Source organism: Anabrus simplex, chromosome 11 (assembly GCF_040414725.1).
Source record: "Anabrus simplex isolate iqAnaSimp1 chromosome 11, ASM4041472v1, whole genome shotgun sequence".
NCBI classification, from domain to species: domain Eukaryota; kingdom Metazoa; phylum Arthropoda; class Insecta; order Orthoptera; family Tettigoniidae; genus Anabrus; species Anabrus simplex.
The window spans coordinates 61,902,586-62,046,764 of NC_090275.1; the positions used below are offsets into that span (position 1 = coordinate 61,902,586).

The 144,179-nt window shown below is 41.5% G+C and overlaps 1 protein-coding gene across 1 annotated transcript in view; it reads left to right on the forward strand.

Moving 5' to 3' along the window:
• Positions 1-8,120, forward strand: part of LOC136883353 (cuticle protein 16.5) — a 21,000-nt gene extending 12,880 nt beyond the window's left edge. Inside the window, exon 3 of the mRNA XM_067155605.2 lies at positions 7,986-8,120. The gene's annotated coding sequence lies outside the window, so the exon portion shown is untranslated. The remainder of the gene's footprint in view (positions 1-7,985) is intronic.
• The last annotated feature ends 136,059 nt before the right edge of the window (positions 8,121-144,179 follow it).

Below are 144,179 nucleotides of genomic sequence, written 5' to 3' on the forward strand. Positions count from 1 at the left end.
ACTTGAATTTGTGATTAGTATAAAAACCTTCCAGCCTTAATAGTAGTTAGCGATGTCCCATACTTTTTCGTATATGTAGATACGAGTAGAATTATGAACCCAGCCAAACTTACTCGACTGCTACTGTAAGGCCCGGTTGTATAAAACTTTTGATCTGAGTTTAAAGAGGAAAAATGGCTGCCAGTCAAGTTGAACTTCGATTTTCCGTTGTATAAACGCTAACCTAAGATCATCTCGTCTTGATCTAAGTTCAGATTTGACTGCCGAATATTCGTCGGTTAATCTCCTTGAACTTAGATCATTATCATTCATATTAAACATTGAACTAGACCTGAAGACTTGAGAAGTGTTTCCTTGTATCGTATATGCGTAAGAATACCGTACCTTAAAAATATCGAGGTGCGTTATAAATATATTGAATGCTAGTAGTTAAATAATATTGCTAAAGATCGCTCGATTTTTTCAGAAGTGAGGTTATGTGAATATCATATAAACAATAGCCTACTGCTATACCAACATGTTGTTACTTAAGTTTCTATTATGTTTCCAGTTTACAAAACAAAGCATATATATATTTTCTTTAGCAGAGATGTCAGATTATTCCGATTTTCGTCTGATGAAGAAGAGTTGATTTTACAACGAGCTCCTCGCGTCTTTCGGCACAGACGGAATCCGATTATTGAATTGTGTGAAATGTTCAAAATAAGATTTCGTTTATCGAAAGATGTTGTGGAACGACTGGAACTAAAGTTAAGGGACACACTACAAAAACCTAGTCAAATAAATTATCCCCTGTCACCCATGTGTATGTTCCTAACAACTCTTAGGTTTTATGCTACAGTAAGTTTTCAAATGGTTGTTGGAGAGCTCTTTAACATTGACAAGTCAACGGCTTTCTCTTTCAACTTTGATGTCACCATATAGGTTCTTTTATTTTCTATTATATGTTTGTACCTTGATAGTACAATATCCACCAGATCGCCCTTTTCTTTCTGTGTGAAGTTCCTTCCATGTTTACTTCGCGAGATTACAATATTATCTTCTTCTCCTTCTTCGACAGTCCTTAGCCTACAAGGAATACAAAGCCTGCTCATTCGCAGTGCTCTCTTCAGAAACAGTGTCCGCCTGGCAGTGCGCGCCTTGACCACTGCAGCGCTAGTATAGGCTCCGTGCGCTGCTGGGAAAAATGCACCGCTGCGCTGCGAGTGGCGAACATTGTAAGTTAATGCGATCACCGCGCACATATCTCTGTCGTTTCACAGCGTGTTGCTATGGCCGACTAAATAATAACAGTGGGATTTCAGAGTGTTTTATGCAACAACAATCGGCCAAATTATTCCAAACTTCAAGAAAGTGGTCATGTATTCAATTTACAAGAAAAAACTGTTCGCAGGAAATAGCAACAGAGAGAATAACTGCAAATATAATAAGAGAAAAACGTTGGTTCACTAGAGAGACTACCATTTCACGATAGAGTCAACATAGTAATTTATGTATTATTTGTGGTGATAACGAGATTGATTTTCATGTACACATTAAAGAATGCTGTCTTCAGAAAAATATATTTGGTCTATCTCTAATACGATATCATGTTAGCGTAGGTTAATGTTGCGAGTGAGGCCTTGGTAAAATAATAAAAATATATGCATGAAATGTAAGCATATTTCTGCTGTTATTTATACAGTTTACTCAGAATATGTCACCTCGTGTACCGATCAACCCTGTGAATTGTCTGGGCCTCGTATCTAAAAAGCGCGGAAAGAGAAATACAACAAGGAGAAGAGCTTATAGAGGAACTTTTTCCGATAAAAAGGCACAGGTTTGATGTTGGACCAGTTGAAAATATCAGAATATCTTAACGTTGCCAATAAATTGTTGTGTCTGTATTTACAATACGATCGCGACCACCTCTGTAATATAATGGTTAGCACTGCTAGTTTCCTTCGTCGGGGGCCCCGGCTTGATTCCCGATACAGACAGAAATTTAAGATTGACATGAGGGTACATGCAGCTCATGTTCATTAGGGGTTGCTTCAAAAGAGTTGCACCACCTCGGGGCGAGAACAGAACTTTACGTATGTAAAATGCGGTATTTCTGTGAGCTATTGATATTGTGTGATGGAGGTCAATTTCTATAATTACAGTATATTTGCCCACTGCCATTTTAAATCCATTTGGTGAGGTTGTGACAAAATACTCTAAAATTTCACATTGTGGACTGTAGCACGGTATGTTATTATTATTATTATTATTATTATTATTTATTTATTTATTTATTTATTTATTTATTTATTTATTTTGCACACTTTCGTGATAATAATATTCAAGCAATTGTACAGATTTTAGGAAATCAGAGCAGAATAAACCTTAATGTAAACCACAGTTTTACGTAGAATTTGAACCCATAAATTTCCGTACAATTCCAGTCGTGGCAATGACCATCGTCTTCTGCATGGTCTTGTAGATGTTGGTGTTGACATCCAACTTCTTCAATAATTTGTTTGTAATTGTTAACCTTTGCATTATGTTAAGAGTAACTGTGTATTAAATACTGTAAATGTAAATCACTTCCTGCGATTTACTGCTTTTCAAATTCATTTCGTGAGGTCGTGAATGAAAGCTCTGTATTACTGCATCTATTAATGCAGCCAGGAACAAGCACATCATTCTGTCGGAACGTTGTGACATTAAAAAATTATCATCTGAAGACAGCACTGTAAAATAATTGAATAAATGCATGTAAACGTCACACACATTCCAGCTTCATATGGCGAGCTGTTAATGAAGACGACTCTAAGTAGTTCTCGTAGTATCCACCCGCAGCAGCACAGTGCTGTACGCACGGAGCCTATACCACCTCACATCAGCACTCACTAGCATTGCTAACGGCAGTTAAAACCAGCACAAACTTATCTCTACACTATACTTCCTGTGTATTATATACATTACTTAGCAGAAAATAATAAATGTTCACCTTTTACCCCTAGGAGTTCAATTCAGCTGTGTATTTTCATTTCAGATGGCACACATAACTGTCGAAATTTATGTCTAGCATTTAAAAGGATATAAGGTCTGCACTAGATATTTTTACTACCGCACCGTAGATTTTCAGTGAAAAGGAACGACTTTAACTATTTTCCTTGATATTTTCTTCTCATAAATTGTTTTTCTTCTCGAGAAGTATTCTCGGCGATACTCATCTACCATGCCATTCGCGTAGTTAGTGACAGAGGGATGCAGAAACTTCTGCAGTATTATTCTGCTTTGTTCCTCAGGATGATCACTTATCCCACACTGTAGAATAGGACTTTTAGCAACACGTGGCAACAGTATTTCGGTTAATGTTTGTGCTATTTTTGGACTGCCAAGCGTTACCGATAACATTTCGTCCCTTACTTGCCCTAGTTTCATCAGCAGTGAAACAAAACTTGGCTCTGGATAGCTGAGACGTGAGACCACCTCTGTCTTTGATTTTTATTAATGACGTTAGTGGAGATGGACTCTGGATACTACTAATTTTTTCAACACAATCTTCACATGGCATTTGGTCTTTGACAACTCTTACAAAATACCCTCCAATATATGCCATTGCAGCACTCGACGGAACGGTCACTAGGGTTCCATAACTTATCCTTGGTACCACTTACACAACAGAATAAGGAAATTATTATCATCAGAACAGGAGCAATAATAATAAGTAACTTAATTTTTGCCGTCACATGGTCTGTGTATTTACTGTACCATACCTTGTCTGCTTAGGCCTATTGCTTTAATCCATAATTCCCTAGTTGGCTCTTAGCAAGGGAATTCATGGAAACTAGTTCCAAGAACTTTATTTCTAGAGCCTTGTTCACAAAACGGAACGCAGCAGTACACCAGTGTAATATGATTGACGTATTTTAACAATACCTTGATTCCCATTTGGTTAGTGTGTGAATTAAGCCGAAAGTGTCAGGTTCCAATTCATCCTCAATTTACAAGAGTTTACCCATTTCACATCGGATGGTAAAATTATATTCTGTGACGTTTGCAGCAAGTGGTGAGTGAAACTTGTTTTATATTTCCCCATAACGAATTATTATCAATTTAGCAAAATCAACACGGTGTTTTAAATAATGCATATTAAGATACGTAAAACTGCAGCTGTCTAAAAATACTGTAGAGCCTATTTGAGAGTCTGTTTTAGGCAGCTAAAATAACATTTTAGTACCTAAAAATCCGGGATCTAGTAATCACTATATCAAGAAACACAAACACCAGTCCCCGAGCCAGAAGAATTAATTAGACGTGATTATAATCACCCATCCGGCCGGCAATCGAATCCGGGACCTTCTGAACCGAAGGCCTCAACGCTGACCATTCAGCCAAGGATTGGGACAAAACAAAATCATTATTGAGTTTCATTATTTCTATCAGTATTAACATTCAACTTTCGTAGTAAACGTCACCAGTAAGCATACAACGTGTAGAAATACCGCCAACCGAGGTGTTCATGTGAGGTTGAATTGCAGCGCCTCTAGCGGCAAATATAGCATCCACAGGGCGGACAGCTATGAGTGGCTATTGGGCAGGCTTTGTATTCCTTGTAGGCTAAGGACAGTCACGGCAATTTCGTATTTCATTTGTTGACAGTCACGGCCAGGTCAATCCCACTATTTAAGTATTATCCAATGGGCCGAGCTATTTCGTATTTCATTTGTGTTGCGGTGTTGCCACGTCCAATTTTTTGAACTCCGGTTACATTTGAACTACACATGTGTAAACCGAGTTCAGTTTTATACAACGCGACGATGTCGTAATCTCAGTTCATTTTCAGAACTAAGTTCTTAATTGATCTCCAGTCAGATGTCTTTATACAACCGGGCCTAAGTGTTCATATCGATTTGTGTTGAGTTGGTTCACTTACGTGTCAGACATTGAGTGATGATATCATTCCTAGACAGGTTTGATTGAAACTAAATCCATGGCTTCTCTTATGTCAACTATGACATAATAATACAGCGGTGTAGTTGTTACGAGGTGTTTGGCTCCTTATCTTGTAAGCCGAGCCACCCTCTGTGGGTGGATAAAGTAGAGCTGTTCGGTAGGTAGGATGCATGTGTGGTCTGAAACAAGTTCAACTGGTTGTGTGACACTCATACTGTAACAAAGGGATTAAGAATGTCCCACATGAAGTGTAGACCTGTTCGTTAGGTTACGAAATACTACAAAAAAGAACATTGTAGACTCAACACGAGAGTGAAACAGCTGAGCAAATCGAATCAGCTGACTTGAGAGTTATTGTTTTCATGTGATGGTGTAAAAATCGAGCATTGTTCTTTCAGTTCTCTTCTTGTTCATGTCGACTGGACCAATCTATTCGAGATTCTGAAGGTGATCGGGATCATATACCGCCGAGAACGAAAAATTATCTACAATTTGTATAAAAATCAGTCTGCAGTCATCAGAATCGAGGGCTTTGAAAACGAAGCAGCAATCCAGAAAGGAGTGAGGCAAGGTTGCAGTTTGTCCCCCCTCTTTTCCAACGTTTATATAGAACAGACAGTAAAGGCAATCAAAAATGAATTGGGGAAAGGAATCAAAATCCAATGAGTTGAAATCCAAACTCTGAGATTTGCTGATGATATTGTTATTTTATCTGAGATTGCAGAAGATCTGGAGAAACTGATGAATGGTATGGGCAGAGTCTTGGGGAAAGAGTACAAGATGAAGATAAATAAGTTAAAAACAGAAGTAGTGGAGTGCAGTCGAACGAAGTCAGGTGAAGCAGGAAATATTATATTAAGAAATGACGTCTTAAAAGAAGTAGATGAATAATGTTACTTGGGTAGTAAAATAACTTACGATGGCAGAAGTCAGGAGGACATAAAATGTTGACTAGCACAAGTAAAGAAGGCCCTTCTTAAGAAAAGAAATTTGTTCACCTCGAACATTGATATTAGAATTGGATATTGGAATTAGAAAGACGTCTGGAGCCTGTCATTTATAGAAGTGAAACATAGACGATAACGAGCTCAAAAACGGAAGAGAATATAATATTTTGTAACGTGATGTTACAGAAGAATGCTGAAGGTGAGATAGATAGATCGAATCACGAATGAAGAGATACAGAATCAAATTGGTGAGAGGAGATCGATTTGGCTAAATTTGACGAGACTAAGGAATAGAATGATAGGGCACATCTTAAGACACCCAGGACTTGTTCAGTTGTTTTTTGAAGTAAGTGCAGGCGGTAAGGACGGTAGGGGTAGTCCAAGGTATGAATATGACAAGCAGATTAGAGCAGATGTAGGATGCAGCAGATACGTAGAAATGAAAAGGTTAGCACATGCTAGGGAGACATGGCGAGCTGCATCAAACCAGTCTGTGGACTGATGACTTAAACACTTATTAACCGAAGACACCACAAGGCTAAGCAGGCAATCGCTGGCCGCGCTACTGCATGAAACGCGTGTTTGGAATTTACCGCCGCTTTTCAAGTACTGTACATCTCCCTATGGATGTGGGTGGTAGAAAACATCCACGACATCCCCTGCTTGCGTAAGAGGCGACTAAAAGGTGCCCCAGAGGGACTCTTACCTTGGGAGCGTGGTTCAGCTTCACGGTTCCCCTTAGCTGAGTCCTGGCATTAGTCCCTCTTACTTGTGTACGCCCTTCGTGGCCCTTGTCTTTCTGTGCCCGATCCTTTCATTTTTAAAAGTGTCGGATCCCTTCCATATTTTCCCTCTGATTAATGTTAACAGAGGATGGTTACCTAGTTGTACCTCCTCTTAAAACAGTAATCACCACCACCATTTACCAAGTACACATTGTTGGAACTGCCTTAATATAATTTTACTGTTGTGTTATGAAGTCAAGACTTGTCAGTGTTGCCTTATCAGATGATGTTCTTATTTATCAACACTTTAAACAATCTACCCTTTAAAACGAAATGTGTCATGTATTATAAATCAGTGTAAGCCAAATATCACTCATCCTACCTTAAGGTAACTAATCTTTCTTCTAGTGATATTGCCTTCCTCACATATATATCTTGATAGGTAGGTAATATACGGTTATACTATGTGTAACATTTCGTTACATTAATTCTCGCTCATTCTAAAAAAAAAAAAAAAAAAAAAAAAAAAAAAAAAAAGAAACAATTTAAGACATGAACCAAATCTTCGTATAGTTTATGAAACTGTCCTCTTAACAACTGTGTACAGTATGTTTCTGATTATTAATTATGAATTAACCATTTTTGTACGTTTCTGATTATTAATTATGAATCGATATTGATGAATTGAACTTATTCATTTAAGACGAACACAAACACCCAGCCCCCGAGCCGGAGAAATTACCTAGACCGATTTAAAATCCCGACCCGGCCGGGAATCGGCCCCGCGACCCCAGTGGCCAAAGGCCAACACGCTAACCAATTAGCCATGGAGCCGGACTTCTTGAATGTTTTCGGTAGACTGTGAAAATATGTAGCGACTTCCTTTCTGCTCCTGCGAACACTCAAATTCCAAGAGCTGTAAACTGGCCGGTGCGTTTAAATGCCCACGCTGATGGAAACAGTCCATGCGTGTTGGCCTTATTCTGCCACTCGTCTGCTAGAGAATCGTTAAAAAAAATGAAACGATCATAAATATGTGTCTTCCGGTCAGGGCCATCCACCAACGGCTGCTCAATTCTGATGACCACCTGACCACCAGTTATAAGACATAGCCTGCACGGTTGCTAGGTAACATTGTCTGGCCTTCCATGCATACCTTACATCACAGCCTGCACGGTTGTTAGCGTTACACTTCTGTCACACATTTTGTGACGCTAACTTTCGTAATATAAATTTTCAGATTACTTCCAGGTATGACATACTTATGTAAACAAAAAAAGAAAAAACAATGCAATTTTGTTTGAAAATGTGTTGTTATAAAATATTGTTATCGAAATGAAAACGTTTTGGATCATATTTCCTCAATATATCTATTTGTCTTTTACAGGTTCCTTTCCGTATGGTCGTGAAGACTGTGCTGGATCACAGAAATGAAGAGTTACACCGGCTATATTTTCAAGTTCTAACTTAATATTTAATTTAGCTAAAACTCTACTCTACTTCTTATATCCTTCGTTTGCGCATTTTCCTCCTCTTGAAAGGAAATAAACCTATTTTCTTCAAAAATATGTGTGTATACTTTGTAATAAACTGCATTTCTGCTCCTTGGAACTTCCTGTTGTTCCTTCTGCTGTTAATTTCAGGGAGTCATGCATGGGAAAGAACATGCCAAAGCCAGAGTTATATTCAACAACCTCGGACAAAATAAAATAGCAAAAAAAACGCGAGGAAAATCAAACATATTTTACAGATCAAAAACAATAGGGAAACGTAATGTAATGATAGGAACTTCAAAAATTGGTCTAGTGAAGATATTTCGTTATCTTGAAAATGTAATCACGGAAGATAACGGAAGTCAGGTGAAGTCACGAAAAGGAAGACACTTGCAAATGTTATTTTATTTTTCTTATAATTGTTAGATTCTAAGGTCTGTCGAAACTAATTTATGAATAAATTTAGAACTGCGTATCTGAAAAGGAAACAACTAAACTAAAAATAGAATGATATGTTTCGTTCTGGAAAGAACATCATCAGCTCCTATCAAACGACACTCAAAAGTACTTAGGAATATGAAGAAAAGTGAGGAGTTCATTAAGATAAGTTCCAAATTTCAAGTATTTAAGGATTTAAACAGAATTTAAATATAAACTAGAGAACTCGCGCTTCTGTGATGTTCAAATGCGCATGGGGCGCGTTAGGCTGGGAGGAAGATGACTGTTAGTACATGAGGTTGTGATGGTGGTGATTATTGTTTTAAGAGGAAGCACAGCTAGGCAACCATCCTCTATTAACGCTAAAGGGAGGGAAAATGGAAGTGGTCCGACAATTCGAAGAATTAATTTACCGGTAAAATAAAGACAAGGACCATGAATGGCGTAAAAATGAAGGAATCCCTAAGCCTCAAAGCCTAATAGCGTCGAGGTTGGAAAAGAACAATAATTGATCACGTGAGGTCGAATAGGACAGATGAAAGTGTGGGGTCTGGGACAAATAAGTGGAAGCAATGCAAGCCTCAGCTATGGGAACCGTGGTCTCCAACCCAGACTCCAAAGTTGAGAGCCCCTGGGCCCTCTTTTAGTCGCCTTTTACGACAAACTGGGGATATCGAGGATGTTATTCTACTGCCCGAGGGTGGGGAACATCAAAATGCTGAAGAGAAGATGAGAGAGAGCAAACTCGGTCTTGAACCCCTGTTTCGCAAACATAGAGCTACAGTGCAACCTCGATATCTCGAATCACGTCGGGAGCTAAATTTTATTTCGAGCTATCGAAATTTCGAGATATAGGGGAATACCATTTTTGAGCATGTATAGCACATAATTGAATCATATGTATTTACGGGCTTATACTGAACACATTATTTTAACAGTATTTAAAAATATGCGAACAAACTCTATTTTACGGCATCACTTTTAATTATAAGCTTTATTATAGTAACTGTTTAGAAGACAGAATACAGTACATACAGTACCTAGTGAAACATGAAACATACCTCGGTTAACACCTTTGGAAAAAATCCGTTAGTCTCTTATGTTTGTTATTGTTAACCTTTCCTCCCTTCACGTTGGAACTTCTCGTCAATACCACGCAGCCGAGATTCGTAAACGGAACTTGTCATCCGCGCCTTCGGGGGTTGCTAAATTAATTCATACCCGAAAAACAGCGAGGCTTCGCCGATTTTCCAATCATGAGAAGTTTTAGGTTTTCGCTTCCCGTCATATTAGCTCCCAACATCACTGTAACCCTTTCTTTACATGTTAACTGTTCCTCACAAACTACAAATGCCGTATTGCACAGTTAATTTTGAAAAAAAAAAAAAATCGAGTTACGGAGTATTTTTTGCTTCAAGGAAGGAAATATTTGCTTCGAGAAATCAAGAAATTCGTGTAACCGAATTTCGAGTAATAGAGAAATAAATACACGTGAAGAATAGGACACACGGCCGGGAAATTTAACTTACTTCAAGATACTGAAAATTTGAGTAATGGTTACAATATAGGAAAAATATGAGAGCCAGAGAAACTTGTTTGTTGATAATTAGACCGAGCTCGATAGCTGCAGTCACTTAAGTGCGGCCAGTATCTAGTATTCGGGAGATAGTGGGTTCGAACCCCACTGTCGGCAGCCCTGAAGATGGTTTTCCGTGGTTTCCCATTTTCACACCAGGCAAATGTTGGGGCTGTACCTAAACTAAGGCCATGGACGCTTCCTTCATATTCCTAGGCCTTTCCAGTCCCATCGTCGGCATAGGACATATATGTGTCGGTGCGACGTAAAACAAATAGCAAAAAAAAAAAAAAAAAGGTTAATAATTAGGAAGGCATAACAATACACAAGACAAGACGAAAGAAACTTCATGTACAGATACAGTATAGACACACGGGAACCGAAGCTACCGGCTCGACAGCTTGTTACGGACTGAACCAACACCCCTCTAGGAGCTATGATGGACGAATCCATTCTGTAGATCCAAAACTACTATAAGTCCGTGCACAAGTGCCACGACTTCCAGACTTTATTTGGGTGCAGTGTGTGTGAACCATTTCACTAGAGTTAGCGCAAAAGTGGCTTTTGTCCGTTTACCATTCCTATATCAGTATTTCCTTTCCCTCTCCACTCCCCTTTCATGCTAAGGGTAGAAGTTTGTCCAGTTCGAGGCAGTGGAACTCAGACTACGTAGTGTGCTGTGTGTATGTGCGTGCAATTCGTCGCGAAGAGTAACTTGTTATCGATTGTGTTGTGTTGTGATTTCTGTACTCCAGTTTTGATCAAGTCATCAGATTCACTTTGGTGAGTACTTTGCACATAAAATTACTCTTTATTTCTTTTTTCTTGTCACTTAAACTTGTTACAACCAAAGCTGGGGTATGGAGATTCCTTTTACCCCATTTTTCGCTCGCCTCTGTTTAAGATTTTGTAAGACAATCTAGTCTAGACTGGCGAACAGAAATGTTCGACTGGTAACGAATGCAGCATAGATACAGTTATACATCATTGCAGATTGCGAATTGAAAGAACTAGAAGTTACTTAGTCTGTGATCATCATCTTAGGCATTTATTCGCTGGCGAGTCTAACGAATGTTGCCGATTATGGGAATCTGGAATGCAACTTGCAACTATACCACAATAGAGCTACTGTTGGGATTTGTAACGGTGACATGTAAATTGGGAATAGTTTTGGACTGGTGAAGATGCCAATCAAACTGTGAACCACATCGTTACAGAGTGCTTCTGTACGAGACTAGGAAGAAATATTGTAGCCTGTATCAGCCATCGGCAACTAAGTGTTTGAATCATCTGAATAATTCTCTATTGTTGAGTATCCACAAACATTGGCCCTGTAAAGAACCCTGCAGAATCCTTACGGGAAATGCTTCCAGCCAAAATTCTATTAGCTTTGGTAAATAATTTTCCTTAGCGGCAGCGCGTCGGTCTCTCACCGCTGGATTCCATGGTTCAAATTCAGGTCACTCCATGTGAGATTTGTCCTGGATAAAGCGGAGAAGGGACCTGTCATCTTTCATTCTAGTAACATTCTCCAATATCATTTCATCTGCCAGTCATACATAAATAACTGTCCCGGTGGAGTGCGGCAGGCTTCAGCATCCGGCACAATTCCTATCCTTGCCGCTAGATGGGGGCTTCATTCATTCCATTCCTGACCCGGTCAAATGACTGGACACAGGCTGTAGGTTTTCGTTTTCATTTCAAATGATGTCCCTTAATGTGCGTAGATCAAAATGTCAATTGGTACAAAGTCCAAACAGCTATAGTTTTCGAATTAAAGCCTTTTGAATTTGACAGTTTTTACAGCAAAATGGCTCTCGGACAAAATACCCCCCTTTTTTCTTTAATTAACGTCACATTGACACATCGACGGTTTTCGGCGATGCAAGGAAGGGGAAGGGCTAGCTAGGATTGGGAAGGCAGCGGCCCTGGTCTTAGTTAAGGTACAATCCCAGCATTTGACTGGTGTGAAACGTGGAAACCATGAAAAACCATTTCAGGGCTGCCGACGGTGGGATCCGAACCCACCATTTCCTGAATGCAAGGTCACAGCTATGACTAACCGGTGGCGTTCGGTGAAATCATCATGGATTCATTTTGATGGCTCGGGGGCTGGGTTTGTGTGCCGTCTTCAGCAGTAGAATTCATGATAGATAGCGTTCCATCGTCGCGGACGCGCAGGTCACCTATAACGCGTCATCTCGAAAGACCTGCACAAGGCCCCTCCGGAGGCCACATGTTATTATTATTATTATTATTATTATTATTATTATTATTATTATTATTATTATTATTATTATTATTATTATACATCTTCATTATAGACTGTTATGCCTTTTCAGCGTTCAGTCTGCAAGCCTCTGTATCTTCGCTTAGTTCTATACCTCGTGTCTTTAAATCATTAGAAACAGAGTCTAAACATCGTCGTCTTGGTCATCCTCTACTTCTCTTACCCTCCATAGCCGAGTCCATTATTTTCCTAGGTAACCTATCCTCCTCCATTCGCCTCACATGACTCCACCACCGAAGCCGGTTCATGCATACAGCCTCATCAATCGAGTTGTCCGGCTCCATGGCTAAATGGTTAGCGCGCTGGCCTTTGACCACAGGGGTCGCGGGTTCGATTCCCGACAGGGTCGTGAATTTTAACCATCATTGGTTAATTTTTCTGGCACGGGGCTGGGTGTATGTGTCGTCTTCATCATCATTTCATCCTCATCATGACGCGCAGGTCGCCTAAGGGTGTCAAATCCAAAGACCTGCACCTGGCGAGCTGAACATGTCCTTGGACACTCCCGACACTAAAAGCCATACACCATTTCATTTCATCAGTCGAGTTCATTTTCAAACTAGCCATTATCTCCTCATTCCGAGTACCCTCATTCATTGTTCCCTCCTGGTTGTACACGCATGCACAGAAATGGTGTTCCGATGTAAACAAAGCATGGCATCTTCCCGCTTCCTCTTTTAACGCATTGCTGCAGGGGAACAGCCGGCTACAAGTCTGCTGTGATTGAAATGGGCACAGTGGTGGATATATACTGTGCTTTCAGCACTACTCCTTCACTCCCTTCCCCTCTTTTTCGGTACTGAGTGGCTTTTAACACTACCCCTTCACTCCCTCTCATTCTTTTCAGCTCTGGAGTGGGGCGGATTCATTTTTTTATGTCGGGACAACATTTCTGTGCATGCGTGTACCAGCGATCAATTTCTCAATGTTCATGTCTGTTACTTCTAACTTATGAATAAGATATCCCGAGTCCACTCAGCTTTCAATCCCGTAAAGGAAAGTTGATCTGAAAACAGACGGATGTAAAGATAGTTTCGTTCGAGAGCTGACTTCTTTCTTACAGAATACTGTTGATCGCAACTGCGAGCTCACTGCATTAGCTTTACTGCACCTTGATTCAATCTGCGAGAATATACATCATATACATCCTAAATACTTGAACTGATCTACCTGTTCCAGCTTTGTATTCCAACCTGACATTCAATTAATTCTCTTAGGTTTCTTACCAACCGACATCACTTTAGGCTTACTCTTCTTTATTCAGAAATAATAATAATAAAACATTATTAACTGCCACCCCTGGAGGCCCGGGTTCGATTCTTGGCTCTGTCACGAAATTTGAAACGTTGTACGAGGGCTGAAATTGGGTTCACTCAGCCTCGGGAGGATAACTGGGTAGAGGGGGGTTCGATTCCCACCTCAGCCATCCTCGAAATATTTTTGCGTGGCTCCCACTTCTCCTCCAGGCAAATGCCGGGATGGTACCTAATTTAAGGACACGGCCACTTCCTTCCCTCTTCCCTGTCAACCTCTTCCAAACTCCCCCCCCCCCACAAGGCCCCTGTTCAGTATAGCAGGTGAAGCCACCTGGGCGAGGTACTGGTCCTCCTTCCCAGTTATATCCACCCGACCCAAAGTCTCACCGTCCAAAACACTGCCCTTGAAGCGGTAGAGGTGGGATCCTAAGCTAAGTCCGAGGGGAAAACCAACCCTGGACGGTGAATGGGTTAAGAAAGAAAGAGAAGCACTGACGATTCCAGGTTAAGTTTGAACTTGAAACTACAGTATTTGATTAAATTGTTCTCCTCCGACATTTGTATACCATCAGTCATTCAAATAAAACTGAACCTCTAAAAGGGAATATGCATTTCTACATCCTTATTTATTTATGAGCAAACCGTAGGAACTTCCGCCCAGGATATTGCTTTTTAACGTTCCGCCCGTGAGGTGAATAACTCCGCAATTAATTGTAAAATATTTCTAACATTCTAAAGGAAGAACAAGATAAGAATATAAATAAGAGTGAAATATCGATAAGAGGATTAGTGGAGAGGATGGAAGCGTGCTAGGAATATCAGCGATCCATTCTATACTTACCGTACTAGAACCATTCAAATTGTCACAAAATTAAGAGTTATTAGAGTATCTGGATAGTTATTAGGCCAAATTGTGTCTTAATATTCTTTATGCTCGACGATGCCGAAATGTAAATATTAAATGCCAGAAAACTGAATCTTAATGAGGCTCATTATAGTTCAAGTTTCATTATGATACACGTTCTCCACCAATCAGAGTTCAAGTTTCATTATGATACAACTGTTTGACCAATTAGATAAGGGTACATCGCACCTGCGCTCAACGCACTAGCTTCGCACTTGTTTCCAAAATCAAACATGTCGGACACAATGCACCTTCTACTTCCAATATTCCACAACCACACGGCACATTCCCGCAAATACACATTACGGACACTGCAATAAACAATTTGTATTTGAAATAAAGCTAGGTTATGATAACCTTCTATCAAAGCTTTGGAAACATATGACATTGTCAAGGTCTCTGATCCACTTACGGAAAATCAATAACCCAGCGCATGCGCTCTGTTCAGTAAACTCAACTGTCAAGCGACATCTCGACAGAAATTTATGCATAGTTAAAAAATAGAGTTGTAATTATCGTCGAGCATAAATAGTCGTATGCAACTCGCCTATAATGGTAATTAAGACACTCGTATGGAAATTATAAAATTCGCTTCGCTCCTATTATTCGTATTCTGAAGGTTTTCTTTCTTTCTTTCTTACTGAGTATTTCGTTTCTCGTAGTATGGGCAGCAGTGTGCGGTGACCCTCTAGTCTAGCGACTTCAAAATGCTTCATAGTGTGTAAATAACACAGGTGTACACATATGCTGACGCAGTGTGAAATAGGGTCGTGTCCCAAGGGAGGGTGAAGGAGAGTAGCGGGGGAGGAGTTAGTGTGAGCGAGACAGACTGTTTGGGCCTGTCCGCGCATTATTATGAAAATTTGAAGTGTTTATGCTTTATCTGTAGCACATTCATTTGTTCCTGATATTTAATACTGTTGTATTGTAGAAGTATAGACAGAAATATACGAATAGCCGTTATAGTTAGTCTGTTAGTCAATTTATTTTTTATGCTACGTTGAACATTGATAGATTTCTCCTCTTTTTACATAACATTAATCATGTTATTTTAAGCTCATTAAGTCTTTAGGCTTTCTCAATCGTGAAATTACCAGCGTTTCGCCCCAGTGTAGCAGTGGGCTCATCAGATGGAATGCTAGACCTTTCCAAGACGCTGGAGGTAGCGCGCCGTTGCGACGCCACTGCAAGCCTCCTATGTAGGACAATACAGTGACGGTGCACTAGGGGAAGCAGGTGCCTCCACTTATATAAATGCCTGCCTTTGGCCTATAAAAAAGGGTTCCTAGAAGGAAACCATAATTTAATATCATCGATTGCGTAATGTTAAAAACATTTTAGCTCGTTAAGTCTTTAGGCATTAGTTCCAGCGGCTTGGAAAGGTGTAGCATTCTAACTGATGAGCCCACTGCTACACTGGGGCGATACGCTTTAATTTCCCGATTGGAAAAGCCCAAAAACTTAATGAGCTTAAATGTTTTTAACATGAAGCAATTGATGAAATTAAATTATGGTTTCCATCTAGGAACTTTAAAAAAAACGTTATTTTAATTTACGCCCCACTAACCACGGTTTTCGGAGACACAAAGGTGCCGGAATTTTGTCCCGCAATAATTTTCTTCATTTTCTTCTACTACCGCCTTTTCCCCACATCTGTCAGGTAGCGGGTGCGAACTGAGTAGTACATGTGGACTTGGCCCGGATGCCCTTTCTGACGCCAACCCTATATGGAGGCATGTAATCACTATTGCGTGTTCTTGCGGTGATTGGTAGTGTAGTGTGTTGTTTGAATATGAAGAGGTGAGTGTTGGGACAAACACAAACACCCAGTCCCCAAGCCAGAAGGATTAATCAGAGGTGATTAAAATTCCCGACCCGAACAGGATTCGAACCCGCGACCCACTGAACGCTAACCATTCAACCAAGAAGTCGGACTTCCACAGGAATTCTTTTACGTGCCAGTAAATCTACAGACAAGAAGCTGACGTATTTGAGCACCTTCAAATACCACCGGACTGAGCCAGGATCGAACCTGCCAAGTTGGCCAGTGCCTCAATCAATTCAGCCATTCAACCCGGCCTTTCTGTACATAAAAGAAACTGTTACCAGTTTACTGTGTCGAACGGTTTAAAATTACAGCAAACATAATTTTGATGTTAGATTATTTGTTGTTGTTTCGTGGACCTTCCCTTCATGTGACACGCAATTTGATTGACAAACAATGAAATTTTGTATTGAAAAGGTGGATGTATTGCACTCTACTTTATTTTTTGTTAATCTCTATTCAATACGGACCAAAGATGAAGTTCTTAACATTAAACTATGAGTAAAGAAGTGGAATCAGAGATAAGGCTTTTTGCAGATGATGTTATTCTGTACAGAGCAATAAATAAGTTACAAGAGTGTGAGCAACTGCAAAATGACATCGATAATGTTGTGAGATGGACAGTAGGCAATTGTATGATGATGAACGGGGTTAAATTCAGGTTGTGAGTTTCACAAATAGGAAACGTTCTCTCCGTTTTAATTACTGCGTTGATGGGGTGAAAGTTACTTTTGGGGATCATTGTAAGTAATCATTGTAAGTACCTAGGTGTTAATATAAGGAAAGATCTCCATTGGGGTAATTACATAAATATGATTGTTAATAAAGGGCACAGATCTCTGCACATGGTTATGAGGGCATTTAGGGGTTGTAGTTAGGATGTAAAGGAGAGGGCACGTAAGTCTCTGGTGAGACCCCAACTAGAGTATGGTTCCGGTGTATGGGACCCTCACAAGGATTACTTGATTCAAGAACTGGAAAAGATCAAAAGAAAAGCAGCTCGATTTGTTCTGGGCGATTTCCGACAAAACAGGAGCGTTACAAAAATGTTGCAAAGTTTGGGCTGCGAAGACTTGGGAGAAAGGAGACGAGCTGTTCGACTAAGAGGTATGTTCCGAGCTGTCAGTGGAGAGATGGTGTGGAATGACTTCAGTAGACGAATAAGTTTGAGTGGTGTCTTTAAAAGTAGGAAAGATAAAGCTGGAATTTAAGAGGATAAATTTGGGCAGATATTCGTTTTTAGGAAGGGGTGTTAGGGATTGGAATAACTTATCAAGGGAGATGTTCAATAAATTTCCAATTTCTTCGCATTCATTTAAGAAAAGGGTAGGAAAACAATAGATAGGGAATCTGCCACCTGGGCGACTGCCTTAAATGCAGATCAGTAGTGACTGACTGAACGTAATATTTTGTGAAAAGTAATTTTGGTTTTCTACTGGAAACTATATTTAACATCTGTCCTCTAAAGCTGTGAAGTGAAAGGAGACATACTGAGCGGAATCTGGACGCCGCTGTTCAAGACACTGGATTCAAGTAACTCATCTATATAGTCTATATAAAATAAGAGTTTTGTCTGTACATTGCTCAGAATTTAAAAAGGACGGTATTTCTGTATCGGTCGTGTCCATAGTAGCAAGGAAATGCACTTATTAATTTTCCGTAATTTCTGTGTCTGTCTGTCTGTCTGTCTGTCTGTATGTATACGCATCACTAGAAAACGGCTGAAGAGAATTTAATGAAAATCGATATGTAAAGTCGGGAAACAAGTCGCTAAAATCTAGGCCATAAATAATCTTCTTCACGCTGAGAGAATGGTAGTTTAGGGGAAAGCCTAAAATTTAATTCTCAAATATTTATGATATTAGTGGTCCTATCTTAATGAAAATCGGTATGCAAAGTCAGGAAATAAGTCGCTACAATCTAGGTTGTAAATAATTTTATTCACGCTGAAAGAAATGATAGTTTAGGGAAAGGCCTAAATTTCAAGTTTAAAGTGTTTATGTTATTAGTGGTTCTATCTTAATGAAAATCGGTATGCGAAGCCGGGAAATAAGTCGCTACAATCTAGGCCATATATAATTTTATTCACGCTGAGTGGAATGGTAGTTTAGGGGAAGGCCTAAAATTTAATTCTCAAATATTTCTGTTATTAGTGGTCCTATCAACAAATACTACATTACTAAATTTATATAGCATTAAGTTTCCGATCATTTATGTCATGTACATTTTTACCGTACCGGCTATGATAACAGAGATATTCATGAATTTGGATTTTTGTGGCTAAGTCCATATCAGCGCCAAGTCACGAGAAAAATGGTAGACAGAATTGAATGAAAATCGTTATGTAAAGTCGGGGAATAAGGAACTACAGTCTACGCTATAAATAATTTCGTAAGACGCCCTAATATCACAGAGTCGAAATAAAACCAAATGTGAAGGCCTACAATACAGAAAGCTCGTAACATTGAACAACAATAACATTACATTGACCATTGTTTCTTGTGTCTTCTGTTGCCAATCATGTCCGATAGATGGGATTGCTGGTGTATACAGAGTATTTTTTTTAAAAAATTTGCTTTACGTCACACGACACAGATAGGTCTTATGGCGACGATGGGATAGGAAAGGGCTAGGAGTGGAAAGGAAGCGGCCCTGTCGTTAATTACGGTACAGCCTGGTGTGAAAATGGGAGACCACGGAAAACCATCTCAGGGCTGTCGACAGTGGTTTTCGAACCCACTACCTCCCGAATGCAAACTCACAGCTAACGTTTTTGTAATGGCCTAAGTTAACTAACTGTAGTTAGGAAAACCACAAAGACAGTCTTTCTTAGAATCCCGTAGCAAAACACGGGTACATCAGCTAGTTCTAAAATAAAATCCCTTTCTAAAATATACTTGACACAGTACAGGGTCTCTCTTATAAAGCCAGACCGAACGCACGGTGTTTGTAATCTGGGCTACGGCAGCCGCAGTACGGGAGGCGCGCATTGTTCTTGACCTTGTAAACACGAGTTCGACCTGGCAAGCATGAGTCGCCAGTCTGAATCTCAGCTGTTGAGACAGTTATCATTGCAACACCGTAAAAGTTCTGGTTTCATCTTAATGGCCGTATGAACAGTCGTAACTCTCGCTATTGGTGTGCAGAAAATCTTAATAATAATAATGTTATTTGTTTTACGTCCCACTAACTACTCTTTTACGGTTTTCGGAGACGCCGAGGTGCCGGAATTTAGTCCCGCAGGAGTTCTTTTACGTGCCAGTAAATCTACCGACACGAGGCTGACGTATTTGAGCACCTTCAAATACCACCGGACTGAGCCAGGATCGAACCTGCCAAGTTGGGGTCAGAAGGCCAGCGCCTTAACCGTCTGAGCCACTCAGCCCGGCGCAGAAAATCTTAATGGTGTTTATGAAGTCCCTCATTATGATAAGAAGATTGATGTTTGGTGTGCTGTTAGTGCAAGACGAATAAATGGCCTGATTTTTTTCGAGACAAGAGTAAATGCAGAGAGGTACTAAGATGACATTTTGACGCCTTTCTTCCGTCAGTTAACGGAAGAAGAAACATCGGAAGTGTTTGCAGATAGAGTGATCAGTGCTAGTCTATTTCCTCCTCGTTCTCCAGATGTAACAGTGTGTGATTTTTACTTGTGGAGTAAACTGAAAGAAAATGTGTATCGAACAAATCCTCACACCTTGGAGGAACTGAAAGAAAATGTTACGAATGAAATTAGAATATTAGAATATTAGAACTCACTCGTGTCAGCCAGAATGTGGTGATCAGATACAATGGCCGTATAACCCAGGGAGGAAGACACTTCCAGCATATTTTATATGGTAAGATTTCATATAAGATTGTATACATCGGGCGAGTTAGGTCCGACTCGCTGGCTGAATGGTCAGCGTACTGGCCTTCGGTTCAGAGGGTCCCTGGTTCCATTCCAGGCCGGGTCGGCGATTTTAATCGCTTCTGATTAATTCTTCTGGTTCGGGGACTGGGTGTATGTGTCCGTCCCAAAACTAGACAAACAGTGATCACCTTCGTAGACTTTTGAAAAGTATATGACCCCAGAGACCGAGAGACACTTTTTAAAGTGCTCGAAGAATTTAAAGGAGACAGAAAAACAAGAGAATTGATCAAACAAACATTAACTGACACTACTTCCAAAGTTAAATTCTTATGAGAAATATCTGAGTCTTTTGATGTCAACACAGGGGTTCGACAATGAGATGGACTGTCACCTCTCTTGTTCAATCTTATCTAGGAAAAGTGATCAGAACCTGGGGAAAAAGAAGTTAAAGGAATAACTCGTGGTAGGCAACTGAAAAACAGAATTCACGTGCGCTGTCTAGCTTTTGCAGACGACCTGGCAATTCTTTCTAATAATAGTCAAGAAGTAATACATTCCCTGGAAAACCTACATGAAATTGCAGCCAAAACAGGACTTCAAATATCATATGTAAAATACCCAGTACATGGAAGGAGCCTCTCGGTTTCTAGTTGCACAAGCTATGATGGACTAAATTTGGACACATTTCCTAAGTAAATAAATTCAAATACCTTGAAGAAATCATTCGACCTCCTGGATTAAATCATGAAGCAAATAAGGAGAGGATTAATAAATTACAGAAAGCATATCGAATCACTTGGAAAACATATAACAAAAATATCATTATCTCGGAAAACAAAACTAAGACATTATAATACAGTAATAAAACCTGAAGCATTGTACGTGTCGGAAATCTTAATAATTGGCGGTAGATCACTCACAAAAGATATAGAACAGTAAGAAAAAATTTACGGAAAATTTTCGGCCCAGTCTGCACAGAAGGAGTATGGGTGAAAAGGAAATGTCATGAAATTTATTGCCATAATGAAAAAATCTGACACTGTCAGGAAAAGGAGGTTGAAATTCTATGGTCACATTCTCAGAATGACCAATGATAGACTGACCAAAAGAATTCTAAATCTTGCCCTCACACCGAAAGTCAAGAACAACTGGCTAAATGAAATAGAATCAGATCTTCCAGAAATCAACATCAACCAGGAAACTGTGAAGAACTGATCTGTTTTCAGAACACTGATTAATAATCATTGTTTCGCGGAGCCAAAAGCTAGAACTAATAAAACCTGGACAGAAGAACGTAAGAAGAACTTCTGTGAAAGGATGAAGAGATTTTGGGAAGAGAAGAAAGCAAAATTATCAGCTAAATAAGTTCAAGTGTGCTCCTCAGTTGAGCATAATGATGTGTGAAAAAATCCCGAATTGCAAAATTAAGGCATTACGACACTGCAGTCAAGCCTGAAACACTATATGCGTCTAAAACACTGATCAATGAGGGCAGATCATTGGTTACAGATGTAGAAAAGGAAGAAAGAAAAATCTGAAGGAAACTTTTTGGACTAGTCTGTACAGGGGGAATCTGGATGATAGGGAAATACCCTGTACCAACACTCATGGCAAATCTCAGACACATTTAGGAAACTACGTTTGAAATTTTACGGAAATATTCTAAGAATGAGTAATCAGAGATTGACTGAAAGAATTCTGAACCTCCCCCTATCAATGAAAGTATAAAACAATTGGCTGCTCGAAGTTGGTAAAGATCTTCAGGAAATAGGCATCACAGATGACATTGCGTTAGACAGATCTAAGTTCGGAAAATTAGTCGACAATCACCGCTTTACACACCGTCCAAGCATTCTGATAAAAAGATTCCCCCCGCCCCCCCCAAAAAAAAAAATTCCACCGCAGCGAGAAGATGATGAGATTTTGGGAGAAGAAAAAGGCAACGACAACAGCTAAAATAAGTTCAATCACGCTCCTCAGTCGGGCATAACGAAGAAAATAATAATAATAATAATAATAATAATAATAATAATAATAATAATAATAATAATGGTCGTGACAACACTGTCTTAGAACAAAACTGAGTTTTTACCACTTTTAATTATGTAAGGAAACCATATTTTATAGGGCCTAGTTCACACTTTAAGGAAAATATAACAGAACATAATATACATTTAGCTGTATAATCGTCCTGTCTCACAACCCAATTTTGAAATGAGAACAAAATATATTTTCAGTTCTCTAGTGGGAATATATTTCACCTGGATCGTCCTCGCCTTCATCATTGCAGAAACTTGCTATGTTATTTTTTAAAAAAATACCTCGCATACACACACTAACGACGGTTCAGAAGGCAATCCTTTGTATTATTGGGCGTTCTGGTTCACACTCGTTTGACCAGACATTCTATTTTTTTTTTTTTTTTTTTTTACAATTTGTTTTACATTGCACCGGCACAGGTAGGTCTTAAGACGACGATGGGACAGGGAAATGGCTAGTAGTGGGAAGGAAGCGGCCGTGGCCTTAATTAAGCTACAGCCCCAGCATTTGCCTGGTTTAAAAATGGGAAACCACAGAAAACCATGTACAGGGCTGCCGACAGTGGAGTTCAAATCCACTATCTCCCGAATGAAAGCTTACAGCTGAGCTGCACTAACCGCTCGGCCAACTTGTTCGGTACAAAACCTTCTAAATTCAAGCTTACATACGCATTCACTCTTGACTCGGTGCACACAGAAAAGTATTTTCCTTGTTACAGCCTGTGTTGTAGTGATTTTATCTTTTGAATGAATTTCCTCTTTTATGTATTAAGGACAAGTGGAACCATTGACAGAAAATTCCGAGACCCAGATAATCCCGGTCAACCCTAATTTGTATAGTTCCCGCGCTCTGACCGAACCACAAACTCATAAACGGAGCTCTGATCCATCTTTTTTTTTTTTTTTTAAAGCAGTATCGGACCTCTTTCTTACAGAACGCGTAGGTAAGCAAGATGTATTTACTAGAAAATTATTTTTCCTTTCAAATTATCTACTGAAAATGAAAAGCTACAACTTGTTTTCCAGTCATTGACCGGGTCAGGGATGTAATGAATGAAACATATATAGGCTGTTAGTACGATGGGGTCGCCACTCCCAAAGTGATTTATTAGTGAGTGATAAATGCTATGAAATGAGAATGGAGAGTGTTGCTGGAATGAAAGATGACAGGGAAAACCGGAGTACCCGGAGAAAAAACCTGTCCCGCCTCCGCTTTGTCCAGCACAAATCTCACATGGAGTGACCGGGTCAAATTATCTTCTACCACTACAAAAAGGTTTTCATTCATAATTTATATAAATAAACTTCCTTTTGGAGTTTTCCGCGACTGGATATTGCTAGTGCACGTTTCATGAGGTTGGAACTATCCCAAAGCATAATTTTATGTGACTACTGAGAAAATTGTAAGCCCAAGGCGTATCTCAAGGCCTGTACTCGCCTGTTCAACCCCGTCCGAGGATTTACGGAGGGATCATCTCCCGTGGTAATAAAAACCCTCCTCTTGACGCCACCTGGTGTCAGATTAAAGAAATCTCTCAAGTGCTCCCTCTGACATTTAATAAATCAGACGAACTCGGGAGCGGCTAAAAGTAGAGACCAGCGATCTATGTTGCATCTTCTATTTCCTTCAGGAGTCTGGTATAGCAAAATCATATTAACCCTTTAATGACCAAGAAGAAATCGGAATTGAATCACTTAAAAGAAGACCACTTGTCAAAAATTCAATTTTTCAAGAGCAGCTTAAAACTGATTTTAAAGCATACAGTACTGTGTGTGTTAACTGCAAATGTTCTTACTGTAGAGCGGGTGACTGTGACTGACTGACTGACTGACTGACCAGGTAACTCGTAAAAGTAATGGTGAAATACGGTACCAAAATCATAATGTCATCAACAGATAATATAATGGGACATGTGGCCATTCTACAATGAAATGTTCATAAGTGGGTAAGTGGAAAGACATTTTGTACCAAAAAACAAAAAGATCCAATACACTTTACCAATTTAAACAAACTGCTATGGTAATACAATTCGCTAAGGATATTCGTTCAGTCTTCATCAGCACAAGAAATGCAAGAATTTCATTGCAAAGTTCTTCCAAATTATTCAGGAATGAATACTTCCAGACGCCTTTGGCCTTTTATTTTATTACAGTCTATAAGGATTTCGTTCATAATAATAATAATAATAATAATAATAATAATAATAATAATAATAATAATAATAATAATACAGGATCACTTGGAACAGGTATAATAAAAATCAATATCTCGGAATGCAAAACTTAGACACTATAATACAGTATAATACTATAATATATAATCAAATCATTGGTGGCGGATTTTTAACCAAAGACATCGAGAAACAAGAAAGGAACATTTTACGAAAATTTTTTGGCCCAGTTTGTATAGATGGAATATGGAGAAAAAATCATCCCAGGAGAGATATTGTCATTCTGAAAAAACATTCTCACACTTTTTGGAAAAGACGATTGAAATTTTATGGACATATTGTCCCCATATAGCCACCAAAATCTGGTGATGCCCCAACTAGCCAGCCACTCAGGCGTGTCCGGTCCTAACCCTCTATGAAAAATTCGAACTTACACCGCTATTTCAGATTTTGGGAACATATACTTCGATAAACAGACACTGTATAATGGGTGAAACTATCTACTGAATAATGGGCAACAGTTGATTTAAAACAGATCCTAATTTATTCAAAATAAACACATAAATAGCAAGGCAAATTAAACAAAACAAATTAAACATCCCTGGATTCAATAACTGTAAAATTCATTGCGTATATGAACGTCCAAAGTCCTATATCTAATGAACACGAATATACCATCTTACACTCGTGGATTTAATTCTTTAATGTTGACGCAAAACGGAAACTGTGCTTGTATTTTATTTCTCGCTGAATGGCGTGAGTAGCTAAATTTCATGCCCACAAACATTGTGGTGAAATCCTATCCGACCTCTACGTAAATATTTAAGGGATGACTAACACTAACTCTAAAACTTGGTAAAATGAATCGCAAGAATCAATTACTTATGCACAAACAGTATTATCAAATCACTTATATCATCCCTCACGTGGATTTCAATTTACCACGGACACACATTATTCACAACATAAATTAAACACATGACGCACTCACAACACCTGTAAACATAATGTCAGTCTCACATACAAACCAAAATACATAATAATAACATTCAGCCATGAACACTGTTCGCCTGTCATTCATACCAACGATGACTATCTCTGAAATGAACCTAGCATATGCCCTTCCCAGGTCACTTACCGAAAGCACTGTCTAACTCATTAAATAAAACTGTGGCTGATGAATGCGCATGGGCCTTCGTTTATGACAATCCCTGGGGTATTAACTATCCGCTTCGCCCGACCACACTAGCCCTGGCGGAATTTCTACACTCTGGGAGATCACCCACGCTCCCTAATCTCTATAACTTGAGGAATTAGACTTCTCAATCTCACTATTACCTTCCCAAGGCCTGTCTGTACACTATAATCAGATTCACATGACTATCGTGTCATTACGATGAAGACTCTATCCACGTTTAGTTAGACCATTTTATAATACGAATACCTGTAAATATGGACTCTTCCTACGACAACAGGAATTATTCCCTGAATTTACATCTTACTAGCTGGTTCATTCCTAGATGCTGGATTTTAACACACCTCAACACACATTTGACGGCCGAACATTTCACTAATTTAATTTAACACTTTGAATTCTCTCGATGATTCTCCTCTTAATTAGGATCGAAGAATTGACAACCTGCACGTAACGATCACATTCATTCTCTAGCATACGTAGAAAATCACACATATCCACGCATGTCCTCGTTCGTTTCAAAGCATGCATACTACTAGATTACACTAGACCTGACATTATATTTGAGGCTTGTCCGCGCGTTTATTAAGGAAGGAAAACTATCACTTAATGAAATGTAATTATCCACATTAATTTGACCCTTATTTACATTTTTATTTCCAAATGACATGCATCCTTACGTTAACTCCCACACAAAAACAAGATGAAATGAGATGAAATGGGTCAATTCATTTACCAATTCTCGCTTTTACTCTTACGTTACTGGCGATTGCCTCTTTGAAAATACAAAATTTTATAAATTAAAACTACTATTTACAAATCCCTGTAAATATCTACGTAAAGTGCTACATGATTAAAATGGTATGTTTTCTACTCAGCCTTCAGGTCACTCCTTGCTTCGGATCGGACGGCCCCATCCTATTTAGGCCATCATTGTAGTGGGCGTAGGATGTCCAGATCTCAGTTCCGTCTCCCCTGTGGTCCAGCTGTGGTTCTTCATTGTCGCGCCCTCGTCCTGGATAGGTCGCTCCTGAGGCTGCGTCTCCGAAGTATCTCGTACACTGCTGTCTTGTCGGTAGCCTAGTGACACCATAAAATTACGGTCACCTTATGAGCTATGTGTAACTGAGCTCCTGAGTTTGTGTGGCTACTATAGCATCCTAGAATTTGTAATGTTATTAAATTTAGGTGCTAACATTGCCTATTCTCTCCCTCTGCTCACAGTTCATGGGTCTCCCCTCTCGTTCGCGCCGCGGTCGCCCGACAGAACATTTCCCGCACTGCCAATTAACACTGTTCTGTATTTCCGGGACACGATTTGGACTTCGACGTCGGTCAAGCCCCGTTAGTCACTTTATGCGGTGAACAATAGCCTTCCACCGTCGCGCATGTTCCAATGGACTCGATTGTAAAATGGTAACACTGATTAAAAATAACTGTTTCTCTGGTTATTATTTTCTTATAAGTTCAGATAACTGCGTTCACGAACTTCGATTCAGAGTGTCTAGACAACTCTCTGACACGAGGTAAAGCGATATCTAAATATTAATACGATATGACAGTGTCTCAATGCGTCTGTCTGTAAATACGAACGTCACCAGTCAATAGGTAAAGTGTACCAGTGAGACGTTCCAAGTAACACGAACTCGCGTGCCGACTCACAAGTACAGGAGTCTGACAATCTATGAACGAGAAATAAACTGTTCGACGAATTATGCTAAGACCGTTATTACTAAGAATTCTGATGTCGATAAGACTACAACTGCGATTACGATACCACTAAGGATTAAAGAGTGCCTTTCCAGGTTCTGCGCGGCTAAATTTATCAACTCGGTTTTCTCCCTCCAGTGTATTCATCATTTTGGTTTCTCTTGCCTTTAACCAATCCCACAGGGATAATTTACATGACGCTTTTCCTCATTGGCTGGTTCGTTGTGATTCCTTGCACTGAATTCAATTCTTCCCCTGTTTGTGCGCGCTTGGGTTAAACTTTCTACTATTGTACGAGCTTGGTCATATTTTCTAGGCCTCCACTTTGTATTTTTGACGTTAGTTCAGATCTGTTGTGAATGTATCACTTGGTTCAATTGCGTTCCTTTTCAATTGTTTTTATGACACTTCCGTCACACTACTTTTTAACCGTGAAGCTGGATATCGAGTGTATTGTTTCCTCCTGGTCAATTGTCTGTCCTCGCTCCCAACCCCCTGTTGTTCTTCTCCGGTCAGTCCTCGAGAGAATTTATGGCAGGGTTGGCATTTTAACCTCTTGTCGAAAACACTTGCACGTCAACCCAGGGTTCTTTCTCTGTTCGCTGTATAAGATTTATTTCCTTGTCCATTCTTTAGAGAATAAATATACTTGATGCCAGGATACGCTTTCAATGAGCTCGTATTGAAAACGGGCGCATGTCCCGGGTAGTTCGATTTTAGAAAAATCATGAAATGCAATGAAGGATTTTTCTAAACTATTACACTCTCGTCATAACCGTTCCTTTCCCATGCCTCCTTCTGTTTCCTTCTAAATTCACTTGCTAGTAATAAGTCTTGTTTTTCTTGTTTCAGCCTGGCATTTTCCCTTCGTTGTAATTCCCCCAGTTGCTTTCGTACTGCCCATAATTTCTTCCTCTCTTCCGAGATATCCTGCACAAATGGTAGCTCTAACAGTTCCTCTGCTCCTTGACCTATGGGTCCTAGCTTCGATTCCCTTTCCTTGTGAATTTCCTTTCCTTCTCGGAATGCCGTTGCGATTCCTTCTCTTTCTTCCGCTGTCATTAGCTCGGTGTGCATCTCATTGTCTCCTCCGTCGTCTTCTCCATTCCCTTCGGATTCCGAGTTCTCTTCGATCACGTTGAGCTCGTCATCCACTCCATCTTCTTCTTCATCATCTGGTTCTTGAGCGATTACAGACTGCTCTGGATTTTCGTCTTGTTCCTCATCCTCTGGTGGATAGTACAACTTGAGATGAGCTGCATTATACACACTTTCCGTTGTTCCGTCCAGGCTTTGGACTCGGTAGGCGTTGTTTCCCAGGTTGTGAACTATCTTGTAGGGACCAATGTATAATCTACAGAATTTCGCGTAGATCTTGGCCGCTACGTCAGACACGGCCGGCCTTCTGATTAACACCAGTTCGCCTACTCGTAAGGGCCGATGGTATCTCTTCCCCCGGACACGTCGTAACCTTCTCTCTGCCTGCCTTTTCAGATATTCAGCTGTGTTTTGTATGCACAGCTCATGTGCTGGCCTCGGGTCGACTGGACATGGTATCCTATTTTGCCACGTACGTACCGGGTACCGATTAAAATGTACAATTGCCGGGACCATCCCTGTGGATTCGTGTACTGTGTTATTGATACATTCACTGATAATGGGAAGTACTTCAACCCATTTGGTGTGTTGGTCTGGACAATATATGCGACAGAATTTCGCTATTTCGGCCATAACGCGTTCACTAGGGTTTCCCTCCGGGTGCCTTATACTAGAGAGCGTATGTTTTATTCCCAGCTCCTCCATGGTCTTCCGAAACACAGCTGATGTAAACTGAGCTCCGTGGTCAGTCAGTAAATACTCGGGCTTCCCTAGTGTTGGAATCACGTGGTTTTTGATTCTGCTAATAACCTGTTTAGACGTGGCCTTCTGTATGGGACTCAGGACTATGAATTTTGAGAAGACGTCCACTGTTACCACGATGAAACGACATCTCCTACGACTCGGGACAGTGGGGCCGAATAAATCCATTGCGAAAAGTTCGCGAGGCTTAGAGGGTAACAATGGTTTCGGAGGTTGCTTTAAAAGAAAGGAATTTGGCTTTACCCGTTGACAAGTATCACATCTCTTAATGACATCTCTGATTGTGTCCCTGAGGTTGGACCATATGAATGTTTCTTTAATTACTGCCAGTGTTTTGTCAATTCCCGCGTGTCCCGTGATACGGTGAGCGTGCTTTACTAAATCTTTCTGATAAGATGTTGGCACGACAATACGGAGTTTTGTATGATCTGGATCGATAAATTTGTGCAGTATACCGTTAAAGTAATGGTAGTGCACTGATAATCTCCGGGCATTTAAGTGTTCTGGGTGTTCGGGTGCTAGTTCTCTCTTGAAGAATTTTATCATTATTCCTGTGAATGGGTCACGTTCCTGTCCTTCCCGGATGTGTTCTAACTTGGTGAGAATTCCCTCATCCTCCGTCGTCAACGTGATCTGGTAAATGCTCGTTTCTTCTGAATTGGGATTTCGACTTAAGGCATCGGCAAGTAGGTTTTCTTTGCCCGCACAATGCTCCCAGGTGATGTCGAATTGCTGTGCGAACAACCCCCACCTGCTTACTCTTTCATTCGCAATGTCCGTTGTCAGCATGAATGTTAGCGCCTTGTGATCCGTCCTAAGCACAATTGGAAACCCGTACACCGTCCTTTTCCAGTGTTGGAGAGCGGTAATGATGGCAAGCATTTCCAACTCCGTGGCCGTGTATTTCGCTTCATGGGTTCGTAATCTCCTACTCATGAAAGGCAGGTAAGTCTTCTTCCGCTCCGGGTTCGATTCTTCCTGATACAAAATCGCCCCTATACCCACGGCTGAAGCATCAGTCTGAATGATAAATGGCTTCTCATAATCCGGGTATCCTAACTTTATGCTTTCCAAGAGCATTTTCTTCGTTCTTTCGAACGCTACATCGTGCTCTACGCGCCATGCCCAACGATTGTTCTTCCGTAGTAATTCCTGTAGGGGTGCTACCGTCTCGGTGTAGTTAGGACAATGGCTGGAGAAAAACTGCGTTACCCCTAAGAATTGCCTCACATTCTTCACCCTCACAGGTTTAGGGAAATTCTGGATTGCTTCTATCTTCACCGGATTCGGTCGGACGCCTTCCCCGTCGATGACGTGTCCTAAAAACAGCACTTCCTTCTGGCAAAAATTTGATTTATTCAGGTTCACCTTGAAGTTAGCTTCCCTGAGGTTCCTTAGCAATGCACCCACATGTTCTAAGTGTTCTTCTAAGGTGTCAGATGCAACCAAAAGGTCATCTACATACCGCACGGTAAACTCCTTAACCTCGGGAGTAAGATTACTTTCTAGTGCTCGTATTAAAGCGGAACTTGCTGTCTTCAACCCGTACGGAAGACGTCGGAACGTATATGATTGTTGGTCGAATAAAAATCCCGTCAGAAGCCGTGATTTTTCTTCGAGTTCTATGTGGTGGAACGAGCTGGTCAAATCCATTACTGTGAAATACTTCTTTCCTCTGAACCTCATGAGTATTTCTCGGATAGGGGGTACCCTTTCGTACTCCGGCACCAGTCTTAAGTTAATCTCACGCGAATCCAAACATATGCGCACTGAACCGTCAGCTTTCTTTACTACTACCAATGGGCTGGCGAAAGGGCTCGGGCATTTCTGAATTATGCCGTCCTCTTCCATCTGTTGAATAGCTTTCTTTACCTCCGGGTAAAACTTCGCGGGTATCGGGTAAATCTTCTTTTTGAAAGGCTTCCAATCTATGCTCTGTAACGAGTACACGAAATTTTTAATACGGCCGGGTTTCGAATCGAATACCACACTATTATCATCCAAGATCTCTCGTAATTTCTCCTTTCCTTCCGGTGGGATTTTTGCCTCTTCTACCTTAGCTGTCACCGCTGAGATAACTGGGTCACGAGTCTCCTTCTGTAGGGTCGCAATAAAGCCTTCACTCTCACTGTCTTCAAGAATGTCTGCCCCCTTCCACGGCTGGCATGTCTGGCCCTCGTCTGCCATCCTAACCGGCTGTAAAATCATTATGTTCGTCTGGTCGCTTGTCCCGCCCCTCTGCTGCAAGGTCGCTCCTACAATAGAGCCCTCCTTGCGAAACCAGACTTGGTTCGACTGCATGTCAATAGTGGCCTCAAATATCCTCATGAAATCTGCCCCCAAGATAATGTCATAACTACATTTTGAGAGTACAATAAAGGTGTGTTCGAATACGTCTTTGCCAATTTTGACTTGTAAATAAGCTTGCTCTTTACAGACCATGGATTTATCTGGTAAGATACCCTTGAGTTTTAGGTTCGATGTTGGTAAGATAGGGACCCGAACTTCCTTCTTAAGTTGATTAAGTAACGTCTGCGTGACTATGCTCACTGACGCGCCTGTGTCAATCAGGCTCGGGACGACTGTCAGGTTAATTGTAACCGAGATGACGGGTAATGTGCGGCTGATGACCGGTCTTCCATTCACGCTTTCCTCTATTAAATCTTCTGGAGAAACCACCCATGAGTCAATTTGTGCGATGACCCAGCTGTCATCCCTTGGGTTCATAGGGTGTTCCCAGACTATCTCCTCATTTAAGCTGAGTAATTTTTTTTTTAGACGGCAGACCGTCGTAGCTGGTAGCGAGGGGATCTAGATTACTTGACCTGGCTCGCTGTCTTTCCCGCTGGCGTTCTAAGCTAGCGGCCCCTTCTTCCTGATCGCCATTTCGAGGCTCCAGTATTGCCTCTTTCCATTTATCGCTTTCCCTTTGAGCTTTCTCTAGCTCGTTCAAGTAGCGCTCTGATTCGCGGTGTCGCTCCTCTAGGTTACTTCTGAAGTCCTGTGGTTCGTGTCTCTCCCGCCTTCTATAGTTTGGTCGCTGGTTCTGGTAATACCTTCGTGACTGGTACGGGTATCCCTGAGCTCCTTGCCCCTTTCCTGGCCTCCATCTCTCTCTATCGTTTCCTCGTCTCGGGTTTCGGTCATTCCAGCGTCCATTCTCTGGTTCCCACGGGCTTCGTTCGTAATATCTGTTCCTGGCTCTTGGTCGCCACGTATTTTCTTCCCTCTCTCGAGTGTCAGTACCTTGATCTCTGGCTCCTGGGCGACTATCATTTCCCACAGCCTCAATTGTACTGACGAGGTGTTCAGGTTGCTTATTGCCTCGATGTGGAACGTGGTTTGTCGTTTGGTCGAGATGCCTTAGTGTGGCTTCGGCTTCGACTAGGGTTTTCACGTTCGCCGCGACCATAATTCGTTGCACCTCCACCGGTAATTGTTTTTCAATTGCGCTTATAAGCTCCTGCTCGGAAGGGGCATTGTCTAGTTCCCTTAGACGTTGAAGCTGAACCGTGAAGTAATCTGCATAACGTGTAGGCGAATTGGTCGAATATTTACGTGAGTAAAGCTCCAATCGTAATAGTTGCTGTGCCTCCACGTTCCAGTACTTGTTTAGAAACGCTGATTTAAACTCCTCATAGCTTCCGAACGAATATGAGAATGCTCTAAACCAATTTAAGGCCATTCCGTCCAGCGATTTCTCGACCGCTTTTAATTGTCTCTCCGGTGGGATTCGGTTCTCGCTTATGCAGTCTTGAAGTTCCCTAAGAAAAGCCTTTGGCGTGTAATTTGATTGACCCGTAAATTTCCTAGGCCTGTCATCACTGGTTCTAATAATGTTAATTATCGGAGTGGAGACTTGGGCATTTCGAGGCTGGTTTATACCCCCTCCATTACTGTGGATGCTACTTTGGTCTGGGATGGTTTCATCGGCCATGAGTCCTGTCTTTGTTGTGTCATTTCTCGGGTCTGGCGCTAAGAAATATGCGTGTTGACTCGCGTTCTTCTGGTATAGTAACGACCGATCCTCTCCTACTCTTAGCTGCGACGGTTCTCTCTGCAGATTCAAGATCATTCCCGCGTGAGTTCCAAAATCCCTTTTCATTTCCTGAACCTGATTATTAGTGGTTTCTACTCTCGTCTCCATCTTCTTATGGCGCTCTCCCCAATTCACAACTTCTTCCGCTAATTCAATTCCATTTTTGTGAATGACTTCCTGTCCAGACTCAATCCTTTCTATGATACTCTTTTGTATCGATTCTAGCTCACTCTGGATTTCTGCCTTTCCTATCTTCACTTCTTCCTCTATTTTCCGATGAATTTCATCACGTTCATTCTTTCTTTCTTCATCTCGTATCTGGAATTCTTCCCTCGTCTTTTTAGTGCTTTCGTCATTCATAATTTTTACAGCTTCGATCTCCTCCGATAATTCAGCCTTAAATGTACTGAAGCGTTCTCCTACATCTTCTGACATTTTTACGAGTGACTCCTGCACTTCTCTCCGAAGGTTATCTACCTCGTTTCGAGTTGAATTCATCTCTTCCCGTATCGTACTTAATTCCCTGCTTATTCGCTTTACCTCGGTCCGCGTCTCATTTCCTTCGCTTTTCATTTCGTTGCGCACTTGGTCTACCTGCTCTTTGACTTGCGCGATGTGTGTGCTAACAATCTGAGTTATTTGCTCGCTCGTGTCGTGACTATTTTGCGCGATTTGTTCGCTCGTGACTTTACTGTGCTGCGCGATCTGTTCGCTCACGTCCTTACTGTGCTGCGCGATCTGTTCACTCGTGATTTTACTGTTCTGCGCGATCTGTTCACTCGTGATTTTACTGTTCTGCGCGATCTGTTCACTCATGATTGTACTGCTCTGCGCGATCTGTTCACTCACGTCCTTCCTACTCTCACTACATTCTAATGTCACCTTCTCTAATTGAAGACGCATCTCTTCTCGAAACTGTCCCATCAGCTCGCGTATCTCCTCCACTGTTGCCATGTTCAACCAAATCTAATAATATTGGGATATGTCCGACCCTCAGCTCGGCGTAACCATTTATATTCGAGCGATAAAATACAAGACTTCCTTCCTTCCTTTAATTTGTTCTCCGATGTCCAGCTTATTTAAATTTGAGAATTCGTGTGATCGCAACTCACAGCATTTACTTTCGAGAAAAACTCTACAAACAGGTTATGCACAAACTGGCATTTTCAATTAACACTTAACCAAACCTCCTGTTGCCCTTACTATAACTAGTAATAACAATAATAATAATAATAATCCTAGTCCTTAGGTCTGTCTGTTATTTTGGGCGCCGAACCAACTGTTCGTCGTGCCCCAATAGCTAAACCCTACAATGCCGCTATCGGAATGGACGTCACCTGTCCTTACCTACTAAGGCACTTTCCGATTTCTGACCTCCCGATTAGGTGTAATAAGTATAAACATGACATTCGGTCATCCTAACTTTCCCTGAATATCCACGACCGTTAACTCTTTCATCTGGCCTAACTGACAATTGAATGTTCAATTACCCTTCGGTTCACTTCACGTGTATCTCCGACGGGTTACGGGACTCTACCCTTTATATCACACGCAATTAATTACTAATAGCCTCTACAACATAGGTAGGTCATCTCTTTCGCATGGCGTGGATAATTTCCTATAATTTAATATGCCACAACGATTGTTCCAAATTCTCTAATGATTAATCTCCGCGCGTGTACTAATTTTTAGCTCGTTGTGGGTCTCCACCTTTATAAATAGACGCCAAACAGTGAACACAATCTCATCTTATGGTCACAGTGCGCCTTACATTCTCCTGGTTTATCTAATATTGCGGCAATAACTACTAATGACGTGGCTCACTAACATTGCCGAAATGTAGCCTATTATACGATCAAACAAAGCGGTAATCCGTCAAATAAAGCCCCACAAGTTGGGATAAGCCAATTATATGTCCCCATATAGCCACCAAAATCTGGTGATGCCCCAACTAGCCAGCCACTCAGGCGTGTCCGGTCCTAACCCTCTATGAAAAATTCGAACTTACACCGCTATTTCAGATTTTGGGAACATATACTTCGATAAACAGACACTGTATAATGGGTGAAACTATCTACTGAATAATGGGCAACAGTTGATTTAAAACAGATCCTAATTTATTCAAAATAAACACATAAATAGCAAGGCAAATTAAACAAAACAAATTAAACATCCCTGGATTCAATAACTGTAAAATTCATTGCGTATATGAACGTCCAAAGTCCTATATCTAATGAACACGAATATACCATCTTACACTCGTGGATTTAATTCTTTAATGTTGACGCAAAACGGAAACTGTGCTTGTATTTTATTTCTCGCTGAATGGCGTGAGTAGCTAAATTTCATGCCCACAAACATTGTGGTGAAATCCTATCCGACCTCTACGTAAATATTTAAGGGATGACTAACACTAACTCTAAAACTTGGTAAAATGAATCGCAAGAATCAATTACTTATGCACAAACAGTATTATCAAATCACTTATATCATCCCTCACGTGGATTTCAATTTACCACGGACACACATTATTCACAACATAAATTAAACACATGACGCACTCACAACACCTGTAAACATAATGTCAGTCTCACATACAAACCAAAATACATAATAATAACATTCAGCCATGAACACTGTTCGCCTGTCATTCATACCAACGATGACTATCTCTGAAATGAACCTAGCATATGCCCTTCCCAGGTCACTTACCGAAAGCACTGTCTAACTCATTAAATAAAACTGTGGCTGATGAATGCGCATGGGCCTTCGTTTATGACAATCCCTGGGGTATTAACTATCCGCTTCGCCCGACCACACTAGCCCTGGCGGAATTTCTACACTCTGGGAGATCACCCACGCTCCCTAATCTCTATAACTTGAGGAATTAGACTTCTCAATCTCACTATTACCTTCCCAAGGCCTGTCTGTACACTATAATCAGATTCACATGACTATCGTGTCATTACGATGAAGACTCTATCCACGTTTAGTTAGACCATTTTATAATACGAATACCTGTAAATATGGACTCTTCCTACGACAACAGGAATTATTCCCTGAATTTACATCTTACTAGCTGGTTCATTCCTAGATGCTGGATTTTAACACACCTCAACACACATTTGACGGCCGAACATTTCACTAATTTAATTTAACACTTTGAATTCTCTCGATGATTCTCCTCTTAATTAGGATCGAAGAATTGACAACCTGCACGTAACGATCACATTCATTCTCTAGCATACGTAGAAAATCACACATATCCACGCATGTCCTCGTTCGTTTCAAAGCATGCATACTACTAGATTACACTAGACCTGACATTATATTTGAGGCTTGTCCGCGCGTTTATTAAGGAAGGAAAACTATCACTTAATGAAATGTAATTATCCACATTAATTTGACCCTTATTTACATTTTTATTTCCAAATGACATGCATCCTTACGTTAACTCCCACACAAAAACAAGATGAAATGAGATGAAATGGGTCAATTCATTTACCAATTCTCGCTTTTACTCTTACGTTACTGGCGATTGCCTCTTTGAAAATACAAAATTTTATAAATTAAAACTACTATTTACAAATCCCTGTAAATATCTACGTAAAGTGCTACATGATTAAAATGGTATGTTTTCTACTCAGCCTTCAGGTCACTCCTTGCTTCGGATCGGACGGCCCCATCCTATTTAGGCCATCATTGTAGTGGGCGTAGGATGTCCAGATCTCAGTTCCGTCTCCCCTGTGGTCCAGCTGTGGTTCTTCATTGTCGCGCCCTCGTCCTGGATAGGTCGCTCCTGAGGCTGCGTCTCCGAAGTATCTCGTACACTGCTGTCTTGTCGGTAGCCTAGTGACACCATAAAATTACGGTCACCTTATGAGCTATGTGTAACTGAGCTCCTGAGTTTGTGTGGCTACTACAGCATCCTAGAATTTGTAATGTTATTAAATTTAGGTGCTAACATTGCCTATTCTCTCCCTCTGCTCACAGTTCATGGGTCTCCCCTCTCGTTCGCGCCGCGGTCGCCCGACAGAACATTTCCCGCACTGCCAATTAACACTGTTCTGTATTTCCGGGACACGATTTGGACTTCGACGTCGGTCAAGCCCCGTTAGTCACTTTATGCGGTGAACAATAGCCTTCCACCGTCGCGCATGTTCCAATGGACTCGATTGTAAAATGGTAACACTGATTAAAAATAACTGTTTCTCTGGTTATTATTTTCTTATAAGTTCAGATAACTGCGTTCACGAACTTCGATTCAGAGTGTCTAGACAACTCTCTGACACGAGGTAAAGCGATATCTAAATATTAATACGATATGACAGTGTCTCAATGCGTCTGTCTGTAAATACGAACGTCACCAGTCAATAGGTAAAGTGTACCAGTGAGACGTTCCAAGTAACACGAACTCGCGTGCCGACTCACAAGTACAGGAGTCTGACAATCTATGAACGAGAAATAAACTGTTCGACGAATTATGCTAAGACCGTTATTACTAAGAATTCTGATGTCGATAAGACTACAACTGCGATTACGATACCACTAAGGATTAAAGAGTGCCTTTCCAGGTTCTGCGCGGCTAAATTTATCAACTCGGTTTTCTCCCTCCAGTGTATTCATCATTTTGGTTTCTCTTGCCTTTAACCAATCCCACAGGGATAATTTACATGACGCTTTTCCTCATTGGCTGGTTCGTTGTGATTCCTTGCACTGAATTCAATTCTTCCCCTGTTTGTGCGCGCTTGGGTTAAACTTTCTACTATTGTACGAGCTTGGTCATATTTTCTAGGCCTCCACTTTGTATTTTTGACGTTAGTTCAGATCTGTTGTGAATGTATCACTTGGTTCAATTGCGTTCCTTTTCAATTGTTTTTATGACACTTCCGTCACACTACTTTTTAACCGTGAAGCTGGATATCGAGTGTATTGTTTCCTCCTGGTCAATTGTCTGTCCTCGCTCCCAACCCCCTGTTGTTCTTCTCCGGTCAGTCCTCGAGAGAATTTATGGCAGGGTTGGCATTTTAACCTCTTGTCGAAAACACTTGCACGTCAACCCAGGGTTCTTTCTCTGTTCGCTGTATAAGATTTATTTCCTTGTCCATTCTTTAGAGAATAAATATACTTGATGCCAGGATACGCTTTCAATGAGCTCGTATTGAAAACGGGCGCAATATTATCAGAATGAACACTAACAGGCTAACTAAAAGAATTCTCAACCTGGCCCTTTCATTAAAAACCAAGAACAGCTGGCTTCGTGAAATTGAAACAGATCTCCAGGAAATCAACATCTCAGAAGACATTGTACAGGACAGATGTAAATTCAGAACCTAAATCGACAATCACCACTTTGAAGACAAACCCAACACCAGAGCCACTATAACTTGGACAGAAGAACGAAGGAAGAAGCTCGGCGAGAGGATGAAGAGATTTTGGGAGGAAAAGAAGGCCAACACATCAGCTAAGCAAGTTCAAACGTGCTCCTGAGTAGGGCATAACGATGTAAAAAAAATAATAACTTTCAAATCCAAGCTTAGACATTAATGTACAGTAATTCGACCTAAGCTCTACATGCAGCAGAATGCCTCTCAATGAATAAGAACGGTCTGGCAGAAGAACTAGAAACCAAAGAAAGGAATATTCTAAGGAATATCTTGGGCCCAGTAAAGGAAAATGGAGAATACAGAAGGCACAATCATGAACTATATCTGTATATGGAGAAAATAACAGACACTATTAGGAAAAGGATTTCTTTCTATGATCAGTACACGAATGAGACCAGAAAAATTGTCCACTCGAATCTTTGCCTACTTTCTGAATAAGAAAACTAAAGAGGCCTGGTTCACCGAGGTGGAAAAGGATTTACAAGAATTGGAGATCTTACATGATGACATCTTGCAACGTGCCCCTTTAATAAAGAAGAAACTTGAAGGTCTACACAGTTTTCGAACAAAACCTAAAATGAAGACAGGCAAGACGTGGAGCGAAGAACGGAAGGAAGCTCACCGAAGAAGGCTGCGAGAGTACTGGGAAAGCGTTAAAGCTCAAGACAAAAAACGGTTGAAATAATAATAATAATAATAATAATAATAATAATAATAATAATAATAATATTAATAATAATAATAATAATAATATTGGCTTTACGTGCCACTAACTACTTTTACGGTTTGCGGAGACGACTAGGTGCGGAATTTAGTCCTGCAGGAGTTCTTTTACGTTCCAGTAAATCTACCGACACGAGGCTGACGTATTTGAGCACTTTCAAATACCACCGGACTGAGTCAGGATCGAACCTGCCAAATTATGTTCAGAAGGCTAGCGTCTCAACCATCTGAGTCACTCTAACCGTCAATTTTCCTTCTTACAATTTTTATTATTATGAAAGGTTGTTGGACACATCTTTCCAACTGTAAACGGAAAGTGTTTTCAAGAAGGCCATGGCTGAAATGTTCTGTGAACAGCGCAGTTGCACTAAAATCATGATTAACACATTGTTAATGTCCGCCGACTTCTAAATAACAGATTCCGTGACAGGTGGATGGGTAGAGGTGGACAAATTCCCTGGTCTCCACGCTCTGCGGACCTGAACCCACTAGACTTTTATTTGTTGGGAAATTTGAAAGGTCTTGTTAAGGGTATACGGAAAGCCCTATCTTCACAATGTTAATTTACATCACCTTTAAGGAACATTTTCTCAGAAACTGTTTGACGCAGACTCTTGAAAATTTTATATATTATAAACAGGCATATTAGCTGTGTACGGATGCTAAGATCATTAAAATAAAGATCATTTTTTGGAAAAAATATATATTTTTAATAATGCAAAATTTTTTGCTAATATTCTCCTGAATTTTTTCCAGCCTACCTCAGAAATTTTGCAATATGTTTGTTTATATTGCTTCAGAATATATGGCATACTCTTACAAAGGAGTACTGAAAATTTCATAGTGATATCTGTAATAGTTTTTGAGATAATGTTCCTTTTGCAGGAAAAAAGTAACTTTGTGGGAAATCGCTTCCAAAGTTTCAACATCAATGCATGCCTGGTGCATTGCTGAGATAATCAGTATCCTCTTGCAATTCATCAAGAAGCTTTTTCTTGGTTGCTCTCCTGTTTCTTCCACAGTTCATGATGTACTTGGTAGCATTTTCAGATGATCTTAGTCTCTCCATGTCTATAGAATGCATAGCATTTACTGTTCGGGAGCCCACCTGCTGCTCTGCCCTTCCCTAATGACCGAGTGCCATAAACTAATCTAATATTTATAGTGTAAAGGCTCTTGTCTTGTTGTAAACTATTTATAGCTGAGGAATTGAAAAACTTGACACTGTATTAACAACAAGCACAGAAAAGTTCTAAGTCAGTAGCAAGGCCAATATGTCTCTTTGTTTTCAAGGAAATTCCATACTTTCCACACTCTTTGCAACATAATTTATGCTTTAATATATCAGATAAAATCGATATATCTATCACTTCGTTAATTTGAGGTCCAGTACGAAAGTTATCGTATTTCTGTTGGACATCATTCAGTTTTCTATTAGATGAGCACTCAGTCCCAGCATCCGTCTTATCAGACGGGGTTTCAGAAATATTTTCACTCACGTTTATTAGGTTAGGTGTATTCGGCCCTGCTTCACATCGTGGATGTTCTAAACAATGGGTTTTGGCAGAGTTGAAGAAGGACATTTCATCTTTCGCCACACGTTTCCTGAACATTTTGTTCGAAAATCGAGGCATAACTTCCACAAACTTTACATAAACTCACAGAAAGATCTTGCGAAAAAACGTGGCCCAACCTGTTGCTAAACAGCAAACAAAGGACTATCAATAATGTAAGCTGTTACAATATGACTAACATACAATAATCTAAGACAACGCTACTTTCAAACAAAGAAATAATTCCTAGATCAGCACGATATGCACAAAAATAATGAAACGTCAAAATGTTGACAATAAGTCATCCGCCATGCCATGGCAGAATACTCACCGTGCGTAAGACAATAAATTTTTAAAAAATCATTTAAAATGCTTCTATACATTATTTGTTCAAGATTTATATGTCATTTTAAAGAGGAAATTCCAAAGTTTAATAACAACCAAAAAACCTTTTTTTGATTTTCCCCTCCAAAATTGCTTTCCGTATACCCTTAATCGAACCTCGGTACAAGATGCAGAGAGTCTTCGTGCGAAATCACACGCAATACTCCAGGGATACATCAGTGGGTGTCCGAACATTTGCGGTCACCACAAAATCAGGGATATGTGTTTGTGCTCGGGTTGTGTCGACCGAGGTGCGAGAGGTATCTGCCTTCGGAGAAGTTGCGGTCATCACTCTCGTCGATCAAAATATTATGTGTACTCAAGATTGGAGGTTGTTTATGAAATAACCAATACGTTTACAGAAAATCTAATCACACCATGATTTTCCTCGTTTCATTTCACGTTAGGTCATGTAAGCTAGGAATGTGTAATTTATATTTATTTTATCGCAGGTGGAACGCAGAACATGCCCGTTTCTAAACGTCTTTCAACTATGCATCAACTTTAGGACGTCTATTTCCCTAAAACTCGTCATGTTTCTGGAAATATAAAATTTGCAGTTCATGGACAAAGTATAGAAAAAACAAATGTATAGGTGGATTCGATTAGATGGCGGTCTCTAAATAATGCGTGCGAGAGAAGAATGTTGTTCTCGAAGCGACTGAGTAGGAGCCCAGGCGGGTTAGCGGAGTTACCCCGAGATGAAGCTGATGAGGCCCATACCCTGCTGGAGTGAACGCAAATCTCCTGTTACTGCCGGGAATTTCTGTGAGTGGGCACAAGTAGATCTCAGTGATCCGGCAACCAATCAGCACATCCGGTGCGACTGTGCGTTGTTGTATCGGGGCCAATAATGAGTAAGTAATAATAATGAGTAAGTAATACGATTTTATTACATTACGTTATATTTATTTCATCTTCCATTTCACGTTATTTACACTTATATTATTTTTTTATTTTTTCATTTTATTTCAGATAAAATTATATCCATTACCACACAGAACTTTACCATCATGGCCCCGATCTGACTTTAAATTCTGAAGCATTTAAATTTTATTATACTATCTAAGGAATGCTTATTAAGTTTCAATAAATCTTTCACCAAGAGATATAAATCAAGTGTGCTATTTACAACAAATGATATTTTAAGATTTTATAAGCAAAACTGGTATTTTCCAAGAACATCAACAAGAGAAATATGGACAATTTAACTGTTTTATCTGTCTTATGACTTATAATTTTTTTAAAAAAATTCGAAGATCTTATTTTAAATTGTCAAAAATTTGAATGTGTCTTTCCAATTTTAATATTTATTTCTGATATATTAATGTTAATTTATTGTTAGCTGATGATGTCCCTTAGGGGACGAAACATGTACTAGATATAATAAATTATATATTGTATTGAATAGGCGGACCGCTTAATTATAATATTTAAGTTTATCTTGAATATTCATTTATTGATTATAGTCAATACGGGATTAGTATTACTTGAAATGAAGCTGTTAAAGCTTATCAATTGTAATATTGTTGCATGTATCAATGATGACGGAGGGCATTTTAGACATTTCTTGTAGGAAAGCGTTTCATGTGATATGCTGGTACGTCGTACTCCTGTGTACTGTATCTCCCATGACTGATGTACTTTGCAGAGTAGGATTATGACTTAAAAAAATTGATTTCCAGTCTCATAAAATGTTGAAATTTTGCTCAAAAGTTTTTTTTTTTTTTGCTGTTTTGTTTTACGTCGCACCGACACAGATATGTCTTATGGCGACGATGGGAGAGGAAAGGCCTAGGAAGTGGAAGGAAGCGGCCGTGGCCTTAATTAAGGTACAGCCCCGGCATTTGCCTGGTGTGAAAATGGGAAACCACGGAAAACCATCTTCAGGACTGCCGACAGTGGGGCTCGAACCCACTATCTCCCGATTACTGGATACTGGCCGCATTTAAGCGACTGCAGCTATCGAGCTCGGTAACTCAAAAGTAATGAAAAAGGCCCTAATTCTCTTTAGCTTTCTTAAAAAGTCACCCACAAAATCGTATTTCACTCATATATACAAGATACATCCCTGTTACTTTCCAGAGTCTTGTCGAACTTTTTTCAAAGACCTTAAACGTTTCGGAACGTATTCTGGATGTTTTTTAAAACTCTCTGCAGATTTTCTAGAAAAATAACTAATTTTAAAAGTTTATAACTATGTCTATGCTTATGCTTTCCTGAACAATTGTGTAATGTAGCAAATCACTTGAATAACTGAAGTCATCCAGTTGAAATTCCCGAGCAGTACTAGCTAGCTCTTTTGCCATTTGTTCTTTTACCAGAAAGAAGAACCTCACTACTTACTATTTGTAGATTTATCTCTTTCAATTGGGTAGATCATTGACTTACTGATCAAAAGTACAATGCGGATGATTATCAGAAGCTATGCAGCACCCTGCAGGATCATGAAAATGCATTAAACAGTGTGAAGAGGTATTGAAATCAAGAACCTTCAAGATTCCTAGATCAAATCAGTGTGCGGAACGGGCAGTCAAGAGCCTTCAAGATCTTTATTACACCTGTAAAAAAAAAAAAAAAAAAAAAAAAAAACAAAAAAAACAAAAAACAAAGGATAAGCTACAGTTTAGATTAATGTTGTCTGACAAAAAATAATAACTTCAAATTATGCTATTATTATGCTAAATACTCATTTTCAGCCATTACAGCTTAATGTAACTTTTGGTACTTGTAGGATCGATATTAAAGTTCGTGGTTTTTGTGTGTTATTATATAACAGTGAATGTCATTTACTTGAAAACTACGTATTATTCAATTATATCATTATAATTTAAATATGTCCTCCTCTGTAGTCTAATGGTTAGCGCGATAATCTGCCACCTCCGGAGGTCTGGGTTCGATTCCCGGCTCTGCAACGTAATTCGAAAAGTGGTATGAGGGCTGTAACGGGGTCCACTCGGCCTCGGGAGGTCAATTGAGTAGAGGTTGGTTCGATTCCCACCTCAGCCATCATCGAAGTGGTTTTCCGCGGATTCCCACTTCTCCTCCAGGCAAATGCCGGAATGGTACCTAACTTAAGGCCACGGCCCCTTCCTTCCCTCTTTCTTATCTATCCCTTCCAATCTTCCCATATCCCCACAAGGCCCCTATTCAGCATAGCAGGTGAGGCTGCCTGGGCGAGGTACTGGTTCTCCTCCCTAGTTGTATCCCCGAGCCAAAGTCTCACGCTCCAGGATACTGCCCTCGAAGCGGTAGAGGTGAGATCCCTCACTGAGTCCGAGGGAAAAACCAACCCCGGTGGATAAACAGATAAAGAAGGAAAGAAAGAAAGAAAGAAAGAAAGAAAGAAAGAAACAAACAAACAAAAATATTTTTATTTTGCTACCTTATACGTGTTTCTGTATTTGGTTAAAATCAATTTTTGGTTTGGTGGGGACCTTTTTCAAAAATAAATTAGAAATAATGTATCCGTCTAGGACACAGGAAGATTTCGTGGCTCAGGTGACAGTGCGTCGGCCTCTCACTGCTGGATTCCGTGGTTCAGATCCCGGTCACTCCATGTGATATTTGTGCTGGACAAAGCGGAGGCGGGACGGGTTTTTCTCTGGGTGCTCCAGTTTTCCCTGTCATATTTCATTCCAGCAATACTCTCCAATATCATCTCATCTGTCATTCATTAATCATTGCCCCAGAGGAGTGCGACAGGCTTCGGCAGCCGGCACAATTCCTATCCTCGCCGCTAGATGGGGGCTTCATTCATTCCATTCCTGAGCCAGTCGAGTGACTGGAGACAGGCTTTTGATTTTCATTTTATGACAGAAGAACATGGGGCCACAAAAAGCCATAACTCTAATGCAGAGTTGTAGAAAATTAGTTCTAGCATTAAAATAAAGCACTTCCGGACACATCTACATATAATACGTTTTCTTCTTCTACGTGTAAGGAATGTCTCGTGAAAGATAGGTCTGCATTATTGTCACGGTGTGCATCCTCCGATGGGTGGGGGTGGTAGAATAACACCCACGGTATCCCCTGCCTGTCGTAAGAGGCGAATAAAAGGGGCCTCAGGGGCTATGCACTTTGGAGTGTGAGTTGGCGACTACGGGGCACTTAGCTGAGTCCTGGCATTGTTTCCACTTACTTGTGCCAGGCTCCTCACTTTCATCCATCCTATCCGACCTCTCTTGGTCAACTCTTGTTCTTTACCGACCCCGACACTATTACGTTTGCGAGTGCTAGGGACTCTTTCATTTTCATGCCCTTCCCCTCGTCTTCCTTTGGCCGATATCTTCATTTTTCCAAGTGTCGGATCCCTTCCATTTTTTCCCTCTGATTAGTGTTATATAGAGGATGTCTGCCTAGTTGTACTTCCTCTTAAAACAATTATCACCATCACCACTTACACTATGTATAGACGATGTTTCAGGCTTTTGCATGTAGCAACAACTAACGCTGAATTTATGTCTAATCGCTACAGTCAGTACGTCAAACATTGACCTTTCAGTTTACGAATCCTTTCTAGTCATATTTCTTAAGGCAGCTTTGCCATTTGTTTTCTACACCTCAGCGTATTGGAACATGTACCCGTATGAGTTAGATTACAAGTACAAGAGCTATTATTATTCTGGAACACCAGTAACTTACGTGGAATAAATAGCACTTCTTTTAGGTGGCATTAAACGTTATTTAGAGTGGGCCATATCTTTACTGTTATTAAACTGTAGGAAATCATACAGTGCCTGCGCTGTGTGCTAATAAGAGCATTTATTTCGTGACCATTAACAGTTTCTCTGTCTTGATTTACGCCGCTGTGTTTGCGGACTGCGGCTACACGGTACAGCCCGTCTCGAAAGTTACTATTCACGAACCAGTTGTTATATCCGACGCTACACTATTTATTATCCAATAATAATAATAATAATAATAATAATAATAATAATAATAATAATAATAATAATAATTTACTTACTTACTTAATCCATGGCTCTACGGTCCTTTAAGGACCTTGGCCTCCTTGACCACAGCTCTCCAGTCGTCCTGGTCTTCAGCACGCCTACGCCACCTCCTGACTCCAACGGTCCTCAGATCAGTCTCCACATCCTCCAGCCATCTCATCCGGGGTCGACCTCTCCTTCTCCTGCCCCCAGGGTGTCCTGTCAGAGCTTTCCTTGGAAGTCTTCCCTCCTCCATCCGTTGTACATGCCCCAGCCATCCAATTCGTCTCATTTTGATTGATGTCACTAAGTCCGGCTCCTTATACAATAATCTTATTTCTTCATTTGTTGTGATTCTCCATAAATCTCCCTCCTTCACCGGTCCAAATATCTTCCTCAGTACTTTCCTTTCCCACACATTTAATCTCCTCTCTGTGGCCTCAGTCAATACCCATGCCTCACTCCCATACATAAGCACTGGTTTAATTATTGTTTTGTAGAGAGTCAGTTTTAATTTCCTGCTTAAGTTTTTACTTCTCAGAAGGGGATACAGTGCCCTGTAGGATCTGTTGGCAGCCTTAATTCGATTTACAATATCTGTCTCAACTTTATTTTCTGAAGTTATTACTGAGCCAAGATATGTGAAGCTATCTACCACTTCAAAGGTGTAACCATCCACTTAGAGTTTTTCAGTGTTCCTTCCATTTCTCCCCGTTACCATATATTTAGATTTAGCCTCACTTATCTCCAAGCCCAAGAACCCAGCCGCATCTTTCAGTTCTCCCTCAAGGCGGTTGTAAGTGCCTCGTTACTTCTAGCAGATATCACCACATCATCTGCATAAGCCAAAATTTGGATCAGTCAATAATAATAATAATAATAATAATAATAATAATAATAATAATAATAATAATAATAATAATAATAATAATCTAGGTGATGGTTTATCTCCACTCCTATTCAATTGCGTCGTGGGTGAAGTAGTAAGAATTTGGAATGAAAAACTGAAAGAACACAAGCTGTCACCAAAAGCACTGGGAAGAGAGAACAGATGTGTTGAAATAAACAGTCTAGCATTTGCAAATTATTTGCCATACTTTCAGAAAACCTGAAGAATGCAGTAATACAAGTCAGTCTCTTGGAAGAAATAGCCAAAAGAACAGGTTTAAGAATTTCTGTAAAAAAAAAAAAGATAAATATAACAAAATGCTTCAGAATTTCTTTCTTTCTTAATCTGCTCACCCTCCAGGGTTGGTTTTCCCCCGGACTCAGCGAGGGATCCCAACTCTACCGCCTCAAGGGCAGTGTCCTGTAGCGTGAGACATGGGTCGGGGTATACAACTGGGGAGAATGACCAGTACCTCGCCCAGGCGGCCTCATCTGCTATACTGAACAGGGGCCTTACTTGCTGAGGGATGGGAAGATTGGAAGGGACAGACAAGGAAGAGGGAAGGAAGCGCCAGTGGCCTTAAGTTAGGTATCATCCCGGCATTTGCCTGGAGGAGAAGTAGGAAACCACGGAAAACCACTTCCAGGATGGCTGAGGTGGGAATCGAACCCACATCTACTCAGTTAACCTCCCGAAGCTGAGTGGACCCCGTTCCAGCCCTCGTACCACTTTTCACATTTCGTGACAGAGCCGGGAATCGAACCCGGGACTCCGGGGGTGGCAGCTAATCACACTAACCACTACCCCACAGAGGCGGACTCCAGAATTTCTAGTAACAGAAATTTGTCGAATAAAGAAAGTGAAGAAATTCAAATATTTGGGAGAACCAATTCAAGAAAATGGTTTGGAAAAATCCGCTGTAGAAGAAAGGGTACACAAGATGGAGAGAGCATACGGTGTAACTAGGAATATCTACCGAAAAAAAAGGGTTTATCTATAAACCTCAAAATACAACACTACAACACAGTAGTCAAACCGGAATGCCTATACGCGAATGAATGTCTAGAATTACAAGTTGAATAAATGAGATGTACTGGAAAGAAAAAATATACGGAAAATACTCGGCCGTCTAAGAACTACAAGGGGTTTGTTCTGCCCGAAGGCTGGTCCGAACCTCCGCAGAGGTGTGCCTGAGGCGGAGTTTACGTACGGTAGGGTGGCCAGTTCCTTTCTGCTCCTCCATTCCCTTATCCCCCCACCAACAGCGCGTGGCAACCCATCCATATCTTGACCACGGTCAATGTTGCTTAATTTCGGATATCTCACGTGATCCAGTGTTTCAACACGGCTACGGCCGTTGGCGCTAAGAACTACAGAAGTCTGGAAATAAAGGAGTAATGATGAAATATCCCGGAAAATAGAAAACATAACAGATACAATGCGAAAGAAGCGATCGATATTTTTTGGGCATTTATACAGAATGGTCCGCCCCTGCGATGTAGTGGTTAGTGTGATTAGCTGCCACCCCCGGAGGCCCGGGTTCGATTCCCGGCTCTGCCACGACATTTGAAAAGTGATACGAGGGCTGGAATGGGGTCCACTCAGCCTCGGGAGGTCAATTGAGTAGTAGTGGGTTCGATTTCCACCTCAGCCATTCTGGAAGTGCTTTCCCATGGTTTCCCACTTCTCCTCTAGGAAAATGCTGGGATGGTACGTAACTTAAGGCCATGGCCGCTTCCTTCCCGTTTCCTTGTCTACCCCTTCCATTATTCCTATTCCCCCACAAGGCCCCTGTTCAGCATATTAGGTGAGGCCGCCTGGGCGAGGCACTGGTCATCCTCCCCAGTTGTATCACCCCGACCCGGAGTCTGAAGCTCCAGGACACTGCTCTTGAGGTGGTAGAGGTGGGATTCCTCGCTGAGTCCGGGGGAAAAACCAACCCCGGAGGGTAAGCAGATTAAGAAAGAAAGAAAGAAAGAAAGAAAGAAAGAAAGAAAGGAAGAAAGGAAGAAAGAAAGAATTTATACAAAATGGATGACAATACATTAACCAAACAGATCTTCAAATATCTTTGGAACAAGAAGTCAACAACCTGAATTCATGAAGTCAAGAAAAACATGAGGGAAGAAGCAACAACAACAAAACACACACACACACACACACACACACACACACACACACACACACAGAGTTCTTCTAAAAAAATAGTGTTAGAAATGGAAGGATTCCAAGGTCGCGAGAGAAAGAAAACAGGCTCAAAATGGTCTGAGGAGAGAAAACGGAAACACAGTGAGCAAATGAAGGAGTATTGGAGGAGGAAGAAGGAGCAATAAAAGATGAAGCATTGAAATTGTCTCGTGGTCTCTAGAAGAACCTATCGGAGAAATAATAATAATAATAATAATAATAATAATAATAATAATAATAATAATAATAATAATAATAATAATAATAATAATAATAATAATGTAGTTTTCGGAAAAGTAGTTCGTGAATGACAAAAAAAAAAAAAAAAAAGAAAAGAAACTAAAGGGATACATACTGACAGACTACGTACAAACAAAATTCACCTTGATTGCTTAGTTTTTGGAGATGACCTTGGAAACCTTTCCAACAACGGACAAGAAGCAATCCAGTCCATAGAAACACTTCACGAAATACTGGCCAAAACCGGACTTCAAATTTCATTCGAAAAGACACCGTAACCTATATGGAAGAAACTAAATCAAGATTCGGAGGATTTAACAGGAAAATACCCAAAATGATCGCGATTAGTGTTGAATCCTAAGTTTTCGGGATTGCTATGCTGATTGGCGACGGTCGCAATGACAGTTGGAATGAATTTAAAATTAAACACTTAACAATAACTCTAAAAATATATAATAGTTCACAAAATATCAATCAACATCACAATAAAGTGATCTACAAAATTTCACTTCACCGGACGAGTTGGCCGTGGGGTTAGAGGCGCGCGGCAGTGACCTTGCATCCGGGAGATAGTGGGTTCGAATCCCACTGTCGGCAGCCCTGAAGATGGTTTTCCGTGGTTTACCATTTTCACACCAGGCAAATGCTGGGACTGTACCTTAATTAAGGCCACGGCCGCTTCCTTCACACTCCTAGGCCTTCCCTGTTCCATCGTCACCATAAGACCTATCTGTGTCGTTGCGACGTAAAGCCACTAGCAAAAATCACTTCACACATAGTGAACAGGTAACAGACTGCAAATCCTAAAATAAAACATCCAACGTAAGTACCCGGTCACCGCAGGCTAAAGCAGCTAGTTAATAAATAAAATATCAATAATGAAATGTCATTCGGTATGTAAAAGGTCGTCCGCCTCTGTGGTGTAGCGGTTAGTGTGATTAGCTGCCACCCCCGGAGGTCCGGGTTCGATTCCCGGCTCTGCCACGAAATTTGAAAAACTGGTACGAGGGCTGGAACCGGGTCCACTCAGCCTGGAGATCAACTGAGTAGAGGGGGGTTCGATTCCCTCCTCAGCCATCCTGGAAGTGGTTTTCCGTGGTTTCCCACTTCTCCTCCAGGTACCTAACATAAGGCCACGGCCGCAGCCTTCCCTCTTCCTTGTCTGTCCCTTCCAATCTTCCCATCCCCCCGCAAGGCTCCTGTTCAGCATAGCAGGTGAGGCCGCCTGGGCGAGGTAGCCTACTGGTCATCCTCCCCGACCCAAAGTCTCACGCTCCAGGACACTGCCCTTGAGGTGGTAGAGGTGGGATCCCTCGCTGAGTCCGAGGTAAAACAGACATACGCAACCGGTCATCGCAGGCTAAAGCAGCTAGTTAATATATGAAATATCAACGATGAAATTTCATTCGTCATGTAAAAAGTCCAGTCTGGTGACACATTTGGTGTGCACCCGGCAAAATTTAATCAAAACTCAGCCATAGACACTCAAGAGAGATTTGGCTTTCTCTGCCATCTAGTAGGCCTAAAAGTAAAATGGAACGTCGAAATTGACAAGCAGGCAGATAGTAGCCGTCAAGTTAAAGTAGCTGAGGACACACGATTATTATTATTATTCATGAAATCTCAAACCTATAGAGGCTAGATTATTTCGACAACACCTATCACGCGGAACTTATTTTACGTCAAAACTTTCGGCCGGGACATTGACATATCATCATTCGATTTTTGTATAAATCGATATCGTATGACGTGGAGTGGGGAATATAATTATTTCTCTTCTTTAAAAATCCGACTACCTCTCCCGGGTTTGAAGCTAAGCTCTTCGGATCCGGAGGTCGTCACAGTGCCAGCGATCTGGAAAAGGAGATTGATAGTCGAGTAACGGTAGCAATGATTTCTCAGCGAGGCAGCCGTGGCTCGAATCACAACGATTGATTGATTGATTGATTGATTGATTGATTGATTGATTGATTGATTGATTGATTGATTGATTGATTGATTGGTCACATAAGAGTATTTCGAGGTGCAAAGACGGTGTACTATATGTACTGAACATGATCTAATACGCTGACATTTATTACGAGTAATACAGTTTTTGTGTGGCTTGCCCTGAATGTAGTGTTTTCTTTGCATTTACAGTCAAATTTCTCACGCCTTAGACGGAGAGAACCATGTCATGATCACATGATTGTGTCCGACTCGTTGGCTGAATGGTCAGCGTACTGGCCTTCGGTTCAGAGGGTCCCGGGTTCGATTCCCGGCCGGTTCGGGCATTTTAACCTTCATTAGTTAATTCCAGTGGCTCGGGGGCTGGGTGTTTGTGCTGTCCCCAACATACCTGCAACTCGCACACCACACTTAACACTATCCTCTACCACAATAACACGCAGTTACCTACACATGGCAGATGCCGCCCACCCTCATCGGAGGGTCTGCCTTGCAAGGGCTGCACTCGGCTAGAAATAGCCACACGAAATTATTATTATTATTATTATTATTATTATTATTATTATTATTATCATCATCACATGATTGTGCCACGTCTGCCAAGCCGATAGACTGTCGTCCTCTGTGTATTTCTTTTTTCTAGTAGTTTAACGCCGCAGATTTTCGACGACTCAAGTTTGGGTAACGGCTAGGACTGAGAAGGTAGCGGGTGTGGCATTTGCTTGGTGTGAAAATGGGAAACCATCTTCAGGGTTGCCAATGGAAGGAATTTGAACCCTCCATCTCTTGAATGCGGGCTCACAGCTATGCGACCCTCTATGGGTGGGGACGGTAGAATTAACACCCACTGCAAGCCCTACATGTCATAGGAGGCGACCAAGAGGGGCCCCACGGGCTCTTAGCTGAGTCCTGGCATTGCTTCCACTTACTTGTGCCAGGCTCCCTCACTTTCATTTATCCCATCTGACCTCCTTTGGTCAACTCTTGTTCTTTTCCGACCCCGGCATGTTAGGTTCCGAGGGCTAGGGAGTCTTTAATTTCACTCCCTTCTTTGGCCGATATCTTCATTTTTCCTCTGATTAGTGTTAATAGAGGATGGTTGCCCAGTTGTACTTCCCTTTAAAACAGTAATCACTACCACCAACTCACAACTCGCTCGGTCGTCTTCAGTCTACATTCCACAACGCTGTAAAGATTTTCTTTCAAAGAGTGCAGCCGATATTTTTGCTGCAGTGAACAGCAATAGTATTTTATCGAGCTCCACCGTCACTTTAAATTATTAAGAATACAGATGTTTAGGTTACATGCGATCAATTAGGTGTATTTAGTTCTGACAAGCAAAATAGGTTATTTTACAACCTTGGATTTATTTAGGTTCTATAATGTTGCGATTTTTTTTTACCAATAATTGAATCTTCAATTTTAACCTTTAAAAAACCCAATTCTTCCTCGTTCAAACCCCGTCATCAGTGTTTTCCTAACGCAATTTTTAAACTCTAAATGGCGGGACTAAAGGGTGGCGGTTCGACGTAATATCGGCACACTTTTTTCTGGATAGATTTGTGTACGGGGGTGAGGAGTGAGGAGGGAGCTTTCCCGGTTCCGGTAGTGCTGCCAACTGAATGGAAATGAAATCTGAATTGAATCGATAATATGATCGATCGATATGAAGTTTCTAAACCGTTTTTAAGCCAACAACTGTGTCACACACACATTATATCACATTAAATAACATTTCTCGATGCGAATCTTGCTCCTAGCATGAATTCTATAGTTTGGCTTTGCCGTGTAAACAACAACAGTACTGGTACGTAAAGTGTACACCAGATATCGCACAGCCATGCATACGCGATTCATAGTTTGTGTTTCGAAGGTTGCCAGTACGAATCTTGAAGATTACCAAGGTTTACCGATTTAGCACCAGGGTGTAAATCTATCCAGAAAGAGTGTGCCGATAATATATAGAGCAGGCTCACGCCCTTTTCCTTCGTGCTGTCAGCCGAAATTAGCTTTCTAAGTTATTTCGGACAAACAATTTAATAATACCGCTGGAATACATTTACATTGTAGTAGGTCTACTCTGTGCGTAAAAAGGAAAAAGACATCTTAAGGCTAGTACACACCAAGCGACAAAGTTGCGGAACACGTGTACCGCGACAAGTTCCAGGGATGTCCTGCGACAATTTTTCCGTGTTTGGGACTGTCGCGATACAAAAGTTGCATGTCGCAGATCTCCCATTCGAAATGGGATACATGATACAAATGTTGCGCAACATGATGTAGTCTGGACGTGTCGCGAGACTAAGTCCCGGGACACGCCGATGCCAGTGTGCAGATAGCCGCCACGTGTTGGTGTTGTGTTTCGTGTTCTGTTGTTTTGCGATGGAAACTACTCTAAAAATCATTGAGGATTTACACACACACCGAGTATAAAAACAGAGACAAAAGGAGGGAAGCAATGGAGAGTCTGGCTAAAAAGTTCACTATGTCCATTCACGAGATGGAGAAAAAGATTCACAACATTAAAAGTACATAAAGCAATTTCTTGCGCCATTTCGCGCCAATTCCTGTGGTGGAACTGGCTCTATAGATGTGGACGCGGGACATTGTATCGCAACAGTCTAGGGACAGCGTCTCGCAACTGTCCCCAGACAATGTCCCGCGACTTTGTCGCTAGGTGTGTACTAGCCTTTAGGGAGTAATTTATAGTTTACTTTTAGTTTTACTTTAGTTTAGTTTAGTTTAGTTTTTAGTTTTACTTTTATTTACCTTAAAATGTTTTCAGCTCTTTGTCATGCATGAAATGCTCCTTGCGACAAAGTTCTTGTCGGATTCCCCGGAAAGTTTCAGAGAATGATTGAATATGTACAGAAATTAAAAGTAGTTCTGCATTTTACTAACAATATTTTTACTCCTGAAATAGCACAAAATTAGGATTTGTCTGTTGAATGAATATTGAACAATTGAAAAAAATATCTACACTATTGCCAATGATGCTTTCACGGCCCGTACTTATAGACATGATACTGTGTAGGCTTTTTGGACGTCCGGGAGCCATCTGGTGGCGAATGAAAATACCATTTCCACTTCTATTATAACGTCTAAATTTAAAAAGTCATTATTTAAGAAGCTTTTCTACTGGGCGGTCGATATTTTCTTCTGATGACGCAGAGCACAGTTCTCAGCGAAACGTAAAGAATTTCACCCTATTTTCTTGACACTGCATAAGCCCAAAAGTCTATACAGTATCAATATCCACAATAGTTTATACCTAACTGCAAAACCGGGAGTTGTTCTTAAATACAGTATATGATTATTTTTGAAAAGTCTGCCAAAAAATGAAAAAAACTGTGCCTCTAGGAGCATTTTCCATGCAACATATAAAAATATTGTCAATAACTTTGCAACCATTTAACTAATCAACTCCAAATTTTGTGTGGGGGGTATATCTTATTAATATGTGCTAGTGTTTTAAATTTGATTTTGAAAGAGGTAAACTGTAGAAGTTCAAATTTTCAGACATGACTTCCCTTAAGTATTTTATTCGTTGATTCACAAAATGAAGAATAAAGGGATATTTCGAGAGTAACGGGCTTGCACAGAATAGCTTCGAACCTAAGAATCCCGGTTTGGTAATATACGGTAATATGTGGAATTTAGTTTGAGAGCTTTAGATTCGAGTGTCCCTCCTTATCAGTATCCCAAACGTATTTACAAGTTCTGAAAACACCTTCTGGACCACTTCAAACGCTTCACTTCATTACTCTGCGCTCAACGTGGTTTCCACTACTGTCAACCACAGACTCGCATTACGCTTCACTCCCGTATCACTACCATGGCACTGAATTAAGCCAGGGAATTAATTCAGCCCGACTGGCGTTACCACACTTCCACTCTGCAGGATTACACCAGGTATTTCAATACAAAATTGCGGTTTAGAGGACAAAAAGTTGATGCTATTTTAATATGCAATTTACTACTGGTACTGGGAGATTAATAACGTTAAATCTATATATGAAAAATAAGAGTTTTGTCTGTACATTGCTCAGAATTTAAAAAGAATGGCATTTCTATATCGGTTGTGTCCACAGTAATAAGGAAATGAACTTTTTTATTTTCCGTCTTCTTTGTCTGTCTGTCTGTCTGTCTGTATGTATGGGCATCACGAAAAAATGTCTGAAGGGAATGTAATGAAAATTGGTATGTATGATCAAAAAATGAGGCGCTAAAATCTATGTTATAAATAATTTTATTCATGCTGAGTGAAATGGTAGTTTAGGGGAAGGTCTAAAATGTAATTTTTCAAATATGTATGGTATTAGTGTTCCTATCGATAAATAATATATGCCCTACATTTATATAGAATTAAATTTCCGATCATTTATGCTTTATACATTGTTATCGTACGAGTTATGATAACAGAGATATTCATGAATTTTGATTTTGTTGTTGTTGCTAAGTCCATATCAACACTGAACCACAAGAAAATGGGTGAACATAATTTAATGAAAGTCGGTGTGTAAAGTGTTGGACCGAGCTCGATAGCTGCAGTCGCTTAAGTGCGGCCAGTATCCAGTATTCGGGAGATAGTAGGTTCGAACCCCACTGTCGGCAGCCCTGAAAATGGTTTTCCGTGGTTTCCCATTTTCACACTAGGCAAATGCTGGGGCTGTACCTTAATTAAGGCCACGGCCGCTTCCTTCCCATTCCTAGTCCTTCCCTGTCCCATCGTCGCCGTAAGACCTATCTGTGTCGGTGCGACGTAAAGCAACTAGCAAAAAAAAAAAAAAAAAAAAAGTGTTGGAATAAGGCACTACAGTCTAGTGTAGAAATAATTTTTATTCACGCTGGATGAAAGCGTAGTTTAGGGGAAGGTTTCTAGAATATAATTTTTTAAATACAGTAGAACCCCGTTTATCCGAAATAAAGGGAGCGGAGCCACTTCGGTCGACGCGTTTTTTCGGATGACACACGGTAAATATTTTCTGAAGTTAAATGTCGAAATAAAAATGCATAAACTCTGTTATGCAAAGGTGTATACGGTATATTAACATTAAAATGTTTACATAATGCCACTCATTGTATAAAAACGGTGATTTTCTTAGTGCAGTGCTGTCGTGCAGCTATATCGCACCACCGTTTAATCAACGATACATCAGCTGGTGTAGATTCATTGCTTTGTTCAACAAAGCACAAAGCGATCTGAAATAATGAAACCATTTTTTTGTTACTACTGAACTGAATACTGTACTGTATACAGTATTTTTATTACAGTTCTGTAATTTAAGCGTGTGGTACCATATTTTAATAAAAAAATTGAAATCAATCTTACCTCTATTGCATTGAATCCATCATCTGCTGTAACTCGATTCTCAAAACTGCCATTGTCAAGGTCGGAGTGGTATGCATAATATTCATGACGAATAATAATAATAATAATAATAATAATAATAATAATAATAATAATAATAATAATAATAATAATAATAATAATAATAATAATAATAATAATAATAGTAATAATAATAATAATAATAATTCCTGCTTGTTCAAGAAAAAATATAGCATGGAACGAACTAGAGGGTAATAAACTGTTTTGTTTTATGCTACACGGGCATTCTGGCATAAGTGATAATATAAAAATAGGGTTTGCCTAGTAGCTCTCAGCATATATAGCAAGAGAATTACTAATATCGACGGTTAAGAACGAGAGGGTAAAAACAAAATATTAGAATACAATTTTGCCAGAGCATTTCGGTTAAGCCGGGTTTCGGTTAATTGAAGTTCGGTTAAGGGGGGTTCTACTGTACTTGTGCTGGTCCTTTCGAAAAGTATTACTTAACAAAAGTTTGTCATGATTACCTTAAAGTGTAAAACCACATGACAATCGGTACGTATCGACAAGGAAAACTGTGAAGATGATTTTAAAAATGAGAAAAAATCATGAAGGAACGATCACTTGAAGAATATGACAAGAGGGAGTCATCAAAGAAGGAAGGACTTCCTTTACATCAGATGCTCTAATATCCCAGAGTCGGAAGAAAACTAAACGTGAAGGCCTACAATATCTACTGCTAATAAAACTGATCAACAATAACATTACATTGACCACTGTTCTGATGTGATTTGTCTCTTCAGCTGCCACTCATCTCCGATAGATGGGATTACTGCTGCGTCCCAAGTAAAACAGCATGTCTGAATATTGGTGGAAAGTAGCTGCGGTGTTGTGTAACTTTATACATCCTGTGTGATTATCTCGTCAACGATGGGTAGGATCTACTACATCTAGTCTGTCTATTTATACTGTGTAAAGCAGAATATCTGCCTGTCCGTTTCTTATACAGGATGGGCAAAATAAAACTGGCAATGAACATCTCCTCTGAAGGACTGAAAAACTGAGGATCCAAAAGTTTTGAATCTACTTCACTCATAAGCCACTGGCAGAACTCAACACGCGAAGGTTCGTCTGGACGCATTAACGCATGCACAATAGCAAATTTGTAAGGATACAGATGCAGGTCATTTTTGCTAATTTCGCACGACGCTGCCTTAATTCCCACTTGCACAGATAAACGGCGTGGAGATTTCGTCGGATTTCGTTCCAGGGTTTCCTTCACTCGAAATATTCGAACTCTTTTCGGATAGTTATGGCTTTATACGCTACAGAGCCCGTTTCACGTCATTTTGCCACTAAATTTTGCATTGCAGATTTTGCTGGAGGTTATACCCTTTTGTGCTCCATTCAAATGGTCATTAGACACGTCTGCTCCTCTCTTTCAGTCGCACATAATGAAACAGTGACGTACTCAGAAGATGCGCACGCGCCGACATGTGACAGCAAACGATTGGTCCATCGAAATCACGGTTTCCAATATTTCCTGTGTTGGGCAGTTCTCCTGTTCATTAATAAGGATCAGTTCCGCATGAGTCTTATAAATATTTCTGGGCACGTTTAGTTTTCCCACCCGGTACAAAAATACACCTTTCAATCAATCAATCAATCAATCAATCAATCAATCAATCAATCAATCAATCAATCAATCAATCAATCAATCAATCAATCAATCAATCAATCAATCAATCAATCAATCAATCAATCAATCAATCAATCAATCAATCAATCAATCAATCAATCAATCAATCAATCAATCAATCAATCAATCAATCAATCAATCAATCAATCAATCAATCAATCAATCAATCAATCAATCAATCAATCAATCAATCAATCAATCAATCAATCAATCAATCAATCAATCAATCAATCAATCAATCAATCAATCAATCAATCAATCAATCAATCAATCAATCAATCAATCAATCAATCAATCAATCAATCAATCAATCAATCAATCAATCAATCAATCAATCAATCAATCAATCAATCAATCAATCAATCAATCAATCAATCAATCAATCAATCAATCAATCAATCAAAAGCTAATACTGTTTCGCGAAATACGTGTGTAGAAGGCATACGTCTGTTTGGAGCTTCGGCTGCATTCTGACCAGGTTGTTCAGATTAAAATGATGTCTGTGTATTCTTCGCTGCTGAACACACTAGCCATTACCGATATGCAGACAGTAAATATAGTGCGGCTGTACCATCCACCAGCCTAGAAATATGCGTTGGAACACGAGGTTTACTAATAACAAGGGATGACCGAGCTCGAAAGCTGCAGTCGCTTAAGTGCGATCAGTATCCAGTATTCGGGAGATAGTAGGTTCGAATCCCACTGTCGGCGGCCCTGAAGATGGTTTTCCTTGGTTTCCCATTTTCACACCAGGCAAATGCTGGGGCTGTACCTTAATTAAGGCCACGGCCGCTTCCTTCCCACTCCTAGCCCTTCCCTGTCCCATCGTCGCAATAAGACCTCTCTGTGTCGCTGCAACGTAAAACAAGTAGCAAAAAAAATACAAGGGATGCATTAGACCGGTAGCGCTGAGTAACATGCTGCGAGCGACAGTGCGGTCCTTATCTCTACATATTCTGATATAACCTGCCCGCTGGCAGGAGTGCCCATGTGAAACTCAGATGGCAGACTTCCCATTCAATATTTGTGCGTGCGGGACATTTATAAGTAGAAAGTACGGCGTTCGGGAGCCACCTGGTATATAAGAAAACATAAAGGTCCAATAATACTGCCTTGAGGAATTCCCCTCATAATTATTACAGGGTCAGATAAAGCCTCTCCTTCTCTAATTCTGTGAGATCTATTTTCTTGAAATGTTGCAACCCATTCAATCTTTCTTTTGTCTAGTCCAGTTGCACTTATTTTTGCCAGTAGTCTCCCATGATTCACCCTATCAAATGCTTTAGACAAGTCAATCGCGATACAGTCATTTAACCTCCTGAATCCCATATACAGCCGCTCGCAAAATTATTCGTCCGCGCTCTTCATGTGAGGACAATAGCCAATAGCACCAATGTAATAAAGAAGTTCATTGCAAACAAGTAATCGTATGTTTCATTTGCCATCTGAACATCTGAGGACATTACTAATAAATAATAATAATCGTATGGCCTCAGCTACCGTGTGCAGACATTTCAATTTGACGCCATCTGGCTGTCTGCTCGTCAATTTCGACGTCCCGTTTTACTCTAGGCCCCCACTAGATGGCAGGCCGAGTAAACCGAAACTCTCTTGGGTGTCTATGGCTGAGATTTAATTTTGTCGGGTAAACACCAAATGTGTCACCAGAGATCTTTTACATGCCGACATCGTACGACATGGAGTGTCGAATGGACTTTTTTCCGCCCTTCAAAAATCCGACTACCTCTGTCGGGTTTGAACCCGCTATCTTGGGATCCGGAGGCCGACACTCTACCGCTGATCCACAGAGGCAGCTAGGACATTACTTATAGTACCCTAAGCACTGGCATTTGGAACAAACAAAAAACAATCATACTGCTTGCAGAAAAGTCACGTTGCAAAAGTATTCGTACACAATAAGAAGTCAAGGAATATTCAGTCGTTTTCTAAATATCAGTAGTGTGTCGAACGTCCTTTGGAACCAATCACGGCTTGAATGCTTTTCGGCATGGATGTCACCAGTTTTTCTGTCACTTCCGGGCCTATTTCGTGCCATTCTTCCATGAAGTATTGCTTGAGAACTTTTTTATTTGGAATACGCTGCTTGATCAGTGTACATTTTAATTCCGCCCATAAATGATATATGGGGTTTAAGTCTGGGGAGTGGGGTGGTGTCTGCAGCACATGAGGTGTATTGTAGAGTAGCCATTCTCTAACAACACGAGCAGTGTGCTTAGGGTCATTATCTTGCTGGAAGAAGTACCCACAACTAAGACCTAATTTTGCCACGTTGGGTGTTAAGTGTTGCTTTAATATACTCAAATATACCATCTTATTTATCCGTTCAGGTATTATATGGCAGTTGGCTACCCCAGCCGCCGCCATACATCCGCATACCATCATGGAACCTTTTCTATATTTTGCGGTTGGTTGCAGATTTTGACTTTGGAGCTCGGCGTTCTTTTTTCTCCATACACGTCGCTTTCCAGAGCAAATGAATAAACAGAATTTGCTCTCGTCCGTAAACAACAAGCGTTTCCATAATGCTGGTGGCTTCATAACGTACTGTTTGGCGAACGCCAGCCTCTTCTTATGGTTCACCTCACTTATCCAGGGCTTCTTCCAGCTTGTACGCCCCTGCAAACCAGCTCTGTGTAACACACGTCGTACGGTGTCGGTGCTGATGTTCTTCCCAGTGGAGGTTTGTACTTCTGTTCGAAGCACAGGTCCAGACACATGGGGATTTTTCTGGACGGTGCGTATTATGCTTCGCTCTTCGCGTGTTGTCAGCTTCCTCGACCACCCAGTTCTTGCTCTATTGATTAAGTTGCACTGGTCTTGTATCGTTCAATGATACTTGGACTGTAGTTCGTGGTATTCGTATTTTTCAGCAATTACTCTTCACGAATTACCAAGTACACTGACTGACAGAGCAAATGCAACACCAAGAAGGAGTGGTCAGAACTTTATGCCAATTGCAGGGTAGACTGACGTCACTGAGGTATGCTCATGATGTGAAATGCGCCGCTGTGCTGCGCACGTAGCGAACGATAAATGGGACACGGCGTTGGCGAATGGCCCACTTCGTACCGTGATTTCTCAGCCGACAGTCATTGTAGAACGTGTTGTTGTGTGCCACAGGACACGTGTATAGCTAAGAATGCCAGGCCGCCGTCAACGGAGGGATTTCCAGCAGACAGACGACTTTACGAGGGGTATGGTGATCGGGCTGAGAAGGGCAGGTTGGTCGCTTCGTCAAATCGCAGCCGATACCCATAGGGATGTGTCCGCGGTGCAGCGCCTGTGGCGAAGATGGTTGGCGCAGGGACATGTGGCACGTGCGGGAGGTCCAGGCGCAGCCCGAGTGACGTCAGCACGCGAGGATCGGCGCATCCGCCGCCAAGCGGTGGCAGCCCTGCACGCCACGTCAACCGCCATTCTTCAGCATGTGCAAGACACCCTGGCTGTTCCAATATCGACCAGAACAATTTCCCGTCGATTGGTTGAAGGAGGCCTGCACTCCCGGCGTCCGCTCAGAAGACTACCATTGACTCCACAGCATAGACGTGCACGCTTGGCATGGTGCCGGGCTAGAGCGACTTGGATGAGGGAATGGCGGAACGTCGTGTTCTCCGATGAGTCACGCTTCTGTTCTGTCAGTGATAGTCACCGCAGACGAGTGTGGCGTCGGCGTGGAGAAAGGTCAAATCCAGCAGTAACTGTGGAGCGCCCTACCGCTAGACAACGCGGCATCATGGTTTGGGGCGCTATTGTGTATGATTCCACGTCACCTCTAGTGCGTATTCAAGGCACGTTAAATGCCCACCGCTACGTGCAGCATGTGCTGCGGCCGGTGGCACTCCCGTACCTTCAGGGGCTGCCCAATGCTCTGTTTCAGCAGGATAATGCCCGCCCACACACTGCTCGCATCTCCCAACAGCCTCTACGAGGTGTACAGATGCTTCCGTGGCCAGCGTACTCTCCGCATCTCTCACCAATCGAACACGTGTGGGATCTCATTGGACGCCGTTTGCAAACTCTGCCCCAGCCTCGTACGGACGACCAACTGTGGCAAATGGTTGACAGAGAATGGAGAACCATCCCTTAGGACACCATCCGCACTTTTATTGACTCTGTACCTCGACGTGTTTCTGCGTGCATCGCCGCTCGCGGTGGTCCTACATCCTACTGAGTCGATGCCGTGCGCATTTTGTAACCTGCATATCGGTTTGAAATAAACATCAATTATTCATCCGTGCCGTCTCTGTTTTTTCACCAACTTTCATCCCTTTTGAACCACTCCTCCTTGGTGTTGCATTGTCACTGTCAGTCAGTGTATGTGGAGTTGGATAATTCGTTGGCGTTCAACAATAGTTCGTTTCCGTATTTTTCCCATCGTACTCGGGGCATGCATTAGATGTTGTCTCACCGATACTGTCCGTATCACTGATGGACTGAGCTTGGTGATGTGTCCCCCATCCTCAATGCTGTGTTCGTTACACAAGATAATGCACAAGGCGGACGAATACCTTTGCGTTGCCATTTCCTAGCCCAACCTCACTCATTCTTTATTATTAAAGAGTACTGACGTGCAAGAGGTATATTCTGCCGGTATTATAGTACATATATATTGCATATTCACCGCGTATTTGTTTCTGAACGTATCCGAAGCCTTGTAATGCAGTTTTAGTGTTCACTATATGAAAAGTACATATGGACGAATACTTATGCGAGCGACTGTATCTCCCGTTCCACCAATCAGAACCAAATATTGTATCGCGTACCTTTTGAGACTTGCGGATAATCCTGTATACAATAAATTTGAACAGCCCTATCCATACTCTAGATTTAGGTCCTTTGGTACATTAGCATAGGCTTATATAGGTAAAATATCGAATTTGTCGTATCTTCTGCAGACTCAGATAAAATATCATCGGCAAATCTCAGAGTTTTGATTTCCTCTCCTTGGATTGTCATTGCTTTTCCAAAATCATGGCTCGGAGGTCCATGGTGTAACCAAGCGACCGCTGGTCAGCCTGAAGACTTGCAAATTATGAGGTGGCATGTGGTCAGCACGACGAATCCTCCCGCCCGGTATTCTTGGGTTTCTAGACCGGGTCCGCCATCTCACCGTCAGATAGCTTCTCACTTGTAGTCACGTACGTTGAGTGGACCTCGAACCAGCTTTCAGATCCAAGTAAAGATAACTGACCTTGTAGGGAATCGAACCTAGGGCCTCCGGGTAAGAGACAGGCACGCCCGCGGTTCCTTAAGTTAGGTACCATTCCGGCATATGTCTGGAGGAGAAGTGAGAAACCTCGGAAAACTACTTGGAGGATGGTTGAGGTGGGAATCGAACCCACCTCTACTCAGTCGACCTCCCGAGGCTGAGTGGACCCCGTACTAGCCCTCGAACCGTGTGTATGAGCGTTAGAGAGTTGGTCATACAGATAAGTAATTTGAAAAAATGTATTTATTTTTCTTTCTTTGTTAATCTGTTTACCCTCCAGGGTTGGTTTTTCCCTGGGACTCGGTGAGGGATCCCACTTCTACCATCTGAAGGGGAGTGCCCTGGAGCATGAGACTTTGGGTCGGGGATACAACTGGGGAGGATGACCATTACCTCGCCCAGGCGGCCTCACCTGCTATGCTGAACAGGGGCCTTATGGGTGGTGTGGAAAGATTGGAAGGGATAGACAAGGAAGATGGAAGCGTGTCACCTTCTCTTGGCTATGAACTACACTCAGCTGAGAATCTGTGAGAATACGCAGGGCTGGTCACTTTCTCTTGGCTATATTAGGCCTACTATAAGCTGAGAAAGTACGAGAATTCTCAAATCTCTCATTTTCCCTTGGTGTCACGTATTGTCAGCTGACAAATTAGGAGAATTCTCATTGTGTGTGACCTTCTCTTGGCTATGAATTGCACTTAGATGAGAAACTGTAAGAATTCTCAAGGCTTGTCACCTCCTCTTGGCTATCAACGACTATCATTTGAGACATTACGAGAACTACTGTGGCCACCCCTCCTCTGCTTGGTTGGCCGGTCAGAGTGCAGAGCTGTCGAAGTGATTGTAGGAGACCTTTCCAGAGCGTTACCAATGTTACCTACAGTTTCTTGTGTGAGTACTGTACATGGTTTATTATGTTTCTTGTCAAGAAGACTTCCCGTCTTACGTAATTTAGTTACTAATCTATGAATCGAAGTCCGACCTGGAATTTGAACATCAGGAAACTTCTCTTGAAAATAATAATCTCCTTATTGCCCTCGCACTTTCTGTACGGACGTATGAATCACAAATGAATACTCTTTGGGGAACAGAATACCGATACACGACTTAAGCCACATAAGCCATTTCACTGAATTCACACTCGGTACTAATGTCACTAACAAAACACACGCCACCTTTGCAAACGTTCAACAAAGACTGATAGCGCAGCCTTGAGTACATCCGGCACTGTATTTCGTCATCGGCCGACTCACTCATTCAGGAATCCTCGCGCACAGAATGGAGCGGTTCCGCTTTATTCTGCTCACCCGGTATTTAATTCTAATACATGTGTAATAATTGTTCCTTTGGTGAAAGTTTTCTTTATAGCACTGAAACAAAATCTCAAACTATTATTAGGCCTAGCGCACTTAAGTTGTTAAACTGTCAACCTTTACCTCTGAGTCGAAATTCGCTCAGGGAGCATCAAAGTATTTAACATTTTGTAGTTTTTTTTTTCGGTTTTGATGTACGGTATACGTCCCATTCCCCACGCCGGCCATTTTTGTTGTCTATAAAATTTTGTGACCCCTCCACTCTAATTCACAATCGCCACTACTGTAAAACCAATCAGTCCCTATCCTTGCGAATAGGAACAAAAATGAATGCTGCCTAGATTGATCGTGGTAATGTCACACTAGATTTTAAAGCCTTACTATGTAGAAATTATTATTTTCCGAAGGGATGTTTACCTTCTAATTTTGTGGGAGGGAAAGGAACGATTCATTTTGAATGCTAAATTGCATTCTATGTAAATGTAATTCTACTAATTTTTTGGAAAAAGGGAGAGAGAGGGAAAGAGAAACAGTGTTGGTAAGAGAAGGAATATCAAACATTGGCGAAGGAAAACAAATGGCGCAAATATTGGTGATGTTCCAGGTGATTACCCAACACAGCCACTCTTTGCGACTTTATACACATTTTGTCAACACGTTCGTACATACATGCATACATTCATGTTTGTCCCATCATCCATGCGAGCTTAATCAATAGAGAACCGCAGCAAAGCAAACATAATTAGCGGATAGCTTTGTCATACAATGACGATAAATATCAGACGATTGTTCCAGCACCGCGTGCTAATATTTTTCTATTCTGTGATAAATTTAACTTGATGAGAATGAATGCCTTTTCGTCGTCTACAACTACTTGTTATATTGTTTGTATGTTGAAATGTTTTCGTATCCTAGCGGCTAAGTCATAGCCCTCTGTAGAAGAGTGGTGGAGTTCTACTACTACTACTACTACTACTACTACTACTACTACTACTACTACTACTACTACTACTACTACTAAAACGTTTTCATTCTGTCCCTGAAGGGGACTGCGGGCCTCCTAGACAGTAACGACCGTCTCTCAGGCGAGAGAGATATGATACGGTGAAGGTGATTTTCGGAGAAGGTGAGAAGGTTGACGGCTATGGCCTATACTAGGAACTGTCCTGGCATTCGCTTTAGTGCAGTAGAATGGAAAACCACGGAAAACCATTCTCAGGACAGCCGACAGTGGGGACCTGCCCCTCTCCACCTCCCGAATAGAGAGGCGTGAGCCGTCGAACCACGGACCAGCCATGGCCACCTATAGGTCAAAACCCACTCTGGAAGTGCCGACGCATTGGTGGAGTATCGACGCCCGCGGTTTTAAACCGTGTAGAGGTTGTCGGATTTTCGAATGTCAAAATGTCTTCTCTGATGACACATTCAGTGTGTGTTCATCAACGAATCAACTGTCTCCGAAAGCGACACCGCGCGATCACTTGCTCGGTAAATAATCTCTTTCATTCCCTCACACATTCATACCTCGATCATCGCTTTGAGTCAGTTTGATGAATCACGCAAGTTCGCCTTAAATTTCTTATGGGAATTCACGCCCCTAATGTTGACAGGGAGGAAATTTCATGACCAGACAGCAAAGATTGCTAAAGAGCGGTTGTAGATAGTATTACAGCGTAAAAGGTATTATTACGTACCAGCCCTGAGGTAGCTCCCTTCGGTACTTCCTGGAAGGGGTAGTGAGTCAGATGAGCGTGGATCTCCCAGATAACGTGTGGGATGGGTCTGGCCTTTCCGTGTATTGTTCTCGTCGGCTGGTTTACCTGTGAATTTCTGAGAGATACAACGAGAATGTTCCGTCCCTAAGTACATCGCGAATATTCTGGTACATATCACCCAAACTATAAAAAAGGAGGCTAGCCGCGGACAGTCGGCCAGTGTTGGACTCCGTGGTGGAGTCACTAGCGACAGAGGTGTTTGGCTGTCGCTAGTGTCCCAACGAGGAATGCACAGCTGGACTGAAGACGGCGTACGAGACAAAATACTGTGTGTGTACTGCCTTAGAGTACTGTGTGTGTGTACTTCTGTACACTGAGAATCATCGTGAGTGAGCGATTGGAGCAGTTATCGTGAGCGTAATTGGATCTGCGTTAACAGTCGCTATTGTGAGTATTGCCCTGCTGTTGAATACTCTTGAGCTGTTGCTGCTTAGTTGTTCACTGCATGTGACTGTGTACCTCACTGGAGTCAAACCAACGAACAGTCATCGTGTCTTGTGTAGCCAGCATTCCTATGTTAAAATTTAGCGGTCTGCACGCAGCTGCTATAAGGGGTGCCTAACTTGAGAGCGCAAGTGAAAGTCACGCGAACCAGTGAATAGAATTATAGCCGTCTCCAGGTAATACCAACCGGGCGGACCGCCTACTGTGTAAAAAGAAGAGTGACTTGTAAACAGGCAGCAATTAGTACGTGTGGCAGTTCAAGGTTTAACAGAATTATGTGTGTTTTTATATACCGGTATACATATGTGTGTGTGTGTGTGTGTTTGTGTGTGCGTGCATTTATTGCGACATCTTGATGGAAATTAGAGCAATAAAAGATACGCTGTTTTATTCGTAACAGTATAGTAAGAGAGGAACGTATTGTATACTGTGGTGATAATTTGATGAGAGGAGCTTAAAGTGTGAAGAAAATTTGGTCTATTTATATGAATTGTATATTCCGTGGAGAAGGGCTAATGAGTGCAGTTGATGACGGTCTTACACGGGAAGCCATGACAGTTTCTTGTAACAAGGCATGAGTATCATAAGGTAGATTAAAAATAAATGTATTGCAGCTAATTAAATTTCAGCCTAGCTTCTTATTATTGTCTTGAATTATGTCCATTAATACAGCTTAACATTAGTCAAGGACATGTAGGGAGAGGGAGCTATATAAATAAAACAATGGTAAAATGATTAGGATAACTACCAGATTCTGGAGAATTACTTCGAACCCCTTCTCAACTGCGAGACTCCAAAGTCCACATTCCCTTTTGAGGATTATGTACACGGTCACCCAGATTGATTTCGTCCCACGAAAGAAGAAATCAAACAGATCATTCAGTCACTCAAGGACAGGTGGTGGTGTGGTGATGATTACTGTTTTAAGAGGAAGAACAACTGCGCAACCATCCTCTATAAAACACTAATCGGAGAGAAAAAAATTGAAGGGGTCTGACACTTCGAAAAATGAAGATATCGGCCAAAGAAAGACAAGGGCCACGAAGGGCGTGAAAATGAAATACCTAATAGCTTCGGGGTCAGGAAAGAACAAGCGTTGACCAAGTGCGATCGAATAGGATAGATGAAAGTGAGGGGCCTGGCACAAGTAAGTGGAAGCACTGCGAGGTCAATTGTACCCTATATTAAAAAACGATTAATGTGATTTATTTGATCAAACATTAATCATCTTTCATTAAAATGTTTACGGTGTATTATTCTGTGTCATTTGGCTTGCTTCCTAAAACAAAAATGCAATAATTTCTACGTAGGAATTAACATTAATAATAAGATTAATAATAATAATAATAATAATAATAATAATAATATTTTACAATTGGCTTTACGTCGCACCGACACAGATAGGTCTTATGGCGACGATGGGACAGGAAAGGCCTAGGAATGGGAAGGAAGCAGCCATGTCCTTAATTAAGGTACAGCCCCAGCATTTGCCTGGTGTGAAAATGAGAAACCACGGAAAAACATTTTCAGGGCTGCCGACAGTGGGGTTCGAAACCACTATCTCCCGGATGCGAGCTCTCAGGTGTGCGCTCAGATAGGCCTTATGGTGCTGATGGGATAGGAAATGGATATGAGTTGATAGGAGGAAGCCGTGGCCTTAATTAAGATACAGCCCGAGAATTTGGCTGGTGTGAAAATGGGAAACCACGAAAAACCATCTTAAGGTCTACCGACAGTGGGGTTCGAACCCACTATCTCCCAAATGCAGGCTCACATCTACGCGCCCCTAATTGCATGGCCAAATCGGTCGCTAATAATAATAATAATAATAATAATAATAATAATAATAATAATAATAATAATAATAATAATAATAATAATAATCTATAACAAACGGTCAATATCTTCTTTTAAATTCCAGCTCAGACATTTCTGTACAGTAATTCGACCTGAATCTTTATATACAACAGAATGCCTGTCAATAAATTAGATAGCTCTGGCAGAACAACTAGAAGCCAAAGAAAGGAAGATTGTAGGGAAAATCTTGGGCCCAGTAAAGGAAAATGGAGAAAATATGAGAAGCCACAATCATGAACTACAGTATATCTGAATATGGAGAGAAACCAGACACTATTGAGACAAGAAGGATTTCTTTCTTCTTCTTCTTCTTCTTCTTCTTCTTCTTCTCCATCCATTCCCTTTTCCAGATTGTCTCTGGGTAGGGTAGTGTACCAAAGCCCTCCACCTTACTCTATCTTTCCACCATTCCTCTTATAGTACTTTATTTTTATCGACTCCTCTATTTGCAATACAGTCGACAACAGAGGTCCTCCACCTTATTCTAGGACGGCCCCTAGGCCTCTTTCCAGCCACTGTATCCATGAATTTTCTCTTTGGCATTCTCATCACGTGTCCAAACTATTTTAGCTTTGCTATATCAATCTCTTCTTGAAGTTTACACACTCCCACGCTTCTCTCAGCTGCTTGTATCTTACTTTGGTTCCACTTAGTTAACGTCCAGGCTGCTGAAGCATAGGTTTATAATAGGACGCGTATTAAACCTTCTTGAAGGGAAGGGAGTGGTGGTGGCCTTAATTAAGGTGCATCCCCAGCATTTTCCTGGTGTGAAAATTGAAAACCATGGAAAAACATCTTCAGGACTGCCGACAGTGAGATTCGAATTCCCATTATCCTGAATACAAACTCACACTTGCTGAAAAAGAAAACTGATGGGGTCAGGTTGAGCGAGGTGGAAAAGGATGTACAAGAATTGGGGATCTTACGTGATGAAATCTTGCAATGTGACCCTTTAAAGAAGAAACTACAGAATTTTCGAAAAAAAAAAAAAAAAAAAAAAAAAAAAAAACAACTAAAATGGAGAGGGCAAGACGTGGACCGAAGAACGGGAGGAAGCTCGCCGAAGAAGGATGTGGGAGTACTGGGCGAGTGTTAAGCTCAAGACAAAACACTGTTGAAATAGCATGGCCCATAGTTGGCCGTGGTGTAGGGGTAGCGTGCTTGCCTCTTACCTGGAGGCCCCGGGTTGGATTCCCGGCCAGGCCAGGGATTTTTACCTGCATCTGAGGGCTGGTTCGAGGTCCACTCAACCTACGTGATTAGAATTGAGGAGCTATCTGACGGTGAGAAAGCGGCCCCGGTCTAGAAAGCCAAGAATAACGGTTGAGAGGATTCGTCGTGCTGACCACACGACACCTCGTAATCTGCAGGCCTTCGGGCTGAGCAGCGGTCGTTTGGTAGGCCAAGGCCCTTCAGGGCTGTAGTGCCATGGGGTTAGGATAGGTTATAGTTGGCCGAAACGAAATAATAATAATAATAATAATAATAATAATAATAATAATAATAATAATAATAATAATAATAATAATACGTCTGCTAGCGCTAAGTTTCGTCGCTTCAAAATTAAAAGAAAAACCGTACAGGTCAGAAATTATGGGAAATCTTATAGTCAACTATGTATCCTTTGCCAGTCTCTGACAACTAAACATTGTCAAAAATATGATGTTGCTTGCTTACAAGAATTTCATTTTCAGAAATCATATATCTAATCTTATTCTTCTTCTTCTACTACTACTGCTTTTCCCCTCACCTGGGCAGCAAAGTGGATTTGGTCCCGTTCTACAGCCGGATGCCCTTCCTGACTCCAAACCTAAGTGGAGGGATGTAATCACTATTGCGTGTTTGTTGGCAGTGTGGTGTGTTGTCTGAATATGAAGAGGAAAGTGTTGGGACAAGCACAGATACTCAGTCTCCGAGCCAGAAGAATTAATCAGACGAGATTTAAAACCACGACGCGGCCGGGAATCGGACCCGGGACCCTCTGAACCGAAGGCCTCAACGCTGACCATTTAGCCAAAGAGTCGTACAAATCATATCTATAATCCAAACCAAAACACCATGGCGCAACAGCCCCGAAGGGCCATGGGCAGCCAAGCGACCGCTGCTCAGCCTCAAGTCCTGCAGATTACGAGGTATCGTGTGGTCAGCACGACGGATTCTCTCGGCCGTTATTCTTGACTTTCTAGACCGGGGCAGCCATCTCACCGTCTGACAGCTACTCAATTGTAATCACGTAGGCTGAGTGGACCTCGAACCTGCCCTCAGATGCAGGTAAAATCCCTGACCTTGCCGGGAATCGAATCCGGGGTCTCCGGGTAAGATGCAGGCACACTACCCCTACACCGCGGGACCGGCCATTTTTCTAATGGTGGATATCAAATACAGCATATTCATGGTAATAATACGTGGCTGCCTGTTTGAGGCGATAAGAGCGAGATCACTCCACATGGAAGGACGTGTGTTTGATTTCATTCAAGAAGTCGAAAAATTTCAGAAACGAGATTTCTACAGCTGGAGGTTTACTCATCCTGCACCAAAAATGAGTTCCATGGTATTTTCCCGGTGGAAAGGTAAATAGAACGAACCACTCCCTCCCACCAAGTGGTTACCGAGGTTACGAAAAGTGGAAGCCTTTACCTTCTACTCCTGCAAGGGCCTTCATGTCTTGCATGCAGATGACTTCCTTTTTTCTTTTGCTTAACTTATTAATTACTAGACCACCACATTAAAAAAAACATGATGCCAGTAATAGTGATACCCCAAGTGCCTGATGATGCGTTTTCTCAACACATAATATCCAAGGTATATGCGATGTCATTTTTTAAAAATCCTGAAGATTCACAGTTGTGATGTATTATTAATCTCAGGAATGCGATTTTTGTAATATGATAAAATCATTCTCGTCATATATGGATATACCACGTTCAATGAATGTCCACTCGGTCTGTTATTCATAAATAAAGAATGAACCTGACGTAGGCTATTACTTGCTCTGTCCAATGTGAAAACCAAGTACCAGGTTAATATTTAAAAAGTAATCAGTTTTGATGAAAACGTCATACTACATGCTACGTTTTCATAGCAATGGAACGTCGCAAATATACGAGGGTTGGAACATCGGTCATGCCAACTCTCTTTTTCCCTCACGGATGCTGGGTAAACCAGACAAATGGAAATATACAGAAGGGAGTGCCTTCAAGAAGACGGTAGTAACCTTCGTAGACTTCAACTTCAAGACAGACGGACAGACAGACAGACAGACAGACAGACAGACAGACAGACAGACAGACAGACAGACAGACAGACAGACAGACAGACAGACAGACAGACAGACAGACAGACACTGGGTACGATCCTGAAGAACAGTGGGTTAAATGGTACCACACGAGAAGTGATAAAAGAAATGATGACAGACACAAAGGCAAGGGTGAGATTCAGGAGTGCACTGTTAGAAGTGTTTGATATCAAGACCGGGGTCAAACAGGGACTGTCACCAATGTTATGCAAGATCTTACTGGATGAAGTTCAGACTGAAGGGCAACAAATGAAAAGATGGCGATACCATAGACACATGTCGGGGACAAGAAGGATAACAGGCCACACGTAGACTGCCTAACCTTTGTGGACGACATAGCCATAGTAAGAGAGACGGAAGAAGATACAAAGAAACAACTCAGTAACATGAGCAAGATAGCCAGAAGGGCACCGCTAGAGATCGCCTACGAAAAGACTAAGACTCAGAACACCACCGATGGTTGGAAAACACAAGAAGGCATGGTGCAGAAGGTAGAAAAGCTTAAGTACCTTGGAGAATATGTAACAGGAAGGAACAGGAGCAGCAATGGGATATAAGAGAGGGTGAAAAAGTAGGGGAGCAGTGGTGGTACTGGATCATGAGTCAGCATATTTTCTGCTGAGTCAGTACACGAGGTCATTGACCCCGGCCAAGGACATTGACCCCATGACGCCATGACCACGTGACCGTGACGTCACGACCACGTGCTATTGTTTGTAAACAATGTGACGCCACGGTCATGTGATCATGACGTCATGGGGTCAGTGACCTTGGCCGGGGTCAATGACCTCGGTTGCTGACCGCAAAGAAAATGCTGACTTATGATCCAGTACCACCACTGCTCTCCTACTGATAAAGATGAGGACTACCTACCTTGCGACCAGAGAAATGTACAATAAAAGAAAGATATCAAGAGACGCAAAGCTCAGGCACCACAAGGCAACAGTGAGGAACGCGATACTATACGCGGCTGAGACGATGACACTAGGAAGGCTTGGGGTAGAGCGACTGAAGAGAGAAGAAAGACAAATTCTGAGAAAGGAACTGGGACCAAAAAGAGCAGGTGAAAGGAAGAGTATGGGAGACAACAGGTAGGACGAGAGGAAAGACGGGAACTAAGTGGGTTGTCTGGACTGAGATGGGGATCAAGGTGGAAGGGACAGAGAACTGGAGAAATAAAGATACACCAACCAGAGCTCAATGACAGAGGAGGGTACGGGAATAGGAGAGAGAAGACCCGTGGGGAAGACAAGAGAAGAGGATACTGAAAAGGTCATCTAAAGAACGGGAGAAAAGGAGAGAAAGGATTAAGAGGTTCTGGGAGGACGAGAAGAAAACCTAAAGCATGACAAAGCTACGCGTGGTCCTACAGAGGCCCTAACGAAAGAAGAAGAAGAAGAATAAGGGAGTGAGGAGCATAAGATGCTGTGGAATGTACGATTAAGGCCGAGAATTTTAGCATGCGTGGGGTATAAAGCGAGGAAACTGTCAGCAAGGAATTCCTTGTGCTACCGTCCGGTTCCATGGCTAAATGGTTAGCGTGCTGGCCTTTGATCACAGGGGTCCCGGGTTCGATTCCTGGTAGGATCGGGAATTTTAACCATAATTGGTTAATTTCACTGGCATGGGGGCTGGGTCTATGTGTCGTCTTCATCATCATTTCATCCTCATCATGACGCGCAGGTCGCCTATGGGAGTCAAATCAAAAGGCCTGCATCCGGCGAGCCGAACTTGTCCTCGGACATTCCCGGCACTAAAAGTCATACGCCATTTCATTTCCTTGTGCTACCTAATTTTTATTCTCAGAGAGTTCAGTAACCTTTACGGTAAACCCTCAAAGCAGTCCCGTAGATTGTCCACAACACATTGCCAAGGATGTGGGAGACGTCAGATATCAGTCGCCTCACCATGTATGAATTCTGAAGTCTCATGTTTCACCGTGTCGCCAATGTTCTCTCGTGTCCCAAATCGCCTCCCACGCAATGATTTTTTCACTCTGGGAACGAGATCAAAATCATACGGATACACTTGGCGGTTGTCCCAGTACTTTCCGTCCCAAGCGCTGAAGTTGCCTCCGCATAGTTTTTACTGCATGCGGTCTGGCGTTGTCATGGAGATGGACGGCGATCTTCAGAAGATCCCGGCGTTTGTCCCTAATGCCACGACGAAATCGTCTCTGCAGGAACGTTTTGTAGTACGTTGCTATTACCGTTGTGCAATGTGGAACGAAGTCTGACGTCGTAAACTGCGAGCAAAACTTTCCGGAAAATCGCGCAGTAGCACGGCATATCGAAAAGGCAGTGGCAACACAAAGTGAGACAGCTGGAAATTGTCTTATATTGATATCAACATTGCTTCAGCTTGCTTGTGTAATGAACGCCACGAAAGAAATGGAAAAGCTTAACAAAAGATCAAGCGCTCCTAACTGGGGTAGTACGGAAAACGTAAGCAATTGTAATTGAATCGGTGAGTTGAAAAGGCTACACATTCCAAAATCCTTAACTTTCAAGAGAAAGGAAAAACGGTTTTGTAGCTAAAAGAAAGGTGTGATCAATAACGTTTGTATTAGGCCTTTATACATCATATATAAGCGTATTCAACTACAAAGTATGGAAACCATATTACGTACGGTTTTCAAGTTATACCATTTTTTATGTCATTTTTCATACTCAAATTTGAGAAAGATCTTTGTAGAGGCAAATAATGTATAATAAACTCGCAGTTTCAAAAGTCTATTAAGCAGTAACACATTATTACACAAAACTACGCCCAACCATCATTTCTTTTGTAGTTATTCATCGTCATTCCGTCTATTTAAAGTGTTTTACTTTACGAAGATGTCTAGCCTTTACATCCTCTGAATTGTGTATGTCTTCTATGTTTAAAATATAGTGGAGATCATCAACGTTATCGTCCATTCTTTCAATATGTGTTCAATGATAAATGGATAAGTCGAATATTTCATCACGATTATATTACTGCAGACGGTAAATACCACGAAAATAAACTGCTCACTCGTTTCTTTTTCAGCTACTCGCTGCTATACAACGCTTATATAAGGGTCCTGGCCTGTATAAGCTATTCAATAAACAACTATAACAAATTTATACACAGGAGGCTTATACACGGTTTATTACTAAAGAATTTCACATAAACGGTGAATAAACCTAGTATAAAAGTTATACATCTTTTATTAGTAAGACGGTTAGTGTTTGATGTTCGTTTCTCGGCATGGTTTTCAAGCCCGACCCAGCCACGTGCAGATTTAGCAATACTGCCTCGTAAAGCCCATTTGAATTCGCCCGCGAAGCGATCTGATTGGCTAACTTCAGTAGCTGATAAAATAACAGCTGAGCGAGATATCGATATACAGTAAATCTTTCACAAATTAGCTATCAGTATGACCACCACTCACACTCCTTATCTTGGCATTAAAGAGGACGGACGTGTTTGTTCTGGCTCCCTTATCTATCCTGTACGTTGTTGTGTAGTGCATTGTTGCATGGGAGCGGGAAGCTGTACTTGGCAGTGGGTTTCGATATCCTTACCTTGTGTGCGGTTATTGTGCCCTTAGTGTTTGTGTTGCGGTGCTGTGTTGTGCATGTTTATTGTCTTGCTGGATTCCTGTCTTGTGTTCTTGGGTGATTTGCATGTTTAAGTGCCTGTAGTAACTAGTGGATATGGCTTGCGCCCCGCCGGGAGGCGGGGACACTCCTGCATGCGCAAATGATTACCCTCAGTGTTCTTCTGGGCCTGCTAGCGATCTCACTAATAGCATGGAAACTAGTAGTATCACGGTACTCCCTGAAATCAGCAAAATTGACCCCAAAATTCTTTCGGACTTAGTAAACACAGGGAACGTATCCTCGGTGGTGGCTAACCTGTCATCCATCCCTGCATGGCATACCCTGGTGAAGGGAAGGAGGAAATCCGCCCCTAAGATGCGCCTCCGTAAGGCGGCTAAGGTGGCTTACAGACCAGTGACCACTGAAAATAGATTTAGTGCCCTAGCGACCCTCCCCTCTAGCGGCGAATTTCCTCCTCTACCTCCCCCATCTCAACCTCTAGCCATGTCTGTAAACCAGGTTGCTCATTCGCAGCCTTTAATAAGTAATACGGCTGCGAATCAGCCCGATAGTGTAGCTCCACCTCAGTCCACAGAGGTGCAACCTGGAACCAGCTCAGCGTCCGCTGGTATCGTGGACATTGAAATGGAGAATGCTCCAAAAAAGAAAATCGCAATCCCCCCATTGTAGTGGCAGACAAAAGTGACTACCAGTGTCACTACAAATTTTTGAAATCCCGTTGCACTGGCGATATCAGGGTAATTAACACGCGCGATGCCCTGAAATATCACGCTGATAACGTTGACCATTACAACTTGATTAAACAGTACTTTGAGGAGTTCAATGCCAACTATTACACTCATCAGCTACCTGGCAATAGGCTCCTCAAAGTAATAATAAGAAATATCATTTCAACTGTAGGTGTAGACTGGGCTCGGGAAGAGCTCATGGAGATGGGGTATGAACCTCAGGACCTCCACCAATATACCCGTCGTGACGCCACGACAAAGAAAGAAATACCCCTAAATGTCACGAGCCTTACCCTCCCGAATACAGAGTATTCAAAGACTATCTACTCCGTACACTATTTGTGTGGGTCGAAGGTCAAGATTGAGGCATTCAGGGGCCGTGAGGGCCCATCTCAGTGCTATAAATGCCAGAGATGGGGCCACACGGCCAACTATTGCAAGATGGCACTTAGGTGCGTTAAATGCGGCGAGAACCACATGGCTGCAGCGTGTCCTCTTCAGGACAATGCTCCAGCCAAGTGCGTAAATTGCGGCGGAAACCACCCAGCCTCCTTTAGAGGCTGCTCAATGTATCTCTCCATTATGGAGCAAAAATCGGCTAGGGAAGCCTTAAAAGCTAAGAAAAATAAGACTCTCCCTCCCTCAAGAGTAGTTGACCCCAACTTCTCTTCCGCTCAAGCGACAGGAGGAGCCGCCCCCACCACCGCCCCCGCCGCATTTAGCGTGCCTTCAGCAGACCCTGCCCCTCAAGTGGCGGCATCCCTCACGTCCGACCTCTCGGGACTGAGGGATATCGTAGACCTCTGCAGGCAAATAAATTTCCCCAAATTGATACCAATAGTAAAAGACACTGCGACCAAATTAAGATCATGTCCGACAACAATGGACAAGATTATGGTTTTGTTAAATGCTGCTATGCAGTATTTCTCTGAGCCCTAATTTTAAGGTTCATTCTGTTCTGACATGGATTTAACAATCTGTGCTTGGAACTGTTAGAGTGTTGTTGGTGAGAAATATGAGCTTGAGGCTTTTATTTCTGACCACAATATTGATATAATGCTGTTAGGAGAGACTTGGTTAAAACCTCATATGCCCTTCAAAATTAAAAACTTTACTGTCTATCGTAAAGACAGACTTCACGATGAGCACGGGGGCGTGGCGGTGCTGATTAAGTCTAAACTTACGCACATCCTGTTAGACCCTCTTCCTCATGGTGCTATTGAGTCCCTCGGTATTGAGGTTAGACATGGAAATTATCACTATCGTATTTTTGCGGCCTATTCTCCCCCCAAAACCCCGCTACATACAGCGGAATTAGATTTATTATTAAACAACCCGTCCAGAGTCTCCTCTTTCATCATTGGTGACTTAAACGCCAAGCATCCAGATTGGAATTCACGAGTGACAAATCCTAAGGGAAGAACGCTACATAAATACATGAGGGAAAATGACATCGGGGTCTTTGCTCCCACCGAACCTACCATTTATACCAGCAATGGTTCGCGTTCTGATGTCATGATGTAGCAGTGACAAAAATTTTTATAATCATCCGATAGACTTTACTGTACCGAGGGAATTAAATTCGGACCATGATCCCATACTTTTTCATCTTTCCTGGGTTAGGTTATCTGAGCCATCTTTTCCATTGTTAAACTCATCTTTGGACTACAATAAGTTTTCTTGGCATGTTAATAAAAATCTTAAACCTTTCGACATTAACAGCCGGGATGATATTGACCGGGCCGAGGACCATCTTACCAATAAGATGCAAAACGCCCGTAAATACATCCTGAATGCAGCTCGAAATTCATCTAATAGCACTAGGGGCAACAATGACAATCGTACGCCCACACAACATGGCGGGAATACGATACGTCATACCCCCGATATTATTATTATTAATAATAATAATTGTTACCGTGTTTTGGTGGTAGTTATGCATGAAAGAAGGTGCTGGGTGGTGAATAGGTCTCAAGCTACTAAAGTGAAATTAATTTTAAAATTTAACAAGGTTATATTTTCTTTTCAAAATTAGGTAACAACAAATAGGACAGGTACTTAGTAGCCGAAACACGATTGAAGAATACATTTACATAGGTACCCCATTTGGGGCTTCAAAAGTCAGAAACATAATTCTTGAGCAATGAGCCCAACCTTACAATGAACACCATACAACAAAGGGGCCGAAAACCCCCAAACATGCCAGAAACATTTACACCCAAAAGTCTCCTTGAGGCAGAGACACAATTTTCAATAAAGGGCAACTTCCCCTTAAAATACAAGCCTATCATAGGCCACTCCGAACTCCACTTTTAAGCTGTCCTCCAAGGACGTATACACAGGGGTAAAATACCCAACCTACTGAGGTCTGTTAAATGACAAGAAGGTTAATACATGACCTCTAAAATACAATTTGAGAGGAGGCGAATTTGCACTCCTAATACACTTTGCTTAAGACCTACTTGGCACTAGGCCATTAATACAAGGGCTAATCCCATACTACAGAGGTGACTTAATAACAGTTTACATTACATTACGGAAGAATTGGTTGAGAAAAATAAGTTCACCTCAAGACGATGTGAGTGGGAGCTCGAGAGGGTTAAGCACTCTCTATCCCGATATGTCGTTTTTAAAAGAGAATATATGAAAAGAGTAGTTACATTTTAGGAAAAGGTTACATGGTTGAACGCTTAGAACCCGCCCCGAAAGTTAAACTGCTGAGCTAGCAAAGAAAGAAGTTATTAATCGGCCATTACCTTGTTGTTGACCGCTGCCGAAGAAAGAGGCGCTTCCCGCCCCCTGCTATGTACTTAACACACTGAAAGATGGAACAGAAGTGGCGCGGAGACCCAAAAATCAGCAGTTTATATCCTCTCGTGGAAGGTTCTAGGCGTTAGGGGAAAGAAAACACCCTCCCACAAACTCTTTATTGGGTAGGACCCCGCAACAGATTCAAGTTGGGGGAAGATACACCAGATTGGTCAGAAATTAATAGAAGAAATTCGGGATTGGATACATTCATAACAAGGGGAAGAAAGGGGTAAATATTGCCAACTTAAACAATGACAGAAAGAAATTTAACAAAGAACAAACTCTTGAAATTAAATTTTCTCCAAAAAAAATAGTTCTTTGACTCCGCACTAGATTGCACTATTGTAGATCTTCAGTAGTGTCCTCTAGAAGAGAAAGTTCACACTTCTTACTTCAAGTGAAACAAAACCACATCAAAAATGACATAGTTCAAAAACTCAAAATTTTCCACGTGGTGACATCTTCTGAGAAAGTAGAGAATTAATAGCGTAGATAAAGTTCAGACTTCCTCCAGCAGAGGAGTTTCAACTGGCGCACATTTTAAATTAGCGGAGTGGAGGTGTACCGCCCGGTACAGACCTCCCCCCCCAAAAGTTCCTCCAGGGGTGACACATGAAATCTGTTTGAAACAAGGTCCAAGTTATGCTGTGGATATGAAGATTGATTGCAGAAGCCTTTATAGGATTTCTTAATTTGGTTTGATTTAGTTTCAAAATTTTGTTGTTGCAGATGAAGTAAAGTCTTTATATTTGTAGAAGTTGAATTTCTGAAGATAACTTTTTATACTTGAAAGTGAAGGAAAAAAAAAATTTCAAAGTCCACCAAATATTGCAGTTGAATTCCCAAGTGTAGTCATTACTTATAGTAACTGTTCATGTAGTAGATGGTGATGAAGTGGGATGGCCAGACCGGCCGTTGCGGCTTGCGTCCAAAGGAGGCCGCTCGGACCATACAAGTACCCTGAGATACCGCTCGCCCGCACTATGAGGGGAGCAGAGGTGTTGAAGCACGCCGCGCCCGCGGTGAACATATACAGGCTGCGGGCAAGTAGCAGGACGTGCGCCGCACATCAGCCTTGGCCGGGAGGAGAGCTCCGGCTCGCCGTGCACACGTCGTCCTCGCTGGGGCCGAGGGGGCCCGTCCTCTGCTCCAGTTGCTGCACGGCGCCGCGCGGCTGCGGGGGCACTGAAACATTAAAGCTTGGCGGCAGAATTGTGTTGGACCATCATCTTTGTTTTTTTAAGGGCACAGGCTTGGTGAGGAGGTTGAGGGGTCAGCGGCGTGCAGATATCCATGGCATTTACTCAAATCAAGCCACAGTGTGTATTGAAGCAGGAGACGGGAGCGTGGTAATGGCCGAGGCAAGGACAGAATGGCAGTTTAACGGATCGGGGAAGGTTTTACACGAGGCTTACATATAAGACCAAAATATTATAGAAGGGGCAGAAAGCCTTAAAAGTTGAACTCAAAAAAAAATATAACCTTCATATTCCTTTCAAATTATATGAAGCAAGTTGACACAAAATTTACACCGGTTTCACCTGGGACAGGTGAACCCTAAATATCCTCTCGGTGGCTGGATTGCTTACTAACAATGTAACCGGTGTGAGAAAATCGAGAATGATGCATGGCCCATGAAATCTGGGGGCAAGCTTGCCCGCGGGAACAAAATTTTTGACCATAACCTGGTCACCTACCTTCAAAGGGGTGGGTCTCCGTCCACGATCATACCTTTCCCTAACCTTTTCATGAGACACTTTAAGATTGGCTTTAGCCTTCTTCCAAAGATCTTTAATGTTATCCGGATCTATTGTCTCGGGTAGAATGTCATTCAGAGACCAGAGGTTAGAGAGCGGCGAGTTGGGAACAAACTTGAACATCAAAGAAGCTGGAGTAAACTTGTGAGATTCATGAACCGCCGAATTCAAAGCAAAAGCTATCCAATGCAGGGACGTGTCCCACCTGGAATGATCTTCATGATGATAGGCAATAAGTGCGGACCTGAGATTACGGTTAACCCGTTCAGCCAGAGATGGTTGAGGGTAATAAGCAGAAGTAGTTACATGAGAGATTGATAAGTCAAAACAGAATTTACGAAATAAATTAGATGTAAAAGCCTTAGCATTATCAGATACAATATATTGACACGGACCAAAAGAAGCAAAAATAGAATTTAAGCAGGTAATGGTAGACTGAGCGGTAGCCAGCTTAGTCGGAAATAACCACGAAAATCTTGTAAAACCATCTACGCATACAAAGATGAACTTGTTGGCATTCCCCTTTGACTGGGGGAAGGGTCCTACATAATCAATATACAGGCGTTCCATGGGGCGCGACGCTTGCTGAGAAGACAAGAGGCCTACCTTGGTGGACATGGTCGGTTTACTGAGCAAACAAGATTTACAAGCTTTTACAAGTTCACGAATTTCGCCGTCCATACCTTTCCAGATGAACATTTCACGAATCTTTTCACGGGTTTTAAAGATTCCAAGATGCCCTCCTAATGGGGTCTCATGATAATACTTGAAGATCATAGGTACAAGAACCGCTGGAACAACAACTTTCATCAACTTATCATGCCTCGAAGGGCAACATAGAACACCATTCCTCAGAACATAAGGGACAGCATGTTCCCCAGAAGAAAGGGTTTCCATTATCGGAGCCAGCGTCGGATCTTCACGTTGGTATTTCTCAATATCCCTAAAAAGCATGGGAGCATCTGTTAAGATGGCATTAACACCAGATAGTATGGACTCGGAAGGTGATGAACTATCGACCGGTTCGTGGGTCTCGACGTCGTTATGAAACATACGGCTGAGTCCATCAGCAACAACATTTTCGGTACCTCTGATATGTCTAACATCAAACTGGAAGGCGGAAATACGAATAGCCCAGCGGGCTATACGACCAGTACGACGCGGCCTACCTAAGACCCAGCTTAAGGCTTGATTATCTGTCTCCAGGTCGAATTTGACGTGTTCCAGATAGAGACGGAACTTTTCTAAGGCGAATAAGACTGCCAAACCTTCGAGCTCATAGATGGAATACTTGGCTTCTTGAGCCGACAATGTCCTAGACGCATAGGCGATGGGGCGCCTCCCTAGTTCAGTCTCTTGAAGAAGGACTGCAGCTACCGCTGACGACGACGCGTCGGTTTGGACGATGAATTTCTTCGAGAAATCAGGCATAGCAAGTACAGGGGCATTACAAAGTGCTAATTTAAGGTCTTCAAAAGCGGCTTGTTGAGAAGGTCCCCACTCGAATTTGATGCCTTTCCTACGAAGAAGGTTTAAGGGCGCCGCTCTATTAGCAAAGTTAGGAATGAACTTTCTGAAGAAATTCACCATACCAATGAACCTGGCGATACCTTTAATGTCCTTGGGAGGTTTAAAATCACGGATGGCCTGTGTTCTAGAATGATCGACTGCTACACCATCGGGTGACACAATATGCCCTAGGAATGACATAGAGGGCTTAGCAAAGGCGACCTTGGACAACTTAACAGTTAACCCAGCCTTACGAAGGCGATCGAGAACTTCTCGCAGATGATCTAGATGTTCTTCAAAAGTCTCTGAAAATACGACGACATCATCTAAATAGTGATATAAGTACTCGAATTTGATGTCGGAGAAGACCCTATCTAGTAGCCTAGTGAGCACAGCTGCTCCCGTAGGGAGCCCGAAAGGCACGCGGTTGTATTCATATAAATTCCAGTCCGTGGCAAACGCTGTAAGGTGTTTAGACTCTTCGGCAAGGGGAATTTGATTATAGGCCTGATTTAAGTCCAAGATGGTGAAGAACTTGGCCTTACGAAACCATGAAAAACAAGAATGAAGGTCAGGAAGGGGCACAGATTGCAACACCACCTTCCGATTGAGAGCCCTGTAATCAATGACAGGCCTGAAGCCTCCTTGGGGTTTCGGGACTAGAAAAATAGGCGATGAATACGCCGACTTAGAGGGCCTAATAATACCATCCTTCAACATCTGATCGATAATTTCTTTCAGAGCCTTCATTTTAGGTGGAGATAGCCTATAAGGTGGAAAACGGACAGGAATCGAATCCGTGACCTCAATTTTGTATTCAATAAGGTCAGTAACACCAAGAGTATCAGAGAACACCTCGGGAAACGACTGACACAGTTTGCGAATACTATCAGCCTGCTCCTCAGGTAGATGTCTAAGGTCTAACAACATCTCATCCTGGGTAGGCGAAATAGAAGAACATGACACAGAATTACACTTTAATAGTGGTATTTTACAACTAGAAGCAAATTTGAATGTGCACGACCTACTCTGAAGATCGAGCACAAGACCAGCGTGAGAAATAAAGTCCGCTCCCAGTACGATGGGGCAAGACAGGTGCTTAGCCACAAACAATTTAATTTTCCATGTAAATTTAAAAATACGAATCTTGACCAGTAAGGAACCTAGAATTTCTAATGGAGATGAATTAGCCGAAACGTATTGAACAGGAGAAGAGACATAGTCAGGAAGTTTACAAACCGATTTCAATTTAGAATACCATTCAGCCGAAATAATCGAACAAACACTGCCTGAATCTAAGAGAGCTGTTATAGGCTCGTTATTTAACTCAATCTTAAGAAAAGGAACAGGTGCGGGGGTATCCGCCGCAATCCTAAGACATTCTTTAGGGCATTCAAAAGATGAATTTGAAGGCTGATCGTTCTCTACATTTACAACCTGTTTACTAGGGGCTGAGTCTCGGGAAGATGGATTAGTCGACTCAGCCGAAGCCACTAGTCACTTTTTATTATTGGCATAGGTGGAATTTGCACCAGAAGTTGAGCAGGAGGGGGTGCTATTTGAGTTGGGACAATTCTTGGCAATATGTGAGAAAGCCCCACATTTAAAACAGCCTTGTGATGACCCGGCTCCATTCCTTGTCCCACTTGACTTGATCAGCGGACACTTGTTGCGCAGATGGTCAGGCGACCCGCAAGCATAACATTTACGGGGATTGACTGGTCGGCGAGGTGGAGGCCGAGTGTTACTAAAGGAAGGCGGGGGTTCTTTCGCGACACGCAAAGAATCGGCGTATCTAACTCCTTCCGCTGAGACGGCCAATGCTTCAAGTTCAGAAAAGGTTTGCGGGCACGCCGCGAAACACAAATATGACCTATAGGGAGGTGAAATTCCCTCTACAATAGCCTGTACAATCTGATCTTCAGGAAAATGAAGGGCAAACACCCTAGTATAAAACTTAATGTCGTGTATGAAATCAGCCAAGTTTTCATCCAAGCGCTGTACCCGATAATAGTACTTCTGAATAAGGGAGGACCTGGCCCTAGCAGGGATGAAGTTAGCTAGCAAGTGGGCATGGAAATCCTCAATAGATGATTGCTCGGCAATGGCTCTTACGATTTTATCAGAGAGAATACCAATAGCATACGGATAGATAATTTGCAAGATTTGGCATGGAGAAAGAGAAAAAACAAGGGCATGATCCTGAAATTCCACTAGAAATCTTAAAAATGAAATTACGTCACTGGTGGTATTAACGGAAAACTTAGAAATACCTCTGAGCAACATTGCCAATGGATGAGGCAAGCTGCTAAACCCGGGTGACATAGTAGGTAAAGGCTTCAATGGCAAAGAAGTTAATTCAGAACGGATGTTACTCAATGATGCGCGACGTTCAGATTCGTTGTCCAATGGGGCAGAGATAGTTTGAGCAGCGATGGTTTTCCTATTTACTTCTCCCTTAGCAGGTTCTTCCTCGCTACCTGCATTCACTATGGTGGGCTGATCAGATTTGGGAGGAACTTCCCCAGTTAACAATTGAGTGACCTTACTAGATAATTCGGAAATATTTTCCAGGAGCGTACTAGCTTCCTTCCTCTGAACGTCATTCAGTTTTAGAGACAACAGATCGTTAACCCTATTCGAAAAATGATATAGCCTGCCTTGCACACGCTTAATTTGATTGGGAGAAGGATCATTTTCATAAAAAAAACTAACTACAGAAGCTAGCCCAGTAATATTCTCCGTGATCGTGGAAAGAGAGTCGTCAATTTCTTTCTCTCCCAAATTGGGGATGGAAATGGGCAAATCTAGGGACTCTCTAAGCTTGTTAGTGTCTACTGCAACCGTGCCTCCAGATTGCACATTTCTGATAGTTAATTCATAGATCAACTCCTCTTTGCGCAAATAATTAAGATGGAGAACATCGCGAGGGCCGGGCATGGTGACAGAACAATTTTGAAAAAGTCAAAAAAAATTCCAGCAACTGAGAAAATGGTTAGAGTTCGGATCAAAACAATGTGTAGCCGTCAAATGGGCTAAACTGAGACCCATTCAACCACGCTCTGCTACCACTTGTTACCGTGTTTTGGTGGTAGTTATGCATGAAAGAAGGTGCTGGGTGGTGAATGGGTCTCAAGCTACTAAAGTGAAATTAATTTTAAAATTTAACAAGGTTATATTTTCTTTTCAAAATTAGGTAACAACAAATAGAACAGGTACTTAGTAGCCGAAACACGATTGAAGAATACATTTACATAGGTACCCCATTTGGGGCTTCAAAAGTCAGAAACATAATTCTTGAGCAATGAGCCCAACCTTACAATGAACACCATACAACAAAGGGGCCGAAAACCCCCAAACATGCCAGAAACATTTACACCCAAAAGTCTCCTTGAGGCAGAGACACAATTTTCAATAAAGGGCAACTTCCCCTTAAAATACAAGCCTATCATAGGCCACTCCGAACTCCACTTTTAAGCTGTCCTCCAAGGACGTATACACAGGGGTAAAATACCCAACCTACTGAGGTCTGTTAATGACAAGAAGGTTAATACATGACCTCTAAAATACAATTTGAGAGGAGGCGAATTTGCACTCCTAATACACTTTGCTTAAGACCTACTTGGCACTAGGCCGTTAATACAAGGGCTAATCCCATACTACAGAGGTGACTTAATAGCAATTTACATTACATTACGGAAGAATTGGTTGAGAAAAATAAGTTCACCTCAAGACGATGTGAGTGGGAGCTCGAGAGGGTTAAGCACTCTCTATCCCGATATGTCGTTTTTAAAAGAGAATATATGAAAAGAGTAGTTACATTTTAGGAAAAGGTTACATGGTTGAACGCTTAGAACCCGCCCCGAAAGTTAAACTGCTGAGCTAGCAAAGAAAGAAGTTATTAATCGGCCATTACCTTGTTGTTGACCGCTGCCGAAGAAAGAGGCGCTTCCCGCCCCCTGCTATGTACTTAACACACTGAAAGATGGAACAGAAGTGGCGCGGAGACCCAAAAATCAGCAGTTTATATCCTCTCGTGGAAGGTTCTAGGCGTTAGGGGAAAGAAAACACCCTCCCACAAACTCTTTATTGGGTAGGACCCCGCAACAGATTCAAGTTGGGGGAAGATACACCAGATTGGTCAGAAATTAATAGAAGAAATTCGGGATTGGATACATTCATAACAAGGGGAAGAAAGGGGTAAATATTGCCAACTTAAACAATGACAGAAAGAAATTTAACAAAGAACAAACTCTTGAAATTAAATTTTCTCCAAAAAAAATAGTTCTTTGACTCCGCACTAGATTGCACTATTGTAGATCTTCAGTAGTGTCCTCTAGAAGAGAAAGTTCACACTTCTTACTTCAAGTGAAACAAAACCACATCAAAAATGACATAGTTCAAAAACTCAAAATTTTCCACGTGGTGACATCTTCTGAGAAAGTAGAGAATTAATAGCGTAGATAAAGTTCAGACTTCCTCCAGCAGAGGAGTTTCAACTGGCGCACATTTTAAATTAGCGGAGTGGAGGTGTACCGCCCGGTACAATAATAATAATAATAATAATAATAATAATAATAATAATAATAATAATAATAATAATAATAATAATAATAATAGGGGACCCCGCACAGACTGTCAAGATGACTCAACCCCAGAAATTATTAAAGATCTAATTAAAATTAAAAATGCATATCGTAAAAGATGGCAAAGATTTCGGGACCCTACGGACAGAGCGGAATACCGCGAACTCGCTCAAGAAGTCCGTAAACGTTTACTGGAACGAAAGGTGGAAAGATGGGTGGAATTCTGCCGTACTCTCACTGTAAACGAATCAGATCACGAGTTCTGGCGGGTTACTCGTTCTCTGAATCGCCCCCCCCCCCCACAGGCGAGCAATTCATGGCCGCAATGGATTAGCGTTCTCCCCTTATGATAAAGCTGAGGCCTTCGCTGATACAATTGAAAGTCAAAGCGTACCCCACAATCTTCCTGACGAAGACGACGACGACAACGAACTACGGACTCGTGAGGTACACAGAAAGTTCTCATCTTTTATACAACAATGGACGCCTGACAATGACATATCTGACGTAACGCCTGCAGAGGTCCGCAGGGTTATCAAAGATCTTAACGAGAAGAAGTCTCCCGGGGATGATAGGGTTAGCAATAAAGAAATTAAATCTCTGCCCTACAGAGCAGTCATCTTTTTGGCAACCATTTTTTCGGCATGTTTTAAACAGGGATACTTCCCCAAGGTTTGGAAGACGGGCCGAGTGGTCGTCCTTCCTAAACCGGGGAAGGACAGATTGTTCCCTCAAAATTACAGACCTATAACCCTATTATCTCACATCTCTAAGGTACTCGAGAGACTTATTCTAAACCGCCTCAATGCTTGCCTGAACGCCCACAATATACTGCGCCCGGAGCAATTTGGGTTCCGGTCGAAGCGCAGTGCTCCTCTAGCGGCGCTGCGCCTCGTGCAGTATATTTGTAGATCATTTAACATACGGCGTAGCGTGCCAGCGGTATTCTTTGATGTAGAGAAGGCATTTGACACCGTCTGGCAGGAAAATTTAATAGCCAAACTTTTGGACCTAAATGTCATTCCAAATTATATTATCAAAATTATCACATCCTATCTAACACATAGGAAATTTTACGTAACAGTGGACGGAGACAAATCCACCCCTCGGAGGCTACGAGCTGGAGTCCCTCAGGGTGGAAAAATCTCCCCCATACTCTACGCCCTATACGTAAATGATCTACCCCAGTGGCAGGGAGTAGAAATCCAGCAGTATGCGGATGATATAGCTGTTTATGCCTCTAAAAGGAGAAACAGAGATACCATCACCATATTGCAATCTTGGATCTCTCTGTTCGAGAAGTGGTGCCTTCGGAACAGAATTAAAATAAATGCTGGCAAGACCCAAGCAATTATTTTTTCTCGGCGAAGGCCTAGCCTTGGTCATCTTATTTTACACGATACCCCCCTGTCCTGGTCTAATAAAATCAAGTATCTCGGCTTAACAATGGACAGAAGTCTTATCTGGAGAGGGAATATAGAACAGGCCCTGCAACGAGCATGGGCTCGTGTGGCAAACCTGGCACCTCTGCTTTATAATAGATACATCTCGACCTCGATCAAGAGAAAGCTCTATTTAGCATGTGTCAGGCCCATACTGCTCTATGGATGTGAGGCCTGGGGCTATGTTCCCAAGACTCCTCTTTCAAAATTAGAAATATTCCAAAACAAGATATTGAGAAAGATGACAAGAGCCCCCCTACTGAGATCTAATAGAAAGATACGCACAGAAGTCCGTATTCCGACTATTAGAACTCAGATAAATAAGCTAACCAAGATGACCAAGGCTAGAATTCTCCAAGCCCAGTCTACAGATCAGGGCATCGCATTGCTAAAACAGGTCATAAGGACCAAGAAGCCGAATACTCGTTACAAGTATCGCGGCCCTTGGCTCCTGTATGACCGGACATAAGTAAACCATTTCGGCCTTTTCCAAATTATAATTTCACCCACTCAATAAATACCTAGAAATTACACACTGAAAAGCGCTGTTTCGTAAGAATGCTCCTTCTTCTTCTCCGCTTACATTAATTAATTAACTGACAACAATTACACAGCGAAGAGGGGGATTCTCCTCTGACTTGTAGGCTCAAGGCCTACAAGACAGATCACTTTCTCCCCCGCCAGTGCATGATTGCGATTTTCCGACTCATCGGCTACTCCTTGGAAACAGATGAGTAAAAGGGCATAGTTTTCGCCCTGGGACTCTCCATTTCAATGCTCACAACAACAACAACAACAACAACAAAATATCAGTATGACCAACTCTCTAATGCTCATGTGCTCGATTCACATTGTTTTCGACTCCATGTATATTATCGTCTTCAGGCCTGACGTCCATACTTGGGGATAAATATGATGATATCACTTTCTAGAGTTCAAACACTGCCATTATAACCATTAAAATTCTGACTAAACTGCTATTACCGGTATGTTTATTTTTACAACCATTTTTACTTCGTCCATATAATATGTGGTCATTAAGGGGGAACCCAAACCTTCGACAACAGCATAAAAGTTATTTTTCTTTTTGCTCTGCACTGAGAAACTGTTTGGAACTTTTTAATGAACTATAATTGTTAGGACAATCATTTTAGTATGTTTTGTTGATAACTAATTTAGGAATGTGCCCCAAAATAACTGAAATGTCTTTGCAAGTTCTTGAGTTATTAGGGAAGCGAAATGAAAAAAAAAATGAACTTACGGGAAATAAGTGATGAAAATTGATATGATCATATGCTTTGCCCTGATGAAAGCCAATGAAATTTGGCTGAAAGCTCCGCTTTTTCTTTGGTTAAAGACTCGTTAGTATAAAGTGGCTCTAAATCAGAAATAATGTATGTAGTGTTTCACTATAACTTCCGATCTGGTAGATATATCAAAGAAATTATATCACTGCAGGGCAGAACAAATCTCGTTGTATTAAAAAATGACATTTTAAAATGCCATGTTTTGAAGCATAAAAGTGTTGATCCCAAATAATTGTGTGCCATTCCTGGTCTAATGTCCAATAATAATAATAATAATAATAATAATAATAATAATAATAATAATAATAATAATAATAATAATAATAATAATCACATTGTAAGTTTAGGGAGAATTGAAACTGTATTGTTCTTATAGACATGATACTGCATAGGCTTTTGGGCTTATGCCATGTCAAGGAAATAAGGTGAAATTCTTTACGTTTCGCCTGTGCTCTGCGTCATCAGAAGAAAAATCTCAATTGTCCACGCGAAAGGCTTCTTAAACAATGACTTTTTGAAATTTAAGGCATTATAATAGAAGTGGAAATGGTACGTTCATTTGCCACCAGATGGCTTCCCGGACTTGGCACAGCACTAGCGTTCGAAGCGGAAGCTGACCGAACCATCAGAATCAGTCCACGACCGACTGGATTCCTCGCTGTGCTTCTAGCTAGCTAGAGCGACACATCAAGTCGGCCATGATTAGTCTAAGAGGGTCACATAACATGTGTACGTAACACATGACATTCACAGGTGTATGGCATGAACACAAGCCTGGAATGAAACATCTGGCGATGAGGAACGTACGAATTTGGAAAACACCGAGACGAAATACCAATAGTGAACGGAAATTACTTAATATTGATAGCCAGTGTCCCTGTTGAAATTGTTAGGATTTCTACGTATTTTCACACCTTCTTTTTCTTTATTAACAGTTAGTGAAAGCCAACGGCCGTAGCTGTGTTGAATCACCGGATCCCGTGTGATCTCTGAAGTTAAGCAACATTGGGCGAGGTCAAGATTTGGAAGGGTTGCCACGCGCTGTTGGTGGGGGTAAGTGAATGGAGGAGCGAAAAGGAACTAGCCACCCTACCGTACGTAAACTCCGGCTCAGGCACACCTCTGCGGAGGTTCGGACCTGCCTTCGGGCAGATTACATCCTAGTTAGTGAAACATGGACGGTAATGAGTTCAGAAAGAAAGAGAATAGAAGCTTTTGAATTGTGGTTTTACAGAAGAATGCTGAAGGTGAAATGGTAGATCAAATCACAAATGAAGGGATATTGAATCGATTTGGTGAGAGAAGACCGATTTGGCGAAATTTGACCAGAAGAAGAGATAGAATGATAGGGCACATCTTAAGACACCTAAGTCTTGTTCAATTAGTTTCTGAAGGAATTGTAAGTGGTAAAAACGGTAGGGTTAGACCACGGTATGAATATGACAAGCAGATTAGAGAAGATGTAGGATGTAGTACGTGCGTAGAAATGTAAAGGTAGGCACATGATAGGGTGGCATGGAGGAGAGCTGCATCAAACTGGTCTATGGACTGACGACCCAAACAATGACACCAGCAACAACACATCTTATGACTGTACAGCTGTATCTGTAGGAAGAAGAGGATCACAAATTAGCCACTTAACGATATTATCTTAAAATAACTCGAACAGAGGACATTGAGTTGCTTGAACTTCTGGGATCCAGAAAGTCCTAGAAAGGGCTATGCGATCATAATAGTATTGCTATTATGGTACGCAGCATCTCCCTCCACCGGAACGTGGGTTCTGTCAGGAATTATACGGGACATTCATATTGCTCTACCGTCAGCTGTCCGGGCGAGTTGGCCGTGCGGTTAGGAGCGCACAGCTGTGAGCTTGCATCCGGGAGATAGTGGGTTCGAATCCCACTGTCGGCAGCCCTGAAGATGGTTTTCCGTGGTTTCCCATTTTCACACCGGGAAAATGCTGGGGCCGTACATTAATTAAGGCCACGGTCGAATCCTTCCCATTCCTAGGCCTTTCCTATCCCATCGTCGCCATAAGACCTCTGTGTCGGTGCGACGTAAAGCAAGTTTTAAAAAAACCGTCAGCTGTCACGTAGGTGTCACAGAATGTCAACAGTCAGTGAGGTGGTGGTGTTGGTGATAATTGTTTTAAGAAGAAGTACAACTAGGTAACCATCCCCTAATATCACTAATTAGAGTGGAGAAAGGAGAAAAAGCTCCGACACTTCAAAAAATGAAAGACACCCTAGGCTTCGGAAATCTGATACCGTCGGGGTCGGAAAAGAACAAGGGTTGACCAAGGGAGATCGGACAAGATAGATGAAAGTGAGGAGTCTGGCACAAGTATGTGGAAGCAATGCCAGGGCTCAGCTAAGGACCCCGTGGTAGCCAACCCCGCTCCGAAGTTCCGACTCCCTGGGGATACTACAGGCAGGGGATACCGTGGGTGTTATTCTACCTCCTCCACCTACAGAGGTCTAACAGTCAGTGAGGTCTGATAACACATCTGAGTAAATTAGTTTGGAAAATAGAATGGCACTGATATTTAGAGATGTTTTACGTAATTTTTTTGTTTTGTTTGCTAGTTGCTTTACGTCGCACCGACACAGATAGGTCTTGTGCGACGATGGAACATGGAAGGGATAGTAGTGGGAAGGAAGCGGCCGTGGCCTTAATTAAGGTACAGCCCCAGCATTTGCCTGGTGTGAAAATGGGAAACCACGGAAAATCATTTTCAGGGCTGCCGACAGTGGGGTTCGAACCTACTATCTCCCGAATACTGGATACTGGCCGCACTTAAGCGACTGCAGCTATCGAGCTCGGTTTTACGTAATTCATTGTCAGTGGTAAATTACTAGCTATAGGGTAAAGAAAAATAAAAAAATCCTGATCGGGGACAGCTGTACACCACGGGAGTTTCAAAATTGAAAAATATGTTAGCTCATTTTATCCTAAGATAAATTACGATCACTTTGACGTTGTTTTCGTACGATACCCCTTGTTTCAGGGTAGCTATCCCTTGTGGTTTTACTCTCTCTCTCTCTCTCTCTCTCTCTCTCTCATTGCATGTGGACACTAGGCTTGAAGACGATATAGGTTAATAAGTTGAGATCAACTCTTGGTTTTGTATTTATGATAACGCAAGCAGCAAATTGTTGAAGAGTATTGGGAAGGGAAGAAAATGAATTAAATATTTTTTCACACGGCCCACCTTGCAATAAAATAACATAGATGGAAACTTAATTAGGCAAGTTCTCGGATTTTATTTTTTCTCCTCGTAACAAGTGCTAATAAGAAGAGGAGAGGGTGAGATGATAAAAGCAAGAAATGGAGATTGTAAAGTGGAATGAATACTTCTTTAACGTTTATATTTTCCTTTGTAGTCTAAAATCCTTTTGATACAGAGCATGCTTGTTAAAACATACAGGATTATGCAGTGTATGTTTGAATAGAGTATGCTAATATTCTCCTTTAGTACTGCCCTCTGTTTCATTCTTTTTCTTTTACTCTTTGAATTACATCCTTTTAACAAACACCGATATCTGTTGGAGGGTTATTTGCGTACAAGAGGATGGAGGCATTCCTTTCTCTGTTTAGAAATTACCCATATATTTCTTTCAAAGGAAATTAGTTACCATTAAAGTGTTATTACTATTGAGAATTCCCTAAGACTAGAGCCGATGCAACTGGCGATGTTAGTACATCCTTGTGGTGGGAAGGGCAGTATTCTACTCGAGTTTGATATAGTGGTCATGGGCACTATATATCGACGGCCTAGTTCTAATACCATGTATCTGACAATGCTCTTCCTATCCATTATTTTCCTTAAGACTGGTCACGCCTCCCAGCCACATATGGATATGGAGTCTATCAGAACAATTTCCGTTGTGTTAATTTTCCTGTGCGTATGTGTAAAGAAAAATGAACCTTACGTACATTATACTGTAGGAGTGCATAAATACGCAACGCAGACGCACATTCCTATAGTACGGTACTTCGAGAACATATTTTCGAAGTTTTAAGGGGAACACGTTCACCAAATCCTTCACAACTATGATTTTTGTTTGTTTATTATGTAGGGCAGTGATTCTCAACCTTCGATTTGTAGGCCTGAGCCCCTTTTCATCCGGAAATTATTTCACGCTCCCATATGAATTATTGATTTACAAAAATTCTACTTTCCTGTTAGGGTTAATATCTCAAAAATGTTGTATAATGATTTTATTATTAATTATGAGTGCTTAATACATAATTAATAATATTACATATTTTAAAGTAATAACTATAATGCGATCACTTTACAAAGAAAGTCATGAATAACAGACATGATAATACAAAGAGAGAATTTAAAAAATGGCAATAAGTATATTACGGAGGATTCTACACTGACTGCAATTAGCATTTCAAACTACCGGTACATAATTTGATTTGATTTTGTAAGAACAGAATTAATGAATAATGAGAGGATTGGTACTGTTTTTCTTTCACAATTTTTTTAATTATTGGCTCCAACAGTGACAGCGCACACTTCAGATCACTTTCAACATCCAGCCGTGTTCGGTATTTTGATTTGATGTTAGCCAGCGTTGAAAACCAAGAGTCACATAGATACGTTGATGGAAACTGGACAATCCAATAATTTGAAAATAAAATAAATATGTTAAAATTACTTCATTTTCTGTAAATTTTATTCATTCATATTTATCGGTTTGATTTATTACTTTATTTTCATATTTTGTAATTTAATTACATTTCTTATTAGGTAGAAAAATATTTGTGTAAAAATTAAAAATTGCAATGATTTTTGCTATATTTTGTGATAAAAAATCTTGCATTGAATTTTTTTTACACATTTCATTGCACAATTCATAAACACGAATTCCTTGTCCCAACGTTACTTTAAGTGTACCGGTTGGTACACCTATACGCCGCACATTTGAATTTTCCGCCTTAAAGTACTCCTCTACAGCTGAAACTCTGAACTTTAAAACTGAATTAATTCAACCGTTTATCTGAAGATGTCACTGTGTTAATTTCGGATTGTTTTTGTTTACTAATTATCAAGAAGTGTGGACATTCTCTCACAGATGTCTCTACCAAAAACTATGATCATGCACCCTGGTGCGAAGTGAAGGAACTTTTCTTGAAGATGTTTTGTATTCATAAGTTGTTGTCTTTACTAAATTTCGTTCTTTCGTTGGTGGGTTGGCAATATTAATCCTTTCTTTCCGCCTGTTTTGAACTTAGCCAATCCCGAATTTCTTTAATTAATTTTGGACCAATAGTGTCCTTCTTCTCCAATTTTAATGTGTAAATTTTGGGCAACCAATAAACGCCTGTGGGTGTGTCTTAATTATTCATGAAAGGTCTAGAATCTTCCATGAGGGTTTAAAAACGGCTGATTTTCATGACTCGTCGCCACTTCAACAACTAGCTTAGTGTATGGAAGTATAGCAGGGGGCGGGTTGCGCTTCTTCCTTCGAGCAGCAGCTCTTCAGCAAAGGTATTGGCCTTTTAACATCTTTATTTCCTTCTTGGCCAGCAGTTTAACTCCCGGGGAAGGTTCGAAACCTTTTCAAAGTATCCTACCTGTTTAAAAATATAACTTAGTGCCGGCCTATGTAAACATTTTCTTATTACTTTAACTGTAAATCGGGGATAGAGAATGCTTTACCCTCTCGAGCTCCCCTTCAATTTGGATTTGAGGTGATTACGTTTTCATAACCGATTTTCTTCTCTTCATTAATGTGTTAAATTATTTTTCTTATACGAGTCACCTCCCTAGTGTGGGAATAGCCCCTGTGTAATCGGCCTTGTGCCCCTTAGGTTTTAACAAGCTTTCATGTAGGAGTGCAAGTACTCGCCTCCATTCTGCTTGGTATTTTGGGCCATTAACTTAACCCGTTTTTGTTTTCCTTCCTGCGAAGGCCCAGTAGAATGGGTACGAGATACCCCTGTTCCATTATAAGTTGTGCCTTGATGGCAGTTAAGTGTAACAGTCTGTTATTGCCTTTAATAGGCTTGGACGATTGAGAGCGGGTCAGATCTGTATGGTATTTTGAAAGGTGCCTCTAGGAGGCTTGACATTAAGAAGTGGGAGCAAGTGCTCCATGTAATTAGGGGTTTTCTGCCCTTTGGTAATTTGTGGTTGCGAGCCGAGAGCTCAAGGATTGTCAAATTGGGGCTCGAATCCCAGGATTTCTAAAGACACCTTAACTTGTGTTTTCGCTTGTAAAATTAGCATTGTACCTGATTTTTCATTGTTATTTCACCTAGTGAAAATTTGTTAAATCTTGTTGTCTATAGAAAATATAACCTTTATTTAAATTTTAATTAATCTTTCGGCCTTGTAGTTAGACCCATTCCAGTCCGCACCTTCTTTCACCTCTGCTGATCCACCAAAACACGGTAACAATAAGGAATCATCATTTTAGACAAAACGTTTTTCTATGTGTACAATTTAGCGGTGACAAGAATAATATTTTGTAGTGAATTCTTTTTTTTGTCACAACCTTTTATTGTTTAGCAAAGTCGTGTGTGTTTGTATTGCTCACCACGCCTCCCCTGAAATTCTCCAACGCCTCTCCAGGTTGAGAACCGTTGATGTAGGTAATCCAGTTTCAAAAGGATTTAGTTGAATTCAGTACCTAAGTGCACTAAATTCCTAAGACATGCACGTCAGGTGCTACGCCCCCTTTTTCATGCATTTCAATATTTCATCTTCGCGAACTCTTTACGTCTGTTTGGGCAGTTGACAGTATCACAGTTCTATTGCAGAAGACTATAAAGCGTCATTTCCGGTTGATCACGGCATGGCGATCACCACGGAAAGTTCGTTTTGATTTGAGAGATAAGAGTGTGAGGTTGCGTCTTGTGTAATGCAATATTGAGATTTTGTGAACTTCCTTTTTCCATGACAAATGTACCCTTTTCTCTGGAACTACTAAAGATATCAATCTAGAACTTGATAGACAGGAAGGCTAAACATTTTCACACATTTTCCTGCAAGGCAATTACAAAAAAGTATGTAATTTGAAGGACTTGACCGTTTAATATTTTTGTGAACTTTTCAAGTTGGAAAGTTATTTAAAAAATCAAAATAGTCATGAAATTAAAAATTGCTGCAGGCATGAAATCATCAGTTTCTTAGAAATCACTAAAAAAACTACAAGGTCCCGGACCTCAGCGTTGCGGAGAAAAAGGTACATCAATATGACCAAAATTCAAATTAAATAAAAACTTTTGAAATACATTTTATCCATATTAACTGATTTATGTTTATAGCTAAGAACAATGCATTTTAAATCAGTGTGAAAAGTTTCGTGATTCTAACACAGTGTCCAAATTACAAAGAATTTAGAAGATCAATGAATTTTTGTGTACGTCTCCCCTTAAGTGCCGATTCCCTTCGAGGTTGTCAGATACCCGAAATCAAATACGGCCAGATGTTCGATCGAGGAAATCAACGGGTTCGTATTCTACTAGTTATAAACTTCGTTTCAAAATGATACGCTTTTTATTATGTTGACATTATAGTGTAGTTTATTAATATGCTTTGAGGCCTTGTTTTTTTGCGTCTTTTAAGTGTCTGTTTAGGATCCTGTTCTTCTCGATGTTTTCTCTGTTCATATCCCTTCGTATCCACACTTTCTCTCCTTTTAGATTGCTCGAATTTCTTATCACAATGTCAGCCATCAGGGTGGATAATAGTTTCACTCTGATTGGCCTTCTTCCCTTCATTTTCCCCACACGTTGCACATCGTCTATATCTACTTCACTAAAATTAATTTTCATTCTATTCTGTATCACTTCAACCACTTTATATCCTACTTCCTTCTTTTTCTTCTTCTTGGACACCATATATAAAAATATTTGTTCTCACACTATCTTGCACACCCCTCTCTACTAGTCTCTTAGTTTCTCTCAGGTCCCACTCCAAACTCCTTACTTTCTGTTTCAACACGTCCAACTCGTCTTTATTACATCCTTCCTCTTCTAATATCTTCTTTACGTCTTCCTTAATACTCGACTTTAGATCCATAAAGTCCTTGGATAGCTCTCTAAACATTTCCTTTATTTGTTCTGTCTGACAAGCCTCTCTTATCATCTCTATTATTGCTTCAAATTGTTCCCATCCAATGGAACCCGCTGGTCCTGGGCCAGGATTAATTTCCACCCCTCCTATTATCAAAAGCACCATCACCACCGCCGCCACCAGTAGAGTGGCCACCACCCTTCTTTTTTCACCTTTCAGCTCCATTCTTGTCTCCATTTTGCTTCCCGTTATGCCGTTCCATCTCCCAATCACTATCCTGTACTGAGTCAACGTGTTACCCATTGTTCCGCTGCTCCACGCACTACTCAGCACATCCGCACACCTTACTGTCTCAAAGACGTCTTCTCCATCTCTATCCCCTCCTTCATTCCTCTCATCCTCTTTCCCTTTCTCCGTGCCTACGCCTTTTTTCTTTCCCCATAAATCCTTCAAACTTAATGATCTTTCCTTGCTTAATACCTGCCTTCTCTCTATTTTATTTTCTGTATTCCTTTTATTCGGTGAGGATGAATCCTTACCCTGTCTCCTATTGTCTTCAATTGCACTTTTCATTTCACTCTGCACCACTTGTGACACATTACTTTCTTCCTCCATCTCTACACTGCGCTGACTCTTCAAGGTCTCTGCAGTCTCGGCCATCTGTTTACTGGCTCTGTTGGTCAGCAGTTCTCTACTTTCTGCACCGGATATGTGTGGACTTCGCTCACTTCCGTAATATCACTCTCCACTACGTCACTACCACTTCTCCTAGTGCTCTTCCTTGCTGCTCCCTCTGCCGTCCCGGACTCCTCCTGTTGTTGTTGGTGTTCCTCATCAAGTTTTTTTAGCTGGTTTACTCCCCATATACGATTCCATCTTCCGTCTCCAACCACCAATTGTTGTCCTCTGATATATGCAGACTGAAAAACCTAAGTTATAATAAATTAACTGATTCGAAATTGAAAAGAGAAGGCCCCAAAACAAAATAAAACGAAACAAAACTAATCAAACAAAACAAAATAAAATAAAATACAACCTGTGACAATAGAGTTCGGTGAATAGTCCTATACTATCGACAGAGATGAACAGTGCACGACAGTGACCTTACTGTCCTTCGAAACAGACCCCTCCCATAATTATGCACTGCTGAGATCGGCGATACATGTCCTGGAAACTTTGCAAGAAGGCTTCTTTTGGGATGGTGTTCAAAAGCCTCGTCACGTTTCGTTGGATGTCAGGAATATTGTCGCATCTCTTTCCTTTCAAAGCGAGTTTGATGCGTGACTTTTAGGCTCTGACCTTTTTCCGACGAGGGACCCCGGAGAACGCCATTCCATGCTTTGCCGTTTCGTTTCCGGGTCGTACCTGAGGCACCAGGTTTCATCCTTAGTGACAATACAGTTCAAGAAATTTGGTGTCGCACAAAATTCTGTGAAGCCACTAAACGTGCCTGCTTCTGATCGTCAGTCAAGTGATGTGGCACAAGACGAGAACACGTTTTCCTCTTCCCTAACTTGTGGGTAGCGATTTGTCGGATGGATTCACGGTTAATCTGCAGTTCATCCGCTATCATGCGCACAGTTAATCGCCGATCGTTCGTGATTGATGTCCTCACCTTCTCAATGTTTTCGTCACTGACGGCGGTCGCCGGTCTTCCGCTACGGGGGTTGTCAGAAACACTTTCCCGGCCTCCTCGAAAACGGGCGAACCACTCGTACACACACTTCAAGGACAGTGCTTGATCTTCATAAACACGTACCAGCATCGCATGCGTTTCTTTCGGTGTCTTGGCAAGCTTAAAACAAAAGTGTACATTGAACTTTTGGTCGTTTATGTTCCTGTTCGCAGTTCAGAACCAACGCACTGAACACGCGCTGTGTCAAACAGGTCTTACATGTCACACACAAGATGCTCAACTGAACAACGTTGGGAGCAGGTGGTCAAAACCTGCTGCTACGCAGGTGAAGCGTTATGTGTCGCCAGTATTGCCGGATCGACCGTTCTGACTTCATTCAACGAACTTTATTGTCACAGGTTGTAAAACATAACAATCCCATGCAACCCAACCCAACCCATTGGTCCAACACGTCAGGGGTGTTTAGCAGGAGGTGTCTCGAGGGGAATGAGTGAAATGAACTCCTGTGTAGTGGGACCCACAGCAGGATTACCCGGTATGAGAACTGGAAGAATCCTCAGGAAAACACGATTTGTTCCGACAAAGGAGTAGTGTTACGAAAGTGTAGCAAACTTTGAGTTGGGAAACTTGGAAGTATGGAAACGAGCTGTTCGACCAAGCGGGATGTTCCCAAGTTTTTAGTTGAGGGATGTCGTGGAGTGACATTAGTTTACGAATAAGCTTGAATGGAGACTTTAGAAAATGAAATTGAAATTCAAGAAGACAAATTAGGATAAATATTCATTTATAGGAAGTTAAATTAGGGATTATGATTTCTTTTTACCAAGGGAAATATTTGATAAATATCCAAGTTCTTTGAAATCATACAATGATGAACTAGGTAAATGACTGATAGGGAATATGCCATCTGGGTGACAGCCCTAAATGCAGATCAATGGTAGCGGGCGAGTTGGCCGTGCGGTCAGGGGCGCGCGGCTGTGAGCCTGCATCTGGGAGATAGGGGGTTCGAATCCCACTGTCGGCAGCCCTGAATATGGTTTTCCGTGGTTTCCGATGTTCACACCAGGCAAATGCTGCGGTTGTACCTTAATTGAGGCCACGGCCGCTTCCTTCCAACTCCTAGGCCTTTCCTATCCCATCGTCGCCATAAGACCTATGTGTGTCGATGCGACGTAAAGCAACTAGCAGAAAAAGAAGCAGATCAATGATTAATAGCGGGCCCTCTTTCGTGTCAGCCATTGGCCCACATTGTTGGCGCCCGGGACGCCTTTAAGGTTATAACTCTTTTGTTAGGATCCATTAGCGAGGAGAAGATGGCTATTATGGCCAACTGCGTTGAGTTATGGGAGCTTCATAAAATGCATCCAATGGTAGTAAGTGTTCAGTGGAGGGTTATGTGTAATGGTGCAAGACTTCTGGGTGTTTGATTATGAAAGCACATTTCTTCCGGGGGCGGGATGGTGGGTTTCTAGCATCGGCGATGGAACACGTCTCTCCTCAACAAGTATTTTGAGGTAATAGTATACATTTGAATGAGTTGCATGCTGGTCCAGTTGTCCTAAGGGCTGAGTCGCTCGGACGGTTGAGGCGCTGGCCTTCTGACTCCAAATTGGCAGGTTCGATCCTGGCTCAGTCCAGTGGTACCGGTATTTGAAGGTGCTCAATTACGTCAGCCTCGTGTCGGTAGATTTACTAGCATGTAAAATAACTCTTGCGGGACTAAAGTCCGGCATATCGACGTCTCCGCGAAAACTGTGAAAGTAGTTAGTGCGACAAAAAGCCAATAAAATTTATTAATGTGTTACTTAGGCCTATATTTCTCTTCCCTCTCCTCCCACGATTTTATGATTCTTTTTCCCATTTTTCTTCGATTTATCTTTCCTTCACGTTCCTCTTCTCATTTCTGTGTTCATCATCATGATCTCCCTCAGCAATAGGAACTAATCAACACGCGACTTTCCAGTTCATTAAAACAACAACAACGATAATAATAATAATAATAATAATAATAATTATAATAATAATAATAATAATAATAATAATAATAATAATAATAATAATAATAATAATTGTATTTGCTTTACGTCCCACGAACTACTTTTACGGGTTTCGGAGACGCCGAAGTGCCGGAATTTTGTCCCACAGGAGTTCTTTCACGTGCCAGTAAATCTACAGATACGAGGCTGACGTATTTGAGGACCTGCAAATACCACCGACTGAGCCAGGATCGAATCTGCCAGGTTGGGGTCAGAAGGCCAGCGCCTCAACCGTCTGAGCCACTCAGCCCGGATACAAACATGATCTGAAGTCAGTTCATTACCATGACGATTGGACAATATTCACTTGTAGCGGTGCTGGTGGTGATTATTATTTTAAGGGGAAGTACAACTAGGTAACCATCCTCTTTATAATACTAATCAGAGAGAAAAAAATGGAAGGGATCCGTTCACGTCGAGAAATGAAGATATCGGCGAAAGAAAGACAAGGGCCATGAAGGGCGTGAAAATGAGACTCCCTACCTTCGAATGCTCTAACAACGTCGGAGTCGGAAAAAAAAAGAAAAGTTGACCAAGGGAGGTCGGACAGGATAGATGAAAGTGAGAAACCTGGCACAAGTAAGTAGAAGCAATGCCAGGACTCAGCTAACGTTCCCGTAGTCACCAACCTATGCTCCCAAGTTCAGAGCCCGTGGGGCCCCAATATTTCCTCGTCAGCCATGCTTACGTAGACGTACTTAGCAATAACAAATTAACATCCTTAGTATCTCAATTTTTATGGCTCGTGCGTAAAATGGATTAGATATAAAATGTGGGATTTGGAATTTCTATAAATGATGTTATATATGTATGGACCGTAAAGACTTTGGATGGAAACACATCGGTGGTTTTGAAATGTGGAACTGGCGTAGAATGCTACTTTGCTTTGGGCCGTAAGAAAAACCGATGAGTCCATACTTCAGGAGCTGTAGACTTTAAAGCTCCTTTCTTCTCAAATCAACGAAAGAATATTTCAGTTCTTTGGACACATTGCGAGACGACTTGGAGAAAAGCTGGAGGAGTTGATTATGAAAGGAAGGTTGAGGACAGTAGACCACGTTCTAGGAGTGCAACCAGGTGTATGGGACAAGTGAAGGTCCACCCCCCCCCCCCCCCGGTTTATCTTTCCAATGTGCCCTGAGAAAACGGAGGGTCGTCCCGGATGGTGAACCAGAAAATACAAAATCAGTCGGGTCGTAAGATTAGTGATGATGATGATGATGATACTATGTTATAGATAGAAGTAATACTTTCGGAGATGCTATTGGAAGTTAATTAAAGATGTAATAATCACGAATATCGTATGCAGATTTTTAGCGTATGATTTACTCCGTGAGGGTGGGCGTGGTAGACTAACACCACCGTATCCCCTGCCTGTCGTAAGAAGGACGCTGCAAACCCTCACTTCATTGCTACGAATCCTTACATTACAGTCCCAAACTTACCTGTATGAACAATTTCATAACCTTTCTGAACACCATCATAAAAACAGCAGAGCGCTGAACACGATACTGCTCGCTTTCTATACATAAATCCTCAACCTACAACAATTCCTTCACTGTTGTGGCCATCCGTGAATGGAACTTCCTTCCGCAGGAGGTCAGGAGGATATCAAACCACGGAAGATCAGTGTGCTCAAAATATTTACATGAGACGAGCTCGTAGTGCGACAGTTCTTCTTCTTCTTCTTCTTCTTCTTCTTCTTCTTTTATTCCTGGTCTTGCTTCTTCTTCTTCTACTTCTGTAATTCGTTGATACTGGTATAGCAGTAGTAGTACTCAGCTGTGGTCCTCTGAATAGCTATCCTTATCCCGATCTCCATTTTGTAATGTTTTTCGCCCGTAGTCATAACACGAAAACTGGAACTTTCGATAGTGTGAGAAATTTCTGAAATTGGGCATTACATTCTAAATAATAGTAGGCTGATCTATATTATTATTCATTGTATTTTAATTTCTTCGTAGGGCTTCAGGGAGTCTGACCTTGGGGGCGTGGGTTGGCGACCACGGGGTCCTTAGCTGAGTCCTGGCATTGCTTCCAATTTCTTGTGTCCGTCTCCTCACTTTCATCTGTCCTACCCGACCTCCCTTGGTCAAATCTTGTTGTATTTAAGAAGCAAAGCAAAGCAAAGCAAAGCAAAGCAAAGCAAAGCAAAGCAAAGCAAAGCAAAGTCACCTCCGTACAGGCCATGAAGGCCTTTGGAGGAGTGGAAGGTAAAGGCTCCCACCATTGTTAACCTCGGCACAGGGATTCGAACCCACGTCCTTCCGGGCGAATCGAGCACGCCTTTACCGCCTCGGAGAGGCAGCCACTTTTTAAGAAGCAAAATATTAATTTATTATGTTGTGTGCTATAGTAGTTATTTCATCTACAGTAAGATAGCATAATAGCGTAGTAATTTGTTTGTGTCTTTTTACTTATTTATATTTTTATTTTATGTTATTTATGTATGCACTGGTTGAGTGTAAGACAGGGACACGTGTCTCTAACTTTGCCAATTAAAATAATCTATCTATCTATCTATCTATCTATCTATCTAAAAGGGGGTTCAGGGAGTCTGAACTTGGGGGCGTGGGTTGGCGACCGTGGGGTCCTTAGCTGAGTCCTGGCATTGCTTCCAATTTCTTGTGCCAGTCTCCTTACTTTCATCTCTCCTATCCGACCTCCCTTAGTCAACTCTTGTTCTTTTCCGACCCCGACGCCATTAGAGCATTCGAGGCCAAGAGAGTCTTTCATTTTAACGCCCTTTGTGGCCCTTGTCTTTCTTCAATTTTCGAAGTGTCGGATCCCTTCCATATCTTCTCTCTGATTAGTGTTATGTAGAGGATGGTTGCCCAGTTGTAGTTCCTCTTAAAACGATGAACACCACCATCACCATCTTAAAATATGGTTTTTAATGCCGGTAGTGTCCGAGGACATGTTCGACTCGCTATTTCTTTATGTGCTTTCCCGAGCTGCATGTACCGCTGTGTGAGGGTGTTATCTGGGGGTGAAGGTGTAATTGAACGGGCTGTAGTTTTGATAAAGGTACATGCTAGCATTTGCTGGAGTTGAAATGGGCGGAAAACCATTTCGAGGGTGGCCGGTGGAGGATTCGAACCCATCTGTCTCCTAAATACAGAGCTGGCAGGCATAATTAGCCGTGCCACGATGTGTACCGTTCTTCGATGCAGTTATTATAGCATTTAATGTTACATTTCCTGTTTTCGCCCCCTCCCGGTAATATTGCTACGCCACTGCGTACTAAGCGAGTAATGTATAGGCTAGCCCAGTGCATAACTTGGCTATGCCTGAACTTACTGCATATACAGACTGTCGAGAAATTCTGTAAAACCGTTATTTCCTGATGTTCTAACAAAGAAAGAAACAAACTAATCACAAACTTTCAGGGCATATTTCTCACACATAGAAGAAAATATGTTGCATGGACATGGGTCCGGAAACGCCTTAATTCCATGTTAGAACTAATTTTTTTACAATTCTACATAGTACACTAATCATGGGAAACACACAAGAACAGAAAGAACTAGCATACCACATGAAAATCGTACTTGAGCGAAATTTTCAAAATGTTTTCTGTTAGCACTGATGCATGTATCAGCCCACCGTCTTATTGAATCCCGGTGTGCTGATGTATTCCTGAAGTATTGCGTACGGTTTCACATCTTTCCACACTACGGCACGAATATTGTTTGCATCTTGTTCCAGCATTCTGTAATCAAGAGCTTTCAAATGCCCCCGCAATTAAAAGTCTATTGGGTTTAGGCCCGGAGAGCGTGAAGGCCAGGGAAAGCGTTATCGGGCCCATGTCCACACATGATACTTTTTCTTGTACGTTTGAGGAATGTGTCCTAAAAGTTTGCCCGTACCTTCTTGTTACACGCTGTATATATAGGCTTCGCACCCTTAATATACAACATACGTAACAATAGTTTAAGATAAATATCACCAGGGCAAAGTACCCGCATGCGCTGTACAGCTGTAGATAACACTGTCTGCGTGTCATCTTTGACCATGTAGGTCTCCGAGGTCTCCGAGAATACTTATTAAAATCTATATATATAAAGTAGCTTGTCCTGACTGACTGACTGACTGACTGACTGATTCATCATCGCCGAGCCAAAACTACTGGACATAAAGAAATGAAATTTTGGGGATATATTCATATTAAGATGTAGGTGCTCGCTAAGAGAGGATTTTTGGATATTCCGTCGCTAAGGGGGTGAAAAGGGGGGTGAAATTTTAAAATGAGTGTGTTTATATCTCAAAACTTTAAAAGTTTAGAGATGTGAAAGTTGGTATTTAGAATCTTCTTTAAAAATAAGGAAACAGGTACTTTTTTGTTTTCAGACAATCCCAATAGGAGGGGTGAAAAAGGGTGAAAAAGGGGTTGAATGCCTAATCAGGATACCGGTGCTTATATCTCAGAAACTGAAGATATTACAGACCTGAAAATTGGTACTTTTGATCTCTTTTAAAAATAAAGAAACACGTATTTTTTTGTTTTTGGAAAATCCAATTATGGGAGGATGAAAAGGGGGTGAATTTTAAAAATGAGTGAATCTATATCTCCAAACTTTTAAAGTTTGCAGATGTAAAAATTGGTATTTAAAATCTTCATTAAAAATAAACACGCATTTTTTTGTTTTCGGAAAATCGCAATAGGAATCGTGAAACGGGTGAAATAGGGGTTGAATGCCTTTAATGAGGCTACTTATATCTCAGAACCTGAAGATATTACAGACCTGAAAATTGGTGTTTGGGATCTCTTTTAAAAATAAAGAAACACGTATTTTTTTGTTTTTGGAAAATCCAATTAATGGGGGGTGAAAAGGTGGTGATTTTTTAAAATGAGTGTATCTATATCTCAAAACTTTTAAAGTGTATTGATATAAAAATGAGTATTTAGAATCTCCTTTAAATATAAAGAAACACGTATTCTTTTGTTTTCGGAAAATCCCAATAGGAAGGGTGTAAAAGGGTGAATAATGGGTTGAATGCCTTTAATGAGGCTACTTATATTTCAGAACCTGAAGATATTACAGACCTGAACATTGGTATTTGGGATGTACTTTAAAAGTAAAGGAATACGTATTTTTTCGTTTTTGGAAAATTCAAATATTGGGGGGTGAAAAGGGGGGTGAATTTTTTAAAATGAGAGTGTCTACATCTTAAAACTTTAAAATTTACAGATGTAAAAATTGGTAGTTAGAATCTCCTCTAAAAATAAAGGAACACGTATTTTTTTGTTTCCTGTTAATCCCAATAGGAGGGGTGTAAAAGGGTGAAAAATGGGTTGAAAGCCTTTAATGAGGATACTTATATTTCAGAACCTTAAGATAATACAGAACTGAAAATTTGTATATGTGACCTCTTTTAAAAATAAAGAAACACGTATTTTTTAGTTTTTGGAAAATCCAATTAATGGCGGTTAAACAAGAGTGACAAATTGGGGTGAATTTTTTGAAAGGCTATATCTACAGAATATCTTGGAAACGTAAAATGTTACAGACGTAAAAAGTGGGTGTTTGGAATTTCCTGTAAATGTAAAGAAACATAGGTGATTTGTTTTTGGAAACTCCTCTTAAGGGGAACTCAAAAGGGTGAAATTTTAAAATGAGAATTTTTACAGTATATCTAAAAAAACGTAACATGTTACAGAAGTGAAAAATGGTATTTTTTTATCTCTATTATACATAACGAATCGTGTATTTTTAGTTTTCGGAAATACCACTTGGGTGGTGAGGGGTGGGTAAAAGTGACTGAAAATGGTGTTGAATTCTTTTAATTAGGCTACTGATATCTCAAGAATGAAGATATTACAGACGTGAAATTTGATATTTGCAATCTGCTTTAAAAGTAAAGAAAGACGTATTCTCGGAAAATCCAATGAAGGGGGGGGGGGTGAAAGAATTGAAAATTTAATTGACTTAATTGTATGAGAATGCATACATCTAATAAAAACTAAAGTTGTTACAGACGTGAAAATTCGTATTTAGATCTCCTTTAAAAACAAAGATAAACGCGTTTCGGTGGGGAAACCATCTTGGAGGGTGGGAGTGTAAAGGAATTGAATTCCTTTCATTGGGACACATAAATCAAAAACTGAAGAAGTTAGAGTCGTGATAATTGGTATTTAGAAGATCTTTTACTATTAGAAACAAGTATTTTTTGCGGGAAAATTCACTTGGGGAGGGGGGGGGAAGAGTAGTGTGAAATGAAGTGAAAATATTAAATTATTTTTATGGGGATACATATATCTCAAAACTGAAGGCAATAGACGTGAACATTGGTGTTTGGAATCTCCTTTAAACATAAAGAAACAAGCCTTCTTTTAATTTTTTTGGGGTGGAGGGCGGGGGTGGCGGTAAATAAACTTAACGGCGGTGGGGTGTAGAAGGAGGTGAGACCAATTGATTTTACTGTTCTTAATGTACTTATAAGTATCCTCCGTTGCTCAGGCGGCAGCGCGCCGGCCTCTCACAGCTGGGTTCCGTGGTTCAAATCCCGGTCACTCCATGTGACATTCGTGCTGGACAAAACGGAAGCGGGACATGTTTTTCTCCGGATACTCCGGTTTTCCCTGTCATCAGCCATTCCAGCAACACATAATAATAATAATAATAATAATAATAATAATGTTCCGGACCCTCGTCAAATGTGCGGACCCCGCTGGAAACGGCTCCTGGACGGGTAATGACTAAGAATGCTGTCCGGCCGCGGGTTCAGTGCCGCCAAGGCACCTAATATGACACCACGTCGGATCTCCTGAAGGATTTTATCCATATTAAAAATGATTATAGGAAAAGATGGCAAAGATTTATGGACCCAACTGACCGGGAGGAATACCTGAGCCTAGCCCGGGAAGTACGAAATCGATTGCTGGAAAGGAAGATTGAAAAATGGGAGGAAACGTGTCGTAATCTAATAGAAAACGAATCAGATCGGGAATTTTGGTGGATTCTGGCAGAAAATGTGTCAGATGGCTAATTTCGGCGGATTATATATCTAAAACAATAAGCATTCAATTATAAATTTCAGTATAATACCGTAGCGAAGCACGGGTATAAATACATAAATAAATACATAAATAAATAAATAAATAAATAAATAAATAAATAAATAAATAAATAAATAAATAAATAAATAAATAAATAAATAAATAAATAAATAAATAAAGAGGGAATCTCCTCATTCCTTTTTTAATATTGAAAACATTTCTTAGCAGACAAAGTAGGGATCCCCAATCCCCATACTACGAAAAACGTAAAATTAAGTAATTTCATGAATTGTGTTGAAAGTTGAAGGGCTAAGGGGCCCAAAAAGGTTTCAAATTGTGAGGCTTGGATAGTTATATCAAATTAAAAAACTAATTTAAAAAATCACTTCCATCCTAAATCCAGTTCCGGAAAAACAGCCTAAAATCGCTTGTTTCTTTACTTGTTTTCTTTTTGATTCAAATCCTAGCGAAATTCACTTATTTACATAATTCTTTCAGTAATGTGTTCCTTGTTTCAATATTCTCAGCCTTTTTTTGATTTTTGAAAAATGTCCACACCGAGTGTAGTTATAAGGGCTTAAGAAGTGAAACTCTCTATTGACTCACGTTAGCGCTCGTAGTGGTGCTTAAGTTAAACAATGCATTGACTCACATTAGCGCTCGTAGTGGTGGAAAAAGGTAAACTGCTAATCCAATCGACCGGATAACGATGATTAAGAAAAGTATCGCAACTTTTAGATATAAATAAAAAAGTATATTCTCATACTTTATTATATCTTTTTTTACCTAAAATTCGTAGCTCATATCCCCAGGATGTCTTCAACATTGAGTTGCTTGCCTCTGGATTTTTTCCAATTTGCTTTACGTCGCACCGACACAGATAGGTCTTATGGTGACGATGGGATAGGAAAGGGGTAGGAGTGGGAAGGAAGTGGCTGTGTCCTTGATTACGGTACAGCCCCAGATCGGTCCTCCTCATTCTTGTTATACGGATTTTAACATGAAAATGTGAACACAGAAACAATAGTAAATTAATGTGAATTCAATTTTCTATTATCACTGTGTTGTGAAAAATAGGTTTCATAATATTCACTAACACGAATATCCGAATTTCAAAATGTTCATTATCGTAAATCACAATTACTTACAATAATATCATTATTACATTTTTTTCACAATCACAGTCAGCTAAGGATTGAATTATAGCAGGCATACTTATCAGTCATGCAAATATTAGTTAAAAAAGGAACGGGTGTGTACGTACTTTAAGACAGAAACTGTTTCCAAGAAGGACATTCTAGGAATGTGCATGTGAGGATCTTGAAATGGCAGAAGTGTTCAGTCAGCAGTACGCTATACAAAGATTGTAGGTTACAAGGATAATGTTCATAAAGAGGAAGTGATTAACAATTTGCTTAACGCTGGACCGACATACAACCTGTGACAATAAAGTTCAGTGAATAGTCCTGTACTATCAACAGAGATGAACAAAGCACGACAGTGATCTTACTGTCGTTCGGAATAGTCCCCTCCCATGACTATGCACTGCTGAGATCGGCGATACATGTCCTGGAAACTTTGCAAGAAGGCTTCCTTTGGGATGGTATTCAAAAGCCTCGTCACGTTTCGTTGGATGTCAGGAATATCGTCAAATCTCTTTCCTTTCAAAGCGAATTTGAGTCGTTGGAATAGGGAGAAGTCTGGAGTATTGAGATCTGGCGAGTATCTGTTTGACGATATTGGCTGTGTGTGGGCTAGCGTTGACATGGACAAAGAACCATGAACCTTGTTGTGCGTACTGGGGTCCTACCCTGCGTAGACGTTTCATGAAACGGGTCAAAATTTCAATGTACCGTGTAGCATTCAACGTCGTTCCCTGAGGTAGAAACTCCTTGTGGATAATGCCTTGACTATCGAAAAAGGTGATGAGCATCGTTTTGATGCGTGACTTTTCGGTTCTGATCTTTTTCCGACGAGGGGATCCCGGAGAACGCCATTCCATGCTCTGCCGTTTCGTTTCAGGGTCGTACCTGAGACCCCAGGTTTCATCCTCAGTGACGATACAGTTCAAGAAATTTGGTGTCGCATCCGCCGTTTCGACAAAATCCTGTGAAGACTAAACGTGCCCGCTTCTGATCGTCAGTCAAGTGATGTGGCACAAGACGAGAACACGTTTTCCTCTTCCCTAACTTTTGGTCGTTCATGTTCTTGTTCGCAGTTCAGAACCAACGCACTAAACACGCACTGTGTCAAACAGGTCTTACACGGCACACATACGATGCTCAACTGAACAACGTTGGGAGCAGGTGGTCAAACTCAGGTGCAGCGTTGCGTGTCGCCAGTGTTGCCGGATGGACCGTTCTGACTTCATTCACCGAACTTTATTGTCACAGGTTGTAGATAGTTCTTAGAGTGACGATGTGATAACGCTAGGTGTAAGACGGAAGAGACCGTGGCTCTGTGAAGCTGTATCTATTAACAGCATTTTTCTGACGTGAAAGTGGAAAACTACGGAAAATCATCTTCAGGGCTACCAATAGTGGGGGTTCGAACAAACTACCTGCCGAATACAAGCCGACAGCTTTGTGATCCAAACCGCACAGCCACTCGCTCGTTCTATCTTATTTTACTGTGTTGTTATTTGTTGACGGCTGTATTGTTGTGACTAAAGGGTTGGGAGGCCAGGGAGATCTGTTGCAGTAGTGTGATATTCAGAGAAGGCAGAGTGGGTGCGTCCGTAGCCTAAAATATAAACTGTCCCGGCGTTCGCCTATGATTTCAAATAATGGAGAGAATTTGCGTACGATGGTGAATGCTTATTAACAGAGCCCGTATTTCCATGCACTATCAAATCTCAAAATATGCATACATTCATGCACTATCATACAGTAAAACATGCACAATAAACTGGAAAATATGCACTATCTAAATTCAGTTTAACATGGCTACATTTCCAGTTCCTTTGGAAACATTGTACAACAAATAATTTCTCCAAATTGTCGTAACTTAAATTCATCCGTTTATCTGTCAGCACTTTCTTAAACACAGAAAATTGTCTTTCTACGTCACAAGAAGTGACAGGTGCATATTTAAATGAAGACATTTGGGACAAAGTGACGTTAAATTGTACGTCTTTAGCATTTTCACCACAGTACGTGTTTTATAATCGTGACAAATTCAAAATCAGGATTTGAAAGGATCACTGAGTTCAGCTTACCTCTAGCTGCCGCAACTACTCCTCCGTGCGATGATTGCACACACATTTGAATATGTTCAATAAATGCTAACGATTTCCTATTGCGGAAACAAAGACGTATGACAAGTGAGAGACCCGTGTAGAAAATTCCAGGGTAATAACGGAAGCGCGTTCAGTGCAAAACCAGGTTTGTAAGCCGTTATCTCAGAAACGCGGCGTCACAGTAGTGTGATGCAAGGTTTGTTTCATGCGTGTAACGTAGTAGAAACAATGATTCGTCATTTAGTAGTGCACAATTTACGGTTCACTTTATAGCAATTTATACCCTGACACCTTATTTCTAAGATCTACAGCGATCGACGTGCAGCCTTTCGGCTTACGTCAACGTTTATTCAAGCGCAGATAAGAAAGTGCTGGGCTAATTGAATTCTAGGACCACTACCATATGTGCTAAGTTTGGTTGTCAGGTAGAATGCCATGAATACGTTTTATTTCTCTCCGTATCTCAATATTTGAGATATAACTTGGAGAAACGGTCCCAAATTCTTCAAACCAATATTCATAAAAGGCGCTATCATGCAAGTAAACATTATATATGCGTCAAAGTCAGAAGAAAAGTCATATTATGCAATATAAACGTCCAAATATTTGATATTAAATCCAAAATCTTCAAAATGTGTTTTATGCATGAAGTTTATTGTAAAAATGTCAAAACATGCAAACGTGCCGGGGAAAAGAACGGTTATTTGGAATCGTTAAGTCAAAAAACGAATAATTACAAACTTTGAGAAGTGTAAGCAGCTTATTTAAAAACATGCATTTGCATGGAAATGCGGGCTCTACAGCAATCACATAGCCTTTTTTAAAGCTTATTAAGAAGATTCATATTTTTTACGCATTACCGTCATATTGGATTTCTCTAAATCTTCCAATACAGATTCACTCACTGTTTTAAGGTCACTTAAAATGCTTCTCAAGCCAACCATGGGCGCGGATTTAAGACATAGTTATGAGCATATGTAAAGCCAGAAACATGTTGGGAGTTTTTCACCTCGCCGCGCAAGTCGTCTTGTATCTCCCCGCCGTGTGGCGATCAAGGAACAAACTAACAGGAGCAAATGACTCGAAACATATTGGAGTCGCACGCCTCGCCGCGCATCTCGCCGCGCACCTCGCCGTTCACTGGAAATCAAATTGGTTTGATATTTCAGGCTGCTACCGCCGCCTGGAACTAGCATCGTAATTGGTTGTCTCAAGGTCATCATACTGTCCCCTCTGTGCGTTGTCTCACTGTTGTGATATCGCTGGTCGTAGCCCTGTCGTCATGGATGAGGAGCAATTAATAAGTGAAATATTCCGAAAGACAGCTATATGGGATCAGCGTTACAAATCGTATCATCGTATCTAGATAAATGTTGTGAAGAGGTTGCTGCCAATTGCGGTATCACAAGTTAGTGTACACTTTTTGATTTCTAGTTTCTACTAGGTTCAAGATTTAACCACCGACTGGCGTTGTGAAAACTTTGGTACGTAAATGGCGTTGTGGGGTCGAAAATGATACCATACAATGGATGACCTCAAACTCCCTATATTTAAGTTTAAAAAATAAATAGGCCCTACATGCCAATTATATTTACTTATATCTTTTGTTTTACCTGCAATGAGAAATGAATATCTTTACTGATTATAGATTGTGAGATGATGCACAATTGTTTTACCGTCATTGATTTTAAAGGAAAATCGCACTCCCATGATTTAAACTTAAATGAAAACAAATTTTAAGTGTTCATTGCTCCAAAGCAAATTCTAATGCGAATTTAAAAATTATAGTATACAAAACTCATAAAACTTTTGAATTTCACAGTCATTTACGTCATTTCCACAACCACTTAAGGGTTGGAAGTTTGACAGTAATGTTCTGACTTTGACGTCTCACTTGCCTGTTGGGTTCGGTAGCTGACCACTTCTATCTGTTCCTACCAGAGAAAGATAACGGCTGGTTAAGGACGTCTAGGTTGTCTGTGAAACTTCACTCTTAGTCTTACTCACCTTCTCCTTGTTCCGAATCCGTGTTGTGCTCGGAATTGTAATCTGGATCATTTTCATGTGAGAGATCGCTATCGTCATTTCCTCCGGCATCTTCCTCTAAAACACTGCGATCCTAGGATCACGCACTGACATTCCAGGGCGAGATGTGGAAGCCATAGCAAGGCTTACACGAAGAAAAAGTACCAAAACACGCACTTCGATTGAAATATGAACACTTACAAAATTTTAGGTCACGACAAACTTCGTAACACAAACGCCGTTGTAGGGTCGTAAACGGCACCACATAATATTTAAATCAAGTTCCTGAGAAAACCAATATTTACTAATCGCTACAAATCCAGATAGCAATTGACCTTGTACTAAGTAACAGCTACAATGAACAGCGATAGCCAGAACGGAATACGGAGGGAGCACCAGGGTTGTACAAAGTCATTGGTATCTTAAAAGACCCCACAACGCCAGTCGAGGGTTAACTAGTTGTCGACTGAGGCATTCTTAAATATTCATAAAATCTATCCGGGTACATTTCAAGCTTTTGATACAAATTATAGAACTCTCCTTGTTCGGTTCGTCCCTCATTGACTGGATGTACGCTATATTTTCTTCTCGTACTGGAAAGTAACTACCACTTTACTGCATTACTTGTTGATGGATCACTATCACTGTCAGAGTCTGTTAGCATCTCAATATTACGTTAGTACAATCCCCCGTTGCAGTAGCGTAGACAGGATCGGTGGATGGGGGTGGAGGAGGGAGGGAGGGAGGGAGGGGGGCGTGGAGGTATATTCTAGTTACACAATACTGATAGAACATAATGAAGATGAGAGTGTGGTGCGCGCATGCATGACTTCTCATTATAAGGACACTAATACAAGTGAATTATGTTGATATTCAGATTGCAGTACACTACAAAATCTTACATTAAAACACAGATCAGTGATCAAGGTCAACATTTTTTCAGCAAATTGTATGTTCAGTTTACAATCTAGTATCCAATTGTTTGTTTAGTTTATAGTTTGTTTATTTTCTTTTTATAAAAATCCAGTTGGGTGTTTGGGTGGAGGGGGGGGGGGGGTGCATGACGAGATGCACGGTGAGGCGATCAACTCCAACATGTTTTTGGCCTAATATGGTGGAGTTTATAGAACCCTCCTAGAATGTCAGTAACAAATTCTTATACAGGATTATTCACCTAAGATGTTACACGAAAATAACTTCTAAACTATTAAAGGTATCGGCAGTCTGTTTTCATATTCGTAAATGGTACCAAGGAGTTTGTAAAATAATCTGCTACGTATTCTCATGGGATGATTAATAACCGAGATATTGATACTAATTCCATATTTTTAAATAGAACGGCACAAATTCATAGAGCTGGTCTAAAAGTTAAACTACGTACAAGTCCAAATATCTAAGTATTTTTAAAATCAGACAGTTAGTTTTTGAGATATCAATAAGAACAGAATGCGCTGTTTTACATACCGCATCAGACAGCGTGAAGTCGGCCAGGACATATTGACGCGCAAGCAGTTTCCTTGGCGTGATTCCAGCCACAAAATGGATACCAGGCATATAAGCATTTCGTACACATGTGATGGGTTTGCAAAGTGTGTATGACAGGCGAACTCATGACAGGGCAGGGAGGTGTGATGTTTTTAAAAGGAATAAAGTAATTACTTTGACTTCAAAGGAACACAACGAAAGCTATAATTTACACTGGTTTGAGTGTATAGTACATACTACTGTATGAATTGACAAAGAAACATAATACAGGACATCGGAAGAGCTCCTACTAGAAAAGAAAATGAGTAATATCCGAATAACCATCCTTCCTCGTTGTGTGTTCGCCAGTCATATAATAACGCTATACACCAAGGTTATATTACGCTACATCACATTATGTGTACGATAGTTTACAATACATGCCTAGTATCCGTTCTGTGGCTGGAATCAATGCCAGAAAACAGCTTGCGTGCCAATATGCAGTGTTGCCAACTTATATTTTCAAGATCCGCTAAATACTACTAAAAATCCGCTAAAATTCCGCCAAGAAATCCGATCTCAAATAATGAGCAATAATAATAATAATAATAATAATAATAATAATAATAATAATAATAATTGTTACCGTGTTCTTGTGGTAGTTATGCGTGAAAGAAGGTGCGGGGTGGTGAACGGGTCTCAAGCTACTAAAGTAAAATTAATTAAAATTTAACCAGGTTATATTTTCTTTTCAAAAACAAAGAAATAACAAGCATGGCAGGTACAAAGTAGCAAGTCAAAGGGTAGTTACAATATTTACAGGATTTGGGCTTCGAGCCCTGAAAACACAATGCTTGGGCAATCAGCGCAGTTTTACCTCCAAACACAAGTTTCAACAGAGGGGCAGAAAACCCCATTCATGCCTAGGAGCCCTAGCTCCAAATTACACTGAAAAGCCTCCACGAGGCATACAACACTCAATTTTCAAAAGAGCCACTCGCTCTCAAATTTAAGCCTCTCCCAGGCCACACCAAACTCCACCTTCAAGTTGTCCTCAACGGACATAAACACAGGGGTAAAATACCCAATCTACTGAGGTCTATTAAATGCAAAAGAGGTTAATTAAATGACCTCTAAAATAACAATTTGAGAGGAGGCGAACTTGCACTCCTAATACACTTTGATTAAGACCTACTTGGCACTAGGCCGTTAATACAAGGGCTAATCCCATACTAAAGAGGTGACTTAAGAAGAGAACAATTTGTTTTACGTTAACGAAGAATAGGTTGAGAAAAATAAGTTCACCTCAAAACAATATGAGTGGTAGCTCGAGAGGGTTAGCACTCTCTATCCCAGTATGTAGCTTTAAAAGATAATATATGAAAAGAGTAGTTACATTTAGGAAAAGGTTACATGGTGGAACGCTTCGAACCCGCCCCGAGAGTTAAACTGCTGAGCTAGCCAAGAAAGAAGTTATTAATCGGCCATTACCTTGTTGTTGACCGCTGCCGAGGAAAGAGGCGCTCCCCGCCTCCTGCTATGTACCTTATACACTGAAAGATGGAACAGAAGTGGCCCGGAGACCCTAAAATCAGCAGTTTATATACTCTCGCGGAAGTTTCTAGGCGTTAGGGGAATGAGAACACCCTCCCACGAGGATTTTATTGGTTCATCCATAAACCCCCTACACAATACTAAGAAGAAACACATAATTGGTGGAAAATTAATTTAAGAAATTCGGGATAGGCTAGATTTAAAACAAGGGGAAAGAAGGGGTTAATATTGCCAACTTAACCAATGACTGAAAGAAATTTAGCAAAGAACGAACATTTGAAATAAAAATTTCTCCAACAAAATAGTTCTTTGACTCCGCACTAGGGTGCACTATTGTTGATCTTCAGTAGTGTCCTCTAGAAGAGAAAGTTCACACTTCTTACTTCAAGCAAAACAAAAACACATTAAAAATGACACAGTTCAAAAACTCAAAATTTTCCACGTGGTGACATCTTCTGAGAAGGTAGCGAATTAATAGCGTATAGAAAGTTCAGACTTCCTCCAGCAGAGGAGTTTCAACTGGCGCAAATTTTAAATTAGCGGCATGGAGGTGTACCGCCTGGTACAGACCTCCCCCCCCCAAAAGTACCTCCAGGGGTGACACATGAAATCTGTTTGAAACAAGGTCCAAGTTATGCTGTGGATATGAAGATTGATTGCAGAAGCATTTATAAGATTTCTTAATTTGGTTTGATTCAGTTTCAAAATTTTGTTGTTTTGCAGGTGAAGTAAAGTCTTTATATTTGTAGAAGTTGAATTTCTGAAGATAAACTTTTAATACTTAGATGTGAAGAAAAATTTTGCAATTGCCACCAAATATTGCTGTTGAATTCCCAAGTGTAGTCATTGCTTATCGTAACTGTCCATGTAGTTGATGTTGATTCAGTCGAATGGCCAGACCGGCCGTTGCAGCTTGCGTCCAAAGGGAGGCCGCTCGGACCCCCTCAAGTACCCTGAGATACCGCTCGCCCGCACTATGAGGGGAGCAGAGGTGTTGAAACACGCCGCGACCGCGGTGAACATATACAGGCTGCGGGCAAGTAGCAGGTCGTGCGCTGCGCATCAGCCTCGGCCGGGAGGAGAGCTCCGGCTCGCCGTGCACCTGACGTACTCGCTGGAGAAGAGGGGGCCCGTCCTCTGCCACAGTTGCTGCACGGCGCCGCGCAGATGCGGGGGCACTGAAACATTAAAGCTAGGCGGCAGAATTGTGTTGGACCATCATCTTTTTGAGGGCACAGCCTTGGTGAAGAGGTTGAGGGGTCAGCGGCGTGCAGATGTCCATGGCATTTAATATAATCCGGCCACAGTGTGTATTGGAGCAGGAGACGGGAGCGTGGTAATGGCCGAGGCAAGGACAGGATGGCAGTTTAACAAATCGGGGGAGGTTTCACACAAATGCTTACATATAAAACAAAATATTATAGAAGGGGCAGAATGCCTAGAAATTGAAAACTCAAAAAAAATATAACCTTCATATCCCCTTTCACAATAATATGAAGCAAGTTAACACAGAAATTACACCGGTTTCACCTGTGACAGGTGAACCCTAAATATCCTCTCGGTGGCTGGATTGCTTACTAACAACGTAACTGGCGTAAGAAAATCGAGAATGATAGAAGGCCCATGAAATCTGGGGGCAAGCTTGCCCGCGGGAACAAAGTTCTTGACCATCACCTGGTCACCTACATTCAAAGTGGTGGGTCTCCGTCCACGATCATACCTTTCCCTAACCTTTTCATGAGATACCTTAAGATTGGCTTTAGCCTTCTTCCAAAGATCTTTAATATTATCGGGATCTATTGTCTCGGGTAGAATGTCACTCAGAGACCAGAGGTTAGAGAGCGGCGTGTTGGGAACAAATTTGAACATCAAAGAAGCTGGGGTAAATTTATGTGATTCATGAACCGCCGAATTCAAAGCAAAAGCTAACCAATGCAGGGACGTGTCCCACCTGGAATGATCTTCATGATGATAGGCAATAAGTGCGGACCTGAGATTACGATTAACCCGTTCAGCCAGAGATGGTTGAGGGTAATAAGCAGAAGTAGTTACATGAGAGATGGATAAGTCAAAACAGAATTTACGAAATAAATTAGATGTAAAAGCCTTAGCATTATCAGATACAATATATTGGCACGGACCAAAAGAAGCAAAAATAGAATTTAAGCAAGTAATGGTAGACTGAGCGGTAGCCAGCTTAGTCGGAAATAACCAAGAAAATCTGGTAAAACCATCTACGCATACGAAGATGAACTTGTTAGCATTACCCTTTGATTGGGGGAAGGGTCCTACATAATCAATGTACAGGCGTTCCATGGGGCGCGACGCTTGATGGGAAGACAAAAGGCCTACCTTGGTGGACATGGTTGGTTTACTAATCAAACAGGATTTACAAGCCTTTACAAGTTCACGGATTTCACCGTCCATACCTTTCCAGATGAACATTTCACGAATCTTTTCACGAGTTTTAAAGATAACCAGATGCCCTCCTAATGGGGTCTCATGATAATACTTGAAGATCATAGGTACAAGAACCGCTGGAACAACAACTTTCATCAACTTATCATGCCTCGAAGGGCAACATAGAACACCATTCCTCAGAACATAAGGGATAACATGTTCCCCAGAAGAAAGGGTTTCCATTATCGGAGCCAGCGTCGGATCTTCACGTTGGTATTTCTCGATATCCCTAAAGAGCATGGGAGCATCTGTTAGGATGGCATTAACATCAGATGGTGTGGACTCGGGAGGTGATGAACTGTCGACCGGTTCATGGTTCTCAACGTCGTTTGAAAACATACGGCTGAGTCCATCAGCGACAATATTTTCGGTACCTCTGATATGTCTAACATCAAACTGGAAGGCAGAAATACGAATGGCCCAGCGGGCTATACGACCAGTACGACGCGGCCTACCTAAGACCCAGCTTAAGGCTTGATTATCTGTCTCCAGGTCGAATTTAACATGTTCCAGATAGAGACGGAACTTCTCTAAGGCGAATAAGACTGCCAAACCTTCGAGCTCATAGATGGAATACTTGGCTTCTTGAGCCGACAAAGTCCTAGATGCATAGGCGATGGGTCGCCTCCCTAGTTCAGTCTCTTGAAGAAGGACTGCCGCTACTGCTGACGACGACGCGTCGGTTTGGACCATGAATTTCTTCGAGAAATCAGGCATAGCAAGTACAGGGGCATTACAAAGAGCTAATTTAAGGTCTTCAAAAGCGGCTTGTTGAGAAGGTCCCCACTCGAATTTGATGCCTTTCCTACGAAGAAGGTTTAAGGGCGCCGCTCTATTAGCGAAGTTAGGAATAAACTTCCTGAAGAAATTCACCATACCAATGAACCTAGCGATACCTTTAATGTCCTTGGGAGGTTTAAAATCACGGATGGCCTGTGTTCTAGAATGATCGACGGCTACACCATCAGGTGACACAATATGCCCTAGGAAAGACATAGAGGGCTTAGCGAAGGCAACCTTGGACAACTTAACAGTTAACCCAGCCTTACGAAGGCGATCGAGAACTTCTCGCAGATGATCTAGGTGCTCTTCAAAAGTCTCTGAAAATACGACGACATCATCCAAGTAGTGGTACAAGTATTCAAATTTGATGTCGGAGAAGACCCTATCTAGCAGCCTAGTGAGTACAGCGGCTCCCGTGGGGAGCACGAAAGGCACGCGGTTGTATTCATATAAATTCCAGTCCGTGGCAAACGCTGTAAGGTGTTTAGACTCTTCGGCAAGGGGAATTTGATTGTAGGCCTGATTCAAGTCCAAGATAGTAAAGAACTTGGCCTTACGAAACCATGAAAAACAAGAATGAAGGTCGGGAAGGGGCACAGATTGTAACACCACCTTCCGATTGAGAGCCCTATAATCAATGACAGGCCTGAAGCCTCCTTGGGGTTTCGGAACTAGAAAAATAGGCGAAGAATACGCCGACTTAGAGGGCCTAATAATACCATCTTTCAACATCTGATCGATAATTTCTTTCAGAGCCTTCATTTTAGGTGGAGATAGCCTATACGGTGGAAAACGGACAGGAATCGAATCCGTGACCTCAATTTTGTATTCGATCAGGTCAGTAACACCAAGAGTATCAGAAAACACCTCTGGAAACGACTGACACAGCTTACGAATACTATCAGCCTGCTCCTCAGGTAGATGTCTAAGATCTAACAACATCTCATCCTGGGTAGGCGAAATAGAAGAACATGATGCAGAATTACACTTTAATAAAGGGATGTTACAATTAGAGGCAAATTTGAAAGTGCAAGACCTACTCTGAAGGTCGAGCACAAGACCAGTGTGAAAAATAAAGTCCGCTCCCAATATAATGGGGCAAGACAAGTGCTTGGCCACAAACAATTTAACTTTCCATGTGAATTTAAAAATACGAATTTTGACCAATAAGGAACCTAGAATTTCTAATGGGGATGAATTAGCCGAAACATATTGAACCGGAGATGAGACATAGTCAGGTAGTTTACAAACAGATTTCAATTTAGAATACCATTCAGCCGAAATAATCGAACAAACACTGCCTGAATCTAAGAGAGCTGTTATAGGCTCGTTATTTAACTCAATCTTAAGAAAAGGAACCGGTGCGGGGGAATCCGCCGCAATCCTAAGACACTCTTTGGGACCTTCAAAAGATGAATTTGAAAATTGCTCGTTCCCTGAATTTACAACCTGTTTACTAGGGGCTGAGTCTCGGGAAGATGGATTAGTCGACTCAGCCGAAGCCACTAGTCACTTTTTATTATTGGCATAGGTAGAATTTGCACCAGAAGTTGAGCAGGAGGGGGTGCTAATCGAGTTTGGGCAATTCTTGGCGATATGTGAGAAAGCCCCACATTTAAAACAGCCTTGTGCTGAACCAGCTCCATTATTTGCCCTACTAGTTTTGACCAATGGACATTTATTGCGAAGATGGTCAGGCGACCCGCAAGCATAACATTTACGGGGTGTGACTGGTCGGCGAGGTGGAGGCCGAGTATTACTAAACGAAGGAGGGGGTTCTTTTGCCACACGCAAAGAGTCAGCGTACCTCACTCCTTCCGCTGAGACGGCCAACGCTTCAAGTTCAGAGAAAGTTTGCGGGCACGCCGCGAAACACAAATATGACCTATAAGATGGTGAAATGCCTTCTACAATAGCCTGTACAATCTGATCTTCAGGAAAATGAAGGGCAAACACCCTAGTATAAAACTTAATGTCTTGTATGAAATCAGCCAAGTTCTCATCCAAGCGCTGTACACGATAATAGTACTTCTGAATCAGAGATGACCTCGCGCGGGCGGGAATAAAATTTGCAAGCAAGTGTGCATGAAAATCTTCAATAGATGACTGTTCGGCTATGGCTCTTACTATTTTGTCAGAAAGAATACCAATTGCATAAGGATAGATGATTTGCAAAATTTGACATGGAGAAAGAGAAAACACAAGGGCATGATCCTGAAATTCAACCAGAAATCTTAAAAATGAAATTACTTCACTGGTGGTATTAACCGAAAACTTAGAGATACCTCTGAGCAACATTGCCAATGGATGAGGCAAGCTGCTAAACCCGGGTGACATAGTAGGTAAAGGTTTCAATGGCAAGGAAGTTAATTCAGAACGGATGTTACTCAACGATGCACGGCGTTCAGATTCGTTGTCCAATGGGGCAGAGATAGTTTGAGCGGCGATGGTTTTCCTATTTACTTCTCCCTTAGGAGGTTCTTCCTCACTACCTACATTCACTATGGTGGGTTGATCAGATTTGGGAGGAACTTCCCCAGTTAACAATTGAGTGACCTTGCTAGATAATTCAGACATATTTTCAAGCAGCGTACTAGCTTCCTTCTTCTGAACGTCATTCAACTTTAGAGACAACAGATCGTTAACTCTATTTGAAAAGTGATATAGCCTAGCTTGCACACGCTTAATTTGATTAGGAGAAGGATCATTTTCATCAAAAAAACTAACTACAGAAGCTAGCCCAGTAATATTCTCCGTGATCGTGGAAAGAGAGTCGTCAATTTCTTTCTCTCCCAAATTGGGGATGGAAATGGGCAAATCTAGGGACTCTCTAAGCTTGTTTGTGTCTACTGCAACCGTGCCTCCAGATTGTACATTTCTAATAGTCAATTCATAGATCAACTCCTCCTTGCGCAAATAGTTAAGATGGAGAACATCGCGAGGGCCGGGCATGGTGACAGAACAATTTTGAAAAACTCAAAAAATTCCAGCAACTGGGAAAATAGTTAGAGTTCGGAACAAAACAATGTTTAGCCGTCAAAAGGGGCTAAATTGAGACCCATTCAACCACGCTCTGCTACCACTTGTTACCGTGTTTTTGTGGTAGTTATGCGTGAAAGAAGGTGCGGGGTGGTGAACGGGTCTCAAGCTACTAAAGTAAAATTAATTAAAATTTAACCAGGTTATATTTTCTTTTCAAAAACAAAGAAATAACAAGCATGGCAGGTACAAAGTAGCAAGTCAAAGGGTAGTTACAATATTTACAGGATTTGGGCTTCGAGCCCTGAAAACACAATGCTTGGGCAATCAGCGCAGTTTTACCTCCAAACACAAGTTTCAACAGAGGGGCAGAAAACCCCATTCATGCCTAGGAGCCCTAGCTCCAAATTACACTGAAAAGCCTCCACGAGGCATACAACACTCAATTTTCAAAAGAGCCACTCGCTCTCAAATTTAAGCCTCTCCCAGGCCACACCAAACTCCACCTTCAAGTTGTCCTCAACGGACATAAACACAGGGGTAAAATACCCAATCTACTGAGGTCTATTAAATGCAAAAGAGGTTAATTAAATGACCTCTAAAATAACAATTTGAGAGGAGGCGAACTTGCACTCCTAATACACTTTGATTAAGACCTACTTGGCACTAGGCCGTTAATACAAGGGCTAATCCCATACTAAAGAGGTGACTTAAGAAGAGAACAATTTGTTTTACGTTAACGAAGAATAGGTTGAGAAAAATAAGTTCACCTCAAAACAATATGAGTGGTAGCTCGAGAGGGTTAGCACTCTCTATCCCAGTATGTAGCTCTAAAAGATAATATATGAAAAGAGTAGTTACATTTAGGAAAAGGTTACATGGTGGAACGCTTCGAACCCGCCCCGAGAGTTAAACTGCTGAGCTAGCCAAGAAAGAAGTTATTAATCGGCCATTACCCTGTTGTTGACCGCTGCCGAGGAAAGAGGCGCTCCCCGCCTCCTGCTATGTACCTTATACACTGAAAGATGGAACAGAAGTGGCCCGGAGACCCTAAAATCAGCAGTTTATATACTCTCGCGGAAGTTTCTAGGCGTTAGGGGAATGAGAACACCCTCCCACGAGGATTTTATTGGTTCATCCATAAACCCCCTACACAATACTAAGAAGAAACACATAATTGGTGGAAAATTAATTTAAGAAATTCGGGATAGGCTAGATTTAAAACAAGGGGAAAGGGGTTAATATTGCCAACTTAACCAATGACTGAAAGAAATTTAGCAAAGAACGAACATTTGAAATAAAAATTTCTCCAACAAAATAGTTCTTTGACTCCGCACTAGGGTGCACTATTGTTGATCTTCAGTAGTGTCCTCTAGAAGAGAAAGTTCACACTTCTTACTTCAAGCAAAACAAAAACACATCAAAAATGACACAGTTCAAAAACTCAAAATTTTCCACGTGGTGACATCTTCTGAGAAGGTAGCGAATTAATAGCGTATAGAAAGTTCAGACTTCCTCCAGCAGAGGAGTTTCAACTGGCGCAAATTTTAAATTAGCGGCATGGAGGTGTACCGCCTGGTACAATAATAATAATAATAATAATAATAATAATAATAATAATAATAATAATAATAATAATAATAATAATAATAATAATAATAATAATAATAATTTCAGATGTCATTCGAAAGCGAAGAGTTAAATTTTTTGGCCATATTTCAAGAATGCCTGGTGACAGATTTGCTAAGAAAATCTTTAACCATTTCAATAAGCCCAATAGGAAAGGCAACTCTTATGAAAAATGGTTTGTTAACACGAAGAAAGATTTGCAAGAAATGAACATCAAACATCAAGACATCCACAATAGGACCACCTTCAGAAAAAAAAGTTACACACATTTAAGGGTTTCCTAGAGCCAGAAACAGCGACCAAGAAGAAACAACAATGGACGGCTGAAAGGAAAGAAGCAGCAAGCAGGAGGTTGAAGGAGTACTGGCGCCAAAGAAAATTTAAATCAAGAGGAGTTATTTACGTGGTCCACAGCTAGCCAAAATCGATGATAATAATAATAATAAAAGTAAATGTCTGCACTCACCTGATCTGTGAGTTTCACTGGGATTAACCCCCTGCCTGCGAGTCGGCGAGCTAAAACTTGTAGGCTTTTTAGTGCCGGGTACAAACTAGGTGAATCCCCTACCTCAAGGGCCACACACAGAACAGGCCAGTTCATTAAACAGTCTTCCTTTATAGCATAAATATAAATGCTACTCTCTCGCAGTTTCATTATTTGTCGTCACTCGTCACCTAAGAGATAAGTACCCTTTCCCCACGCATTACAATTTTATGATACCACGGTCTCATAACATCAAATCAAATAACATGTTTTCCTCATGTGACTGCTAGCTCCTGACGAGAAATACGGAATAGCTCAGAGACAGGCTGGAGTACAAATTAAAAAAGTAAAATGGATAAAACGCTAAATTCCGCTATAATAAATCTAGAATTCCGCCCAAAAATCCGCTGTCCGCTAAATGGTATATTTCTCCGCCGACAGTCTTCTAATTCCGCCAAATTTAGCGGAAAATCCGCTAAGTTGACAACACTGTCAATACGTCCTTGGCTGTCCGTACGCTGTCTGATCCGGCACGCAAAAGCTCAAATTCGTTCTTATTGGTATCTCAAAAGTAACTGTCCGATTTTCAAAATACTTAGATATTTGAACTTGTACGCAGTTGAACTTTTACGCCAGCTGTATGCATTCTTGCCATTACATTTAAGAATATGTAGTTAGTATCAATATCTCGGTTATTGATCACCCCATGAGAATAAGTAGCACGTTATTTTACAAGACCCTGGGTACCATTTATGAAAAAGAAAACAGAATGCCGATATCTTTAATGGTTTAGAAGTTATTTCCGTGTAATATCTTAGGTGAATAACCCTGTATAAAAGTGTATCTCATGACAGACGTAACGAATATCTGGGTTTTAATTAATTTCATTCTCCTAAACAATATTTATCATTTTTTCTCGTTGTTCATTGTTATTATTTCTGGCGTTTTGAGGAATTTCATTTTCATTTATAACAAATGTAATAACACTACATTTTAATCTAAAATTTTACGATGACGGGATTGCGTATTGAAAGATACGTTCATTGTAATTAATTTCTCTGTTAACAAGCTGGAATCCTGAGTTACAAGTGTTTTTAATCACACTATATCAGCTTCTACAACTGTCAGGGAATCATGAACATTCGTTTGGTTTGTTCGCACATGCAGGGTAACGGCAAGGTTTAATGAAAATGTGGAGAGCTTGCTTGTATAATGTGGATTATGAAGTTGTCATGTGTGATATAACAAGGGCAGAGCATTTGATACGTGGTAGCGGTATTAAATCCTCTTCATTCAACCCTAAACTCGGACAGGATCGGGATACCACCTATGTTTACCGTGCGTGCGGTTGGTTTGTAATAGAGGGCCAATTGGGGAATAGAATTAAACAGGCGAGGCTAGCAAGATTTTCGGTAAGTATTCCTTATACAGGGTGAAGGGAAATTCATGGACAAACTCACCAACATGCGATTCTTCATTGAATTCAAGTAATGTTTTGACGTGAGATCATTTTTAGAATCGGGCTACATACATCCGAATAATAGATAGGCTACTAACAATAATGTATTATTCGGGAGATAGTAGGTTCGAGCCCTACTGTCGGCAGCCCTGAAGATGGTTTTCCGTGGTTACCCATTTTCGCACCAGGCACATTAATTAAGGCCACGGCTGCTTCCTTCCCACTCCTAGGCCTTTCTATCCCATCGTCACCTTAAGGCCTATCAGTGTCGGTGCGACGTCAAGCAACTAGCAAAAAAAAAAAAAAAAAAAAAAAGAGAACCCCACTAATTTAGTAATAATAAAAATAATATCTAGAAGAAAAATGGATTATTGAAACACAGGAAGTAGGTACCTTACTACATTGGCTTCATGAACACAGCGTTTGACGAAATTTACGCTCTTTTTCAAGCCAAGGAGATTTGGAGCGATGATTTACGGTGCGGATAAGATGAGGGGTTTGGCGGCCGTGGCTTATAAAAGGATCTGTCCCGGCATTGGTCTTGGTGCAGGAGAATAGCTGTATCGGTATTGATCTACCGAGGCGTTTGTTAGGGTAGGTCATGGGAGATTACTGACGAAAATGAGGGTTATTGGACGAGACAAAAGATTAGTTGAAGAGGTGGCTAAATTTCTAACTCATAGAATTCGGGAAGGTGAAGTTATATGATCCTGTAATGATTAAGAAGGGGGTCCAACAGGGCACTATCATCGGACCTTTGTTTTCTTTTATACATGGTGAACAAAAAATGCCGCACTTGGAGGTCGGCATGCGATTCCTCGTCCCATTGCAAGACAAACGTTTCTATAGCCAAATCGGTTCTGGTGCTGTTGGAAAAAAAGTCAAAAACGAGAAGCTGGCAACACTGTCACATCCTGCAGCGCATCGGAATCTAATAGAGAAATGTGCATCAACGCGCTCTACCGTACCCGCCGTCGCAGCTCACTGAGTAGACTGCTGGGTTATCAAACCCACATGTACCATGGAGCTACGGCTCGAATCTACGACAGGTTGTTTTTTCTTTTGTATGTGTGACGTCAGGTCCCTAGGCCCCGTCGTGTAACTGCGTTTGTAAGCATGACATCCTGTTGTCACATGACAATAGTCGAACACATGACAGTGTGATCCATTCAACTGAATGCATGAGTCGACTAACCACGCAGTGCACAGCCATAACTGGTCCTGTCAAGCGCATATAGGGCGGCTTCCTGATGGAGTACACAAAAGGCGAATACGTCGATATGCTTTTAGTGTTGGGTGCATCCGACAACCAAGCTTCTGCTGCTGCTGCTCGTGAGTATGCAGCACGGTACCCTCCAAGGCGCCATCCCGATAAGAATGTTTTCGTCGCTTTGAACAACGCCTGAGGTAAACCGGTAATCTTCGTCCACAAGTAGTTGGACAGAGGTCGTCCAAGGACTACACGTACTCCACAAAGAGAGGACGGCATTATTGAAGCCGTTCACCAATCACCTCAGCGAAGTACCCGTGATATTGCAAGGCAGTTCCAGGTATCTCAAACACTGGTTGTTGACGTGTTGCACGACGAAAAACTGCATCCATATCATTACACGTTAACTCAACACCAGCGGCCAGAAGACCGCATTCAACAAGTACAGTTCTGTGAATGGCTTTTGCAACAAGCTGAAGGTAACGAACATTTTATAAAGAATGTGATATGGAGTGACGAATGTAGCTTCACTCGGGAACCATCACAGCAGCCATTATTGGTCTGACCACAACCCACATGTCACCCGAGAACGTGGCTTTCAGGCACGGTTTGGCATAAACCTGTGGGCTAGAATCGAGGGAGGAGTGCTTTTAGGCCCTTACATATTGCCGGACAAGTTGAATGCGCCCCGCTATCGTACGTTTCTGGGCAATACTTTGCCTGACGCTTTAGAAAACGTTCCACTTGGTGTTCGGCGACAGCTGTGGTTTCAGACAGCATGATGGCGCACCACCACACTTTGGAATGACTGTGCGTAACTAAATGAAGCGTTTCCAGGGAAATTGATTGGTCGTGGAGGACCAATGTTCTGGCCTCCACGTTCCCCAGACCTTAATCCAGTAGATTTTTATTTGTGGGGACACTTAAAGGAACATGTTTATAGTACTCCACGCATGGATGTACAAGACCTAATAGCTCGCGTGCATGCTGCATCGGCAATGTTGGATGCAGGTGTGTTGCGTAGGGTCCGGCGAAGAATGCTCCAGCGAGTGGCGAAGTGTTTGCAAATGCAAGGTGGTCGCTTGAACATCTGCCGTGAAGTGAACGTTGCTCGTACGTGTACGTACTGGTTCTGTGAAGATAAGACTGGACGTCACACGTACACTATGGAATTATTGTGCGTAGCATAGTGGGCAATCCAGGGTAGCCTACCTACTGTACTGTATTGTGTTTCCTTGCACCGCATTGGATAGAGACGGTGTTACTGTATCCACTATTATGTTCTACGTATTGGCTTCATTTGTGCCATGGACAAAACAAAGTGGTCGTTTACGTCTGTAAGAAGTTCATGTTATGTTTGAATGTTTAAATAAAAGTAACTGTAACGGTAAGGCAGAACATAGTGTATTGGATAGTGGAGGTGTACATTGGATACAATTTGATACATTAACTGAAAAATAATTGGCACGAACGCGCCTCGAACATCGGCGCGTCCGCACAACCGCCATTTATGGCATTACCTCGTCTCACTGAGTTACTGAGACAGCTTCGGCAGAGTGCCGAGTTCATGCGACCAGTGCTTGGCCACGCTGCACGCCGTTACAGCGTTGCCAGAGCCTCGTTTCTTAACTTGCATTTCTATTAAACCTGTTGGTGGGACTAGGTTTTGCAAGATGAACCTTTGTCGTGAATTTCGACGAGGAATCACATGCCGACCTCCACGTGCGGCATTTTTGTTCACCCTGTATGTATAAGTAATATGAGTGAAGATCTGGAATCACAAATAAGGCTTTTTGCGGATAATGTTATACGGTAGTACATGAGTTGCAGGATTGTGAGCGACTGTTGTGAAACCTAAATAATGTTGAAAGCTGAACAGCGGACGAGGGTATGATGGTAAATAGAATGAAAAGTCAGGTTTAAGTTTCACCAAGAGGTAATATCCTCTGATTTTTAATTACTGTGTTGATGGGGTGATAATACCTCTAGGGGAACACTAAGTATCTAGGTGTTAATATAAGGAATTATTTTCATTTGGATAATAATATTAACGAGGTTGTAAAGAAAGGTACAGGTCTCTTCCTATGGTTATGAGGCCATTTGGGGTTTGCTAATGGGCAAAAGGGCTAAAGGGCTAATGGGCTCTCTTTATTAGAATATAAGATCCTAATTAGAGTATGGTTCCAGTGTATGGAACCCACATTAGGACTACTTGATTCGAGAACTGGAGAAGATTCGAAGGGAAGCAGTACGATTCGTTCAGGGTGATTTCCGACGAAGGAGTTGTGTTACGGAAATGTTGTAAAGTTTGGACTTGGTAAACTTCGGAGATGACATGCTCAACTAACAAGGAAACCCTTCCATCTGTAAGCCTCCGATCTTATTGAGATTTAGTACAACGACTTCAGTAGGAATGTTTTATTCAGCCATATCAAAATTAGATGCCCGGACAGGAGTAAGCGGCAGGAAGCAGGTAGAGGTGGGGAAGTAATGTGTGCGCGAGAGTTAAAGGGTGATTGCGTGACACATGAATTGTCTGACCGCCCTGAAAACGTTTAAGGAGAGGCTATGAGAACAATTGATAGGGAATCTGCCACCTGGGAGACAGCCCTAAATGCAGATCATTGATGACTGATTTGAATGGAACACCACAGAAAACCATTCCCGGGACAACTGGTGGTGGGGACCAACCCTACCACCTCCCGAATGCAGAGCTGCCAGCCTAGTAAAAATGCCGATGTTAAGACGAAGTCTACTCTGCTCGATCTGCAAAACGTACAGGGTAGGCCAAATAAAACTGGCCCGAAATATATTTACAATAGGACGCCATTTCACTCAGAAACCACCGCCAGAACTCAACACGTGGACGCTTTAACGCATGCAAAACAGTAAATTTTAAAGGATGCAAATGCAGGACCTTTTTGATAGTGTACTGACACTACGATCTCCTAGTTCCCACTTGCACAAATAAACGGCGTTGAAATTTCGTCCGAATTCGTTCCAGGCTTTCCTTCACTGGATAATTCTTTTTGGATAGTTACAGTTTTTATTCGTTACATAGTCCGTTTCACGCCATTTCGCCACTAATGCTTGCATTGTAGAGTTTGCTGAGGTCTTGCCAAAACGCTTCCACCCTTAAACACTTGCGTAAACAGTTCCGCGTGGGTTTTCCATGAATCGTGTTTCGCATAACACTCGACAATGAACACGCGCTGTTTTATCGTAGGCACCATTTTTGTGTTTCATTCAAATGGTCACTAAACACGTCTGTTCCTCTCTCTCACTGACACGTAATTGCACAGCGACGTACTCAGGAGATGCACACACGTAGACATGTGGCAGCAAGCCATTGGTGCATCGCAATTAGGGTTTCCAGCATTTCTGTGATGAGCAGTTCTCCTGTTCATGAACAAGGGCCAATTACTCATCAGTCTTATAGATATTTTCTTGTCAGTTTTGTTTTGTCATCCCTGTACTTCTTTCATGTAGTTTTATAAATAGGAAAAATGTGTACTAATAAGACCGGGAACCAAACGAGTCATTTTTATTACGTTCGTTTTCGGTTTTGTGTAACAGTCAATATTACTTGCGTCTATCAAGCTTGCCAGGTGTTCTTATCCTTTCATATTCCTAGTAAAATTTAATATTAAACAGGAAATAGCAGAAAGAGGCGAAGTTTTGTGAAAAAGTCATTGTTTGAAGAGGATATGCGTGCAGTTTTGTTTAAATGGCGGCTATCCGAGTCGTAGCTAGGCTGGTGCAATCGCTGCAACCCCAATAATGATGGGATTCCTGTTCAAAAATATTTTTAAAGTTATCGCGTGGCAAAAAATATATCTGTATTAAATTAGACATCAACCGAATATTTACGTAGTTATTCCTTTTTGTTATAATTTGCTTTCTGCCGCACCGCCCCAGAGAAGTCGATGGAATAGGAAAGGCCTAGGACTGGGAAGGAAGCGGCCGTTGCGTTAATTAAGGTACAGGTAAATTAAAGTTTGCCTGGTGTGAAAATGGGAAACCACAGGAAAAAACGGGAAACCATCTTCATGGCTGCCGACAGTGGGGTTCGAACCTACTATCTCCCGCATGCGAGCGCACAGTTGCGCGCCATAACCGCATGGCCAACTCGCCCGCTAGTTACTCTTTGTTATTGCTGTCCGACTCCTTGGCCGAATGGTCAACGTTGAAGCCTTCGGTTCAGAGGTTCCCGGGTTCGATTCTCGAACCGGTCGGGGATTTTAATCGCGTCTGATTACTTCTTCCGGTGCGGGGACTGGGTGTTTGTGTTTGTCCCAACAATCTCCTCTTCATATTCACTCAACACACCACACTACCAACCACTACAGAAACACGCAGTAGTGATTACATCCCTCCATATAGGGTTGGAAAAAGAAGCATTTGGCAATCACAGTCAGGGGCCTCATTTCGACCTTCTGGACCGCGGCTAGAGGACGTAGCTAGGTCACTGGCTGTCATATTGATATATGCACGTACTGTGTTTTTTTGCCTAAGTTCGTTCGTTCGTAATCTGTTTACCCTCCAGGGTCGGTTTTTCCCTCGGACTCAGCGAGGGATCCCACCTCTACCGCCTCAAGGGCAGTGTCCTGGAGATTCAGACTTTGGGTTAGGGATACAACTGGGGAGAATGACCAGTACCTCGCCCAGGCGGCCTCGGCTGCTATGCTGAACAGGGGCCTTCTGGAGGGATGGGAAGATTGGATGGGACAGGCGAGGAAGAGGGAAGGAAGCGGCCGTGGCCTTAAGTTAGGTACAATCCCGGCATTTGCCTGGAGGAGAAGTGGGAAACCACGGAAAACCACTTCCAGGATGGCTGAGGTGGGAATCGAACCCACCTCTACTCAGTTGACCTCCCGAGGCTTAGTGGACCCCGTTCCAGCCCTCGTACCACTTTTCAAATTTCGTGGCAGAGCCGGGAGTCGAACCCGGACCTCCGGGGGTGGCAACTAATCACTCTAACCACTACACCACAGAGGGGGACTTTTGCCTAAATTACATACTTTTTTTTGCAAGTTGCTGTACGTCGCACTGACACAGATAGGTCTTATGGCGACGATGGGACAGAAAAGGGCTAGGAATGGGAATAAAGCGGCCGTGGCCTTTTTTTTTAATGCGATTTGTTCGGAACGTCAGCCTACCTTTTGTCCCTACTTGCACCATGTGATATGAACCTGCGTGTAATTGAAATCGTGGAATGTGCAGAGTGTTGAATGTGAGGACAGGAACGGTAAGGACGATACAAACACCCAATCCCCAGGCCAGGGATATTATTCATTTACAATATTAAAAACCTCTACCAGGCCGGGAATCGAACCCGGGGCCGCCGGGTGACAGGCGGACGCGTTGCCCCTACACCGCGGGGCCGGACGGCCGTGGCCTAATTAGGGTACAGCCCCAGCATTTGCCTGGCGTGAAAATGAGAAACCATGGAAAACCATCTTCAGGGCTGCCGACAGTGGGGTTCGAACCCACTATCTCCCGAATACTCGATACTGGCTGCAATTAAGTGACTGTAGCTATCGAGCTCGGTTATTACAATATTTAAAAACATGTTTCCTTCACATTTTCAAATGATTAACATAAGAAAATAATGTGCTAAATATAACTAAGGCTGGCCTAAAAACAGGAACAGGGCCGATGACCTCGATGTTAGGCCCCTTAGAACAACAAGCATCATCAAAACAGAAACAAATCCACATGTGCGACACAGTTCGCACCCGCGGCCCATATGTGTGGGAAAAGCGGCAGAAGAAGAAGAAGAAGAAGAAGAAGAATCCTTGTTATTGCTACATTTCCATGTGAGAGACTTAAAATAAAACAAATATACTGGCGGTACAGCGGTTGAGTGTGGGGGATTCACAGCGCGTCCGCCGCGTCGTCTATATTTAAGTCACTCTGATGAGCTTCGTGAAGATCAAAGTCTCACCGAATCAAAATCAAGTTTTGAGGTAACAATATATTATCCCATCATTGATGCGAAGGGCGTTCAATATATAATGCAACATATTTTATTTCTCGGCCAATTTCGGTTTAAAACATGGAATTTTGTTTGGGACATCTTTTAATATTTCCGCTTCGTCTCGTAGAGTATCATTAATTTCCGACAGGTGGCAGCACTATAACTAGCCTTCAAAATGACGTGTGTAACGGATGTGGCGATTTTAATGTAACCAAAAATATGATAATACAATGCGTTAGAAATGAGTCTCCGCAGTGAGCTTGGCCGCGGTGATACTGCGTATAGTACGCGCACCTTTTAGCGATACATAGACGCCCTAGTGCTGAATCGGTCGACCTCGGGTATCTTCGAGATTAGTATTGGCAACCTTTGAAACAAAAACTATGAATCGCTTATACATCGCTGTGTGACATCTGGCGTACACTTTACGTACTAGTACTGTTGTTGTTTACACTGCAAAGCCAAACTATAGAATTCATGCTAGGAACAAGATTCGCATCGATGAATGTTATATAATGTGTGTATGACATAGTTGTTGGCTTAAGGTAATAAAGGTTTAGAAAATTCATATTTTTCGTTCATATTATCGATTCAATTCAGATTTAATTTCCATTCAGTTGGCAGTATACCGGAAGCGGGAAAGCTCCCTCTTTACTCCTCACCCCGTATAAAAAAAAAATCGCTAAAAGGTGCGCGGACTATGCATTGCCAACGTTCCAGCCGAGTCGAGCGGGATGCACTGGTGTTAAAGTGAAGAGGCCAGTTGTAATGGGGCAAACGAAGAGGAAGGTTGCGCATTGAGTGAGTGCTGGCATGAGGACTTCGATTCAACAGTACCAAGCGGCGATAGGTCGTTGGCACGGTAGAGACAGGCCCGGGAAAACTACTATGGAATACACTGCCAGACAGCAAGTAGGGCTTGCTTCGGTTTTGATGGCAGCTTCAGTAATGGCGGTGCTTTTCGGTCATTGGAAGGCTGGAAATGAACCCTGGACCCGATCCTGCATCATTTAATACCTCGTAACTCCAACTCTGAACTTGATAACCACCTGGATTCGGTTAGAAAGTGAGTCCACGCGGTTATGCAGGTTCGACGCATCCAGGTTAAGCCACTCGCTGAGGATTTGATCGCGAAATTCCACCGAATTGCGGGGATACTGATGTCGGCGTTTTACCCGCTGATCCAACATGACCCACAGACTTTAATGGGGTTCAAGTCCGGTGATTTTGTAGGCCAATCGAGATGTAATAGCGTGGGGGAGTATTCATAAAAACCTTTCTCGACAAACACTTCAGTCTCTGAAGACTCGTCAACAATGTCAATGCACAGCTCATTTGTGACAAAGTGCATTAAATTTTCTTCGGACTTGGGTTCCACAATACTTGTTGATGGGCCATTGGAGTCTTCTCCGACCAACGTGCTTCCAGATAAAGGAATGGAATATGCATTTCCCGATAATAACAGCATCCTAATTCTATTTCTCACGTCAAATGGAGTTGGTTTGTTATAAAAAGCTCTCAACCCACGAACACGAGTGAAGAAGTTCTACAAACAATCCTGGTTTAGGCGCGATGTTAGTATGTGCCCTTTCAGGTTCTCAAAACGTCCGAGTAAGGTCTTAATTACCGAGCTCGATAGCTGCAGTCGCTTAATTGCGGCCAGTATCCAGTATTCGGGAGATAGTAGGTTCGAACCCCACTATCGGCAGCCCTGAACATGGTTTTCCGTGGTTTCCCATTTTCACACCAGGCAAATGCTGGGGCTGTACCTTAATTAAGGCCACGGCCGATTCCTTCCCACTCCTAGTCCTATCCTCTCCCATCGTCGCCATAAGACCTATCTGACTCTGTGCGACGTAAAGCAAAAAAAAAAAAAAAAAAAGGATTTAATTGAAATTACAAATCCCTCCTGAAAAGGTAGTATACTGTTTCTTTTGCCAATCCTTATTTGGGTACTTTCTTGGCTGTGAAGATTTAGTCCGTAGCCACTTCTGAGTCGAGTTTTATGGTCCATGGGGAGTCTAGAATTTAATACGTCGAATACGTCATTAACCAGAAGAACTCACGTTTATAGTCTTTATGCAGGAAGAATTCAACTTTAGCAGTACGCCGAGAAAACAGCTGTGCGGCTAATCGTACATTTTAACGAGATGGTCCAGTTACACTCAGGTGAACAACAATGATATGATATGTTGGTGTTAAGTCCCCACTTTGTTGTGCTAACAATTCTTGTATCATACCACTACGTAATTCAGTTCCGTCGGGCAGTACAAGACCTTCGTCTAAGAAATGGTTCCTCAAAAGCTTTAAAAGATGAGGCACATCACAAAAAGGCCACACTTTTATTAATTTGTCCTCGGGATTATAAAAAAATGTTGGTCATATTTGCATGCAGCTCTTCCCACACTTTAGCGGTTTTTGTCTCCCATATCACATGTTACGGCAACCACATTAATGTGGCAAGCTTCAGTGTTTGTTATAATGTCCTGCAGAAGTTCGGCTGTCATGGTCTTGTACAAGTCATAATACACAGGTTGGTTCCATTTAGGAAACGAACCTCGAACAATGACAACAAGGACGTTCCTGTACGGACCCAGTATTACATCATCCGTTGATTCATAACAAATACGAGAGTCGATATTCACCTCATCAAAACTCAAAACAACACATTTTTCCGGGCCTTGAAAATTTACTGCACTTCAAAATACCAGGTCTGCGTTTCTGTTTTCGTATCCACTTCTGCAATGTTAATCTAGCAGGTAAAAGCGTGTTTCTCTTTCTAAAGTACGCATATGCCTTCTTAGAAAGTGCCCTTAATGTAAGAGCACTTGCAATGACTTCTGAGGACCATTTTACTCTCTTCTTCGCGCTTACGTAAACAAGTAAATATCATGATATATAACGTCATAATATTTCACTAAGTTATACGTCTTATGACAGTAGTTACTTTAATTGACGTTTTATTATAAAATCATTGTCGCGCGTAATCTCGTGATGCGATGATTGAAGTCTTGTACAATGATGCGACATAGGAACTGTAAGAATACTGGGCGGTTCTTCCCAATATAAAACGGATAATTATGAGGGGTCATGAGCAGAAACCCTCACACACCTATATCTTTATTTTTGACACTGCTGTGTTTATTCTAGGCACGCTTCTTTCCTTCCTGTGCAAAGGGAGACGGAAACTCCCGATGAGTTTCGCTACGCGGCGAGTAATATCAGATATGAAGAAAGTATAGCCTATTTGCTTACTACGGTATGCGTTATTATTTTCTTTCTATTATCGCAATGCGAGAATATCATATTCCCTTCCAAGGACTGGAAAGAAAACGATTGTGGCCTTAACTGAGATACAGCCTGAAAATGGAAAACTACGGAAAACCATCTTCAACGCAACTGACAGTGGGGCTCGATCCCACTACATCCCCAATGAAAGCTCACGCGGTTCGCATACATTCAAGTGCATAGGGAGGCCGTCCCTTGCGCAGTGTGTACCGTGTGATCGACCCTGGGTCGGTCACTTCGAATTATTTCTTGTTATTTTTAACGCAGTAATTTAGACAGTCCGCCTCTGTGGTGTAGTGGTTAGTGTGATTAGCTGCCACACGCGGAGGCCCGGGTTGGATTCCCTGCTCTGCCACGCAATTTGAAAAATGGTGCGAGGGCTGGAACGGGGTCCACTCAGCCTCGGGAGTTCAAGTGAGTAGAGGCGGGTTCGATTCACTCCTCAGCCATCCTCGAAGTGGTTTTTAGTAGTTTCCCACTTCTCCTCCAGGAAAATGCCGGGATAGTAGGTAACTGAAGGCCATGGCCGCTTCCTTCCCGTTTCCTTGCCTACCCCTTCCATTCTTCCTATTCCCCCACAAGGCCCCTGTTCAGCATAGCAGACGAGGCCCCCTGGGTGAGGTACTGGTCGTCCTCCCCAGTTGTATACCCCGACCCACGCTCCAGGACACTGCTATTGAAGCGGTAGAGGTGGGGTCCCTCGCCGAGTCCGAGGGAAAGACCAACCCTGGAGGGTAAACGGATTAAGAAAGAAAGAAGTAATTTAGACTATCTATGGCATACTTACTTACTAGTGATGCATATCATATCTAGAAGAGAAGCACTTTATTGAAACACAGGGACTGTACCTTATTACAGTGGATTTATGAACACAGTATTTGACAAAGGGAACAATGAAACACTCAACGACTGCTATAACTGAAGGTATCTACCTTCCGTGGTGGTTTGGAAGGAAACGTGGCGACCATATCTCCCTTTTGAAAATCCCTCAGATTACATCCAAATTCCGCTCTCAGGAAATTACGATCACTACTCGCGTTACTGCTGCTACTCGAGTTAAAGAACGCTCGGTCACATTTCACTTCATTGGCGGTGCATTCTTTGTGGATGTGATCATCATAATCTTCTCCCGTAATATTTCCTGTGATATGGAATTGGTAGCATTCTTTTTCATCTGAATGATAATGTTGGTCATCCATATTATCAGAGAAATATCTCTCTGAGGAGTGGTAATCATTTTTATTGTTTCGGAAAATTTCGTAACTTTCATCGGATTCGTATTTAATGTTTTCAACAGGTTGGCCGCTTTCCTCGATGTGTATACTGAAGTGAAAGCTTTGATCGCTCTCTGTACTATCCGTTTCTATACTGAATGTAGTATTGGAGTATTTTGAACACTCAAAAATATTAATGTCAGCACCATTTTTATCAAGTGTTATATCGAGCTCTTGTTCCTTAAATTGATTATACCTACTATCTAGTTCTTCATCACTGAAATAAATATTCAGATCGGATTCATCGTTAGTTTGATAGTTTGTGTCGGTGTTGTCTTCATCCTGGTAGAGTATCTTGCTCGGATTTGTGTCATATGTTGTAGCCATTTCACTTTCACAACGGCTAACATTGGTCAAAATCTCCTTAATACAATTAAATAAGTCATACACTTCAAGATCATATTCATTTCCGTTAGATAACCTTTTGTTTGCTTTGCTGTACAATTCATTAATCTCGACATCTTCTATTTCATGGCTGTTCGTGTATTTCTGAACACCTTCCAACTTATTCAGTAGTACACATAAGTCGTTTTCAATATCGTCTATACTGATATCAGAATTTTTTCTGATTTGGTGTTTGTCTTTGTGTAACCTGTAAAAATGTTCGTTGTTGTCCGATGATGTTTCATCAGTGTCGTTAAATGTTTCAGAAAAATACCCTTCTTCACGATTTGTACTACTGGAGGGGATATTATCAACTTTTTGAAATATTTGAGCTATCTGATCATCTAAATTGCCATACTCATTATCTATACTATCTTGAATTTTGTTGAATAATCTAGTGGTTTTTTCTAACAATGCATCTTCACTCTTGCTTTTCGATAGATTTTCTCCATCATTATTTAAAGAAGGTGTTAGCTGCTTTGTGGCGTTGTCGTAGATGTGAGACCTCTCGTGTGAACACTGTAAATGTTCTACGTTTTCACTCTGATGAAACTCTTCGAGAGTACTCTGTATCAGTTCGTCACTGTCAGTTGAATGTGGGCGATTAGAAAGGTAGATAATCTCATGATCCTTACCGTCATCGGGGATAAACATTCCTTCATATTGGTCTGCTTCACTACAAGATTGAGCTGTCTCATCTTCACCCTTCTTTCTGTCATTATGAATAGCCGACTCGTGAAGAGATTCATGAAATGATTCTTTGTGCACAACTTGATTCGTATGGCTACTTTCTTCTATATGACAGGTGACACTGGACGGATCTTGGAACGAATTACTCTTAGCTTTAAATAGAATCTCAAGATTAGGTTTGCGTAATCTGTGTCGTGCAAGGCTACAATATCCTTTGCCAAGCCTGCTCTTCGGTGGAGTGCTGCATCTTGTTCTAGGCTGTGGTAAGGTTGCGTTTGCAGCAGGGGGGGAAATTTCTTTATTAACCTCGTTAGAATTCTCTAAATTATTTTTCAAATATTGAAAACTGTCATCGGAGTTCGTTTTGTCTTGTAGATTTGTTTGTTTCCGTTTGAAACAACAGTTCCAGGCACGGGTGCGTGTTGATCTCTCATTTGTGGCGGGGGCAAATTGTGGTAACTCGTTATAACCTTGAGTGTTTTCTCTTAACTTGTTTTGTGTTTTAAGTGTGAACTTTTTTCTTAACTCCTCAGTTTCCTCCTCACATTTTAATTTATGTCTTATTGCACTGTTGAAATTGGGCAATTTTCGTTTCGATTCTGTTAATGGAATATGTTTTGACTGAACTGACTTCACATGTTTTCTCTCAGTTGAATCTTTTTTCTTCCCGTTATTTTTAAGGTTCTGAAATTTATGTAATACTTTTTTTTCTTTCCTTGGTTCTTGCACTTCGGAAATTGATCCGATGTCGGTACTGGCTTCTTCAGAACATAGGTTAGGTTTTGTAGCATTCTTTTTGCAATCTCGTGATGTTTTTGGCTTACTATTAGCCATATTACAGCAAAACATCTGAGTGCATATCCCTTGATTAATCTGATACCATATTGACTTACCTTGGTTTCATATTCATGTACTAGGAATGTTTTCCACAAGCATAATTGTTTACATGTAAAATATAGTTTCTTGACGAGTATTAGAGCTTGAAAGTCTCGGCATTTGTGTTCTGGATTTCATACCACGCCGAGAATTTGGCAATTATTCTAGGGAATTTTGTAACCCATAGATGACTGTAAAACATGGGGTGGATTTGTAAATTACATAAAACCCATTTCCATCTCCTTAGAGAAGATGATGTATCCAAAGAAACCGAGCCATTGTTGCAACAAAAACTTTTTGAAGATCCGAGCAGTGTCAGTCACGATGGAGTGTATAAGATTTTTATTTAATTTATTATTTTCTTCTTTTTTTCTGTGCTTTTCTCACAGCTTCGGGTTTGCTAGTGCGAACCGTATGGCACAGGTGGATTTGGTCCCGTTTAACGGCCGGATGTCCTTCCTGGTGCCAATCGTATTTTAAGGGATGCAATCACTATTGCGTGTTCCTGTGGTGGTTGGTAGTGTAGTGTGTTGTCTGAAAATGAAGATGAAAGTGTTGGAACAAACACAAAGCCCCAGTCCCCGAGCCGAAACAATTAATCAGACGCGATTAAAATCCCCGACCCGGCCGGAAAACGAACCCAGGAGCCTCTGAAACGAAGGCTTCAACACTGTCCTTTCAGCCAATGTGTCGGACTGATTAATTAATTAATTTAATTAATTAATTAATTAATTAAATTATTGATTGATGAGCATGACAGGCTTTTCACCCAATTACAATGTTCGCAATAGAAATAAGAATTCACTACTTAATTTCTAACTTTAAAATTGTACCTTACTTAATCATATATATCCCCATGGCACAACGAGTTCCGAAGAGCCTTGGCCTAACAAGCGACCACTGCTCACCCCAAAGGCCTGCAGATTGCGAGGTGTCGTGTAGTCGTCACGCCGAATCCTCTCGGCCGTTGTTCTTGGCTTTCTAGACCGAGGCCGCTATCTCACTGTCAGATAGCTCGTCAGTTGTAATCACGTAGGCTGAATGGACCTCGAACCAGCCCTCAAATCCAGGTAAAAATCCCTGATCTGGCCAGCAATCGAACCCGGTGCCTCCGGGTAACGGGCAAGCGCGCTATCTCTACACCGCAGGGCCGGAAATCATTCTAATAATAATAATAATAATAATAATAATAATAATAATAATACAGTACTTAACGTGAATTACACAATAAACTATACAACTTTGATTAAAGTATTTCAAACAAGAGAGAGTTGGCAGTAACTCCCTATGGATGGGGTCAATAGAGTAATATCCATGGTGTCCCCTGCTTGTCGTAAGAGGCGACTAAAAGGGCCCCAAAGGGCTTTCAACTTGGGAGCGTCGGTTGGGCGACCACGGGGCCTTTGGCTGAGTCCTGGCACTGCTTTCCACTTACGTGTGCGTTAAAGCTGGTAATTTTGACATAATAGAATCACTTAAATCTTATAGAACAACTTAAATTAAAAATTATGAACAAAGTGTCCTATAATAATAATATTTTTTTTCTCGCTTCATTGCAAGGACAATAGAAAAAAAAACTCAATTCATTTCTTTCTACATTTGTATGAATGCCATTCATTGAAAGATTTCATTAAGATATTAAAACGATGGAAATAAGACACCAGGGCAAGTGGAATAACGCAATGTTAGCAGATTATTGCTGTTGCTTAAAGGGGAGTCACAGCAGGGTATCAAAACGGTGCAAGATAACGACCGGCAAATCGAACATCTGAATGGCTGTAAGTACTCTTTATGAATATAATTCAATATTTTATAGTTAATTTTATACACTTGAATTTTATATTGTGGCGTTAAAACATTAAAAAAAAAGATATACCTAAGTTGAGATTATTAAAATTTTTGTTCAAATTTTGAAGTTTTTCTTTCTTATTTCTAAAAATTACATAAAATAGGCCACGATTGAGAAAATATGAATACAACTTGGATTATATATCCCTCAATACCTAAGCAGTAATTTCAAGAATATTGTGTTATCAAATTATATATATTATTTTTAGTGATGAACTTCTCCAATTTTGATGTTTTTCGATTTTATTTTCAAAATTGCAAAAAATCACCCTGACGTGATACAGAAAATTTGAACACAGATATGGATTCAGGGCAGTTTAGTTAAAAGGAATCAGTAATATTTTCCCTTGTGACAGAAAAAAAGCTTTGAAATGTAAATCAGTGTTAAGGTTGGAATTCAAAGGGAAAAATTGGGACAAATATTTGTTTATAGGAAGTAGAGTTAGGGATTAGAATAATTTTCCAAGGGATAAGTTCGATACATTTCCAATTCTTTGAAATTATTTAAGAAAAGACTATGTAAACAACTGGTATGAAATCAATCTCCCACCTGGGCTACAGGTCAGTGATGACTGATTGAACACTGAATCGAATCACAAATGAAATTATTAGCAAAAAGGAAGGGAAGGGTCACAAAGGGCGTGAGAATACAGGACTCCCTAAGTCTTAGAAATATAAATACGTTGGTGTCGGAAGAAAGCAAGAGTTAACCAAGGGAAGTCAGACAGAAAATATGAATGCGAGAAAGGCACAAATAATGGGAGGCAGTGCTACACTCAGCTGAGTTCCTCGTGGACGTCAGCCCGTGCTCCCAAGTTCGGAGCCTCTCATGACAGTCAAGGGTTACCATGGATGTTTTCTACCAACTCAGTCTATGTATTTGTGGTTACACAAACGTAAAATGCTGAGCACCAGGGATCAAACTTCCCGATCTAAGTCGTCTTGGAGTGCTGTGGTTCATATTACTCGTATTTTGTTCGGGGTAATTATTCTTACGACTGACTTTTCAATTCTTTCTTCCTTAATCCGTTCGCTGTCCAGGGTGTCCGACTTGTTGGCTGAACAGTCAGCGTACTGGCCTTCGGTTCAGAGGGTCCAGGGTTCAATTCCCGGCCGGGTCGGGGATTTGAACCTTAATTGGTTAATTCCAATGGCACGGGGGCTGGGTGTTTGTCTTGTCTTCATCATCATTTCATCCTCATCACGACGCGTAGGTCGCCTACGGGAGTCAAATAGAAAGACCTGCACCTGGCGAGCCGAACCCGTCCTGGGATATCCCGGCACCATTTAACGTCCAGGGTTCGCTTATCCCTCGGACTCGGCGAAGGATGCCACCTATACCACCTCAAGGGCAGTGTCCTGGACAGTGAGACTATCGATCGGGGGATACGACTGGAGAGGATGAACAGGGGCCTTGCTGGGGGATGGGGAATATTTAAAGGGATAGACAAGTGGCCTTATGTTAGGCACCATCCCGGCATTTGCCTGGAGAAGAAGTGGTAAACCATTTTGGGGATAGCTGAGTTGGAAATCGAATCCCCTCTACTCATTTGACCTCCCCAGGCTGAGTGGACTCCGTTCCAGTCCTCGTACCACGTTTCAGATTTCGTGACAGAGCCGGGAATCGAACCCGGGCTTCCGGGGATGGCAGCTAATCTCACTAACCACTAGACCATAG